Source organism: Sus scrofa, chromosome 16, assembly GCF_000003025.6.
Source record: "Sus scrofa isolate TJ Tabasco breed Duroc chromosome 16, Sscrofa11.1, whole genome shotgun sequence".
In the NCBI taxonomy this organism is placed as follows: Eukaryota; Metazoa; Chordata; class Mammalia; order Artiodactyla; family Suidae; genus Sus; species Sus scrofa.
In genome coordinates, this window is record NC_010458.4 from 61,627,353 (window position 1) to 61,771,531 (window position 144,179).

The 144,179-nt window shown below is 36.4% G+C and overlaps 1 protein-coding gene and 1 long non-coding RNA gene across 2 annotated transcripts; one reads left to right on the forward strand and one right to left on the reverse strand.

Moving 5' to 3' along the window:
• On the forward strand, positions 6,380 to 50,043 carry LOC110257235. The gene is made up of 4 exons (XR_002339576.1): positions 6,380 to 6,789; positions 19,300 to 19,547; positions 47,632 to 47,811; positions 49,958 to 50,043. It is a non-coding gene; the product is annotated as an uncharacterized LOC110257235 (long non-coding RNA).
• Positions 29,231 to 96,076, reverse strand: GABRA1 (gamma-aminobutyric acid type A receptor alpha1 subunit). Its single transcript, XM_003134089.6, is given in 11 exon segments — positions 29,231 to 31,948; positions 31,951 to 32,110; positions 43,837 to 44,039; positions 50,013 to 50,165; positions 59,745 to 59,888; positions 66,998 to 67,080; positions 69,334 to 69,554; positions 76,798 to 76,865; positions 89,398 to 89,510; positions 92,859 to 92,947; positions 95,319 to 96,076. Coding segments are annotated over 10 exon segments (1,368 nt in total). The 5' UTR covers positions 92,933 to 92,947; positions 95,319 to 96,076; the 3' UTR covers positions 29,231 to 31,799.

The window sequence follows — 144,179 nt, forward strand, 5'->3', positions numbered from 1 at the left end:
GACCTCTTCTTTGTAATTATGCTACAACTGTAAATATTGAAGCAGAGGTATTACCTTTATAACTGTATTAAATATTTTGAAATATTAAATTATTTTTATATTGAGACTTTTGAAATCAATAAACATGCAAAATGAAGAGGTTGTGACGGCTATTCAAACATGTGTCAGCCAATACATGCATTGTCCTTCCATAAAAATCAAGTTAAGGCTAAAACTATTACAATAGTAAATATACTTAGGCTTAAATGTACCAGGCCTACTAGCTACCTGAAAAGATTTCAGCTGGAAATATATTCTACTTTCTGTTACTTTTATTTTTCCACTTCTTTGATCTTGAACCCAGTAAGAGATAAACAATGATAAGCAGCACTGATTGTATCTATTTTTATATTAAAGATATATTTGATTAGATCTGTGCATATCATTGATATTACTTATAGCTACCCAATTTTAGATGTTGCAGTTGTAGATAAACTCGAATATTGGACATCATTTTTTTTAGGTGATACTCTGCTACTTTTTCCTTTGAATAATCCTAAAGACAAACCAATTGGAAGTTAATAGCAATTTCTACTTCATCAAATTTTCATGGAAAAAACCCCATGATTTAACATAAATTGACAATAGAATACATTTTAACATTATGTCTTTGCATAAGAAGTCCAAATATTACTGCAGAAAATGGGATTTTTCTTGCTACATTGCTTTAAAACTTTGTATTCTGCCATATTTCTTCCACTTGATTTTAAATGTCATTTATTTTAGATTATGTAATAATAACTTCTGAATGATTTACATAATTTGCACTTGAAAATCTTCAAAATGCTATTTTTCAATATTCTTAGTTTAAACTTAAAAATTGTCATTATTTTTTTTTTTTTTTTTTTTTTTGTCTTTTTGCCTTGGGCCTCTCCCGAGGCATATGGAGGTTCCCAGGCTAGGGGTCTAATTGGAGCTGCAGCTGCTGGCCTACACCAGAGCCACAGCAACGCGGGATCCGAGCCACGTCTGCAACCTACACCACAGCTCATGGCAACGCCGGATCGTTAACCCACTGAGCAAGGGCAGGGATCAAACCCGCAACCTCATGGTTCCTAGTCGGATTCATTAACCATTGCGCCATGATGGGAACTCTTAAAATTGTCATTCTTTTTTGACTGAGGCTATTCTTTAGTGTGAATCTGGATAATCATAAGTATGATTGTTTAATTAGATTTAGTCACCATGGAGAATGTATAACAACAAATAAATAAACAAGAATATATTTAGCACTCCAAATATAGGATGGGAATCCTGAGCACACATCTGAATGGTATATAATTTATTCTTCATGTATATGGGGCATAGAACTAACATGTATACATCTTTCCCATCAATGTTTTAACAGCGGTATAAAGAATGCTATATCGGCATGTTGGAGGTTGTCTTTTATTCCATTATCACTATCTTCTTTTAGAAGACATTTTTCTGCACTGTTTTAAATGGAGTTGATTTGTCATTAATATATTTTGAAAGAATTACAAAATATATTACATATATTATTGTACCTTTAGACAAATAATTTGGTATTTCCATGACAATTTTATATAAGTTGGATAAAATGTGACTTTGTTTTATGCTTTATCCTAATCTCTTAGATGTTTTATTCTTTTTTTAATTTAATTTTATTGGAGTATAGTTGGCTTATAATGTATTCATTTGAGGTATACAGCGAAATGAATATACATCTATTAGTGCTTCTTTTCCCACACAGGTTATTATGGAATATTTAGTAGATTTCCCTGTGTTATACAGTAGGTCCTTGTTTGTTATTTATTTTATATGTAATAGCATATATAAATTAATCCTACTTTACTCTCAAGTCTCTAGTTGAAAGCCACTTCAAAGGAAGGGCAATGCATGGATTTAGTAATTAATTTTATTACAGATAATGGCATTTATAGTAACTATGTTTTTTAGATTATAGACTGTATATTCAATTATGGATCATATACCAAGTATAGTGCTAAAAATTTTTGTGAATAATCTCTTTGGTTCATGTAGCAACACAAAAAATGGTAAGATTATTCCTCCAACTTAAATTGAGGAAGATTTCGAATCATGAGGATTTAGTAAGTCAAAAAAGATCCTGCCACTAATAAATGGTAGATCCAGGCTTGAGTTCAAGGTGTGTCTGGACACTTTAATGGCTGTAGATGGAAGAAATCTATCAGCAATATGACCAAGCTTTTGTTTGTAACAAGTTATGAGACTGTGTGCAGAGAAGGACACATAGAGGTTCAATGACAATTTCTTTCTTAAGCTATAATGGGCTCTTATTTTTTTTTAAGATGAAAATCTCTTACATATTTTAAGTAAAACTCTCCCAGTCTAGAATAAGTCAAATTAGAAGTAAAAATAAGTATAATTTTAATTTATTTTTAACTATAATTTTTCATAATACTGGCAACTAAATGGAATGTATAGCATGAGGTTTTTAATCCAGTGTGAGTGAGAAACAAGTGGTATATAAAATTTTGCACCTACCATTTTATTATTAATCTTTTGAGCCAGAAACTCTTTTTTTTTAAAGAGCAGAACCAGTAGCATATTGAAATTCCCCAGCTAGGGGTTGGTTGGATGATCTGTAGCTGCTGAGTTTTTTTACTTTAAATAGTTTGTTTATTTATTTGTATTTTTAATATTTAGATATTTGTGAATGCAGTTTTTTGGTTTTGGTTTTTGGTTTCAGTTTGTTTTTGACCAAGCACACAGCATGTGGAAGTTCTGGTCACACTATAGCCACGAGCTGAGCTTCTGCAGTAATCCTTAACCTGCTGTGCCAGAAGAGAAGTCTGTGGGTAGATTTTTGTCAAAAGGTATTTCCTGATATTATCTCAAGTAAATATAATTATTTGATCAACTTATGAACGGGACAGTTTAAACATGACTGTAAGAAAGAAGAGTTATTTTCTGATGCATTTTACATTGAAGATTTGCTTAATTTATTGAATTTTATTTTGAATCTTGCTGGTTATAGTTTCTATGGTTTTGTTTCTTTTCTGTTCATTGTATTATATTTTCCAAAAATGAAATTGGTAAGACAGTTATCTCATAAGGAAGCAAACCCCAGAAAAATATTTTTTCAGATATAAGTTTTATAGTAAGAATTGATTCTTGTGGCAATTTTAGCCAATAAAAATTTTACCAAGAACTTTTAAAAAAACTAAGTTTTAGTACCTGTTGTTTGTGTCTACAGTCAGTTTTTACTGTGTCAATTAGCCTAACTTTTAAATGGTATTGACATCGCTTTTCTAATTTCTGTCAAATTCTGCCTGCAGTGATAGCTACTCTCTTACTTTAGGTTGATGAGGCTATGTAGTGATGTGGCCTATGAACTGAATAAAAGATTTATGATTTAATTTTATCCTTTAGCTAATTCATAAAAATTGAGCAAATTATCTCTGTATTTCAATATTGAACTATGATTCAAGGTGGATAAATATTATCATTGTGATAGCTTTTTCTATGCATTTCTGAGCACTTTGAATCTGTACTTGAAATAGCCATGCTATTTTCAAAACAAAAAGCAAATGAGCGATGAGATCAAAGTGCCTTCTTAGTAAACATGTTCTTATGACCAAATTAATGCAGACAGAGAAACAAAGACAAAATTTGACTTTCCTAGAAAAGAGAATGAAGAAGTATTCAAAGTGATTCACTTTGATCTGAGTGGTGCTAGTACGAGTCATTTTATTTTCTTCCTTTTGATAATACATCTTTCTATGTTGTCTGTGATAAACATGTATTACTTTTTGAAATAAGGAAAAGAAATGAAGCAATAAAGCAGGCAAACAAGCAGAGACAAATGATCTATGGACTCAGGCCTTCTGGGTGTTTTGTAAGTAGCAGTAATTACATCACAATTGCAGAGGCAGATTCAGGTTTTGAAAAAAATCTGAACCTAGTGTGTGCAAAGTCTCCATCAATGGACCATTCTGGAGGTTGGGAGCCCAGTTAAGGAGGCTGTCGTGGCATTGCGTGTGAGGAATGATGACTCACTGAACTGAACACGGCATGGGGATGCTGAAAATTTAGCAGACAAGGAGCTATGGCAGAAGAAATACACAACCCAGCAGAAACAAGAAACATCCAAATGGAGTGGGTCTCAGCCTGGGGCTCTCAACTGGCTCTCAAAGTCAAGGAGGAAACAAAAAAACCCTACCGAAATGAAACAAACAAACAAAAATGAGCAGAAATGAATGGTTATGTGTTAAGAATGCTATAGAAAAAAATGATCAATGTCCCTGGATATTTTCACTTGAGCAGGTGGATTTCTCTAGAGAAAAGCTGTTCAACCACCTGGAGTGGACTGGAAGTGGGGGTGGAGGCTGCCGCTCCATGCCTGGAAGTCAGCCTTTTGGAAAGTGAGCAGAAGAGAGAGGCTAGGGATGTCTCAAGGTAGGGTATTGTTACTTCTGTTTAACTTGAATACTGTTTGGTAGTTTTCCTTAGAGAGAGGAAGAATTTTCTGGTTTCTCTCCCCAGTGCTAATTCCATTATCTGATTAGGGAGCGTATCAGAAGTTTCTGGCTATGCTCAGCACTATCCCTTCTCTGTCTCTTTGGGATCCAGCCTGACCACAAGAAACCTCAGCTTCTCTGTGATCTAAATTTTCCAACAGAGGAGTCTACAGGGAAAGACTAGAGCTTCATAGCTCTGATTTGATACAGTAGGTAAGTCAGTGTAATTCTTTGGAGATAGATTAGCAAATCTTTTGTTTCAGGTCTAAAGACTTATCCTACCAAGTAGTCTCAGCCCATCATAAAGATTACATTTTGATTTCTACTCATAGGAATAGATCTATATCTCAGATGTTTCTAAACTCAGATAGGAAAGAAGGTTGTTATTTTTGGGACTCCTCGATCCCTCAAATTACTTTTATTTATGTTCTCACTCCTGTTTCTTGATGCCCTAGAGTGGAGCTTACCAGATTCAATTCATCCAGAGAATGAATCTGCTATCTGCCATGGGGTTACAGAAGCAGCTTCTAGCTGCATGAAGATGTGAGGGAGGAAGGGAGCAGAGGATGTGGGTAATTAGATATGGGGGGCTCTAAACTTCTTAAATAGATTTTCAAGCCATTCAACTTTACAAGTCCATTCCTCAATCTTATAACCATAAGTGTATCCAACGATGAACCTTTTATTTATTGAAGTATTGTTGACTAAGAATAGTATATTTATTTCAGGTGTACAATATAGTGATTCTATTTTTATATAGATTATACTTCATTTAAAGTTATTACAAGATAATGGCTACATTTCCCTGTGCTATATGATATATCCTGGTTGCTTATTTACTTGATACACAGTAGTCTGTATCTCTTATCCTATACACCTATCTCTCCCCGCTCTTTTCCCCTCCCAACCAGTACCTCTAATTTGTTCTCTACACTTGAGTCTGTTTCTGTTTTGTTATATGTATTTATTTTTTCAATTTCACCTATAAATGATAACATAGTCTTTCCCTCTTTGACATATTTAACTTAAATTGTATGCTCTAGCTCCAGCCACATTGTTGCAAATTGCAGACTTTAATTCTTTTCTTTAGCTGAGTAGTATTCCATTGTTTATATATATATATACACCACATCTTTATTCATTCATCTATTGATGGGCACTTGGGTTGCTTCCACATCTTGGCTATTGTAAATCATTTTGCTATGAACATTGGGGTGCATGTACCTTTGGGTATATATACAGCAGTGAATCATATGGTAGTTCTATTTTAGTCTTTTGAAAAACTTCCATTCTGTTTTCCATAGTGGCTGCACCAATTTACTTTCCTGTCAAGAGTGTAAAAGAGTTCCCCTTTCTCCACTTCCTTGAGAGGGGTCAAAATAGCAGAGAAAGACCCTGAGATCACAACCTCTCACAAGCATGCCAAAATCACAACTATCTGCAGAATAACCATCACTGAAAAAAAAAAAAAAAAAAAGAAAGAAAGAAAAAAGACTGGAAACTACCAGAAAAGATCTTCTCCAACATAAAGGAACCACAACAAGATGGGTAGGGGGAGTGAACTCACAAAATAATCAAATCTCATACCCCACAGGTGGGCCAACCACATGCTGTAGAATAATTATACTGCAGAGCTTCTCCCACAGGGGTGAGGGTTTTGAGCCCTATGTCAGGCTCTCCAGCCTGGGTTTTCAACATCAGGAAGATGAGCCCCCAGAGCATTTGGCTTTGAAGGCCGGCGAGGCTTAATTGCAGGAGCTCCACAGGACTGGGGGAAACAGAAACTTCACTCTTAAAGGCACACACAAAATCCGACACTCCATGACCAAAAGCAAAAGCAGTAATTTGATAGGAACCTGAATCAGACCTACCCGCTGGTGTTGGAGAGTCTCCTGAAGTGGTGAGGGCCGCTGCTGCTCACTCTGGGGAACCTCAACTCCAAGAGCTTGTGAACATATCAGCTGCCATAATGGCTCCTTAGTGAGGGACACCTGGCCCCATACACAGCCTGCAGATAATAGTGCTGGGATGCCCAAGCCAAGCAACTAAGTGGATGGAAACAGATCCCCAACTCTCAGCACACAAGCTGCCTAAACACTAAAGAGCCAAAGGGCCAGCAGCTGCCCGTAGACATGGCACAACCCACCAGAGGACCAAGACCCAGCTTCACCCACCAGTGGGCAGGTGCTGGCTCCTCCTACTAGGAAGCCAGACTCTACATCTAGACCAGCCTCATCCACCAGGGAGCAGACACCAGAAGCAAGAAAACTGAGATCCCACATAACAGGTCAGACCCTAACCTGGGATCCTCTGGACCTTGCCCCCACCCACTAGCAGGCCAATGCAAACTTTAGGACACCCCACCCCTTATACCCAACTGTGTCAGGAACCAGCTCTGCCCTCCTCCCCTCAGCCCGACAATCTGAAACGTGGTCTGAGATCCCAGCTCTGCACTAAACTCAGGATCTGGCTTCACCTGATAGTGGGTGGGCAATAGCTTCAGAGTATTTGGGACCCTGACTCTGCCCAACAGTGACCCAGCACTAGCCCCGGGGCCCCCTAGGGTTATGCAACCAACTCTCTCCACACTGTTGCCAAAATTCGTTATTTCTAGACTTATTGATAGGTGTGAGGTGATAGCTCAGGATTTTGATTTGCATTTCTCTGATGAATAGTGATATTGAGAATCTTGTTGTACCTATTTTGTTATCTGTAGATATTTTTTGGAAAATACTTATTTAGACCCTCTGCCTGTTTTTTGATCAGGTTGTTTGCTATTTTTTTTTTTTTTTGATACTGGGTTGTCTGACTTTGTATACTTTGGCTATTAACCCCTTATTGGTTATATTATTTGCAAAAACTTTCTTCTATTCAGTAGGTCGTCTTTCCCTTTTGTTAGTGATTTCCATTGCTGTGCCTAAGTTTTTTAATTTAACTAGGTCCCATTTGCTAATTTTTGCTTTTATTTCTTTTGCCTTAGGAGACAGATCTAAACAAATATTGCTACAGTTTCTCTCAAAGACTGTTCTGCTTATGTTTTATGTTTTCGGATGTTAAATTTAGTCTTTAACCAGTTTTGACTTTATTTTTGTATATGGTGAGAGGAAGTATTCTAATTCCACTCTTTTACATGTGGCTGTCCAGTAAACATATGGCCTTGTGTGCCAAGCATTGCTTCTTGCTGAGAAAAGTCAGGGGCATACATATTCAACTTTCTCTGATTTTCTGTCAATTGCCACTTGACCATCTGTTTTCTATCTCCCAATATTCTGTTGACAACTCCATACATCCCTCATTGTAGATAAATGCCTGTAAGATTGGCCTCCCAACATTTTAATGGGGGTGGAGAGAGGGAGCAGTGTAGATAGCCCAGCGTTGAAATGGTCTTTTTTTTTTTTTTTTTTTTTTTTTTTTTCCCCAGGGCCACAGGTGCAGCATATGGAAGTTCCCAGGCTAGGGGTTGAATTGGAGCTGCAAGCTGCCTGCCTACACCACAGCCACAGCAAGACAGGATCTGAGCCGCATCTGCGAACTATACCACAGCTGACAACAATGCTGTATCCTTAACCCACTAAACAAGGCCAGGGATTGAACTTGCATCCTCTTGTATACTATTCAGGTTCTTTTCCACTGAGCCATGATGGAGACTCTGAGTTGGCCATGTTTTACTGGGTATCCTCACATGTCATCACCAAGTGGTTAGCTAGCCAGAACTAAAGTGACAAATTCTTCTACCAAATAATCATTAATTAATAACAAACCTTAGCAGTCATTTGAAGTACTTTATATCCATAGAAATGGTGGTGAGATGAATTATTTCTTATCACTCTAAACGATGTTCTGAAAAGAGCATTGAGATTTATGATCTGTTAAAAAAGGTATATATATATATATAAATAAGTAATTTTGTGGAAAAAGTGCTATCTTGGAATGAAAAATGCCCTGGATTCCATTCTGGTGCTATTCACTGACTACTTGTGCAACTGTGAAATATTGGACCATAGTTGTGCTATAAATTATAAAATCAAGGTGGGAGGTGGTTGTAATATACTGCCTCTGGGTTGGCATTTAATTTTAAATATCTCTCTTTCCTTCCCCTTTAAACATGCCTAAATCAAAAGTTTGAATGCAAATTGCATGTTCATTAATAAACAGAAGGCTAAATAATACACAGCAACATTTAGCACCTACTTGTTCTGTACTAATATTCTATGCATCTTAGTCTGCTTGGACTGCTATAACAAAATAACATAAATAAGATGGTTTAAACAGCAGGCATTAATTTATTAGAGTTCTGGAGTCTGAGCGATCCAAGGTCAGGGTGCCAACATGCTAGGGTTCCCGAGGATGGACCTTTTCCTGGCTTGCAGGTGGATGCCTTCTGCTTGTGCCCTCATATGGTGGAGAGAGAGCTCTAGTCTCTTCTCCAAGAACGCTAATCTCATTCGGGTGGCTTCACCCTCATGAAATCCTTGAAACCTAGTTACCACCCAAAAGGGCCCCATCAAATACCATCAGATGGAGGTTAGAATGTCAACATAAAAATGTTGGGAGGACACAAACATTGGGTCCATAACATAATTTGTATACATGAATTAATTTATTAATTCTCATATCAAAACTATAGGACTAAGAACTTTGAGTATCTCCCTTTAGAAGATGAAGCAATTAAGACACAGAGATGTAAGGTAATTCACTCCAGAGCACACAGCTAGAAAAGCTCGGACCAGAAATGCAAATTACAAAACCCAGGTCCTTAACCACTGTGATGCGCAATTATGATGGATTATATATTATAGCTTCTAGGAAAACAGGTTAAATCTGTATCTTTCTCTTTAGGGTTTTTTTCCAATAGAGTGTGTTATTCACCCTAATGATTAGTTAGTTTCAGGGACTGAAATGATAATAGATGTTGAATATGACAAGACAATACATTCTAATTATGATTCTAATCTTTGTGCTTTTCTGAAATGTCCAGATAAATTTTCAGCAATAAAAATTTCCAAAGTAATATATTTTCTATTACAATATAAAGCTCAAAAATGTTGGAGTTCCCGTCGTAGCGCAGTGGTTAACGAATCCGACTAGGAACCATGAGGTTGCAGGTTCGGTCCCTGCCCTTGCTCAGTGGGTTAACGATCCAGCGTTGCCGTGAGCTGTGGTGTATGTTGCAGACGCGGCTCAGATCCCGCGTTGCTGTGGCTCTGGCGTAGGCCGGTGGCTACAGCTCCATTAGACCCCTAGCCTGGGAACCTCCATATGCGGTGGGAGCGGCCCAAGAAATAGCAACAGCAATAACAACAACAACAACAAGACAAAAGACAAAAGACAAAAAAAAAAAAAAAAAAAATGCTAAGTATCACTAATGCCACCACCCAGAAAAAGTTCTTGTAATTGAGCATGAAATATTACTTTAAGAAAATAAATTTTTAACAGCTAAATATCATTTAATCTGAGTCTGTATTTTAGCAAATATCAACAAGCATTTTTATTTTAAATCTGTCACAAATACTTGTTTTAATTTTTTGCTGCCTCTATTTTAAAGTGATGGCTTTAAATGCTCTAAACCTCAGCTTTAAAAAAGAATCAGTGCTAGAAGAGGCTTCATTAGAAAAACCTTTTTTTAAACTAATATTTTATTAGTTTCATTCTATTTTCTTTCTGCCCCCTTTTCTCTCCTCTTCCATCTCTCTGTCTCTTGCTCTTTCTCAAACAACAATTTCAATTTTGTTCTATTAATTCCCAGATCATTCACTCTGACAATTCAATTTACCTTTAAGGAAAATGTTGAAATTACATGATTTTGTGCATTGATTTTTGGAAAATGCTTCAGAAATGATTTATGAGATAATGATGCAATGCTTTTTCAAAACATTATAACCAATTATAGAATCTGGGGCACTAGAATAGGAATGAAAAATAAATGGTCAATTGATGATACTGTGAATAATTGGTGAAAATCAACATTTTAACTCGCAAAAGAAGCAACCAATCTTCAGTTGCTTGAGTGTAGGTGCTCCATTTTTAAGCCTGACTAAAATATAGAGGAATTAAGCAAAACAAGTTAAGTTTACCAAAAAAAGGCAAAAATCTTAATAAAAGAATTCATGTTAAACATGGTTAAAGAACTAAACATTTTTATATTAATATTTAAGTAATACAAATTCAGTTTAAGTATTCATATCTGATAAAACTACAAGGATATATTATAGATATATGTGAAGTGAGTAAATGTGAAATATGTTTGAAACCTATGCTGAAAATAAGTCCCATTATTTTAGAGGTAGGACTGTAAATATAACTGCTACTGCCAGCAAATGAGGAATAGCAGCAATGTAAGAAAAACTATAAAGTTTTATTTGAAGATAATATTTAAAAGTATTAAACCATTCAACTAAATACCCATGGCTCAACACATGCTTGCAGAATATGTCATTGTAATTTGTTTCAAATATTTTTCAAAGAAAAAAACAAAAATAAATGTTGAAAGAATTGAAATTCAAATTCCTGGGTAATCACCTCAGATCAAACCAGACATTGTTCTCAATTTTTACATGTATTAACTGATCAAATGCTCATCACATTTTTATGAAGTAGCTTTAATCACTGTCCTCATGTTGCAAATAAGAACATCAAATCAAAGGTTTATGATAATCAGATGTGAAGGATTTGAACCCTGGCTATCTGAACGCATATGACATTGTACACATAACTCACTGAGTAAGCATATTCAAATCTCCCAGGTATGGTCCACAATTGTGTGTGGGGTTTTTTAGGCCATGCCTACAGCATGCACAATTTCCTGGCCAAGAACTGAACTTGCACCACAGCAATAACCAGAGCCACAGCAGAGACAAAGTTGGATCTTTAACCTGCTGAGCCAGCAGGGAACTCAACAATAATTTTGTTAACACCCCGATGAGTCAGATTTGAGAGTTTATGATTATCCACATTCTTGTCACTGTAAATATTCTCAGAGATTTTATGTTTTGCAAATTTGATAATGGTATATATTGCACTTGTCTGAATCTAAGTAAAGTTGATTATCTTTTCATGTGCTTATTAGCCATAGAATGTTTCTCTGGATTTTTCATTATTATATTTTAATTAGTTACCTGAAGGTATAATTTAAAAACAAAATTGTAGATTCAACAAATTATAGCAAGTTTTCATTCATCTGTTTAACATCATTGAAGCTCATTTTCTATCAATATCTCACATGATTGGATGCAGACAAACTGATTTGATTTCTGTCACTATCAGTTAGATTTTTCTTTTCTGGAATTTCATGTAAATAAAATCATTCTGTACCTAATTTAGCCTACTTAGCTTCTTGCATTCAATATATCTTTGCCTTTCACATTTGATGTTATGTGATTTAGTACTTCCATTTGTTTGTAAATAGAGTTCTATTGAATAAATATATTATAAACTCTATTCTTACACTTGTTGAAAGACATTTGGATTGCTTCTCATTTTTTTCTGTTATGAATAAAGCTTCTATGAGCATCACGTATAAGTCTTCATGTGGACATAGGTTTTCATTTCCCTTGGGCAAATACCTAAGCAATTGCTAGAGCACATTATGTATCAACATCCTTGAATATTTTTTATTTTTGCTGCTTTTGTGGGTGTGTTGAGCCATTCATTGTCATTTTACTAAACATTTCCCTGATTATTGATTCAACTCAAGGAGTCCACCACGCTCCATGTAGGGTCACCCTCTCTGGACTGTTAAGAAGTTGCATCTAGTCAGAAATCTGGGGAGATAATGGGGCTCACCTCATTTGTTTCCCTTTTCTCAGTGATCACAGTCCTTGCTATCTTTCTTCCAATGTCTAAATACTATGGACTTTTCTTCTTTTTCAGATTTCTCATCGTTTATAATGAGAAGGTAAATTAGATCTCAGTTACTCGGTTATGACCAGAAGCTGAGAACTTTATTATTTTTCAAAATAATAACTATTATTATTATTATTATTATTATTATTACTATTGTCTTTTTAGGGCTGAACCTGTGGCATATGGAGGTTCCCAGGCTAGGGATCAAATCAGAGCTTTAGCTGCTGGCCTACACCACAGCCACAGTAACACCAGATCTGAGCCGCATCTGTGACCTACACCACAGCTCATGGCAACGCCGGATCCTTAACCCACCGAGTGGGGCCAGGAATTGAACCCACATCCTCATGGATACTAGTCAGTTTTGTTGCCACTGAGCCATGATGGGAACTCTAAAATAAATATTATTTTATTTTATTTATTTTTATTTTTATTTTTTTGTCTTTTTGCCATTTCTAGGGCCGCTCCTGCAGCATAGGGAGGTTCCCAGGCTAGGGGTCGAATTGGAGCTGTAGCTGCTGGCCTCCGCCAGAGCCACAGCAACATGGGATCCGAGCTGCATCTGTGACCTACACCACAGCTCATGGCAACACCGGATCCTTAACCCACTGAGCAAGGCCAGGGATGAACCCGCAACCTCATGGTTCCTAGTCGGATTCGTTAACCACTGAGCCACGACGGCAACTCCTAAATAAATATTATTTTAAACAATTTGTAGTTACCTGAACTTAGTATGGCTAATTTAATTGAATTAGAGAGAGTTCAGGATTTTCCATTTTTTCCATTACTTATGTTGCATATTTTCCTTATGGATTATGAATTACCTTAACACTTACCTAAATAAATGTATTGGAATATAGTGGTTTATATATATATATATATCCATTCTTTTTCAGATTCTTTTCCCATACAAGTTATTACAAAATATTGAGTAGATTGCCTGTGTTATGCAGTAGGTCCTTATTAGTTACCTGTTTTATATATAGTAGTGTGTATACATTAATCCAAACTCCTCATCTATCCTTCCCCTGCCATGTTTTCCCTTTGGAATTTCTAAATTTCATTTCAAAATCTTTGAGTCTGTTTCTGTTTTGTAAATAAGTTCTTTTGTATTATTATTATTTTTTAGATTCGACATGTAAGTGTTATCAAACGACATTTGTCTTTCTCTAATACAAAGTTATTTGGTGATAATCTCACATTCTTTGTAAATCTGTTTTTAATTTTCCTCTCACTTTAAGATGATAATTTAGGTGCACATTAAATTTTAGTTTATCAGTATTTTTTCCTGCATTATGAAGATAATAGTTCTCTGCCTTTTTATATTTTTTCCTGATATTTTCTTGTCTGTCTTTTTTTTCCCTAGTTTTTAAGATCATTTTATTAACCTCAATATTCAGTAAACTGGCTGAGAACAGAGAGTAGAATAGAATGGTGGTTATCAGGGCCCAAAATGTGAGGAAATTAGGGAGATGGTAAGCAAATGGTACAAACTTGCAACTAGAAAATGAGTAAATTCTGGCAATCTAGTGTACAGCATAAAGATTATAGTCAACAACATTGGTTTATATTGTTCAAAGTTGCTAAGAGACTAGATATTAAATACTCTTACCACACAAGAAATTATAAGTGACTATACAGAGCTATTAATTAACACTATGGTGGTAATAATATATATAAAGGTATCAAATCACCCACTATATACATTAAATTTGTACAATGTTACATGCCAATTACATCTCATAATAAAAAAGGAGAGGAGAGAGGAAGAAAGGAAGAAAAGGAGAGGTTTACCAGAAGATTGAGTGATGATATTTTTTCATATTTGAAGAGTTCATTTGAATTGCAACAGTGTGCCCAAACTGCCCTCACAATCAGATTTCCTTAATCAAGTATAAGCTTCAGTTGTAAAAATAAATCATTTTTTCCCCTTCGAGGTCATCTTGTTACAGATGGAACATCACAGCACTATGTTTATGCTGAAATGGGTTTTTGAGATGTGCAGAAGCAGAGGTGGTAATACATGACATGATTACATTTAATTTATATTTCAATTCTATGTCTCTTGAGCCTTGGCCCCTGCTTTCTCATTTTCCTTTTTTGTGACTGGTGCATAGGGTGATGACTATAGATTTTCATCAGTAGCTCCCAAATCCCTACTCTCTTCGGTCTGCTACAGCAACCCTCTCTCTAGAATGCTTCTTTTTTTTTTGCTTTGGAAATTTGGTGATCTTTCTACCTTATTCATCCCTCTTTGAGAAGCATAAAATTAACTGAAATTTGGACTGCCATTATAGTTACTTAACAAGTAAAAGTATTTAATTAATTCAAATCAGATTATATAAAAATTTATTAACATCCATGTCTTCCAATTAATTGCTGTCAAATTCCATCTGCAGAGGAAATTATTTCTATTTTCTCAGAAATGGATAAAGAATACTGATGTGTTTGTAATAGTTGTGGAAGAGGGAGAAGCTGAAATCTGATCTTCGTAAAACTGCCATCATTACCAAACCTAAATTTTTAGCACACGTATTAAAATTACTCTTCCATGTCCACTACCAAGGTTTCATACCTTCTTGAATTTTAAGCAATGCCTTCCTGTTTGGAACACTATTTTTCCCCTCACGTCTTCCTTTTCCTTCTCAGCCGGATATTCTCCTTGAAGTGAAAGGATTTCATTCTCCCTATGTGAACTAGTGTGTACTACTTAGTTAATTAGGCAATGGAACTAAAAAATTGTGATTTTAATAAATTATGTGAAAAAGGAAGAACAAGTTAAAAAATTCAAATATTGTGATGCACAGGATAGTTACAAACATAAAAATGTGCTAAGCACTTTCTAAGCCAGATTTATGCATTTAAGTCATGTCAGTTGATACTTGCTGAATATCACATACTCCTGCTTTGTTCCTGGAAACATGCTGGCTGCCATGAAATGTGGAGTATCCCCTTGCCCTTTTCATTCTACAAGATTAATATCTCTTAAACCACTTTTATTTTCTCTGTTCCCTCCTATGACTTCCTTTGTACAAATCTCCATCCATCATCTCACGCTATGTCTCTGCAAGCCTCCAGGACCATCCACTCCTAAGATTTTCTTCCTTGTGCTTCTCCTTAAATAAGACCTACTCAGAGCATTCTTCCATTCATGCTCAATCTGTTGCTCTCTGTGTAGCATTGAAAATTTTCATTAAGATATAGTAGGCATCTCTTGAGTTTATTGTTTATTCCTGACAGCACCTTTGCCAACACGGTAGTACCCCACCATGCATACTTTTTTTTTTTTTTTTTTGCACTTCATAGTGCTCTGTTAGAACCACAAATAACTGTGTCTCTCCAAGGAGTGAGTGCAAGACCCAAGCTAGACCAATCAAAATCTTCTAAGAATTGAATCCAGAATAGAGTGCCAAAATGGACCTAAGGTAGTTGGAATTGATTCAATGCAATGACTGTGCCTTAAAGAAAATGACATAAATTCCTGCTACTGAGTTCCCTGGGATTATCTTAGTTCCTATATTTTTTATCATCAGGCTATATAACTTTTCCATCAATTATGCGATATAACCAGTTCAATAAGCTCCTTCACCTTCTAAAAAGTTATCTATGATTGATGTTTATTGCTTTCAAGAATGTATATTAGTAGACCCCTTCCTAGAACTTCAACCTCATCTCTTACAATCCTCTAACTTGGATCTGAGATTTACTCTATTCACTGTTCTTCATTAATTCACCAGCTTTTTTTTTATTATTCTCATATGATGCCGCGGTTGTTCCTCATCTGGCTTTAGATATTTTCTCCTCATTCCCCATTTCCACAGAAGCTCATTCCTCTTATCTACACTTCTCTAATGCCTACATATTATCTAGAACTCAACTTTTCTGCAGAAAGACTTCCTTCATGTCCCAGATGCTCTTAATATGCACTCCTATATCTCATCATGCTTTTCAGTTTTTTCTTATCTGCTGTGAACTTTTATAAGTGTAGTACCTATGTTATCTTATTCATATTTTATTCATAGTATCTAGCTCAATGCCCGTATGTAAAAACAAATTTGTAAATATTTGTGAATAATGAATGAATGACTATAATAAACATATATAATACTAGAAGACGTGGTATAATTATATTCTAAATTGACTCTAATCAAAGTCCAGGCAGTGAGCCTTTTGGAGAGAAAATAAAAGAAGTAAGGAAGGAGGGAAGGAGGAAGGGCGGGAGGAAGGAAGGGAAGGAGGGAGGAGAAGAAAAGGAGGGAAGAAAAAAGAAAGGGAGGGAGAGAAATAAAAGAAGAAAGAAAGAAATACTGGTTAGATTACTAAGAAAGGATGCAAGAATGACATGCGGCTTGTTTTGGTCCATCAAGAAAGATAGGATCTAAAGAGCTGTAAAAAATGAGAGCATTGCAGACTTGGTACTTTAAAATTGTGTTGGAAATCTGCAAGTCTTTTCCAGGGTAGCCTTTCACTACTATGTAGATGTGTTGGCAAATAAGTTTTATCTCACATGCCAGTTCTGATCTTCAGTGGGATAATGAGGCCTCCTCCAATCTTGGCATGAATGTGTATGTTGATGGAATAGCAGTAGCTGCCTTGGAAGAGGAATGAAGGAGTCTGAACAGGAGTGACAGGTGTTTTCCGTGCATATGCGGTGTAATCCATCATCCTCCAATTGAAAGTTTCCAGAGATTTCATGATGAGATGTCAAAATTGTTAGTTTGACTGGGGAATGTCTTGAGGGGTCATATACAATTACAGAAACATAAAAATTTTAAGATGTCTTGAACCTATCTCTAAACTTTCAGATTTGGAAGTCAAGGTTTGGAGTGGATGAGAGGGATTTTCCAAGAAAACCTACCCATGGATCAATAAGAAAATTATTTTTTCTATTTCTTGTTTGGGAGTTTTTAAGTTACATAATCAAATTTAAGTTTTATTTTAAAATAAAAGAATCTGAATTAACAAGTTATTAGTTGTGATGGCCTGCCCAATTTCATTTTATTAAGTTTTTTTAATAGCTGATTTACAATGTCAGTTAATTTCTGTATACCAAAGTTATACACACATATATATGTATGCATATTCTTTTTTGCATATTATCCTCCATCATGTTCCATCACAGACGACTAGATATAGTTCTGTACAGCAAGATCTCATTGCTTGTCCACTCCAAATTCAATAGTTTGCATCTACTAACCCCAATCTCCCAGTCCATCCCACTCCCTTCCCCTCCTCCTTGGCAAACATAATTCTATTCTCCATGTTCATGAGTTTGTTTCTTCTCTATAGATAGGTTCATTTGTGCCATATGTTAGATTCCATATATGAATGATATCATATGGTATTTGTCTTTCTCTTTCTGACTTACTTCACTTAGCATGAGAGTATATAGTTCCACCCATGTTGTTGCAAATGGCATTATTTTTCTCTTTTTGATGGCTGAGTAGTACTCCATCATGTATACTACATCTTCTTAATCCATTTATCTGTCAATGAACATTTAGGTTGTTCCATGTCTTGGCTATTGTGAATTGTGCTTCAGTGAACATAGGAGTGCATGTATCTTTTTCAATGAAGTTTTGTCCAGATATATGCCCAGGAGTGGGATTGCTGGATTATATGGTAGTTCTATATATAGTTTTCTGAGGTACCTCTGTACTGTTTTCCATAATGCTTATACCAATTTAAATTCCCACCAATGAAGGAGGGTTCCCTTTTCTCTGTACCCTCTCCAGCATTTGCTATTTGCTGACTTATTAATGATGGCCATTCTGACTTGTTAATGATGGCCATTCTGACTGGTGTGAGTTGGTACCTCATTGTAGTTTTGATTTGAATTTCTCTAATAATCAGTGATGTTTAGCATTTTTTCATGTGCTTGTTGGCCATTTGCGTATCTTCTTTGGAGAAATGTCTATTTAAGTCTTCTGCCCATTTTTCAATTGGTTTGTTGGGTTTTTTTGCTGTTGAGTTGTATAAGTTTGTATATTTTAGAGATTAAGCCCTTGCCAGTTGCATCATTGATTTATCCCCTCCATTTTTAAATAAGTAAAATGTATTTAACAGTTGGATCACACTATATCATATATGGTTATTAGCCCATACTTGACCCAGAATAGGAAATTAAGTGCTAGCTAATATTTCCATTGTGATATTTTATTTCCAAGATAACATTTCACCGACTCAACTCCCAAATCTATTAGAATAACTTCACGTCAGTTTGGTAAAATAAGCTATGTTTAAGGGAAGTGGGGGTCTATGTTATAAAGGGCTACCCATTCCTTTGTGACTTCTTTAAAGAACCTTTTCCTTTACTTCATAGAGTACAGCAGTGAAGACAGTCTAGAAAATTATAGATAGGACTTGGATAATAGAAGCAAGTAGAAACAAAACCTGGAGGATAGAAGGTCTGAAGAAAGAGGAAATATGGAAGAGAGATCAGAATGTTGTGTATGATATTTTAAGCCAGGTTTTCTCTAATCCCATCTCTTTTGTAATCTAGTGTTGCATTCACAAGATAAAGTTTTCCTTCTCTCAATATAAATTTTATAGAGTATTATATTTTTATTTGTGCAAGCAGAGGTGGTGACAGAAGCTAGCATGGCTTTGGTAATCTGCCCAACATTCTGAAGCCGAAGTTATTATTACTAATAAAATAGTCAGTGATAAGCAAAACTAGCAAATACAGAGCCCTGTTATAGGTCAGGAGCTGAGCTAATTGCTTGCTTATGTTATATTATTTAATCATCATAGTAACTCTGTGAGAAATACTGTCTGCATTTTATGGATGAGGAAAATGAGTTTTGCAATAGGTAAGTTGCCCAGAGTGACAAAGGTGACAGCCAAGTATAAAACATAGAACCTCCCGTCCCCAAAGTCCATGGCTTTGAACTGTTGTAGCAGATTAGATGAAGTCCCTTACCTTCTCTTCTTTCTCCTTGTGATTTCCTCTCAGAAAGGAACATCTGATCCTGCACCATCCCCACTGTAATCAGGGTGGAACAAAAGGCAGATCCTTGGAAACAGTCCCATCTCCTGTTCTGGCTGGGTATGTTCCAGGTGCATTATTTGGCTAGCCTGCTCTGAACTGTGTATGGCTTTGGCACCTGCTATTCCTTCCACTGGGAAGATCTCTCCTCCATCCTGACAGCTTACTACTTCTATATCTTGGAAACCTTACCTGACCTTCCAGGCAAGCATCAGGTAAGCTCTTCAATCCCTCAGGCCCAGGGGCTGCTTACTCTACCTCAACAAATTCAGGGCCTTTGTACTGACCCTAATCACATGGTGTTAAATCTGTTGGTTGGCTTCTCACTTCCTTCAATAGATAATAAATTAAGAACAGGAGCTCAATTTATTCAACTTCTGCTTCTGTCTCTAGTGCTCAGCATAGCAATTAGTATCCAAGTTCTCCAAAAAAATTGCATGGTTGAAAAATGAATAATAATGATAAAATTCCTGAGTAATTATATGTGCTGGCCAGTGTACTTAGTTTTTTCCATGTATTAACTTGTTCAAGTTCTCTTGTCAATCTTATAGCCGAATATTTCCACCCTAAATCAGAAAAATGAGCCCTAGAGAGGTTTATCCTTGTTCACACAGTTAGTGCCAAAGGAAATCTGAATTTTGGTTTCTCTCAAGTAGAATCCATACTCATAAGCACCACACTTTATGAGATCCCTTCATAATGGAAATAATGCAAACATCAAGACACAGGATTTTAGAACATGGTCTTAAAATGTATTGCTTTCCATTTTTTAAAATTGTTCTCACAATATGCCCCAGTTTTTTTTTAATTTTATTGAAGTATAGTTAATTTACAAGGTCGTGATAATTTCTGCTGTACAACAAAGGGACCCAGTCATATACATGCACATATCCATTCTCTCTAAGATTCTTTTTGCACATAGATTACACAGAATACTAGGTGGAATTCTCTGTGCCATACAGAAGGTCCCCGTTGGCCTCACTTGTTTCTAAATTGGCACCTTTGTCCTTGTGATGCTCACTCCTTTAGATCTGCTATTCCCACCTTACCTATCCACTTCAGATGAAGTAGCATTTTTCCTGGATGTCTTGAGCTCCAACTGATACACTCACCTCTGAACTCAGAGTGCATCTCATCTCCTCTACTTAATCTTTCTTGTGATCTTACTGAAATGCTGTGGAAGTTAAGAGCAGAGTCTTTGGAGTCAATCAGACCCGAGTTAGTAGGTGACTTAAAGCAGACTAGCTTTGCCTTCAGGTCAATGTTGATTTTACATGTTGGATCCCCATATGGTGAGTCACTGGGCCAGTGTGAGTCCCAGCATTCCAATGGAGGAGTGAGCAGATAATGAGGCTGTGGATGCCAGGCAAGGCAAATTTCGGTGAAGAGAATCAGGAGCGTAAAAAATGACAAGCCTGCAGTTAAATGGGAGGAAATGAATTAGAAATTTATCTAAAACACATTATTCCATAGAGGTTGGAGAAGAATTTGGGGTGGTTGAGATATAACCTACAATGCAAATATTGACAGGAAGGTTAAGGTTAGTCCAGAGACTAAACCAGGGAGGCAATCTCTCAAGGGCAGGTAGAAGTGAAAACCATATATTATCTATAGAAACCTTTGGCCTTATGTATATTCCTGCTCTTTTCCACCTCTGAAAAACAGACACTTTTTGTTGTTTTGTTTTTGTTTAATTTTTACTGTTAGGAATGTATTTATTTTTTATTCTTATGGATAAGAAAGAGATTCTTTGACCTCTCCTTAAAATCAGGTCCCCCTTCCTCCCAAGGACATTTGTATTGAATGAAGAAAAGCCAAATGGAACAGGTGGGAAGGGAATATTCCCCTGTGTTATACTAGGATGCCCTAATCTCCATGCCACCTGCATCATTTAGCAGTCCTGATTAAAGAGCACAGGGCCTGGCAGTCTGTGGAAGGCTGCTACCTGGTGCTGCCTGGACTGCCGTGGGCTGCAAGCAGCTTTCTGTCTCCAGACAATCTGTCATCTCTGCTTTGTCCCAATAACCTTTGGCAACAACTAAAGCAAACAGGTACCTGAAAGCCACAGATGCCAATATAGAGAATTAGCCCTTTTTATTTTAAAAAATGCAGGTGTCATTGACACCATAAGAAGTCATTAGCTCTTCAGAAGCTTCATTTAGAATCTAGATTACCTATGGGCTTGTTATTCTAGACCCCCAAACATATGGTCACCATCTTTGTTATGCTTTTACCTTCCCTTCACCAAATTCTGCAAATAGGAGGAAATATTCGGGGAGACAATAACTACATATGTAAGTATGGATGTGCCTGTGGATATGCCTCTGTTTTGTATCTTTCTTTTTCTGTAATTATCCAAGTATGGAAAGAAAGGGAGAAAGAGAGAGAGAGAGGTACCAACAGACGTATACACTGCACGACACACCTACATATACCCACAGATAGTTGTTATTTCCCCACATATAAGAAAGAGACAACTTAGTTTGCACTGAGATGTGCTATGCACTGTTACAGACTAGGGGCTTCCAAATGCCTACAGAGTTGAGAAAGATAGTATCAATGAGTGAAGAGGAGTCGCTCTTATAACCCTCTGGTAAGCCCCACTGGTTTTCAAACCAGCCAAGTGACCAAGGGAGCTCATCTTCCCCATGCCAGATCCTAGGGTTAGGGTACCTAAGATGGGACTTGAACCCCTGGTCTTTTAGGCAGGAATCCTTAGCCTGTGATATTCCTCTCCTCTTCTGGGTGTGAGTCTAAACTATATTACTTTGCCTGTCCTCCTACAAGACTCTCTGTGACTCTTTCTGTATAACCTTTGTTGTAGAAGAGCTATTCTAGTTCTCAGAGAAAGTGGCTCTATATGTGGTTGTGGTTTTGTGATGCGTTCAGGGGGAGAGGTGAGCTCCGGGTCTTTCTACTCCATATCTTGATCCCACCGCCACAACTGGCCCTTCCTAACATACTGTTGGCAGTTTTCCCTTCATATCTAAGTTTATAACAAGTTCCCATCTGTACTGACAGTTTTCCAAATTTTCATTCCCCTCCCCACCACTTATACCCACACCCTGGCATTAGACAATCAATGGGATATGAATAAAACTCACAGGTTAAAAGCATATCCAAGCATAAGACATACTAAGTTATTGTTCCAGAAAAATGAGATTTCATTGCCAAACCCAATAATCTCATTGTTGGATTTTCTGACTATTTTATCCTATTTGGATAATAGGGTTTTTTTTTTTTTTCATTTTTTGTTGGCATTCATATACTTACATATAGTATATGAATCTACTGTTAGCAGGGAATTTATCCATTATGGCTTTCATTTTTCTTTCTTTATAAAATAACGGAATTAATTTAGATAATATTTTAAGCCCACTTAAGCTCATAAAAACTGATCTAGTTCCAATCCTGTTTCTAATCCTGGTTTGGCATTTTAGAGCTCTCCAACAGTGGGTTCATTCATTAATCTTTTTAAACCTCAGTTTTCTCATCTGTAAAGTGGGGTTGTCATCACAACATTGCAGGCATATGATAAATAAAATAATATATGAAAATGGTATAATGTGATCCCTGCCACTTAGAAAATAATAATTATTGGGAGCTATTCATTAATGATCATTATCGCTGTTATATCATACAATCATTTATTTTCCTATGGAAATTTTGTTTAGGATCCACGGGATACACCAAGATAGGATTAAACACCAAGATTTAACTTTTCAGGGGGGCACTGGCCAAAATTTTTTTGGGAGAAACAGTGTCTTTTCTTTGGTCATGTATCTCTTTTATTCTTACCTTTGAATAAGAAAACATTTTTGAATTACATATATTCTTAATAATACTTCTTTAATAGTACCTCAGGCTTGAATTTAAAAACAGTTTTGGTATTTCTGTTTGTTTGTTTTTTTTCTTCTTCTATTTTTTCACTGACCATGAAGCAAAAAAGTTGAATTTATGTGGACAGCTGACCTCCACATACCTGTATTCAGTATCCACATGTGAATTCACCAACTCCCAGTGGTAATCTGCAGAAATGCAACTGCTGAGAAAAGGAGTAATTAATATTAACATAAACCATTGAAAATGTAAAAAGCCTTTAAATAGTTGAAGAACTTTGGTTAAAGAGAGTGCTTAGCAGTATTTTGAAAAGACCTTATTGTACCTCTCACCTTGAGATCATCATGATGCCAGAAATCCAAATCCACAATGTAATTGTAAGCTTCAATGTTATAAACATCTAGGCAGTGTTTCATTATTACATGCCAAGCTCTAAAACTAATCATTCTGAGCACAAACTCTACTTCATCTTTCAAGATTATAAAAATTTATAGTAAGTATAATACCAACAGACTTTTCCCTGTTCGTATGTCAGTTGAAAGCTAGAGGTAGTAGAAACGTAGATAGCTACAAGCAGCAAGAGCAGATATTTCTGCATGACCTACGAATAGCTGTGCCATGGTTTCTAGGGGAGAAGATGGTCTCATGATGATGTCTGAAGTTAAGTTTCCTCTCAAGGACAAAGCATTAAATTTTCAAAAAAATTAAGTTTTTTTATGAAAGGAAGCAAACTGGTGTTTCAGCAGTTTCATTGAATTTTATTTCTTCATTGAGATTTACTTGAACTCACTCTTCCATTGGGTGGGTGAGGAGATTCATTATAGTTATTGGTTTTATACTCAATGAGACAAAATCTCAAAGATTTATTTTAATAAAACCTTGAATTCCTTGTTATTGGCAGTAAAACGTATATATTTTCCCTGATAATGCCATACTTTATTGTTTAAATCCCATCTGCTCTCTTTCCTCATACCCAAGTATTGTTACTTTAGTTTATGAAATAAAACTAATGAATCCATAAACATTAACTGTGGTTAATGTTGATACAACATGCACATAAATAATAAAATCTCAAATCTGCTTCAGAGCTTCTTTAGTAACTTAATTACTCTTGACATTTGGAAGTTCCTGGGCCAGGGACCAAACCCCTGGCCAGAGCAGCTAGCCAAGCACTGCAATTACAACATGGGATCCATAACCTGCTGTGCCACAAGAGAACGTCTAGATTTATATTTTAAATAATTTCTCTTTATTGAGAATCTGTGTTTAATGTATCATTGCTGTGATACTTTATTTTTTGAGTATAGCTTTTTTTCATCCTTTGAACACACTATACCAGTTTGAAATCAGCCCACTATAGATGCTTTACTTTTTTCATCTTGTTGAATTTCCATTTCTGGCTCTTCTGCCAGTCTTTTGTTTACTCTAATAAGGATCGTTAACTTCTGGTTACCTTCAGTATTGGTCTTCCTGTTCATTTGCCTAAAAGATTGCTACTCTTTCCTATAACAGCCATGGGTAAAGAATGTTTGCATGCTTTGGCTCAATTTAACTAAGAGCCACACCTTACCCCCAACCCCCAGCTATGAAGATGCTTATTTATATAGCTCGTCCTTCACTGGTAGCATTATTGCAAAAATGGAGTTGAAGAAGTCATGAATGCACCTGAAGTTTAAAATGTAACATATAATCATTCTTTTTCTTTTCATTTTTTAAAGTTTTTTTTTTGAAATTTAGTAGATTTACAATGTTGTGATAATTTCTGCTGTGCAACAAAGTGATTGAGTTATACATGTATATACATCTACACCTCTCTTTCAGTTTCTTTTCCCACAAAATATTGGGTAGAATTTTCTGTACTATACAGCAAGTTCTGTTGGCCAATCATTCCATATACCTCAGTATGCATATGCCAATCCCAAACCCCTAGTCCATCCCTCCCCACCCACCACCTGTCCTCTTTGGTAACCATACATTTTTCAAAGTCTATGAGTCATTTCTATTCGGCAAATAGTTCATTTGTATCCTTACTTAGATTCCATATGTAAATTATATTTGTCTTTCACTGTCTAACATCACTTTGTATGATGATGTCTAGATCCATCCAAGTTGCTGCAAATGGCATTTTTCATTCTTTTTTACGGCTGAGTAATATTCCATTGTATATATGTACCACATCTTCTTTATTCATCTTCTGTTGATGGACACTTAGTTTCCTTCTCTGTCTTGGCTATTGTAAATAGTACAGCAGTCAACATTGTGGTGCCTGTATCTTTCATATTTTGGTTTTCTCTAGATAGATGCCCAGGAATGGGATTGCTGGCTCATATGTAGTTCTATTTTTAGTTTTTGAGGACCCCCCATACTGTTTTCTATAATGGTTGCACCAATATACATTCCCACAAGTAGTGTAAGACGGCTCCCTTCCTCCACACCCTCTCCAGCATTTATTGTTGGTAGACTTTTTGTTGATGAGCATTCTGGTTGGATAAGGTGGCACCTCATAATAGTTTTGTTTTGCATTCTTATAAAAGTTTCACTAGAGGTTTTTTTTTTTTGAATATATATTCCTTACTTTATGTTGATTTCTAGGATCTTAAAAGTATTAATTTAGAAAACCTATCAAGTTTATTATTGCTTTGGGAAGTGGAATGGCTCAGGTCCTTACGCTGCCATTCTAGAAATGCCCACATTAATTACTATTATTCCTGTTTTCTGCATAAACAAGGCTCAGAAGAAATTGCACAATGGGCCAAGTCAGTATGTAAAGTGTGATCTCTAACTCCAGTGGCCATGCTCTTTCTGCTACAGTGGAAACTAAAGTGTATGGGGCCACCCCCATCAACTCTAGCTTTTTGTTTGTTTGTTTTGTCTTTTTGCCTTTTCTAGGGCCACTCCCACGGCATATGGAGGTTCCCAGGCTAGGGGTTGAATCGGAGCTGTAGCCGCAGGCCTATACCACAGCCACAGCAATGCCAGATCTGAGCCGCGTCTGCAACCTACACCACAGCTTACGCGGCGACGACGGATCTTTAACCCACTGAGCAAGGCCAGGGACTGAACCTGCAACCTCCTGGTTCCTAGTCGGATTCGTTAACCACTGAGCCACGATGGGAACTCCAACTCTAGCTTTTTTAGGATGACTTTCCCTTTTGGCAAGAGATGACTAATTTTTTCATGTTTTATCTATTACTTTACATGATTATTTTTCAAAATATAGACCATTAGTAAGAAGATTGTGTAGTTTTTTTTAAAGATGAGTTTTGAAAGTATCTTTATAAATAAGGACATTTTTTCTCTTTTTAAACTCTGGCGAAATCACTTCCCCAGTGTTTTAAGCAAATCAACAGACCTATAATGAATTTTTTCTCTTATAACTACTCAATGGTAAGATCAAAGAAGGCAATAGGCATAAATTAAATTTTGATGAACTATTTTTGATTGCAATTAGTGAGGACATCATCTTTTCTATAATACTATATGCTACATTTTATAGAGAAATACAGGTAAATTATCAACCAATACCAAAAAGGAACTTAATATTTTGCAATCCTGTGGAAACTTTGCCCTCTCTTTAGACCATAAATCTTTTGTTGAAAAATAATGTGACTTTTGAAATAGAGTAAATCAGCATTCTTTCAAGTAGAGTTTTGTTGTTTGCTAACTAATACAGAGAAGGATAACCTTCCCTTTCTCTCTGTGAAATAATCTTAACACCAAATGTAGTGTAGCTGCTCAATTAAATGATTACCAAAGAAATTTGTGGATTTGTATAGACATTCTGAAAAACAGAGTGATCACTAATCAGTTGAATTAGCCAAATTCAACTGGCTGATACATTACATGTGACAGACAGTAGTTTCAAAATGGAATTAAAAAGAAATTCAAAATCAAGTGTTTGGCTTTTTTTTTTTGGTAACTTTGTAATATGTAAGGATACATGGCACCAAATAGCTGGAGCTGAGGCTAATATTCATGCACTGTTTTCCATATATATATGTATGTGTGTGTGTGTGTGTGTGTGTGTATGTATATATCATATCCCTGGCAGTAGACTTTGTGACTGAGTTTCATGCGTTTTTATTTTTGAATGAAAGATGTGTCCTCTATCACCTGCAGCCTCCCCAACACTATAAAGTGCCTGATAAATGTTGAATCATCTTTCAAAACCTAGCTCAGCTATCGCTTTCATCTGAAGCTCTCTCTCATACTACCTCCCAAGTATAAACTCCCTAACCCTTGTACATTTATTGGTAGTTGTACATCTTTTTTAGTGTTGTACCTCTAGGTTCATTCACTTAGATTCTTTATAAAATTTTGAGGTTTCCAAGAGCATACTGTCATCTTCATCTCTATAATCTCAGTACCTGCCACAGTAGCTGAAGGATTCTAAGACATCCCAACTATTTAGTCAGTGGCTAAATAGCTAAAAATGCACAGATTGGCATTAAGTCCCAAGGTCACTGTCTTGTGGTGCAGGACCTCCTCAATTCCTCTTATGTTTCAAGTTTTATCTTAGACATTATTAGTTCCTACAGATTCAATGATCTAACCTTATGAAAAGTGGCTAGGTACTCCTATTATGTGTTTCATAGCATCCTCTACTTTAATCACACTATTTTAATTACTATTTGTGCTTAATTCTTTGTCCACCACCCCATTATAACTTTGATTTCCTTAAGGAAAAAGGCCATTAAATATTTATTTTTACATCCCTGTCAACTAGCACAGTTACTACCACAGGGTAGAGACTCAGGAAATGATAGTAGAATCAAATTCACATTCAGAGTCAATTTATTTGACTAACTTGTGGCTGTAGTGTAATCAAGTTAGATGACTTGTTCTTGTTGGTCACAAGAACTGGGTAAATGTTAGAAAACTCCAACAAAGGTCTTAATGAACAGGTATAATTAAATTCAAACAGATGGTCAGTCATAATGCCAAGTCCATTCTTCTTTTGCTTCCTTAGATCATTTTTACCTTGAGCCTTGGCATGGGTGTAGTTTGATAGCCCAAATAATTAGCATTCACTACATTCATTTTTATGAGAGCCAAGAAACCAGTGAATGTGATGGTTCAGCCAGCTTACATGGGCACTTTTATTTGGACTGAATAAGTCATTTGTTTGGAGGATTTAAAAAGTATTAATTTTGCCAAGTCCTGAATCATTTTTTAAGAAGATGCTTCTTTTATTTGCAGAAATATAATTTGCTTCATTTTCACCTGGCTGCCGTCTGACACAGAAGGGTTTTGCCTCATATGGTTTTTTCGGTAGGAACTAGGTCTAGTTTGATTTCTATCACTGAAACGATTTTTCCATTGTCTTTCAAGTGATTACACGTATTTCGTACTTTAATCTGACTTTGTGCTTATAGAAACATTAAGGACTATAATAGCTCTGGAGGAGCTTTTAAAGCTGTAATGTGCAGACTCCTCCTGTAAAACAATTAAACCAGCCTCTTAGGGGTGGATCAGAACAGAAAATCAATGTATTGACACTACATATGGACAAACTACTATCATTTCAGGATTTTGATTCTTTTATATTTTTTATAAATTTCAAGTTTAAGTGCTACTGGTAACACCAGCTAACAGGTGATTAACAATTCCTCTTTTTTGAAAGTGGTTCACGCACTGTGGTGGAGTGGGTTAAGACTCTGACTGCAGCATCTTGGGTTGCAGATTTGCTTGGTGGTCCAGCTCAGTGAACTAAAGTATCTGGCACTGCTGAGCTGTGTGATCCATGGTCCAGCATGGTGAACTAAAGGATCTGGCACTGCTGAGCTGGGGTGTAGGTCACAGCTCTGGCTCAGATTCAGTCCCTGGCCTGGGAACTTACATATGCCATGGGTGTGGCCATAAAATAAAAAAAATAATTAAAGTGGTTCATTTAAAACAATATTTTAGGATCATACTATTGGTACATTTTCAAAAATCTTCTGAGTAGCCTAGCTTCCTGTCAGCACTGGGCACTTTGGGGTTCTCTTACTTGAAGGAGTTTTCAAACAGGGCAATGGGAGGTCACAATGATCATGTGAAAAGAGAGTCAACCAGTCCATTTGGTTATTGAATAATATGAGCTTTATTATTATAATAGAATACAGTAGGACATAAAATTAAGAGCTTTTGCTAAACTCTGTAAAGCAAAACATGCATCTGCCATAAACAACCTCAATTCATGTTAGGTTTTATTGCCACTTCACTGCACTAAGGTGCAATAAACATTCAGTGTCATCTTTTAGAAAATTTTCCTGGGAGTTAACAGGAACTTTCCTCTATAAGAGTGTATCTTTATTTTCAAGGAAGACTTAACTAGTATACATGGTTTAGCAAAGCACTGTAGAAAAGCTACATAGAATAAATTGTCTTTGATAAGTTGTGCAATCAATTTATACAGTAGAATACTGTCCACATATACTAACAAACTAAGAAATGATAGAAATGCAGTCATTGCATAGCAGAAAGCAGACTAGTAAGAAATATTCACATCTAATGAGCAAAATACAGACCAAATGTTAGCCATGAGGAATCTGGAGGATAAAATGCTCTTAATAAACACATTAGATTAACGCCAAAAAATAACAAGATAAACAGCAACACAGAAGTTAGAGCCATATTTTACTTTATTTTCTATACATGATATCTACACATGATACCAAAGAGTAGAATATCCTTGGTTCAGCCTTTATTGGCCTAGCTCATTGAATTTGGGCAGGACCAAATCAAACAATAAAGCACATTTAAAAAGAAAACCAGAGTTTGTTTAGGAAAACACAAACTGCGTATTTTCCTGCATCATTGGATAACAGCTTTTTGAGAAAAACATTGCTCAAAACCTGGGTATGGATCCCAACTATCTTATTTGGTAATGATGATGACAGGTTTATGTCATAGTGTTCTAAATGTGTGTAGACGGTGATATGTAGATTCTGGACATAATTTTAAATATCTCTGAAATTCTATCAGCCAAAAGGCGACTTCAAAAATACCTTCTGCATAAATATTTATCTCTAAAACATCTGGGAAGTAATGAAACAGACTAGAATTTTCATGGGGAGTATTAATGGACCTCTTGTCATTAGAGCCCTTACGTAGTATGCCTACAAATATATTGCTACAGTATAAATGAAATGTAATATTACTCAATAAAAGCTATTTCCTGTACATTCTTTCATGTATTTTTATATTTAATGCTACATATGGTACAACACATTGAAATAGTTGGTATCAGCAAAGATAGCGATAATATACAGTTGATGTTATAGCTCCCACTAATGCTTTTCCATTTTCGTTCTATATTACAAGAGCCTAAAATAGGGAAATGTGGCATTACTTGAGCAGATAGCAACTGATTTACTACTGGATGCTGGACAACAGTTTGAAATTATAAGCTTTCTCTACATAAGTAGATTTTATAGCCATATATCTTAAGTTTCTTCGGATTCCATTAGGTTGTTCTGGTTTTCAATGTAGGCTCTAAAAAGTATTTCCATAGCATTTAACAACATTCTAACAGCTAAGCGCGGTGAGTCCTACACAATATTTTAAGAGCACTACTTTAAAAAAAGTAAAAAATGTACAATCTCATGCTATATTTACATATATAATTTATATATTCTATATTTGTTGAATAGCCATAAATTTCAGTCTAAAGCTTTTAATGTACTGTTATATAAAATAATACATTCAACAATTCTAGAGCTTGCAAAATATTTTTGCCCCTCTAAAAACATCTTCATAATGAAAATCAAGTGATTATTGGATACATGTGCTATCTGGATATAGACAGGGTGGAAAATAAATCTTTTCATATTGTTTTATTTAAGTTTATTTATTTATTTTTAGTTTTTATTGCATGTTAAAATGATCCTCATTGAGTCTGGTGGTAAAAGCTCACATGACAGTAAAGTAGCCTATTTAAAGCCTTTGTCTCCATTGAATGAAATGTGCTCTACAGTGAGGAACTGCACCTTTGCCTATGAAATTTCCAAAGATTTTAAAATAGCATTTAACAACAAAATAGTGCATTAGGCATATTTTTAAAAGGAGAAAGAATGGGGATCTTTAGCTTTGGAAACAGAACATTAAAGCTATACATTGATTTAAAAAAAACAAAACAGAAATGTAAGAAGCACATTGTAGTTTGTGCAATAAAGACAGAATTTTTAAAACTGTTCTTCATTAAACATTTATAATTTATGCTTTTAAACACTTTCACATAAAAATATTTTTATGACATATACAGTATCTTTTTTTTCGAGAATATTTGGAAATATATATATCTACAAATGACCCAGAGTTATAGAGTTAAGTTCGATTTTTTCTTTTACGTTTCCTTACATCTTTGGACCTACTTCTTCCTCCTTTCCTCTCTCTTCCCTTCTGTCTCCTCTGTTGCCATTTTGCTCTCTTGCTCCCTCTCTCAGAATCCTGTCTCTCAGTTGTATGCTCTGTTCTGCTCTGGGCTGCCAGACAGGGGATCTGTTGTTCTTAGATGAATTATGGAAATAAGGAAACCTTTAAATTCTTTAAGACAGAGGCAATAAAGCAGATGGGAATTACTGCACTGAGAAGAGAAAGCAATTCCCAGTGCAGAGGACGGAACAACAGAATGTAAATGACAGGGCCTATTGATGCGGGGTGGGGGCCTTTAGCTGAGGCTCCCTGTTTAAATATGTAGCCCAGTAGACCAAGTTAAAGATTCCAAACAGCAATGGGAAGGCTATTCTTGACAGCCGGTCAATTTTGCTGACACTGTTAAAGGTTTTCTTCGGTTCGGTGGTTTTGTTTCCGGCTTGACTTCTTTGGGTTCTATGGTTGCACTTTTAGCAATGGTGGCTAAGCCGGGGTCGCCCCTGGCCAAATTAGGTGTGTAGCTGGTTGCTGTAGGAGCATAAGTGTTGTTTTTCTTAATGAGAGGATCCTTCACTTTCTTTGGCTGTAGAAAGAAAGAGGAAACGGATTTTGTTTAATCAATTGTGGGAAGCAAGTTTATAAGTAGCTGAACAAAGTGACCTTTACTTTGGAACTCAAACATGAGCTTCATTTAAAATCTAAATAATGTATTTTGCGACTGGATGAATGAGACACACAAATACTATGTCTCATTATAGCATTGACAAGTTTGTTCTAATGTATAGCATGGTGACCTTGCAGGACATTTGGGCTTGTCCAAAATGTCCATAGGACATTTGGTTCATGCCAAAGGTCCTTGAAATTTGGTTCTATCTAAAATGCCCATGAGCATATTTGGTCCATGCCAAATGGTTTTAGACAGGACCCTTAGGACCAAAGTCCTTTGGTATGGACTGAACGTCATATGGATATTTTAGACAGGACCAAATATGACCACGTGTCAAGGACTTTGGGGCATGGACCAAATGTCCTGTGATATTTTGGACAGGACGTTATGTCTGCTAACCCGTGGTGATGATATATAATAATACTTTATTATATACTTGGATGTTACTGAGGCTAGAATCTCAAGTGTTTTTACCACAAAAAAGAAATGGTAACTGTGTGACCAAATAGAGAGGGTAGCTAATACTATACTCTCCAATTCACAATACAGAGATGTATCAAATCAACCACACCGTACACTTTAAACACACACAATGTTATGTGTCAATTAGCTCTCAATAAGGCTGGGGAAAAATGCAGGCAAATATTTTCTAGGCTTTTCAATCAAGAAATGGAGTCTATTTCCCCATTGTTCAATCTAGATGTGCGACTTTGGCAGAGTGATGCTGTGACAGCTTAGGACCCTGTCCTCAAGAAGTCTCAGCTTTTGCCCTCTAGAAGCACGTCACTGCCATGGGTAGAAGCCTGGACCAGACTACTGAGGGACCAGAGATCATGCACAGTGAGAGATCCAGACAGCAGGAGGCCCTCGATCTGTGAGAGAGGCCCTTGTGGATCTTCTCACCCTGATGCAGCCTCTAGTTTACTACAACCATGTGAGAAAGGCCAAGTTATTCTAATAGAAATACCACCTGGTTTTTTTCCCAGTCCCAAATGCTTGGTTGTTTTAGGTCACCAACTTTTGGGATGGTTTGTTTTGCAATGATAAATTGCTGACCCAATGATTAATTGTTCCTTCTCCCCATGCTTCCAGTGGAAAATGACAAAGCAAGATTTGTTAGGCTATCTTGAGTTCAAATCTTGTGCAAGATTATCTGCTCATCAATGCTATCTGTGAAATCATGAATGACTGCAGCATTTCTTAGAGTTCTGTCATACAGACAACTCTAAAATGAAGTATATCATTGTTTAGAGATATGTGTCCTGATACAGTTGCCACTAGTAACTTGTGACTACTAAACATTTGAAATGTGGCCAGTCTAAATTGAGAGGTGCTTAAAGTATAAAGTACACATGGATTTTTGAAGCTGGTATGAAAAATTTAAAGAGAGTGCACTGTGTCTCCTAAATCATGTTAGTATTATTTATATGTAAAGATAATATTTTAATATAGTGGCTAAAGTATATTATTTAACTTAATTTCACTGGTTTGTACCTTTAAAATAGGGTACTAGAAAAAATTTTTTATATCTATATACCTATATATATCTCACATTTGTGGCTCATTCATATTCCTGCTGGACAGCACTAGTCTCAAAGAGTGGGTCTTGATCTTTTATGTACACTAAATCACCAGTTACAATTTTTGAAGTGCAGATGTTTTGGGTGGAGTCTCATATTTTGAATCAGAATTCCTAAGGAGTGGAGCCTCAGGAGTGGTTTCTCAGGAAATAAAAACCACACACACACACACACAAAACTATACAAAGAATGTTGATGAGCAGCTAAATTTGACCAGACAGACTCAACAGACTTTGGTCAATTTGTATTTTTATTATTGAGTCAGAATAAAATGTTACTTTCTAGAAGGGCTGATGTTTTTCACAAGGTGCAGTAGTCAGGAATTTTAACAGGTTAATTCCTTTATTATCCAGCTCCATAACCCATCTGCTACTCCACCCCTGCCAAAAATTCTTAAGCATACATTGATTGGGACACTCACGTAAAAAAGTCCAGATTTTTTTTCTAGTATTACATCCTTAAAATTAAGGCCACTTATTCCAAATGTACAGCCATTTTGTAATGAAGGCATATTTGCTTAGGGTTTACGAGGAATGACAGAAATTTCTACCCTTATTTGTACAGAACTAAAGTGGGTAAAAGTAGATTCTCTCTTCAGAGGATCCAAGTGACAAATCAGAAATCCATATGACTTATTTAATAGTTAAACAGACTGAACTTATTTTGTCTACTGCTTAGAAAATAAGAGTTGTAATATTAATGGACACATTGAAAAGCATCTTTAGATAAAGTGTATATGCATTCTGATGTTGAAGAGAGGTGACAGATTATAATCTAAACAAAATTAGTTGAGTGACAGATACTTTATTATATAAACTGAAATGAATAATCTGTAATAGGCAGGGAAAAATTCTTGGGGAAGAGTTTGTAGTATCAGTAGATTTTTTCTCTCCCACTTCCAATTTATCATAATGCCCTGATGCTAAACTTTCTCACCTGGAGTCTTTTATTTATTTATTTATTTTTGCAATATCATGTTGAAAGGCATATTTAGAAATATCTGGTTGGTTTCTCAGGATATAATAGATTTTTTTTTTCATTTTGGAAAATACTGAGCTCCCCCATATTCTTTAAGAAGGTGGTATTTCTTACTGGCATTTTTAGCAACATGGATGGACCTGGAAACTATCATGCTAAGTGAAGTCAGCCATACAATGAGACACCAACATCAAACGCTTTCACTGACACGTGGAATCTGAAAAAGGGATAGACTGAACTTCTTTGCAGAACAGATGCTGACTCACAGACATTGAAAAACTTATGGTCTCTGGAGGAGACAGTTTGGGGGTGGGGGGATATGCTTGGGCTGTAGGATGGAAATCCTGTGAAATCAGATTGTTATGATCATTATACAACTAAGATGCGATAAATTCATTTGAGTAATAAAAAAAAAGAAGGTGGTATTTCTTTCAGCAATTTACGGTATGATGATGCATCTTAAGAAAGCTATTGCAGTGCTCAGTGGATAATGTGAGACCCTGTGGGAATTTTCTTTTTATTTTCAAGTTATATCCTGTTAGTAAATTTAACTCTCCTGAAAACATTCAGCTTGTTTCAGAAGAGATATTTTATTTATCCTCTCTGAATGTCAGTGAGACATGGACCATGCTGTGATCATGCTGTAAGACAGTCAAACAGGTAAAATTCTAGGGAAGATTTTTTTACAGAGACATAGATAAATTATAGAAAATATTCTCTTTCTAATTAGAATGACAGATATAGGTATAAATGTATTATTTATTTCTCTCTCTCTCTATATATATAGAAATAAGGTTATACCTACATGTATATATGTACACTGAAGAATATGAACTGTAGATTGATAGTGATTAAATAATCTTATTTAAGACATAGTACTTGAAAGACTAATATAGGGTCAGAAAAAAATAAATAAACTAAACTATGAGCTCACCAATTCTCCACCCAAATCCTATGCTCTCCAGACCAAGTTGAACTCATCTCACAAGGCACTAGTCCTCACACTAATGAGCTACAGTCAGAAAGACATTGGCCTGAGTTCCCTGGTGGCTTAGCAGTGAAAGATTCAGCATGGCCACTTCTGTGGCTCAGGTTTGATCCCTGGCCGGGGAACTTTCGCATGTCACAGGCATGGCCAAAAAAAAAAAAAAAAAAAAATCCAAACCAAAAAACAAAACAAAACAAATCAAAACATTGGCCTACTGCAGTGTGCAAAGAAAGGATTAAGATAGCAAAGCAACTTTTTCCAATATCTACAGTTCATTTTTCAGTTGCATATTGCTGATGTTTGGATATCATTAATTCTGGAGAAATTTAGTTGAGTTTTTAGTGACTCTAAGATGTGCTTTTTATTTCCTTTTTAGGGATGCACCTGTGGCATATGGAAGTTCCAGGGCTAGGGGTCAAATCAGAGCTATAGCTGCCAGCCTACGCCATAGCCACAGCAATGCCAGATCCGAGCCATCTCTGCGACCTACACCACAGCTCATGGTAACGCCAGATGCTTAACCCACTGAGCGAGGCCAGAGATCAAACCCGAATCCTCATGGATACAGGTGAGGTTCATAACCCACTGAATCACAGAGGGAACTCCCAAGATGTGCATTTTTAACTCCACATCTAACACTTTGGGCTAGGTCTTGTAATGTGTAGTGTCTTATGATCACTCATCCTCAGGCTTGGTATTCTCTCCTTTGGGGCTGCCCTTCTGTTGTAGGATGAATGGAGACCATCAATGGCTACGGTTAAGTACTGGACAAAAACACTGTCTCCATCCTCTCACTCCCCTTTCCAACTGATAAATGCAGTTCCTTTTGTCTTGTCTCCCACCTCCTGAAACTGACCTGAGGTTTTTGGTTTGAAAATTCAGAGTTTTTACATACATACATACATACATATACACTGGGCAAGGATGTTCAAGGCAAAGTAAATTTTGAGTAGGACCTGGTTCTGGTCCATGTTGGCTGCAATAGTGCATCCTAAACAGAATCTTCTTGGTATTTACTTGTGTAGGAGAGCACTGGGATATTCAACTGATTTATCTGTGGCTAAAAGGTAAATCTCAAAGAGCTTTTACTTGGAAGCATATTTTCTTTCTTACCTATACATACATTAATGGTATATCTTATAACCAGGAACAGTTTAGGTTTTATTAAATATGGTAAATGTTTCCACCACAAAAGATCCTCTTTTCCAGTATATATATGGAGCTGCAGGAAAACCATCATTAAATTGATTTCTTTACTGTAGACCCTCTCAGACATTTCAATATACTATAATTCTGTGATATACTGTACATAATTATTCAAGTGTATATGACCATAGAACTGTACTTTTAGGGACTGACTCAAGACACTAGTATTCTGTATTTGCTGAAAAGTGACTCCTCCTAGATGTCTTAGAATCTCTGTCTCTGACTCTGCCCTTTTATCCACCATGCCAAGGCTTCCTTGCATTGTGACATATTTCCCCTCAAACACAAGAAGTAGAAATATCCTTCTCAAATATGCTTTAAAATCCTTTCTGAAATAGTTTCTAATTAAGAAAACTGATGTTCTGGACTTGAAAATTTTTTACAATGAAGAATTTTTCTGTGAATTCTGTGTGTTATGATTCATAATGCAAACCTCTTATTTCATAAACAAGAAAATATGTTTCCTAGACGGGATTAAGATGGCAGAATAGAAGGACTGGAGCTCAACTTCTCTCCTAAAAACAACAAAATTCACAACTAAAGACTGAGCATTCTTCACCCAAATGGACCAGAAACCCTAAAAAAGATATCCTACTCCAGAAGAAAAAGAGGACACGTCAAGAGGTAGGAGGGGGATTTCATGATATAAACAACCCCATACCTCCTGGGTGGGAAGCTCCACAGACTGGAAACTAACGGGTTCACAGAGACTCACCTACAGGAGTGAGAATTCTGATCCCCACATCAAACTCTCATGTGTGGGGATCTGGCACAGTGAGAAAGAGCCTCTGGAGCATCTGGCATTGAAGGCCAGTGTGGCTTGTGTGCAGGAGCTCCACAGGACTGGGGGAAACAGAGACCCCATTCTTAAAAGGCACACACAGACTTTCATGTGCACTGGGTCCCAGGGCAAAGCAAAGTCTCCAGGGGAATCTGGGTCAAACCTGACTGCAGTTCTTGGAGGACATCCTGGGAAAACAGGTGGCTAGTTGTGAGGGAAGGACATTGGAAGAAAAGCTCTCCGGGAATATTCCAGCAGCCATGCCTTTCTCTGGCCATTTTGGGAAAATCTGGCTCCACCCATCAGTCAGCTGCTGCTGAGAAGCCCCAGGGCAAACAACAACCCAGGTGGGATCACAGCTCCACCCCTCAGTAAACAGGCTACCTAAAGACCCCTAAGACACACAGCTGCCTCTAATCCCATCCAGACACTAAGCCCCACCCTCCAGAGGGATTAGAATTGGCTCCACCTACCAGTGGGCAGGCATCAGCCCCTCCCAGCAGGAAGCCTACAGCAAGCCCACCATACCGAATTCAGCCACAGGGGGGCAGAGATCAGAAGTAGGAGAGGTTACAAATCTATTATCTGTAAAAAGGTCACCACACCAAAAACCTATAAAAATGAAAAGACAGAGAACAATAACTCAGATGAGGGAGAAAGGAAAAACCCCAGAGAATCAGCTAAGCCATTAGGAGATTCTCAGCCTCCAGGAAAAAGACCTTAGACTGTTGATGCTGAAGATGATGCAAGACGTTGGAAATAAACTGGAGGCAAAGATGGATAACTTACAGCACACACTGACCAAAGAGATACAAGATATAAAACTTAAACAAGAAGAGATGCAAAATACAATAACTGAAATAAAAAATTCACTAGAAGCAGCTAACAGCAGAATACAGGAGGCAGAAGAACGAATAAGTGAGGTGGAGGACAGATTAGTGGAAATTATGGATGCAGAACAGGAAAGAGAAAAAAGACTGAAAAGAAATGAAGAGAGTCTCAGAGAACTCTGGGACAACGTTAAACGCACCAACATCCATATTATAGGGGTGCCAGAAAGAGAAGAGAGAGAGAAGGAGATAGAAAAAATATTCTAAGAGATAATAGACAAAAACTTCCCTAATAAGGGGAAGGAAGTACTCACTCAAATCCAGGAAGCACAACGAGTACCATATAAAATAAACCCAAGGAGGAAACCCTGAGACACATATTAATCAAACTGACCAAAATTAAAGACAAAGAGAAAATCTTGAAAGCAGCTAGGGAAAAGAAACAAATAACATACAAGGGAACCCCAATAAGGTTATTGGCAGATTTTTCAGCAGAAACTCTGCAGGCCAGAAGAGAGTGGCATGGTATACTTAACGTGATGAAAGGAAAAAACCTCCAACCAAGATTACTCTACCCAGCAAGGCTCTCATTCAGATTTGAAGGAGAAATCAAAACCTTCACAGATAAGCAAAAGCTGAGAGAATTCAGCAACACTAAACCAGCCTTACAACAAATACTAAAGGAACTTCTATAGGCAGAAAAGAACAAGAGAAGAAGGAAAGAAAAAAGAGCAACAAAAACAAATCCAAAGCAATTAATAAAATGGCTATAAGAACATACATGTCAATAATTACCTTAAATGTTAGTGGACTAAACACCCCAACCAAAATGCATAGACTGGCTGAATGGATACAAAAACAAGACCCATATATGTGCTGTCTTCAAGAGACCCACTTCACTTCTAGGGACACATACAAATTGAAAGTGAGAGGATGGAAGAAATATTTCACACAAATGGGGATCAAAAGAAAGCTGGAGTAGCAATAGTCATATCAGACAAAATAGACTTTAAAATGAAGAATATTTTAAGGGACAAAGAAGGTCATTACATAATGATCAAAGGATCAATCCAAGAAGAAGATATAACAATTTTACATATCTATGCACCCAACACAGGTTCACCACAATACATAAGGCAACTGCTAACAACCTTAAAAGGACAAATCAACAATAACACAATCATAGTGGGGGACTTTAACACCCACCTACAGCAATGGACAGATCAACCAGACAGAAAATCAATAAGGAAATACAGGCCCTGAATGATGCATTAGACCAGATGGACTTAATAGATATTTATAGGACATTTCATCCAAAAGCAACAGAATACACATGCTTCTCAAGTGCACATGGAACATTCTCTAAGATTGATCACATCCTGGGGTACAAATCCAACCTCAGCAACTTTAAGGAATCTGAAATCATATCAAGCATATTTTCCGACCACAACACTATATGATTGGAAATCAAAAACAAGAAAAAAACTGCAAAAAATACAAACACGTGGAGACCAAACAACATTCTACTAAAAACCAATGGATCACTGAAGAATTCAAAGAGGAAATTAAAAAATACCTAGCAGCAAATGACAACGAAGATATGACACTCCAAAACCTATGGGATCAAGCAAAAGCCATTCTAAGAGGAAAGTTTATAGCAATACAAGCCCACCTCAGGAAATAAGAAAAAGCTCAAATAAACAAGCTAACTTTACATCTACGGCAGCTCGAGAGAGAAGAACAGACAAGACCTAAAGTTAGTAGAAGGAAGAAATCATAAAGATCAGAGCAGAAATCAATGAAATAGAAACAAAGAAAACCATAGAAAAGATCAATGAAACGAAAAGCTGGTTCTTTGAAAAGATCAGCAAAATTGATAAATCCCTAGCCAGACTTATCAAGCAAAAAAGAGAGGACTCAAATCAATAAAATTAGAAATGAAAAAGGAGAAGTAACGACAGACATCGTAGAAATACAAAGGATCATAAGAGACTACTATATGCAACTATACACCAATAAAACAGAAAACCTAGAAGAAATGGACAAATTCTTAGAAAAGTACAATCTTCCAAGACCAAACCAAGATGAAATAGAAAAGATGAATGGAACAATCACAAGAACTGAAATTGAAACTGTGATTAAAAAACTTCCAACAAACAAAAGTCCAGGACCAGATGGCTTCACAGGCGAATTCTATCAAACATTTAGAGAAGAAATAACACCTCTCCTTTGAAACTATTGCAAAAAAATTGCAGAGGAAGGGATACTCCCAAACTCATTCTATGAGGCCACCATCACCCTGATACCAAAGCCAGACAAAGCACAAAAAAAGAAAACTACAGGCCAATTTCACTGATGAACATTGATGCAAAAAGCCTCAACAAAATCCTAGCAAACTGCATCCAACAATACATTAAAAGGATTGTACGTCATGATCAAGTGGGATTTATCCCAGGGATGCAAGAGTTCTTCAATATCCGCAAATCCAAGTGTGATACACCACATTAACAAACTGAAGAATAAAAACCATATGATCCTCTCAATAGACGTGGAAAAAGCCTTTGACAAAATCCAATACCCATTTCTGATAAAAACCCTTCAGAAAGTGAGCATAGCAGGAACCTACCTCAACATGATAAAGGCCATATATGACAAACCCACAGTGAACATCATTCTCAATGGTGAAAAGGTGAAAGAATTCCTGCTGACATCAGGAACAAGACAAGGATGTCTGCTCTCGCCACTACTCTTCAACATAGTTCTGGAAGTCCTAGCCACAGCAATCAGAGAAGTAAAAGAAATAAAAGAATCCAAATTGGAAAGGAAGAAGTAGAACTATCCCTATTTGCATATGATATGATACTATACCTAGAAAATCCTAAAGACTCTACCAGAAAACTGTTAGAGCTCATCCACGAATTTGGCAAAGTTGCAGGATGCAAGATTAATACACATAAATCAATGGCATTTCTATACACTAACAATGAAAGATCAGAAAAGGAAATTAGGGAAGCAATCCCGTTTACCATCCCATTAAAAAGAATAAAATACCCAGGAGTAAACCTACCTAAAGAGACAAAAGACCTGTACTCTGAAAACTGTAAGACACTGATGAAAGAAATCAAAGATGACACAAATAGATGGAAAGACATACCATGCTCATGGATTGGAAGAGTTAATATTATCAAAATGACTATACTACCTAAGGCAATCTACAGATTCAATGCAATCCTTATCAAATTACCAAGGACATTTTTCACAGAACTTGAACAAAATATATTAAAGTTTGTTTGGAAGCCCAAAAGACCCAGACTAGCCAAAGCCTTCCTGAAAAAGAAAAATGGAGCTGGAGGAATCAGGCTCCCGGAATTCAGACTATACTACAAGACAACAGTCATCAAAACCGTATGGTGCTGGCACAAAGACAGAAATATCGGAACAGGATAGAAAACCCAGAATTAAACCCATGCACCTACAGCCAACTAATCTATGAAAAAGGAGACAAGAATATACAATGGAGAAAGGACAGCTTGTTCAATAAGTGGTGCTGGGAAAACTGGACAGCCACATGGAAAAGAATGAAATTAGAACACTCCTAACACCATACACAAAAATAAACTCCAAATGGATTAAAGACCTAGATAGAAGACCAGACACTATAAAACTCTTGGAGGAAAACAAAGGCCAAACACTCTCTGACATAAATGACAGCAACATCTTCTCAGATCCACCTCTTAGAGTATTGACAATAAAAACAAAAATAAAGAAATGGACCTAATCAAACCTAAAAGTGTCTGCACAGCAAAGGAAACCCTAATCAAAACCAAAAGACAACCCACAGAATGGGAGAAAATCTTTGCAAGTGAATCTACTGACAAGGGATTAATCTCCAAAATTTATAAATACCTTCTGCAGCTCCATACCAAAAAAACAAATAGCCCCTTCAAAAAATGGGCAGAAGATCTGAACACTCAGTTCTCCAAAGAAGACATACAGATGGCAAAAAAAACATGGAAAGATGTTCAGAATCACTCATTATTAGAGAAATGCAAATCAAAACCACTCTGAGGTGCCACCTTACACCAGCCAGAATGGCCATCATCAAAAAGCCTACAAACAATAAGTGCTAGAGAGGGTGTGGAGAAAAAGGAACCCTAGTACACTGTTGGTGGGATTGTAAATTGGTGCAACCACAGTGGAAAACAGTGTAGAGATTCCTCAGAAAACTATAAATAGAACTACCATTTGATCCAGCAGTCCCACTCCTGGGCATCTATCCAGAGAAAACCACGACTCGCAAAGCACATGTCCTCTGATGTTCACTGCAGCACTATTTTCAGTAGCCAAGACATGGAAACAACCTAAATGCCCATCGACAGAGGAGTGGATCAAGAAAATGTGGTACATATGCAGAATGGAGTATCACTCAGCCATTAAAAAAACAAAATACCGGCATTTTTAGCAACATGGATGGGCCTAGTAATTATCATGCTAAATGAAGTCAGTCATACAATGAGACATGAGCATCAAATGCTTTCACTGACATGTAGAATCTGAAAAAAGGACAGACTTCTTTGCAAAACAGATGCTGACTCACGGACATTGAAAAACTTATTGTCTCTGGAGGAGACAGTGTGGGGGGTGGGGGGATGTGCTTGGGCTGTGGGATGGAAATCCTGTGAAATCAGATTGTTATGATCATTAAACAACTACAGATGTGATAAATTCATTTATCACACAGATATTGATTATAGTTCCTTGTGGTATAAAAAATAAATAATTAATTAATAAAAAAGAAAATGTTTCCTGACCTTTACTTTAGTGAAAATTAGAGACAATGCATTTTGTAAGCTCAATTCCTTAGAGCCATTGAAGTAATACCACTTATGACCAGTATTATAAGACTCAGAAAACAAGCAAAAGACTATGACTTTCAAGTTATAAAAATTATAATAGTGTAATTGCTCCTAATGTTAGGTTTGTTAAAACTGTTCTCACATTAATGGAGATCATGGGAAAGCATATCTGAGTAGAAATGTTTACCTGTGCTTTTCTCTTTTATCTCCTTTCCTCTGCTCTGTATATCTATCTACTGAAATAACTTCTCCCCTGAGCAGCAACAAAATTCTCATGCCACTTAGTCATTTATGACATAAGAAAAAAAAATCTTCTTTACCCTCTCTCTGCATTCCTTATCCATTCCCCTAAGTCCAAACATTCCATTGCATAGGTTTAAAAAGACATATTAGTGATAAGTTACAAGAGATTAAAGCATTTACCTTTTCTGGAACCACACTTTTGCCATCCCATGCATAACCTCTCTTGGTGAAATAGTTTACTGTGGCAAACTCGATCAGAGCTGAGAATACAAAGGCATAGCACACTGCGATAAACCAATCCATTGCAGTTGCATAAGCCACCTTAGGGAGGGAATTTCTGGCACTGATACTCAACGTTGTCATGGTGAGCACCGTTGTTACTCCTATAAAGAAAGAAAGTGAATTTGGAGGTTTGAACTACAAAATGTCATCACTGAGGTCAGCCTACTTGTGCAAAGGAAACACAGAGTGTGTTTTGAGTTCATCCCATTTTGGCTTGGGATGGATGAGTTTCAGTTTAACCTCCGGGTGGTTGGCAGTTACAGTATTGGCAGTATTTTGGGGGAGCTCTTGGAAGGATAAACATTCTCTGCTATTAATAAGCTGCTAATAAGATAGTGAATTCCTTTAAATAGGCATCTTGAACATGGTGTCTGGGGTAGGAAAGTAAATAATATTCCTTCACTGTCCCCAACTCTCTTAAAAAAAGAAAAAAAAAGGCAGAAATCTTCACTGTCCTTGATCTGTAAGTAATCTCTGGATCCTCAGCTCTGTTTAATTTTCATCCTGTGTACCCCAAATGTATAAACCAAGCAACCAATAATTTCTTCATAGCTGATCATTACTAGAAAATTGAATTATCTTAGGATAACATTTTGTCACATTATTAACTCTGACTTTTATACTATTTTTTCCTGTTTCCTGAATAATGACTTTTTTGAAGGAATTCCTGAAATATGTTGGATGTAACTTTCTTGTGGTCATATAGCTCAGAAGGGGCAATACCAAATTGGAACACATTCATCTGATTCAACTGTCCACAGTGTCCTTCTGCTTACCTGCCTCATCTTCCCTAGTCTGTGAATCTATCTCTACTGATGAAAATTACCTATATTCAAAGCAACTTTCAAGTGAGTTGCTCTTAGTTTATTTAGATAACTATATGAGCTGGCATGTGAATGATGATACCCTTTAATGTTCATCTAACAAATTAATATTATCAACCTACTATAGGTAACACAATATACGACTTAGAATGAGTTCTCTTTTAAGCCATTTGAAAATGTATGAAGAAAAAAAAAAATCACAGGAACCCAGAGGGAGTGGCGTAGGCTGCATGGAGTGGAAAAGATATTGACTCCTCCAGTGACTTCTCCCTCGCTACTTATTAGCTCATTAGCTTTGAGAAAGTGAGTTAACTTCTAGGGACTTGAGTCTCCATATTTGTAAAAGTGGTGATTTAAAATTCATTCTTTTGACTGTCTACAGCATTGTTGAAAATCTAAGAGAGGAAAATTTCTGCACATTCACAAGATTACTTGAGGATTAAATATAATAATATGTAAAGGTATTTTAAAGATGTTAAGTAGGAGTTCCCGTTGTGGCGCAGTGGTTAACGAATCCGACTAGGAACCATGAGGTTGCGGGTTCGGTCCCTGCCCTTGCTCAGTGGGTTAACGATCCGGCGTTGCCGTGAGCTGTGGTGTAGGTTGCAGACGAGGCTCGGATCCCGCGTTGCTGTGGCTCTGGCGTAGGCCGGTGGCTACAGCTCCGATTCGACCCCTGGCCTGGGAACCTCCATATGCCGCGGGAGCGGCCCAAGAAATAGCAACAACAACAACAAAAAAGACAAAAAGACAAAAAAAAAAAAAATATATATATATATATATAGATGTTAAGTAAATTATTGCCACAGAAGGTATTGTCATCCCATGTGTCTAAAATTCACACCTCTTGGAGTTCCCATTGTGGCTCAGCAGTAATTAACCCTACTGGTAGCCATGAGGATACAGGTTTGATCTCTGTGCCTGCTCAGTGGGTTAAGGATCCAGCTTTGCTGTGAGTTGTGGTATAGGTCTCAGACATGGTTCAGATCCTGCATTGCTGTGGCTGTGGTGTAGGCCAGCAGCTACAGCTCTGATTGGACCCCTACCCTGGGAACTTTCATATGCTGAAGATGTGGCCTTAAAGAGCAAAAATAAATAAATAAATTAATTAAAAAATAAAATAAAACTCATACCTCTTATTCCCCCCACCCCTTTTTTTTGGTCTTTTTTGCCATTTCTTGGGCCGCTTTCATGGCATATGGAGGTTCCCAGGCTAGGGGTTGAATGCCAGAGCCACAGCAACGCGGGATCCAAGCCGCGTCTGCAACCTACACCACAGCTCATGGCAACGCCGGATCCTTAACCCACTGAGCAAGGCCAGGGATCAAACCCACAACCTCATGGTTCTTAGCTGGATTCATTAACCACCAAGCCACAACGGGAACTCCTCATTTTCCCTTTTGACTAGTTTTTAGAGAATCAACAGGGTCACACAGCTTGTAGGTGGCTAATTTTTCTAAGCTGCTTTAAACCATCCAATATTCCCTAGTTTTCCATGAATTTCAAGATAGATTATCTTTGTTAACTCTATTACAAAGTGATACAATTAAGAAACTCTCAGACTTATTAAATCATATTTTTGATACATGGTCAAAGCTGTAGGGAACAGACTTACTTTGAAGTCTGGAAGTGTTGCAGGAAGTTCTAGGGTATTATCTATATTATGTAACCAACAAATAGTTTAAGAAATATTGGCTGGAAAATAGCCCCCAAATTTATGTATCAACATTAACTTGAGCAAAGATCAAAGTAATTAAATGTCATTATTTGGGGAACAGAGAAACCCGGTTTCAAACCCCAGATCTATAATTTCTGAGCGAGCTTGGGAAAATTGCCTCACAATTCTGAGCTTTTGGAGTTTTTGTAATTGGTTCCCCATAAATTAATTTTAGTAAGTCTAACTCAGAGGGCTATCATGAGTATTAAATAAAATAATGTAATAAAGTGTTTAGCACTTAGTCTGATACTTGCTAAGGGCAAAGTTAATAACTTACTATCAACAACTTCAGTCCTTTGTGATAAATCCCTGCTAAAGTGAATTACATTTTTCTTTCAAATTTTGGTTTATATAGGTAGCCAGCTGTTAAAAGTAATGTGGGAATGGGTGTTCTAAACAAATGTATCCATAAATTAAAAACAGTTACAAATAACATAAAGAGAGGCGTGTCTGCATGTGTATGTGTGTGTGCATGTTATCTTACAATTCTTGCTATAAGGAAATGAAAAAAACCAAAAATGTGTTAAGCATCTCAAGTTCCAAGTGGTGAACATAACATTTACAAATTTTATTTTATTTTTCTCACCTAATCTTTTATTTTATTTCATTTTATTTCTTTTGTTTTTTAGGGCCACACCTGTGACATATGGAAGTCCCCAGGCTAGAGGTCAAATAGCAGCTACAGATGCTGGCCTACAGCCCAGCCACAGTAACAGCAAATTCTTTTTTTTTTTTTTTTAATTTAATATATTTTTTTTATTTTCCCACTGTACAGCAAGGGGGTCAGGTTATCCTTCCATATATACATTACAATTACATTTTTCCCCCACCCTTTGTTCTGTTGCAACATGAGTATCTAGACATAGTTCTCAATGCTATTCAGCAGGATCTCCTTGTAAATCTATTCTAAGCTGTGTCTGATAAGCCCAAGCTCCGATCCCTCCCACTCCCTCCCCCTCCCATCAGACAGCCACAAGTCTCTTCTCCAAGTCCATGATTTCTTTTCCGAATTCTTTAACCCACTGAGCAGAGATAGGAATTGAACCAGCATCTTCATGGATCCTAGTTGGGCTTGTTTCTGCTGAGCCACAGTGGGAAAACTCTACCTAATCTCTTTAATGGCACTATTTTAATTGTACTCTCATTTTATAGGCATCTGAAGCTTAGAAAAATGAAGACTGAAGCTAAAACTTGGATCTCTCTGGCAGCAAAAGTATATGACCACTGTCTCTAAATGAGAGAGAGAATGGAAAGTCAAGACGATGATGTTGTAAGACATAAACAGCTTCAGCTTTGCTGGATTTCAGCTACCATTTCATAAACTGTTAGAAGGTACAACTTTTTTTTGTTTCTTTTTTTTTTTTCCATTTGGAATTTTTTTCTTTAAATATCCATGACCCTGTCAGGTATCTACACAGTTCAGAAGAATGTGCTGAGTGCAGAGTGAAAAGAATAGAGACATATGTTCTAAATAAATGTTGAAAGGCTAAAGGTTTTAAAAAATTGTATTTGTGATTTTATTGGACTTAAAACATTAGAAATATATAACTTGATACAAGGAAATACTTGCCACAGTTGAGCTGACAATTATGTAGTTACGTTCACCAAAAGGGCATGGAGTTGGTGAAATACTAGATTGTTGAAAATGTTAAGAACAGGGCTTTTGACTTATAAAACATTCCAACGTGCTTTAGAGAATATCCAAAAAGGAACGATAGGATTTGTATGGGACAAATTGGGGGAAGTGAGCATTTAAAAAAAATAATTTTCACTACAGTGCTGGGCTCCTTTTACAAAGATATACATAAAATGTAAAGTAGATATCTTCTGTGTTCTTTTTTTAAAAATTTCAAATGAATAAAGGGCTCATACTACATATACATATGATTAGCATCTGACAAGAGTTCAATCTTCAATTCTAATAATTGTTAATATTTACAAATTGTGATAAGGGGAAAAAAGAGTTTGAAATAAACCACTCTTATGCTCTGCAGTTGGAATTATTCTGGGCCTTGATTAAATTATATTCTTAGGCTAATGTCACAGCAAAGATTTGGTGGTTCCCAGCCTGGAAACACCTTCCTAAGTTCAGGGAAAAAAAAAAAAAAAAAGACTCTTCTGGGCCCCAGAGGCAGAGCCTTGCTTTCTTCCTGAGTTAACTGATTTGTCATACTTTGCATATTATTGAAGGCTGATGCCATAGGGGTCTCTGCACAAGAATAATCCTCAGTTTAGACTGTAAGTCTGAAGGCTTTTGTAGTAAGGGGTTTTAAACATAGTATGTGCCTGGTTGGTATTTTTGGAATGAACCTTGATAATTGCACCTTTCACCAATAAATTCGTAGTTGTTATTTTCAAATGAGTTACACTGCCCACAAAAACCCATTCCCTGTCTTGTCATTGCAACAGGCAGCACATGGGTAGTGGTACATCATGGTCATTAAGTGCATAGATTCTACAGCTGAAAGACTGGGTCTTATTCCAGATTCCTACACCTCACAGCTTCTGACCTTGGGCAAGTTATTTAGTGTCTTGTTTCTTAGCTTTCTTGTCTACAACACAGGGAAAATATTACAGAGGATTTTACTTTTTTTTAGTTAAGATAATAATTGGATTATTTTGTAGAACAGAGCCTGATATTAAAGCACTCAATAAGTATTCTGCATGATTTTATTGCTACTCAAATTTTAAGTTTCAGAATTTAACATTCATGAGGGGAGTGGTTTATGTTAAGGTGACAGCTATGCTCTGTGCCTAGAATATTGTAGGACCTTATAGTGAATTTCAAAGAAAAAGTCAATGAATGACTTACTGATTGAGTGAATCAGTAAGTGTTTTGTAATGGAATTTTTTGTCTTCATCAGTCTGAAAAATACACTTAAGACAGTCTACTATGAAATATATATATACACAGATGCTTCCAAAATGATAGATTAGCAAGTGAATTTTCCTACCAGTAAAAATTTATTCTTTAAACACTTTTCCATCAGATTCACTTAAAGCATCTAAAGCATTTAAAATATTTTAATAGAAAAAAATATTTGTTAACTCTTCAGAAGTACACACATTGGGTAAAACGAATTATTCTTCTACTGGTGTGATGGTCACTAATGAGTTCTTCCCACATAAGGGACCTCTGTTTTCATATATTCAAGGAAGTAGTTCTGCTGATATTCTCTCATATTCTTACAAAATACACTGACACATGATTACATATTCTAAACATATAAGTATTCATGTTTCTATGTGTGCATTTTAATCTGTCACAATGCATTTTATGCCTGCTTCGTTCCATTTCTCTCCTAACATATCAAGTCAAATGTTCATTAATCCTATCCATTAACATGCAGTAAAACAGGTTGGTATTTAAAGAAAGAATTTTTTACAATCATGTCATAATGAGAATGGTAATTCCTATTGTGCTTACTTTAGATTTTAATGTGTAATTATTTTTTTCATTCTATTTGCAATGTCACAGGTATGACATAACTTGCCCTCCAGTCCCTTGCATGCTTGTCCTGATTGACACTCACCAAAGACAGTCCTTGCTGGTACAGACTCTCTGTTCAGCCAGAATGAGACTTGAGAGAGAATAACCGTCATTATGCAAGGCAGGTATGTTTGAATAACAAAATAGCCAATCTTTCTCTTCAAGTGGAAATGAGTGGTCATAACAACGTATTCTCCTAGAGGGTAAAACAGACAGTGAGGTGAGCGATTTGACCCTGAAAAGAAATTATCTCTGAGTTTTTCCATCAGCAGCCAGAACATGGAGGTTAGACATAGCCTTTCTCTAAGTGACATCCATTTCTCAGAGAGAAAAGCTCTTATCTAGGAAAGAAAAGAAATATTTAAAAGACACCAGAGTGGCTCTGAGGATGAGATTGAGGTGCCAAACATCTCAGCAATATTCTGGCATCCTAATCCTGGTACCTGTTACATTTAAGAGACAATTCTGATATATATTTCCAGATTGGCTTTAACACACTTGAAGGCAGTGTGTTAGATCCTGATGATTACACAGTGGATTAAAAGAGACCATAAACCCAGCTTGTCCACTGCAGGAAAGATTCAGGCTATCTAATGAGAGGATTTGGTGTCCAAGTCAGGAGAGCTGAATTCCAGCTCCAGCACTTCCTCTCAGTAGCTGTCTGACCTTGTGTAAGTCATATGGTTTAGCTTAATCTTCAAATGAGGAGCGCGGGATAGAATTCTCAAAATTGGCTTTGAGGAACACCTTCATTAGAATCACCTGGAAAGGTTTCAAGCATGCAATTCTTCAGGTCTCACCTATACACGCAAACCATTTACTAAGGTGGAGGAAGGAAAATTCATATTTGTCACTAGCTTTTGAACTTGTCCCTATTTCTAGACTGGTCTGGGAAACAGTGGACTAACCTGGCACTCCCCATGGTCTTTATATATGTGAAGGTCTGATTTGACCCGGGAGCCCAAAGCAATGAGCTCACAACCCAAATGTAGGAGGTTTTTTTTTTTTTTTTTTTTTTTTTAATTGGTGTTATTTTTTCTCGATTTCAAATCTTAGAAATTTTTAGCTTTACTCACTCGAATGTATACTTAGATATCTGTGTGTGAGGAGAAGAGACACTGGCATGTTCTTACTAAGAAAACTTTGGTTTCTGTGGTATTCACATTTCTCTATCTTCCTCCTTCCCTTCAACTCCAAACTTTCCCCCTTCAACCTATAATTTATGTCTCAGCCCAAGCCATCCAGCCTCAACCCCTATAATGTGGTTAACACTGATCTCTTCATCTCCATAACTGAACACCTCAATCTGAAAGAAGATCTCAAGCCAAATGCTTACCTTCTTCGTAGCATTAAAACTTAAGCAATGATGACTGCCCCTAACATCTTAATAGCACTCTCTTGACTCATAGTCTCCTTATAGCTCTCATTTGTAGTTTCTTTTGCTAACTCACTGGTTATTTTAGTTAGAGAGTATTGAATTTTTTTTATAAGACCCTAATCTTCATCTTTACACAAAGCTAAGTAAGGTATATCTCTTCATCCATACCACAAAGCTTCTGGTATAGTTCTGTCTTTAGCTCTCTTCCCTATTTTTTTCTTGACTCTAATAAGGAATTTTCCTTTTCACCCCTGCTCCTAGTGTCATTTTTACCCAGATGTCTGTGGAATCTACATCCCTAAGTGACATTGCTCTCAAAATAACTGCATTTCCAAACATCTGCTAGATAGCTCATAGATACTGATTTTTTTCATTGATATCACCAACTAAATATGTTCAAAAGTGATATTACTTCAACTTTTCCATAAACAATGGCTAGCATCAGGTACTGCTTCTTTTCCACTTAGCATCTTTCTCTAAATTAATGGCATTCTTATCTGTCTTTTCACTCGGGCTAAAAACCTGGAATTAATCCTTGATTATTAACTAGGGCTTCTAAAAGAAAGAAAAAGGAATCAGTTGATCATTACAATTTTAATGTCATCTGTGCAATATCTCTCAGGCTCTTATCTCATGGTCACTGCTCCTATCTCTATTTACTTTATAAATCTGTAATAATCTATTAACTGTCTTGTTTGTCTCCAATCATATCCTAACTCCAATTTTCCCTAAATTTTGAGGTTAGAGTGATCATTTTAAAACAAATATGAATACTTTAATATACCTTAATGGATTCCCATTATCTACATCACGATTTCTCAACTTCAGCTTACTGACACTTCAGAACAGATAACTGCTTGTTGTGGGTGCTGTCTTACATAACATAGGATATTTAAATACATACCTTGACTCTTACCCACTAGATGCCACTAGCAAATACCCTCTCCCTACCCGCAGTCTGACAATCCGCACTGTCTCCAGGGTTTCATACTAACAAAGCAAAATCCTAACCTGTATTCAAGACTTTCCACATCACAGATCTGACATGCATTTCAGTATCATGTCTCATGTTGTCCACACATTTTCACATTCCAGTATCTTGGCCAACAAAATTCTCTAACTGACCTCTTCTATAGCTGATATTTTGTTCATCTATGGGTTGGGCTCAGTCCCTAGCAGAATAGGAAGAAATGTACTATAGAGGAAAGTTTCTAAGCTTTAGAAGAAGTGAGTTTGGGTTCAAAACCCAGATATGCTCTTTTCTTGCTGTGTATCCTTGAGTAACTCAAACTCTCTGATCTTTAGTTTCCTCATCTATAAAATAATGGCAAGTATATTGTGGGGAGAATAAAGAAAAAAGGCTCTAATTAAGATCATGCTACACAGAGTTTTAAAATAAATTTTAGTTCCTTTCTCCATTTCCTTCCTCCAATCAGAACTGGTAGAATATTGGTAGAAGCAATGCTCTCTATACTCTCTGTAGTAGGAAACCATCCATATATGCCTTTATGCTTCATGATAGTTATTAATAACACCTGATATTTTCTTATCAATATTATGTAAAATTTATCTATAGCCCTATTTACATTTATAAATACATTAAATACTTTAATTTTAGCTATTTATGTACTTATATCCTTCTACCAAATTTAAAGCTAATTAAGAAATACAGTTCTTGGGTTTACATATCCTAAATATTCAACACTTGTGTGTGGTAAAAAGGGATGCATGAGACTTGAGAATATTCATTCCAATTAACACCCACTAGCAAATCTTTTTTAAAAGGTAAATGCTATCTAATTAATTTTTATTTCTGTAGATAACTTGGATAATGTCTCCAAGGTCATCCAAAAGAAATAAGTGATTCAAATTTGAGAAAAATACAAAAATACCCAATTTTTCCCAAGACTGCTAAAATGTAGCCTTGGGTAGACATAGCCAGGTTCCATCTCACCTCCCAGGAGAATGCATTATTATTCCTACCATTGATTCAGTTGTTGCCCACAAAATGTCATCAGCTCAAAGAAAATAATCCCGTCTCTCATATAATGCCAGGATGATGAGTGTCTATATATATTCCACTATCATCTTTTGTTGCTCACAATGTGACATTTCTAGACAATTCTGTTAAGAATATTAGTTTTTAGGAGCTATTATTTGACATTAATATTGTTTTATAAACCATTTCCTCACTAACATGTTAGAGAAAGGAGAGGAAACGTCAAGTCTTTAGAAGTCATCTTCCTAAACTGGGCACAATCTAAGAAGTTTTGGTCCAGTGTTAAAGGAAAAATTTTTCACATACTGAGATATGGGGAAGTCCTTCTGACTTTTACATGCTGTGGCTCATACATGATGTTAACTAGAATAGCCTGTGTTGTGACCTCTCATACATGCATTATATATCTACTTTAATATTAAAGAAAATAATGCATTTAATCTAATTAGAGTAATGGTGGTTCAGCCATCCAAAATGGATCTGGTTGGCCACTGTGGATTTGGTCTCAGATACATTCCTGAATTACTAAGAGCTTAAATTTTCTGAACCTTATCAAACTTAAGGATAATACCAGCTATTCTCAAAACAGTACCTGCTAGCAGTTGGCAGCCGCAAACTTAAGGTTTCCAATTCTCCTCATGTAACTATGCAACCATTTTGGATCCCAACCAATCCTTGCTTAACAAGAACCCTTACTTCTTGCCAGCTGCAATTATAATTTTTGACAAACAATTTATGTACTTTGTGGTTTTTACCTTGATAAGCCTCCTCCATTTTGTAGTCTGGCAGATCACACTTCAAGCACTTCTTGAATCTGTATCTCCTGGGCTATAGTTCACAGTTTGGCTCAAATAAAACTCTCTTCTATTCCTATTATAGTTTATTGATTATTTCCATGATAATATTTAAATAAGGAAAGGAAAAGTGGCAAAATCAGAATCATATTGTAATAGTTTAAAAATAAAAGAAAAATACAGCAAAGAAGTCACCTAAATTGGATTGAAAGGTATCTTTAGACATTAAGTGCTTATGCACTAAGCATGTCAGATAATTTTCCTCTGATTCAACAGTCTAGAAGAATTGTAATTTAAATATCCTTGTCCATCATGTAATCCTGAGGGAAGCTTGTAAATATGATATGGCAATATTTCTTATCCATTACAGTACAAAATTCAAGAGAGAGAAGAACAGAAACAGGAATATAATTTTGTAAAGCTGAATTGAGGGTGTGTTTAGAGCTGGCTTCCATGCTTGGCCTTCTCAAATGTTAGTTACTTTGAGTAAATACCTTGCTTAACTTAACCTGACTTGAGATTTCTCATTTGTGTGATAAAATGACAGTGTTGTACTTAACTGTCTCATGGGGTGCTGTGAGGATAATATGAAACAATAGATTTGAAAGTTCTTTTAAAACTTCTAAGTGACATGCAGATTTACAATGTAAAGATAGAAAGGACAGAGATGTATTCACCCTGTAGCTCGAGAAGTTAAGCATTCATTTCTTCAACAGAATTGCAGTGGGCTTTGATTCCACGTAATGCTATCATTTCCTTGGAAGTATTCTAAACTTTTGGGTTTTCTAAGATACTGTTTTTTGTTTGTTTTTGTTTTCCAAAGAAATGAGGAATCAAAAAGATCATTGAGGAAGGGGCTAGTATTTTAATATCTGTTTCAGAGAACACTGAGATAGAAGTAAGGAAATAATGGTTAGAGTTCTTGGCCACTTAACCTCTCCGGACCTGTCTCCTCATCTGAAATATGATTAGACTGACCAGATGACTATATAAGTCTCGCCTACCCCTTCCCCCCTAAAATCTTTTTTTTCCATGTTTTATAGCTATAATTATTTCTTGGTGGATTAGTCTACAAAAGTGGGAGCCTGAGGCTCCTTTGACATATGTTGACCACTGCTGCTCCCTGGTCAGTGAAAACAGTTAGTTTCCTCATTCATTTTGACCCTGCAGATTGACCTTAAAGCACCTCATCCAGAAAAGACTGTCTCTAGGAAAGAAGATCCAACAATTTCTCTTGGTCACCTGTCCTAGGGATAAACAATAGTCATTAAGAAAGAAGAGACATTCTTATTCAGCAAGACCTACCTATATTCTGCTTTTTTTTTTTTTTAAAGGGCTTCACCCATGGCATATGGAAGTTCCCAGGATAGGGGTCAAATCAGAGCTGCAGCTGCCAGCCTCCACCACAGCCACAGCAACGCAAGATCTGAGGCTGCGACTGTGATCTACACCATAGCTCAAGGCAACGCCGGATCCCTGACCCACTGAGTGAGGCCAGGGATTGAACGTGCATCCTCATGGATACTAGTTGGATTCATTCCACTGCTCCACAATGGGAACTCTCACCCACCTATATTTCTTTTGATCAAACATGTCTTCTGACTAGGTAAATATGATGACTTTCCAGTCATTGTTGTGTATTTCAAAAAAGCACTTTTTATTATGAAATTCTTATTATTTTCTAGCTATGAAATTATTCTTATGCCTAATGACTAAATTTAATAATTTTGATTCTCTGTATAAGTCATATGTAAATGCATTTTAATCACTATTACAATTTTTGCATGGGATTTCCTTAAAGAATGACTTAGAAGCATACTGTGATAGAGTAGAATGAGACGGGGCTATGTCTGAGGTCCAGTTTCAAACTGCCCTTTCTGATAGTTCAAGCAGAAATGACTTCCTTTTAGATGTCATCATGTAGCTCTCTTGCACTAACTTCATCATCATTATTAATAGTAATGTCTAGTATTTATTACAAATTTTACATGTCAGATACTCTGCTAAGCAATTTACATGCATTTTTCTCATTTCAGTCTCGCAGTAGCTCATGAAGTAGATGCACTGCTTACCTTCCAATAGTACAAAAGATGAACAAAGAAAAGTCAAACACTTAATAAACCACTATGTGAAACCTCACAGTATAACTCCAGAATCCACCTCTTAAGCTCCATGCTATACCACACTGTTGCATTTTCACACTTGTCTATCTTGCCTGTTACCAGTATGTCCTGTGGTTGAGAGCAAACTCTCTGCAGCTAGACTACCAAGTTCAAATCCCACTTCTTCCATTGCCTAGCTATGGGGCCTTGGAAAAATTATTAAACATTTATGGGCCTCAATCATCTGTAAAACGGAGAATGTAATAGTAATACCTACATCCTAAGGCTTTTGTGAGGATTAGAACAATGCAATGCATATCAGCAACTTCTATCACCCAACCATGAGCTTCTTGAGGGCAGGAACTATAGGTCTTTTATCTGTCTTCTCCAAGCCCAATGACAGTGTCAAACATAGTAAATAAGCAATTAGTTGAAAGAGTAAGTGAATAAATCAATGAACAACAGAGAATTCACTGGATTTGAAAGGTGACTAGCCTCATCCTTCTTGTCACTGTAACAATTTTGCTCTGCAAGGCAACTAATGCACTTCAAACTTAGTCTCCAACTCATTTTTTTTCCCTAGACTGATGGCAGATTCCAGTGAAGGGACTATCCTCTAACATGTTTGCCCTGAATTAAAGAAACCAAGTATTGTTCTGAGCCTCATATTTTCCTTCCTATGGCACTGAAGTGATCTAGAGGTATTTGACCTAAAAGAGGTCACTAATGGTAGGTGTGAATGTGGGTTCACATGTGTGTTGGCTGCAAGCAAGTGGGGTAGCACCTTCTAACCTTCTAGAAGGTGATTTAAATTGCTTCTCTCCCCATAGAGAATTTTAAGGTAGCAGAAGATGCTTTCTATCTAACCATTCTCAATGTGTCTGCTCTTTCCTGCTACCATTCCTAGTCTTCTGGCAGAAAGAGGAAGGTAATAGCACTCAATGATACTTAATGTTTTCAAAGCTCCATAGGAGATGTGAAATAGGGGCTAGAAGACCTTACAAAAGATCTTTGTTTCTTCCCACAGAAATGTCAAGGTGGATTTCTGATGAGCTAAAGCAGACCCAGGGGAAGTGTAGTTCAGGGTTTTATTGTGGAGTGGAAAACATACATCAACTTGAACTCTCAAGATGAGAGATTTTGCTTATTATTCTCCTCTGCTCCCCGCCCCCCATATGCATTATGGGAATGACAAGGAAAAGCTCTTATTTTGTATAGAGAAACTTGCTGCTCTAGCACAGAATGATGACTTTTAATGGACCCAGCTTAGGAGGGTCCACCAGCTTAGCGGTAATGATGGATTAGACCACTCTCCCTCACCTATTGCCCTTCTGTGACTGTATATCTTTTCTGAGTAACAAGAATGTAGGTAGGCTGAATCCTTAGGAAACCAAAAGTGAGAAAGGTCTCTAAAGCCATCAGACTAAGCTCCTCATTTTTTTGCAGACATGGGAACTGGAACATAAAGAGGGATAGGGTAACACATCAAGGTCACTAGTGCTAGACTAGAATAGAAGCACTCCTTCCTCCCAGCAACCTTCATGGCACGTGTACACTTCTGCTATAGCATGCATGCTACTGCACTTGAAAGACTCTTTCCCTGACATCCTCCAACTTCCATTCTAATGACAATAAAGGAAGAATTTCTTGAGGAAAAGCTCTATGACTATTATTCTGAATGTCCTGAGCTTAGAATGGTGATTATTTGGCTCCAACAAATACAGATTAACAAAATGAAAGTCCACCCCTGCAGCTATCCTTCCTTGATCATCGTAGGCTGGATTCATTTATTTTTTATTTATTCAAAATATTTATTTAGTGCCTCCTCTGTTTCAGCTCTTATATTTAATCACAGGGATACAGAAGGCAGACATAGACATGCCTCACAAAAATGTTAATCACAGCACTTATCACCCATTTTGATAATTATAGTTTATGTGTTTGTCTTCCCCTAGACTTGAGATTTTATGAGAGCAAGATATGTGTCTTGTCTATCATTGACTCTAGTACTTGTCATACTATCCAGTTGATAATAGCATTCAATTTCTAAAAAGTAAACACTGCTCATTTTAGTATCTTTTCCAATATAACTTGTGAGAAATAAGAATTTCAGTATTTTCTAGGTTCTAGAATATTTTCAAGACAGTAACAACTACTGCATGCCATTTTGAGCATCTACTATATAACATTCTGTTTAGTGTTTATATTTTCTTTAATGCAAAATTATAGACTTCCCATTCTTAGAAAAGAACAGAGTTTCTCATTGGATAAATGACTTTCCTTGAAGTTACCAGGCTTCAAAGAGGTGGGACTAGGCATTGAGTCCACATCTTCTCACTGCAAAGCTGGAGAACTTCCTACTATGCCTCATGCATGTCTAAGGTAGGCAAAGCTAAGAAGAATCTGCTCCATTCTTCAAAACAAAAAAGACATAAGCATTTTGACTTCAAAAGTAGCTATGGGTGCTAGAAAGTAAGCAAAAGACAGGCTCTGTTAAGCTGCAATTATTCAATAATTGAAGTCAGATGTATTGATGATTTACTTGAATTTAGAAAGGTCAGGTTATGATGATCATGATCCTAAGATGACAGTTGTAAAATTGTTGACCCTTGCTAAGCTTTTAGTAATCGAACATAATTAAAAGTACTGTGATTTCAAGAGTATGTTTTCCTAGTTGTTAAAATCCAAATTTTATTTATAATTATCTGGCCTTATGATCACATTTTAGTTAGTTACAAAAGGTATATCTGCATAATGAACTCATCTTATTTCTTAAAATAGCTTCAAAAGTTTAAAATTTTGGATACAGCAGCTTGATAGTATCTGATCTAATTCCGAGTATTTCATTGAGAAAACCAAGAAGAGTGGTGGTCCATATACTTTTAATTTAAAAAGGGAGTGATCAGTGTAGGTTTTAGTTGTAGAAGATCCCAGGCTAGAGTTACATATGGATTTGGGGGTGGGGGGAGGCAGGTAGAAGGGTTTTTGGCATCTTATGTGCAATGATTACTGCTAGAAACTTAAGATTTATTGAATCATGACAAAAAATAGGGTCCAGATGATATTAATAGCTAATATTTATTAAGAGCTCTTTTTGTGCCAGGAAGTATGATAATTACTCTTCATGGATTTAATTTATTCCTTCTAAAACCACTGTGAGACCACAATTAACTGGCAAGTTGCAGAGTAAGGATTTCACCCATATATTATTCTCTAAGTGTTCATATATCTAAATACAGTACAACCTGCCGTACTGGCACCACTTCTTTATTTTGTAAATAAGCAAACCTAAACAAACCCAGAGACCAAAAGGCATGAAATGTGAAATCCAAGGTCACAGATCTACAGTTTACCCTCGTTGACAGCCCAATTATTCCCCATTTTAGTGCAAATTTCACTTCTCTCCTTAGGTTATTGAAGAACTTAACTGACTTTGCATATTATTACAAAAGCTTTTTTTCTGCTCTTTCTGCCCTACCTAAAACAACTAAATGTCACTTACCTGTACTAGACTGAACAATTCCAGAGTCGACTGTTTGTCCAAGAAGATCATACTGATTTAGGCGTGACCCATCTTCTGCTACAACCACTGAGCGTGCTGGCTCTCTGGTCCACTCATAAACAACTTCTGCTCTTGTATAAGCATCTAAAAGGAAAGAATAGAAGATTATTCATATATTTTGCAACTTTACTTCTCATAATTAGTTGATGTGTTCTATCAACCTCTTATTTTCTGATGAATGGTTCCAGAGGTCAGCTTAGGAAAGGAGAGCAAATATCCCTTAGTTTTGGAAAACTCAGATACATTTTCCTGATTCATTCAGTTCTCTGATCACTTGTAACATATGGTATTTAAACATCTGCAAAGGACACCATACCTAGCTGAGAATATGGCAGTGAACATAAACACCTGATCTCATAGAACACGAGTTGCCGTAGCGGGAACAAAAGCAGAGAACTAATAAATACATTTAATTCAAGTAGTGTCAAATACTATAAAGCCATGGAGAAATAGGTATGAAGATAGAGAATGAAGCAGGGGGCTATTTTAGGTAAGGGACTCAGGGTCACTGAGGAAATGACATTTATACAAACGCATGAGAGAAATGTGAGAGTGAGCCAACTAAGACTTGGAGAAGAGAAACTAATACATTTCTTCCTTCAGGGCAGGTAAAACTTGACATGTTTGGGGAGGAACAGGAAGAAGAAGGTGCCAGACTGAAGAGTTGAAATGAGCTTAGAGGCAGTAGCCTGGGTCCAGATTCTGTCAGGGCAAGGGAAGGTCATGATAAATGTGATAATCCTGGAAATTTTACCTAGCGTATATTTTTAAAGAATGTGTGATTTCCTCCTTTTAATTATCCTTATAGATATTTCCTATCACAGTGAGGAGGAGGAGGAAGAGGAGTACCATATAACTCTTTACATTATCATTCTCATTTGTCATTTCACTTTTTAATCTAGTCATCCGCCAATGGGAAAGGCTGAATCATAATCCTGATTTCCTTTAATTCAGGAAAGTTAGAAGAAGATATGTACAGAGTGAGAGAAAAAGAAGGGGAAAGAGAAGGAATTCCATAGCTTTTCTGAGTACCCACTTCACTTAGGCTGTTAATGACGGTTCATATTTTCCTCTGTGTAGGTGCAGGGAGATAAATATTTAAGGAATATCACATTAACAGAAAGTGTTTCCACGGTTTTTGAGTGGAAGATATGATAGTGAAATTTCGGCTTTCTGTGAAAGTTCTACCCCTTGGCCAACTTCTCTGTAATGGACAGTAGGTTCAGTGCCTAGGGCCCACATGCTTTTAGGAGGCAAAACATCTTTTAACTTCTTTTAAAATCAGAAGAATATTTATATTAACACAATCATGAATAGAAACATTTAAAATAGAAAATTAAAAGTAAAATACAGGCTTAATATATAGTTTTGGAGGAGTAGCCCACAAAGGCAAAAGCGCCTAGGGCCCATAAAAGTCATAACATGAACCTAGTTGACCCAACCCCCACCCCATGGTAACCTGGCTTGGATACATTGTCCAAATCTGTATGTGGAAGCTAAAATATGATGAGATGTAATATAATGGTGGCCTTTTCACACAAACAGGAAATTGCCTGCAGCAAGATGTGAGCCATGTCTCTCATTCTCTGAACCAAATTCCTTTTAGGGTGATTGGTTGTGTCTGGGTTAGTGTAGAAAATTGTGCTCAATATTCACCAGATTTTGTATGGGTATACTGTCTGCTGCAGCATTATTTCTGAACCAACTCACAATCAGATATCTTTTTAAACAAATGTTTTCAAAAGTTTGAGAAAATATACTAGGAACTAATTTAGTTGTTAACACTTCTTTCAGAAACATATAAGAGTGATGATCAGTAACTGTTGAGTTTATTTATTTATTTATTTTTTGAATTGTGGTATTCCTAGACTTTTTTTTTTAACTGAGGTAGAATTTTACTTACTAATTTATTTTCAGCTTTATTGAGGTAAATCTAACAAATAAAATTGTCATGTATTTAAGTGTACAACATGAGGATTTATTATGCATATACATTGTGAAAGGAGTCCTCCCATTGAATTAACCCATCTCATTGATTTAAAAAAAGGAGATGTATTCAGCATTGTATATAGTCACATGATTGCATTTGTTAGGAGAGTTTAAAACTTTATGTATTAAAAAATCCTTTTGAAGAGAGCAGAGCACACATTTGAAAAGAAGCACATTGCTTACAATTTGTAGGCATCTATGTACAGTGAAACATTTTTCTGGTCATAATAAACTCTTGTTTGTCAAATGGGAGGGTCTTACCAGAGAAATCAAATTAGGGTTTATGGTGACCTAGAATCATGGAATATTAATGTGGAAGGACTTCGGAGTCACGGAGTTTATCTCATTTTACAAATGGCAGGCTGAGGCACAGAAACATTAAGTGACTTGTTTAAGGGTACATAGTTACTTATTAGGAAAACCAAGATAAGAACACTGAATGCCATTCTTTCTACTCCATTGCTGTTAGTAAGGATTTTCTAGGCAACATGTATATGCTCAAGAGCCAAGCAAGGATAATTAGTGGTCATGAAACTAATGATGAAGCCAATACTAGACCTTGTATCATTTCATAACACATTAGAGTTCTTGCTCTTTTGTTATGCTGTCATTAACAACAGAGCCTGGACTCTGACTTTTTTAAAAACTTGTTAAATTTTTAGTTTATGTTGGAGTAGAGTTGAATTACCATGTTGTGTTAGTTTTAGGTGTACAGAAGAATGAATCGGTTATATATATACACATACCCATTCTTTTTCAGATTCTTTTTCCATATAGCTTGTTACAGAATATTGAGCAGAGTTCCTTGTGATATACAGTAGGTCCTTGTTGGTTATATATTTTATACATAGTAGTGTATATGTGTTAACCCCAAACTGTCACTATATCCCCCACACACCTTTCCCCTTTAATACCTGTAAGTTTGTTTTTAAAGTCTGTGAGTCTGTTTCTGTTTTGTAAATAAGTTCACTTGTATCATTTTTTAAGAATCCATATATAAGTGATATATGTCTTTTTCATCTGATTTCACTTAGTATGATAATCTCTAATGCCCTATCTTTTTATACCTTGCCATGTGTTGCCAGTGGGCAGCTAATATAGTCATAGAGAGAAAAGAAAAGGGTGTTATGATTGACTTCTCATTTTGTATACTTGTTTCTCCTTTCTTGCAATTTCTTAGAAGGTCCATTGTGTGTGAAATCTATTATAAATGTGACATTGTTATGAAAATGGAGATTGCTCATTGTTTACATCTCTCAATAGAAATCTTCCAAAATGCAGAGTAAATTCACATGGTGAAAATTGGTATTTTAAATATAGAAGACGGATACACCTAAAGCCTCAACCTAAAGCTCTACAGTAGGTGATGTCTCTTATTATTTCTTCCTTTCAGTGTCTGGAAAGTAGGTCTGACAAAAGCTTTTTTGACTTGACACTATTCAGCATAAAGAAAAGAAGGTTAAAAAGAGTCTTCAACTGCTGAATCAAAAGATGTTAAGCTCGGATTTCAAATAAATCAATAGATTACCTATTTTTTTAAAAAAGATAACATAGTATCAGAAAAGCATCTGCTAATTAACGCAGTCACTTCATTTTTATGAGCCTTCATTTTTCAATTTGTATAAGGCAGATATACTAAATAATTTCTACAATTACTTATTATTCAGAATTCATTTAAATTTCGACTTACTCCTCTCTTGTTTGTAGGATACAGCTTGATAATCAGTAAGGAAATGATCCCTTATTAAGTTCTGACTAGATCTAGCACTTGCCTAGATTTTATTATCAGAATATAATCTGAATCTCTTCTAGAATCAGAGCCTTATTTTGGAAATTCCTCAGTAAGCAGCTAAAAGATGTCAGCTGCTTTGTACACATTGTCTTCAAGTCATCTGGCCTTATAAAGAGGGCTTTACCCCTCACAAGCAAGTATAATGCAGCTCTGACAACTGGAATCTAACAGCAAGGGGTAAGAAAAGCATTTGCTTTTCCAGGTTTGGTTCTTATCAACATACAGATGAAGCCACTTCAGATGCTTCACAAGCATTTACTACATAGTGCTTTCCTAAATTAATACAAAATCCTCTTGCTTATCTCTTCCTTTTTCCCCCTCTGATACCTTGGCAAGGGATTTGCTTTCAACATTGAGTAAGAGCATTTTTAGCTCACTTTTGCCTCAGTTTCTTCATCTCTGAAATGCACTAGTTTAGGCTGGGTTGGAGAAATGGCTGTACAATGCATGAAACACGACAGCTACTTCTCATGACCCTGGAAGGCGGCAGGAATTCACCATGATACTCCTTCCCACTGAGCCCGTGCCTTCTGAGCCTACTCTTCAATGTCAAGTCTTCTCTTGATGAAGTTTAATTCCCCACAGTCCTGACACCCTCTTTTCTGAGGCCATCTTTTCTGAGACTTACACATTGAAGGACATTTCAACCTGATTATTGTTATCTTTATCCATCCAATAAATATTTATTGAGTGCCTACACTATATTAGGCTCTGTGCTAGGAAATGCAGAACAAAAGAGATGCTGCTCTCATGGACTTTTACAGTCTCCAGACCATAACAATGTTAACAAAAGTAATAATTATTTCTATGATAAATATTGTAAAATAAATGTGTTCTCTGATTAAGAAGACTGAATGAGACTGTAGGCAAAATTTGATAAGTCTTCAGGGGAAGTCCTAGGAGATGATATTTATGCTGAAATGTAGGGCATATGTAAAACCAGCCATGCTAAGAACTAAGGGAAGGGTAACCAGGCAGAGAAAAGAGCTTATGCAAATGCTCTGAAGTAGAAAACAGCTTACTTATTTTAAATTTCAGTTATGTTATATGAGACAGTATTTTTTTTTTCCACTCACCATCCACTTTCTTCAGGACAACAATGTGCTTAGTTAAAACTATTTTTCCCGGTCTCCTTTGCAGTTAGCCTTGGCCAGGGGTGACTCAGTTTGGATTAATGAGAAGTGAGAAGGTGTCTGTTAGGATTTTAGGAAAAGATTGTACTCTTTTTTGACAAAGGCACTACTCCTTTCTTCTTTACCCGCTATTCCCCTTAATCTTGAAAGCAGAGGCAATGGCTGGAGTTGCAGCAACCATTCTGCCATCAGGAAGAGCTTCTAAGGACATCTTAAGACATCATCCCTTGTTAAGATGCTGTACTAACCAGCAATCTGCCAAGCACCACTTACCTTTCTATATCTTATGTGAAAATATAAACTCCTCTTTAAAGCTATGCTCATTGTTTAAAAATATTCCTAACATTCTAAACATATGATTAATTATTCAAACAAGATATCTTTGAGGGCTAAGGTGTGCTATTAGTAATTATACCAGGGTTTTAGGCATGAATCAATACTTTTTCAGGCAAACTATGATGCATTATATCCCTAACTAGAAAGTGATTTTGTGCATATCCGAATGTTTAATACATTGCCTGGCATGTGAGTAACATAGGATATATAATATTATTGTTAAAAATGAAACTGGTGATCAGAAGAAACATAACAGTCCATGACCTAGAACATGTATTAAATTGGGAAAAGAATGGAAGTGTCCATCATGGCTCAGTGGAAATGAATCTGACTAATATCCATGAAAATGCAAGTTTGATCCCTGGCCTTGCTCAGTAGGTTAAGGTTCTGGTGTTGCTGTGAGCTGTGGTGTAGGTTGCAGATGTGGCTTAGATATGGCGTTGCTGTGGCCATGGTGTAGGCCAGCGGCAACAGCTCCGATTCCACCCCTAGCCTGAGAACCTCCATATGCCTCAGGTGCACCCTCCCCCACACAAAAAAAAGACAAAAAAAAAAAAATTGGGAAAAGAATGGAGAGGAGGGAATCATCACCAAAAGGCCATGTAGCTGACAGTTTTTGAAGTAGTTTATCCTTGCGTGTCAGAATACAATGAGATTTATAAATAGAGAGATTCGTCTCTCTAATGACTAGCGCTGCTGGGAGCCCAAAGGCCCTTTGCTATTTTCTTTGCTTGCTGTCTTCCTACACTACTACTATTTTTCTTCTATGAATCATATCGTCACCAAAATAGTTGCTCAGAGTCCCTGTCTAGTGAGAACAGAAAGCTGGTTAGGTTATTCCAGAAGTTGACTCAGTCCTTATACGTAACTCCCCTGCAGGGAACGAGGAATACACTATTTCTCCTCACTTTATGCATGCATACTAATCAAAAGAAGACAAGTGGAGGAAGACTAGCGAACCTAACTCTGCAGGCCACTGCTGTTCTCTGAGTCCTCTAAGGTATGCCTGCATATTTTCAAATAGCACAAATCCTACATGTTATTATTAAGGGGATTTATTTAAGATACTTTCAAACATATTAATGAATACATGAATTTCATGGGACAGCCAAAGAGAACTAGAACTGTTTGAAGATCATAATTGAGTAAATTCCTTTCTGGAATCATATTTAGGTATAGGTTTCTTTATTAAAACTGAATTATTGTCCTCTGCCACCTACCAGTATTTCCATCTCCATCTGTTAAATGAGTTGAATTATTCTTAAGATCAAACAAATGTCAGTAATGATATGAAATAAACACAAAGATCTCAATTTGTTAGAAAGAAGATGCTGTCTATAAGGTATGAGCATCCACATTCCATTTGGTTTCTATGAATACATCCACAAAAGTAGAATTTTCCCACTAAGTAGTTAAATCCACTCTTTACAGTCCAGAAGACAGGGAATAATCCCTTCCTGAAATAATATTAAAAAGTGAAGTTAGGGATTTCCCACTGTGACACAGTGTGTTAAGAATCTGACTGCAGTGGCTTGGGTTGCTTCAGAGGTGTAGGTTCAGTCCCTGGCCAGAGAACTTCCATATGCTGTGAGTATGGTCATAAGAAAAAAAAGCAAAGTCAAAGATTATTACTTATAAAAGTACTCGCAACAAGTCACTATTTAAATGTTATTGATGTTCTTTATCTATCTAACATTCATAACTAATTGGAGGTTTCCTGTTTAAAAATATATCTCAAGGAGTTCCCATTTTGGCTCAGTGGCTTACAAACCCAACTAATATCTATGAGGATGTAGGTTGGTCACTGGCCCTCAGTGGGTTAAGAAGCAGCTCCTACTAGCCCCTAGCCTGGAAGTTCCATATGCTGCAGATGCAGCCCTAAAAAGAAAAAAAAAAAAAAAAAAAAAAACTCTAGTAAAGTTAAAAAAATTAAATTTACTCACAGCTTCCAAATTTTAGTGGGCAGGCATGGGCATCCATAGGGAAATCTTCCAGATGCATCGGACATTCAGCTCTCACTGTCAGCCTTATTGATTAAAGGAAATATGAGATATAAATAAATGCCCTATAGATTAGACACTTTCTGATAAATATGATTGTGATATTATTAACTGTAGCAAATCTATTAACAAAGCAAGGAGACAGGCACAAATGGCAGTGCTCTACTGAGCCGTTAATAATCAAATAACTAGAAAGAACCATGTCAATGCTGGATTCTATCCATATTTTGTTTGTTTTGAGAAAATTGGTGACACCTGATTTGTATGATGAGTGAACATTACTAATGTTTTCTAAAACAAGCCTCACCAACTCACCCACCTGCCACAGCAACCCTTTGAGATAAAATGGGATGTACACAAACAAATACTTGTAAAAATACTAATTCAGATTTGGTTGAGAAGACATGAATAAAAAGGAAGGAGGAGAACGTCTTACTTCCTACATGCAGCTCTCCTTGCCTTCTTCCCTGAAACAGCACCAGATGCATCAAACAACAAAGGAATAGGCCAAGGGGAATTGTCCTCAGGCTTTGTGAAACTGAGAGTAAAGGCTCCCTGAGAGCTTCTATGTGATTTCACTCTGTTTCAACCATTTAGTTTTATTTACAAATCCACTGCCTCATTGAAGCCAGGATTCTACTGAGCTTCTTTTTCATCCCTATGTTCTGGGAACATGAATTCTATCTAGGTTTTAAAAAGGGTAGTCAAGACAGGGATTCACGGAAATATATTTGATCTCGCTTGGTGGAACTATGATGAAATTCATGCCCAAATCTCTCACATAATTTTCAGAAAATATGTTTACCGTATTATTAAGTAATTCAAGAAAAGCAATAAGATGGCTTTATGGCCAGTAAAATCCTGAAGTGATTATATTCTTAATGAAAGGAAAGAGGAGGTGTTAAATGAATGATTATACTTGCATACTTAAGTCAAACTATTAAGGAAAGTGATAACACATTAGCAAAGGTGGTGAGAAATTTAGGAGAGGGGGATATGGGTTAGTTAGATGAAGAATAATATATACCATTAATTGATAAGCTTTTTAGTATATGCAAATTCCTCCCGAAATAATTGCCAACTGGCAGAAAAGGACATTAGATTGAGGCTCAAAAACAAGTATAGGATATTTTTACAAGGGAAGCATATTTCAAATATCAAATATAAATAGATCCTACTTGGCAGATCTGGAAAGTCCTCAGCACATCTGTCCATGAATCATCTATTTTCTTTCTCTCTTTTCTGGATTTTTCATTCTTTCAATCCTACTACGCTTTTACTAGTTGAGTCCAAGATCTATCTAATGTGGCTCTGGAAGCATTTTTCTTTCTTTTTCATGTGGATATTTGGGTATAAAAGGCTAGGAAATCTGGCAGCTTTCTCCACAGGCAAAATATCACTCTATTCCACCTCTAAACAGGAGGTACCAAGTCTAGGGGTGGCCTTCATTACCTTTTCATATGAAAGGAAGAGCTAGATGGTCTGAATTACCAAGTGCTGGCCAGTACTATAAAAACAACAAACCATCTGGATATGAAATAACTGCTTTCCTTCAGAATAAGTCCTGAGTAATTCTTAATTTCTCATAAATTAGGAATATTTTTAAAAATCTTTTTTTTCCTCTAAAAATATTTAAAAGTTTATTTGATTCAGGTTTCTTTCATCCAGCTGTAAATGAATGATTGGTATCCAGATGCCGGGCTTTCCAGTAAGGCCAAAATGAGGGAAATATTCATGGACCAAAAATATATACATAATCTTCAATTTAAGCAAAATTCAGAATATTTATAGTCTCAGTCTAATTAACATTATTGTGAGTTCATTCATATACTTCTTCAAAATGTTTACTTCCACATGAATTTATGTTAAAAGTCTCGACTTTTCTATTTTCTGTTTCTTCCCCCTTTCTTTTAAATATAAACATTTCATATATATATATATATCTTGAGATAGCTTCTAAAAATTTAATCTAGACCTTACAAAAATGTAGGAATCCCTAAGGTTTGTAATTGGGAGAGGAAAGCCCTTGTATTAAAGTAGAGCATATTACATTGCTTAGTATACATAGTAAACATTTTTTCATTTTTGTCTAGTCATTTTACTTATACTCGCATGATATTTCAGCCAGCTTAGTTTTCAGAGTAGAGAAATTGTTAAAGCTTGACAAACAGGGAGAACGGGAAACCAGATGCCCTCTAATGGCCCATCGGTTTGATGATTGCCTACAAAAGGAATAGAAGGTCTAGGAAAAGCCAGGAATGGAAGCAGAGCATCCTTACCTCATGGTGTACAACAAGGTCCCATCCTCGGTGATCCGCAGGAGCTTGTTGGGCATGGTCATGTTGTGTGCCACTGACTTCTTCCCATTGTGGAAAAAGGTATCCGGAGTCCAGATTTTACTTGCCATTAGGTTATTTAACCGGAGTACTGTCATGGGTCCTTTAAATTTTAACCTTTCATCCTTCCAGCTTTGACGGAAAAATACATCTATTGTATATTCCTGGGTAATTTTGGAAAATAGCAGAGAGTTCACAGTGCTGTATTTTACAAGGTAAATGGCTTACTCAGACAATGCAAAATTTTTGCAACTTTTAGAAGAAAAATATAAGCTAGAGGATGTTTCTAGAAGTAAACCTATGTGGCCTGTACCTGGGGGTGTCAGGTGAATTATTTATTGGCATAATCACCTAAAAATTCTATAATACCTGAAATATTTTCTGATCAGAAAAATTCTGCTGAATATCTCCTCAGATATGGGAAAGGAAAACAGTCCCTTATTCCCAGCCCACTTCTACCACATAAGTATTGAAGAGATAGAATATATTGCAAATAGAAACAAGGTAACTCAGGTTACAGGTTATTATATACAGGAACATGTTTAAGTTAGACAATCTAGTTATAAAAATAAAACATAACATTTGGGGGGGAGGGGCTCATGTGATCTCTCAAAACCCCACATCCAATCCCAAAACATCCAGGGCTCTAATGTGAATATGACAATCCCATCTATTTTTTGGCTGGGTAAACTTTTTTTTGGCTAATTTGTATAGACTTTCAATTCTACACAAAGAAGATTATAAAGAACAGATCCATTTCACTGGTAATTTGTATCTTTTACAAAAAAAAAGAAAAAAGAAAAGGACACAGAATATGCAGGTGTGTGAATGTGTATTGGTCAGTGTATGTGTGTATGAGACACATGAGGAATGTGTGAAGCTCATCATCATTCACAGCCAGGGCATCTATTTATTTGAATAAACACAGCATTCCTTATGGCAATACCCAGAGACAAACATCTGCTAATCTGAAAACAAGCAAAGTGACTTACCAGCTTCTACAATTGAAAGGGGTAATAATATCCATCTTCCTTGCAGTACTTGCTACACTGACACTAAAGTTGGAACTTGATGGTTTGAAATAAAGATTACCACATTCTCCATTAATCCTAGAATGCTCCACGCTGGAAAGAAGACTAACTTGAAAACATCATGCTCCATTTTCTTAATCTCCTAAATCTTGATGCTTCACAAAGCTGCTGTTTTAAAAAGTCTTATACATACTGTCTTTAGGACATGCAAAATAAATAATGTCTGTGTTCTGGCTTTTTGTGCATGAATTTTACTACCTATCAGTTTCCCAGCATTTAAGCAAGACTGGTTGTATGGAAGGTTTCCATAGCACAAGTTGGGCATTGCTGAGTGCTACTGATCAAGTAACTCAACAAGTATTATTGTTTAGTCTGTAATGTACCAGGCATAGGAGTAAATGCTGACTGAGATAGAAACAAAAGACTGTAAAGTGGTGCCAGTCTATCTTTGCAGGCAAGAGAAATTACCTTGTTTGTTTCTTCTCTGTCTGGAAGTGTCAGATGAGAGGTACTGGGATACATGACATAGGAATTTACTAACCAAGAAACATTTGTTAAGTATCTGTTAAATTCAACAGGGGAGAACCTGTTTGGACTTGGAAATTATAGAAAAAACTCGGGAGGATTAGGATGGACATAGAATAGTATTTTCTTTGAGGAGAGAATGAGAAGAGTGCCTGTGGATTAAATCAGGAGGGGTCCAGGGAAGTGGACAGATGCGCCCTGGGCTGTGTGTGTTCTCTTCTTTGGACAATAGAAAAGATAATAGGGTTATGGTAATGATGATGTTTCTATTACTCAGGAATCAGCTGCATAAGCTCTATGCTCCATCCACCTGAACAACTTTAGCCTGATTAACAGCAGAGGCAACAGTCAGTTATAAATCAAAGTTCCAAGAATGTCTCAGCTGACCATGTTCCCACGACTCTAAAACATTTGTTCCCTTGTTTGCCTGCTCTAAGGAGACTTTTGAATATAAAATAAATGTTAACTATAAAGTAAACAAAAATATTTATTTTCAAGTCTTTGACATGATATATCCTGAAGGCAAAGATTCCAAAAAAAAAAAAAAAATATATCAAAATTTGGCAAGGCCCTAAGGTTTAAACAGTTTTCATGTTTAAAGCTGGCTTTACTTATCTGTGCTAATGGTGGGCAATGAAATCCCAAAATTCAGTTAAAATACTCTTTGAATATTGTTCTGGTCACAGAAGCATGCAGGTGTGCGCATATTCACACACATGCATAAGGAGTAAAGTTAACTAGCTAAGCCTTCATTTTTCATGTTTCTCTCTGTTAGAAGTAGAAATGAAAACTGAAATAAAAGCAGTTGATTCCCTCCTGCCTAATCAAAAGTGTAAATATTTGGTCTCCCATATTCTTTTTTTTTAAAATATTTGCCAGTACTTTATTATTAATTTTTTAATAGTTATTTCCTCAATACAATTTTTTTTCTACTGTACAGAATGGTGACCCAGTTACACATACAGGTACACATTCTATTTTCAATGCAACTGACAAGGGCTTAATCTCTAGAATACACAAGCAACCTATACAACTCAACAGGAAAAAAGCCAACAACACAATGGTAAAATGGGCAAAAGACCTGAATACCTGAATAGACATTTCTCCAAGGAAGATAGACAGATAGCCAACAAGCACATGAAAAAATGCTCAACATCCCTGATTATTAGAGAAATGCAAATCAAAACTGCCATGAGATACCACCTCACACCAGTCAGAATGGCCATCATTAATACATCCACAAATAACAAATGCTGGAGGGGGTGTGGAGGAAAGGGAATCCTCGTGCACTGTTGGTGGGAATGTAAGCTGGTACAACCACTATGGAGATCAGTATGGAGATGCCTTAGAAATCTATACATAGAACTACCATATGACCCAGCAATCCCACTCTCGGGCATATATCTGGTCTCCCATATTCTGAGATTGGCCCCTGCAGTATTTCCATAGTAGCAGCAGGCAGCTCCCAGCAGCTACTTGTACAGAATGACTTCTCCCTAATGCTTGAAACCCATTAGCCTAAGATGGTCCAGAGCCCCTTCTTCAGGAAGATGTAGCAGGAAAGAGGATAGAGCAGAGCCACAGCATAAGCTTTGCAGATGTAAAGTCTCAATCTTCTTACCAGGACTGAACTGTTCCTCTGTGCTATGAATGGTCTTGGGTGATTTTCTTGCCTTCTCTAAAGCCAGTTGATACACTGGAGATAATAGCAATACTTATTTCACTTGCCTATTGTGAGAAGTGAGTCAACACAAGTGAAGAACTTAACAAGAATGTCTGGGACACAGAAGTTCTCAGTGAACTCAGAGTTTTTAGTGAACGCTAAAAGTTGTTACTTGTCTCTCATTTTATTATTTATTTTTTTACTAACACAAATTTGTATTAGATTTTTAGGTGGCTGGGAATGAAAAACAAATTTCTTTGAAAGGGTGATAGGACAGGAAACCTGAAGAAAGTGAGAAAGTGGTCATAACTAAGCAAAGCAAAAACAGAAGGCAAAAGAGAAGTCTCTTGAGCAAATAAGAAGCTCTGGTGGATACTTCATTCAGGGTTCCGGGCTTCCGCCCCCACCGCTCAAGTGAAAAGTCTCTCCAAATTACTCCATTCAATGGAGTAGGTCCCTGGAGAATATGAGCCTCATTGTGAAGATGAGGACAAAACATCCGTTTTGTCCCCAAATAAATATTGTACTAAAGTGTTCCGCTTGCACCATTTATTACCATCTGCATGTGCACTGATTTCATACATTTTAAGCACTATGGAAAGCAGGGCTCTGTGATTGTGCTGCCGGGATATTTCTGTCAGAACCTAGTGCCCTGGGAATATGTGATCTGATTGCCAATTAATGGTTTTTAAAATAAAGTAAAGGAGTTGTCCTAATTTTGTTTTCTATTCCAGAAGAAGTCAGATGACTTGGGAGCTGTGGAGTCTCTAAGGACAAAAAGTTCAAGTTGCTACCTAGCTGGGTCATTTTTCTCCTCTGGAAAATGTAGGTAATAATATTTAGCTAAAATATTTAGCATGAGGATTAGATGAAATACAATCTATGAAACTCTTAGTACAATGCCTCACTATTATAAGCATTCAATATGTTGGATATTGTTATGGTTATTATTATTAATTAGATATTTTATTACTTCTCAGTTTAAAAACTACATTTCCTATCTTGAAAAATAGCTTTGTCATTCTGCCTTTTAATTTTTATGGCCTCTATAGCATACTGCTCTTTCTTACGGATAATTCTCTTATACTGTAGTTTAAATGATTAATCTTCTCAAAGTGTTCAGGTACAATTTTCACTAGTCACTTAGCAAATCAGTTGCAGACCTATGTCTAATTGGATCTTTTGACAGAACAATTCAAATATCATTTTGTTCAAGAGTTTTAGGCAAAATGGTGTATCACTAGTTTAGTCGCTATCCCTTTTTTCTACCTGATATTTGATCAAAAGCCATGTATGAAAAGTAATTCATGATAGTTGTAGGGTTAAAGGTGTATCCAAAATTCTAGTCTGCATCTTTTCTCTAAGACAAAAAACCCCACATCATTGGGTCTTGGGATTCTACTTAATCTGAATCAATAACTCAAAAGCATGACAAATATTTTTCAAGAGAAAAGTGTTTGATTGCACATGGCTTTATTTGGGCACTATCCCTCAACACTTCTATTGAATATCTACACTTTGTGAGGCATCATGTAGGTGGTGAAGATAGAGAACAGTCATCTTATTATTATTACTAGGATAAGTAATGTCATTATTGGATGTGCTGTTTGTAATGCTTCATCCCCTCTTTTGGTGTTTCCATCTCTGAGAAGAGAACTTCACCAGTATAAAACTTCTGAAAGCCTCCATTCCTTCACACACTTCTATTAGATGAGGGGAGGAAGGAGAAGTAATTTAATTTGACAAGCGAGCTTAGAAGGAGAAAGTCATCTTGCCTACCTGGATCTCTTCCTCTCCTCTTCTCCATTTGGGATGCTGGCTGTACAGAGGATTCCCACATTCTGCTGTGTTGCTCCATGCTAGAAGTTTCACATGGACCATCTCCCCCATAGCAGAGGGAGGCTAACATTGCCTGCTGACTGGGTGGGTTAATATGTCTGCTCCTGATGTTTATTGTCTGGAAACCCACTTGTCTACAGATATGAGCCACCTACTGCAATACTATCATTATTAGTAATAAAGATGATATTCTCATTTTCTACATCCCTTACTCTTCAGTCTTATTTCTCAATCAGTTCAGAACTGATGTAGGAAAGAGGGTGTTATTTACTGAGTTCCACAGAACTCAAATTTTAAAAGATAATACAAACTCCTAAACCTTTCATTAAATAGGTAGAAATTCAATGCTTACTATAAAGGTGCAATGCAGTGATACTGTGAAAGATGTGAAACAAAAATTCCTTTACGTTTTTAAGCATCACTTTAGGAAAATAAGATATTTATACTAGATAAATAATTTTATAAAGCAGGGCTATAAATGAGACCAAAAGCTAAATTGTACTTTACAGTCAATAAATGCAATTAGAATGCAGAAAGGGAAAATTAATTTGTTATTGGATAAATTCAATTTTTTTCATAAAGCTCCTGATTTGAATGATTGTGGAAATACAGAATTTATATAGGTGGAAAATAGAGGAAATTTCCATGAAGGGTGTATGGCATGATAAGGCATTCAGAAGCAAAAACAATAATGGCTACTATTTATTAAGCACTATTGGTAGACCCTGATTCCCATATCTCATTTAAAATTCCTAACAGTCTTACAAAGATAGGTAATTATAATATATCCACTTTAGAGATTTACAAGCTTGACTGATTTGCCCAAGGTTATACTGCTGTTAGTGATGAATTTGAATTCAGCCAGCCAGAATCCTAGAACCAACCCTGCTAACCCCCAGTGGTATGCCTCACCAAAAGCAAATCCACAATTATGGCTAGCTTTTATATTTTTGTTTCTTACATAGTAATAATGGCTGAAATTTGTTGAGTGCTTATTATATGCCAATAATTTTAGGTGCTTTTCATGTATTAATTCATTTAGTACTCGTGATTAACCCTATGAGGTATTATTACTCCCATTTTATAGATGAAGACACTTAAGAAACTTCCCCAAGGATACACTCTTTTCAATGGAAAAGCCGTAATTATAAACCCAGGGACTCTGGTTCAGAAATCTGTATTCTTATCTACCATTCTGCTCTCTCTCATATGCCCCACTGATTCTAATTTGAATAGTCAGTGCATTTCATAACCCATTTTTAGGAGTAAAGTATCCGATTATCCAAAGCCAGCATTTCCCAATAGTTGACTCATAGAATGTCAACAAGTGTCACTTGAAGGAAAGGGTTCTGGACAGATATGATTGGCAAACACTAGATTAAATGCAGTTAAACAGTTTGCCTTACTTCAGGACTTGTCAGAGCTTTAACCCTGCACTGTGAATTTCTACACTTTGGGTCTAAGTTGATGTCTTCTCTAATTTGTGTTCTTAATCATCTGAGCTACGATGAAACCAGAATACTTTTGTGTTAAGATAGTGTCAACAAGAAGCTGTTTCAAAATTGGTATTTTTAAAATTGCTATTTAATTAATATCTTCAGAATATCCGTAATGGTATGTCTTCATGGAATCTTTATGAATTTTTGCTTATATAGGAACTTGATTGTTATGAAGTCTGAAATATTATATAATATCTGCAAAGATCTACAGATTTACCACCTCCAGTCAAATAGAAGAGAAAATTTGTGTTAATTCATTTGGTCTAGAAAGTGAGAAAACAGGTACGTATTCATTTTATTCTCACTCTTGTTAATAACTTAACGATTGTCTTTTTCAGTAAAGCTGGACCTTGTTATTTCAATCCCTGTCTAATTGTGATCAGGTATTCACTCAGCTTTTACACACATTTCTCCTTTTCAACCGAAAATAATTTAGAAATCACAATGTTTATGGCTGTTCTATAACCGTGTTGGCTATTCAGAAACCTAGCATTCTTTAATCCATGGGTCCTCCTAACTAAAGTATATGATAATTCACACTATTTGGCTCAAAGAATAGAAACCAGTGCAAAGGAATCATTTCAGGGATGGAACAAAAGAAGACTGTAGTAGTTGATCCCCCCAAATAGGCCTGGTCTGGAATGAAAGTGGGTACTTTCCATTGCATAAATATTACACACACACACACACACACACACACACACACACACACACAAAATCGTATTATGCAGACACAAAGATATAGCCAAGCTATTCCAAGTTGCTTACTAAATACCTAGTGTATAATTTTTCTTTCAAAAGGGAAATTTAGAAAATACTCTAGCAAAACCAGAAATGCCAAGTCACTTACCATATCATGGTCTGAAACGGGTCCGAAGCTGGTGACGAAGATATCGGTCTTCACTTCGGTTACACGCTCTGATGAAGCAGGAAATTGGCACAGTGAATGTCTATCAACAGCCCTTATTAGATCTCACCACCACATACTCACACCCAAATGGGAAATTCATTGGCTTTGATTAGCTATTTCTAAAATTGGTCCACTGCGTAGTCCTGATAATTTACTGCTTACACATGAAATTTCACAGTTAATATTTTTCAGTGGAGAACAGAGCCTAAATATGCTACTTTGGGAGACAGATTTTTATGGAGCGGTCAGATAATGCTTAATGAATTCTTCAAGAATGGACACACTTTCTTAAATGATACCAAGACATCTCATATTATAATAAAAATATGTTAGTATATGGGTATGTTTTAAGCTTAAATATTCTTTTGCAGCTCACCAGATCCTCCAGGTTTTAAGCTCCTCTTGGGAAGCATATAGCATACCATAACAAGCTTTATTAACTCTTTAATGACTCAAGGCTGTGTTTTATAAATGATTGCTTTCTGGCACTAAACCATAACTGAATTATCCGAATTACTCCCTAGGGAAAAAATCTGACAACCTATATAAGTATCCTCAATTTGGAGTTCCCATCGTGGCTCAGTGGTTAATGAATCCAACTAGGAACCATGAGGTTTCGGGTTCGATCCCTGGCCTTGCTCAGTGGGTTAAGGATCCGGTGTTGCCATGAGCTGTGGTGTAGGTTGAAGACACAGCTCAAATCCTGCGTTGCTGTGGCTCTGGTGTAGGCCGGCAGCTACAGCTCTGATTGGACCCCTAGCCTGGAAACTTCCATATACTGCAGGAGCGGCCCTAGAAAAGGCAGAAAGACAGGAAAAAAAAAAGTATCCTCAATTTTGAGGATGAAAAGAACATTATGGAAAAATGAAAGTTCATTTAATAGATACCATTTCAAGCTCACATGATTTTACTTTATTGGTGTCTTAGGCATATACATCAGCCATTAAAAACATATGTATTCTAGTTTAGTGACAACTCCACACAGATATTTTCAAGGAAATGTAATCATAAAGAAAGAAAGAAAAAGAAGAAGGAAGGAAGATGTTGCTTATATAAAAGGAAATACTTTGATGAGAGGAGAAATGAGAAAGATGACTTTGTAATTTTTAGCTTTGGCTCTGAGAAATAACAGGCAGTATCTCGAGCATTTCATTTCATTTATCAGGGCCTTTGTATCTTTGGTATAAGACATGAAAAAAGTGATCCAATACATGCCGTAACGAATTCTTTTGAAAGTAAAAAATTTTATTCCTTAGCAATTCACTTGTAAACAGTTAATACTTTCAGCATAAATTTGTCTCAAGGAAGTCATATTATACCCATAATGTACCTCAAATGATATAATTTTGAGGCAGAGACAGTCCCCTCGATAACCAATCCAATATTTTTTTTGGCTTTTTTCCCCCAACCATTTCATTGGCTCCAAAAAGTTTAAATGAGCCCCTGACATAATTGTGTGGAGTTTACAGTTTTAGTGCTTCCAAATAGAGAACATGGTTTGAGAAAAAGAGAATAGAGTCGTGTTTTTAGAACTCATTTTCAACCTCAGCTTTAACGTTCTGCAGCAACTGTATAGCTTGAGAAGGGCAGCTGTCAGCAGTGTCTCAGCTGTATTAACATCTGTCGCTCATACCAGCCTCTCCCCTTCCAGCAGCCATTCCCCAATATATACGCCTCTCTCTCTATTGCACACTCGTTCTATATTTTTTATCAGAATTAGTCTTTTCTTAGTTTAGATATCTGTTATTTCTTAAGATTCCATCCAGAGCTCACACTCTATTGGAATGTCAGGATGGACTTTCATTTAAAAATAATCAAAAGAAAATACGTTTTCTACTCACAAAAGATAGAATTTATCTTCTTAACTGAAAGCATTTTCATCCTCTTTAAAGATTCCCCTTTCTAGGTTAAGCAAAGAGCCTCATTTTGTTTCCATGGTTGAGTTGCACTTCTCCATATCATGAACCCTAAGATTTATGGTGAATATCTTAATGGATTTGCGCGACACTTATGGAATTAAACTTATGTTCTTTCTTTCATTTTTGTTTTTATGGTAGAGATCAATCATTAAATGCATACTCATTTGGGAAATATATATGAATCCCTGTCTGAACACTTGCAAGTGCATGGTGGTGTAGGACGGTTCGCTTAGACTCCTTGGTCACTATTATTTATTTCCTGAGAGTGAAGAGGGCATAATTTCTGCACTTTAAGGTAACTCCCCAAGGTACCTAGCTTTACAAAAACTGGCTTATCAGATGTTTTAGAGGCAACCAATCTATTTATCCAGCACGATAAAATGCTCTGAAGAAGTGAACCATTCACTTATCAAATATATGGGCTATTTTCTGCTGCTGTCTTTAGTTTGTCAGTGGATGCTACCATCTGGAACTTGGGTGGAGGAAGGGAAATAAGAGAATCAGAAAAGTAGAACAATCACTTTCTATACTTTCCCTTCTAATTTATTGCCCTTGCCACATACCCAAACAATTTTCTTTGATTTATCATCAGCTGTTAGTGAATGTCCAGTGAAACAAGAAGTTTCCATTGCTCTAAGACTCTGCTCATTATGTGTGCCACTGAAAGAGTTGTTTTGGACATTAGCATGCTAATGTCACTAAGAAACCATGTTTTAAATAAATGTGGTCAGCCCCGTGTACCCCCACATTTCCCCAACTTACTTGGGAATGCTACTCTAAAACATTTCAAAAGCTTTCGGGTGAATGTGAAGTCAATATAACATATTATATCATTTATAAAAAAATTTAAATTAAAAAATACACCTTCATAGTACATAGAAACTTCAGAAAAACATTTTAAAAATTTAACTCCCTGGAATATTACCATCCGCATAAATCCACTGTTATATCTTGATATATTCTCTTACATATTTTTCTATTCAAATATAAAATTAATAATTACACTCAACCACATTCTCACTCAGCCGAGTACAATTTCAGTGACAAATAGGATCCTTTATCCAAAAGTAGGTCTCTTACTCCAGCTCACCAGGGGAATCCCTTTTGTCATGGGAAATCATTTGTGCTTTAAGATAGAAAGTTTATAAACTGGTGTACAAAGGTTCAAGACAAAGAATTGTTATGAATGGAGATCCCGTCGTGGCACGGTGGAAATGAATCAGACTAGGAACCATGAGGTTGCGGGTTCGATCCCTGGTCTCACTCAATGGGTTAAGGATCTGGTGTTGCCATAAGCTGTGGTGTAGGTCGAAGATGCTGCTTGGATCTAGCATTGCTGTAGCGTAGGCCGGTGGCTACAGCTCCGATTAGACCCCCAGCCTGGGAACCTCCATATGCTGTGGATGTGGCCCTAACAAGACAAATAAAATAATTGTTGTGAATGAATGTCAGCCAAGTTGTAAATATTGCATAGTTAACTTGCTTTTTTGACAAAAAAAATGGTGACTTAAAATCAAGTTCTCTTTTCTTGGACCAGGCTTAAGTGGAAGATGCATTTGGACCTATGTGCTTTAGCTGAGAGCTCAGGAAATTGTTGAGGAACCTTCTTCTTCACAATTCTAGAAAAATGTTATCTCTTTCCTCTCCCTTCTGACATAAAATCCCCATCGGATAGGGAGATAACATAAGAAAAACTGAAACATTAGCGTTTAAATCATATACTCTAAAGCTAGAGTTTATTGACTTAGCATTAGACTCTAAAGTGTTATTAGAAATACCTATAAAGAACACAAGCCCTTTCTGTGGATCACATGAGGAAAAGCCAGGATATTTTTATGCTTCAAAATATTCTATTTAAGAGCATACAGTGTAAGTCAGGGACTTCTAAAGAAATTCATCTAGGAAGATTACATGCCTAGCTGAAGTTAAACATGAATGAACCTCTTAAGTAATGAGGAAATTATCTGCAAATGGAAATCAATTAAAATAACTCAGATAGAGTTCCCGTCTGGCTCAGTGGAAACGAATCTGACTCGTATCCATGAGGATGCAGGCTCTATCACTGGCCTCACTCAGTGGGTTAAGGATCTGGCATTGCTGTGAGCTATGGTGTAGGCTGCAGATGCGGCTCACATCCAATGTTGCTGTGGCTGTGGCATAGGCTGGTGGCTACAGCTCTGATTCGACCCCTACCCTGGGAACCTCCACATGCCTCAGGTGTGGCCCCAAAAAAGACAAAAAAAAAAAAAAAAAAAAAAAACTCAGGTGCAAAAAAAATCTTCAGAGAGCAGATTAATGAGGAAAATTTTTTTCAATCAAATATTTTCATCACAATAATCCTTCTCTGTCCAGTGTAAAAAAAATCAAGGTTCTTTAAAATTAGGATAACTATACTCATGGTCAAGTTTTCAAGGAATAAAGATGAAACAGAGTTGTGTAAACTGAGATTATGTGATGATGGTTATTATTACAGTCATTAGGGATATCTAAAGATAGTACATCAATGTAACTGAAGTTCTTGATCAATACATCAACTAAAATCAGTCTTTAAACAAGCACACCCTTCAAAGATGTTTTACATACAACATATATATTATTTATATAACATATGAGCACACACACACATACACACACAAACACACATACATATGTATGAACATGTATACACACACCATATTATATCCTCTATGACAGCTAGACAGCAGTAGATCTGTTTTTACTGGGGATTTCCTACAATGTTGATATCCTGCTGATAAGCATTGAAGTAACAGATGTTTTGAAGTGATAATTCAAAAAGATGATTAGCGCTTGAGGCATAAATGAGAAAAGCAGTGCTGTATAGTAAGTAGTAAGCACGTTGGATTAAAAGTCGAAACTCTCTGGATTTTAACTCTGATGTTCCTGAAGAATGAACTGTGTGATTTCAGGTACAATTCTTTAATTTCCCTGAGTCTGTTTTGTCACTTTTTCAATGAAGAAATAATACCTGCACAGTCAACTCCATTGTCTTGGAGTAAGAGTCAAATAAATATTAATGCCAAAAATAACTGAAATATATTTTCTGGGTACATAAATTTATTCAAAAAATATTTATTATTTTCTATGTGCCAGGGAGGCACTGTTATGGGTAATGCTAATACACTGGTGAATAAAAGAGTAATTGTTCCTGTTCTTCTGTAGCATATCTCATAGTTTAAGGTAACATATATTATGGGCAAAGGCTTCTTATTGCATCAAAATAAAGGTCAACTGCTCCTATCAGAAGCTCTTTAGGTACTGGCCCCTTTACCTCTAGAGTGCCATCTTGTACCATGATAGAAGCATGGTGTTAGAAGCAGAGGTAAATAGGTAGGTAGGTAGACAGAATAACAAACATAATTGTGTACAAATACATATGCACAAATTACGCTAATGAATATCAGATCACTATTTTATCAGTTCTGAAATAGCGTCTTTTGAAGAGATGGTATTTTGAACTGCAAGCTAAAAGATAAGAAAAATTCAGGGATGAGCAGATCCAGGGAAAGTCATTTTAAGGAGAAAAAAGAGCAAGACAAAAGATATGAGGCGAGAAGAAATGTGCTTTAAGAAACAGGAAGCCCAGTGTCTCTGGAGCTTGGTGATTCTGATTATGATTGTGCAAGGCGACACTCTAGAGGTAAAAGGGGCCAGTACCTAAAGAGCTTCTGATAGGAGCAGGTGACCTTTATTCTGATGCAATAAGAAGCGTTTGGGTAACGACGTGAAATAATGTTACCTGTGGTTTAAGGAGACAGCTGATGCTGTGTGAAGCATGGATTGTCAGAATGACCATAATCAAAAAGAAAATGGAAGAGGGAATCAATAGTGAAGAATTTTAGGTGGTATTTTATTAGGAATGTCTATCACAACAATTTATTGCATTTAGTACTGGCCATATTTTCACTGGAAATGCTTTTTACTGAGGGACTCAGAGTAACATGCACTGACTGGGCCCAGTTCTGTGTACTTATAACCGAGGAAGGAGGTTTATTGCCTCCTTTAAGCTACTTTGCTTCTGTCAATTCACAGAGGCAGGTAATTTATGGAGACTAAATGGGCTAACATTAGTCACCATAATAAAGTATTTCTTAAAACCCCACTTCGAAATAGTTCTGTTTGGAAACAAATGATCCTGGGCTCCCTGCATAACCATCCATTTATACTCCTTTCAATTCTCTGCCAGCCTTCCTGGAGTAGCTGCCTTGCTCCTTCACCTTCATTTCCATTCCCTTAATTCTTTAGAATAGTTGGCAATTTCCCCTAGCTGATAATGTAGAACAACTTAATTTTGGCTCTGTTCAGCTACTAAATCTGGATATGGGATAAAGAATCACACTTGAAGGTGTCTAACCAATACCCGCTCCTTTTGTGTTTTTGGATTCCACGAACTCAGATGTTACAAGAATCTCCCAGGAAATAAAAATAAAGTTTCTTGGAGCAGACATTTATCTCATCTCCACTGAGAATTCCTTCCATCCCTCCTTACATCATGGCAGTTTCTATTGGGAGATGGCAAAGCTTTAGAGAAGATGTGATTGCTGTGTTGGAGGCATGGGTTTCTTTAGGTCTGTATAAGTCTTGAGCAAAATTGGATAACCTGCAGTAGCTTTGAGGCATCGTACCTCTGTTCCCATTATAGTATTTTTAGTTCTATGAGAAAAATAATACAATAATCTTGGAGGGATAAGGCATTAACTTAGGACTTTTTAAAGTTTTTCAAAAATGGCAGAGTCTGTGACTATTAACAATGAGATTCTTACCTCTGAAACACCACATTATTTTTCAAATAAAGAACTCAGAGTCAAGCTGCAAAAAAAAAAACAAAAAACAAAAAAAAAAACCATCTACAAAAAAACGAATTAATATGCGATGTTGGTTCTAGAATCAAGATAGGAAATGGAAACTACATAAAAAGGAAATAAGTAACTGCGTAAAATATCAACTACAGTCCTTTACTAATAACTTTGTTTGTAACTTGAGCACAGTTTTAGTGGCTGCATTTTATCTTAGGAAATGCTTGGCACTGATCAGGTAGGTGATTCATATACCACAGGAAAAGATGGAAGCAGAAAGTTTCTAAACATGCTAGAACATTCCTCTGGGCATCTCAGTTGGAATCACTAGACAAGCTGGTTTTATGAGCTGACTGGATTTCTCAGGCAGTAAAGGTTAAAAGGTGCTCTCTGTTCATTTCAACAGTTCCTCTTGGGTTTTTGGTAACTGCTTTTTCTCTAAAATTCAGCTGAATTATGGAATGTCTAGATATAGTATTTCAGTGGAAATAGATTGCATTATGCCAAAGTCTGAGCATCTGCTCCACTTCTTGCATTAAAAGCATGAAATAAAGACTTAGAAAATTCAAAAAAAAAAAAAAAAAAAGAGAGAGAGAGCAAATTGAAAAAAGAATTCCAGAGCAGAATTTCAAAAGTTAATACACAAAACCATTATCTGGTAAAGTAAATATCACCACCACAACAAATACGTGATAAATCTAACCTTTTAAAATGTTTTGGGGTACTGTTGATAATTTAGAATCTTTTTATTTTATGGAAAGTCAATACAATGTGACTCAAATATCTTGTCCTCTACACTTTGGAAATTCTGTCTTTTTAATACAAATACAAAATGTGTGTTTCAGGTTAGGTGAATATGAATAAAATGGTTGCCTCTGATCTCAGCATCACACAGGATACAGAAACATAATAATAAAAGATCATATGAATATCAGGTATCATATCAGGTAGAACAAAGTGTAATCACATAAAATATCAGGTAGAACAAAGTGTAATCACATAAAATTTACAAAGCTGCACAAAATTTCACAAAAGATAATCCAATTTTTGTCCCCACAGCACTCTTAGATTTCTATCTTTATTATTTCGACATAAAGAAACATAACCCAAGAGCCCAAGCTAATTCCCCAAGAGCCAACACCACTTTGCCAGTAGCAACCAACCCAGTCTCCTTGCTTAGTTGAGATGCTTATATCTTAAAGCTGAGATGTCTTATAATAATTGGACTAAAGGAAATCTAAAAGATCTTATATAGGCATAAGAATCAAATATTGGGAAAATTAAGAATCTAAGGAGTAAGTCAGCTTTGAGACATATATTGCTTGCTAAATAAAATGTTAGTGCTAAAATAACTTGAGAAAAGATCCCAGCTACATTCCAGTTATAACTACTCATCTAACTGATACCTTCAAGGAAGTTAAATGTAAAACAAAATCCCCCCAATTCTATAAATGTATTGGAAAAAGAAGAAACTCGTAATTAAATATATGTGAAGGGTATGGTAGGAATACGTAAAGCCCATTCTCTACCTACATTCCTACCTGCTTATTCACTATTTACTTCTTCTGTTATCACAGGATGAGTACACATGCATACTCTTTCAAAGGAAAGAGAGATGAATACAGATAATGGGGCAGAAGGGAAGGGAATGATGTCTCTGGAAAGGCATTACTTCTCAAAACTATGAAAACTTGCTTCAGAGTGCAGTTTTAGATCTATGTTTATGGATTGTTTCTCTCCTCCCCTTTTCCTGGAGTTCACGGGCAGCCAATATGATGGTGGCTGAAATTTTACCCAGATAGGTGCAGTCCCAGGCAGTCTCATTTAATTTTTTAGGAAGCTGGAGGAAATTCAGGCTTCTTTAGTTTATTAGAATCATAGTCAATAAGGAGAAATCCTGAGGAAATGGATTTTCTCAGAAAGTGTTTGGTTTGGTCTTGATGTAAAATGAAAAGAGGAATCTTGATTAATCAAGGAACACCTGTGCCTGCCCATCCCCATAAAACAGATCCCTCTCCTTAGCATTTTCTCTCTGCTGCTCTCTTTCACATTCTCCAGCCCTCTCACTTTTCTCTATTCTTTCTCCTTATTTTCAATACCTTCTTTTGCTTTCTTTCATCTCTTTTTCTTATCTGGCTATTATTTTCTGGATTTTACCTTCTCCCTTCTCTTAAGTAATTTATTCTCTATTCTGACCATGTTTTAAGCAAAAGCCTTTCAAAAATGTTCTTCAGCCCCTGTTGCAAGAAAAGGCACACCTTGCCCTCACAGAAAGAGATATTAAACGAGAATGAATTCAACAATCACTGACAATTTTGATTTGTATTTTCTGGCTATTGACTATTTCAATTCAAGTCTACTTACAGGGTTTCTTCATTGATTTTGTACTTAAAAATAGGAATATGCCAACATACTTTTTTCTTTACATTCCTGAATAGAGTATATATTAGGATTCTACACATTCTATCCTTCTTAGTGCTTTTACATCAGTTAAAACAATGTCCTTTCCGGGATATCTCTCTTGATGTTGCACTTTTTGCTCCAGAATTGCTCTTGATCCTGAAATGGCAGCCTTTTAAAATAGGGTTACAATATCTGCAGACTGATTTCTATCACCTGGATGAACTACGCTATATATTTGTTTCATAGTTATTGAATCCGAGATGTCTATCTCCAAAGAGCAGTGTTACACCTTTGGATCCAGTGTGTGTTTCTGAAAAACAGGTCACATACCAGAGTTTCTTACATTGGTCTCAAGTCTCAGCTTATCACATTTCAGTATTTTTGGGGACATTCAGAACAAAATATCCCTGCCTTCTGCACAGTGTTGTTATATTTATAAAGCCATACTTTTATCATAATACAGAAAAGAATGGGCTCTTTTCTCTTGCAAGAGAAAATTATCCCAGCTGTGATCATGAACCTACCAAGAGGAAATTTTTACTCCCTTATCAGCTAATGATAATCTTTCAAGTATTTCCTCTACATAGTTTTTGCTTCTGAAAGAAAATGGATCATGGAAAAAAATCCATTTTTATAATGGTCAAATTATAAAATGGGAATGCATGTCATACTTGGCTTAGCAGAAATCTTTGGTACAAAAATGAAATTAAATAATTCAGCTTTATATGTATATATATATATATATACAATAATTTCAATTTATAGCATCCCAAAATCATGGTATTAACATTTTTCTCTAATTCTGTAGTTGCTTAAGTTTTATAAAATATCTAAAAACTGAGCTTAATATTTTAAGGTATAGTTTTCTAAAGGCAGATAAACATCCTCAAAACATACTTAAACATATTATTGACTTCGGATATACATGTAATAAACGCATGCCTTTATATCCCTTAAGACTGAAAAGGCAATCCAAAAAAATGACAAAAATTAAGTTAGTATTAAAGCTTTTTCATTAATTTCAAATCCATCAGATTTAATTGATACATAATATATAAATAGAGGAACATATCTGAGTTACTTTTTAATTTGTTTTTATGTCTATCATAACCTCAGAAATCACTGTTTCTAGTAATCGTAAATACCCAAAAAACATCTTTAGCAAAGGTTAAAGCAGATCCATTCTTTTTATTTTTCCCAAGCCCTTGATTCTCTATTACTGTATCATATTATATCCATTTCAACCAAAATTAATAGATTTTGTCTATATTTAGCCAATGACTATTTCTGTTCTTTAAATACATGTTTGTTTTTGTTATTTTGAGGAGATTAAGTAGATAATGAAGTAGGTTCCACCAAAATTGCAGCTTGAATTAATGTAGTTGTTTCTGTTAATAAATTTACCCTTATCTTGAATCTTAAAAATTAGCTTTTCAACCCATTCTTAGTCTACATTATACATCTTCAAGGTGTGTGACTCTCCAAGACCTAGGTATGCATATGAGGAGTAGGAGAAATGCTTCCTGCTTACACTGTATTTGATTAAATAATTAATATACACATTTATTAAAGAGTTATTATACATAATTAACCGTACATGAGCAGTCATGGGCTTGTTATTTGTACTCCGAAAAACAATACAGCTACATAGCTGATTATTAGAGAACGGGTGTGTGTATGTGTGTGTGTGCACGAGTATGTGTGAAATTGTTTAGCAAACTGAAAATCATGCATAGAACTTACAGAGGATGCTCATATTCACGTGTTAGAGTATTAAATGGGATTTCTGAACTAGAATGAAGACAATGTTTTCTAGGTGTATTAAAATTTATGCTGATTTTTTAAGGATTGATACCTTGGAGCAGGAAGCAGAAACAGTAAAGAAATCAGATGCATATGCCCACCAGAACTTTAAAAAGTCTTGCTTTTTTAAAGTTATTATCATTACCCTTTCTCCTTTTTGTAACCCCTCCCATTCCGGCAGTCTTTGTAATTTACTTCAAATTTTATGAACCAAGAACAATTTTCCTGAAACTGCTCCAGATGTTTAGATATACACAGACTTTCCATTAATATATCACATACATGTTTATTCACTCCATTTTGTGACCGCTGCATTTTGTTCCGTAAGATTTGTATTCAAACAACTGAGTAAAGGGAAACTAAGTGGAATACAAAGCTGAATGAATGTTTGAGAGGGATAAAAAGGACACCAGGCAAGACCTTTGACATATATCTGAGTTGTCGTCTATGACAAAGGAGTCTCCCTTAAACCTCTGAGACACTAAGGGCATTTGGCAGCCTCAAAACAGACCCACAATCCATATTTGTGTGATTATACCACCCAAAGTATTAAAAGAAATACTAAATCCACGTTACCATTTGGTTTTAAAATAAAAAATTGAACTCAAGTTTCTTATTCTTTTCATCTCTTTGCTGTTGAGGTAAAGAAGAGATGGAATTTTAGTATTGTCATTTAATTGTAATTTAATGTTGCTATTAAAGAGTTTCAGCAAATATTCTAGAGAAAGTGAAGCATAAGTTATAGGTGGGAGTCAGAGATTCTAACCTTGGTTTCTTATGTGACTTTGAACAATAATTTACTTCCTAATTCACTTGTTTTACGTGAGATCAATATTTTGTTTTGATTTCATTAGTCTTTGTCTAACTAAATAAGGTAGGTTGATTAGCTTATTCAAAGGTTATTCAAATAAGTGTGTAATGTCATGCACTATTTACTCCTATTGTTATAAATACTGTACTATTAAGTGCTATCTTCATGAATAGAAATTCATTAGTAAAGCCAATTAATTGGAAAATTATAAAAACCTATTTTTTTCCTATGGAAAATTAGAGCTTAAATTAAAGGCATAGTCAAAAAAAAAACAAAAACAAAAAACAAAAACCAAAACAAAGCCCTACCATCTATCTCATTCACCTTTTATCCCAGAGGTGGGGATAATTAACACAGGACAGTGGATCGATATGTAATATTCCAAAACAAATATTTAGAGCAATAGAGTCAGAGATATTCTATTTGAATTCAATGCAGACTTAGCAATGCCGAATGAAGTAGAGATGGAGACTCTGGACTGGAAGGGAAAATGTTACCCCACTTTTCCTCTTGTAAAAGCAGATCATTCATGGAAAAATTATGATTGTCAAGTAAATGTAAATTTCTTTCATCTTATGAGAAGTCTGAATCTGCCTTTTACTACATATGGGTATGTACATGGAACTGTCATGGAAAATTGAATTAACATTGAGCAATCTCGTAAAAATAGGGTAAGTCCTTCAGCCACATGCTGTCATTCTTATTACTTTACCATGTAGAGGGAAGCAATGTTTTAATAGTAAAGGTTTAATACTGTTCTCTAAAATAAAAACATGTTAAAACTACCCACCTCCTAATCCTGGTCTTAGGCGATTGTCATAACCATCCAGGAGTCGGTCCAAAATCCTGGTGAAGACAGTGGTGTTGTCTTTAAGTTCATCCTGTAATGAGGGTTGTCCATAGCTGAAAATAAACATAAAGGGAGGCAATATCTAAATTATACATTTCTACTAAAATCTTTTTTCAATTAAAGTCTTCCTCCAGTTTTCCTACTTCCTTCCTATTGAATCTTAATTTGAAAATTATTTCTGATAAAGTAAAAAGGCCACCTATTAATCCTTATCATTTTCTCTTATTCTCATAGATGATATGCTCTTTATTCTAATATTTCTAACAACAAAAGGAAAATTACAGGAAATGAGTTGTCTCTACATTTATAATTCTCAACATGTATACAATGTTGTATGTTTTCTTTGGATAAGCAAGAACATTAACACATGCTAGGAAAAAAACCTAAATCCGGAAAGCTTCTTCCCAAATTAAAAAAAAAAAAAAAAAGTATTTATGAGCTACCAATAATTGGTAGCTTTGTTTTCCTTTTATTTAATATGCAGCATAAATCCTAAAATTTCACCTACCAACATCCCTCCTTCAGCCTCTTTGTTTATATCTATGTGTTGTGTTTTTAACTTTCTTTCAGGATATTTAGGTGAGAAAAGTAGATAAAACTTGTTTCTTAGGATAATTATATGTTCACATCAGTGTGAAATTTCCATTCCACTTAAGGATTATGAACCAATTTTCATAATTTGTCTATTCAAACTTCTAATTAATTGAATTTTTGATATTTCTTATCTCGGATATGAGATATCTTGAAAAAAGATATGATTCAATATCTTAATTTTTGGTTTACTAAACTGTAATGCAGTATTAGTGTTTGTTTTAAGAAAACCCAGCCATTTGGAAGCAGAGTTTGGAATTAAAACCCAGTTTCCTTTAACTTTTCGTCTAAAACTATTTCCATTTGGAGTAACTGCTCCTATTTAAGTCTTTCTATGTGAAAATCTAGTTTTTAGCCTTTACCATTACTAGTTTTTGAATTTCAACCACATGGTGATCGCAGTTCAAATATTGTGTATTTATTACATCAATCACACTATTATCTATGCTTCTTAAATTATATTTTATGTAATGATGTGGAGGACGTCTCCAAAATCCTTTGAGAGAAGAATTTTCTATCTTAGGATGGATTACACTTATTGATATATTTCAATGACAGCTCTGACCTTGAGCAAAACAAAAACAAAAACAAATGAACATAGAGTGTAAACTAAGAAACTGCCACAAAAACATCACTTTCCTCCTTCTTACTGAATATGCTTTTGGCTTCTCTCTTATGTGTTTATATTACCAATAAATCTAAGACAAATAGTAATATTTGTAACCAGGATTCACCTATTTGACAGGAGCAAGAAATATAATCCAAGTATCAGCTTAAAAACAAACACTTTTATTTAGGTAATTAATTTTATATTAGCAAATGCATTTTTTTCTGATAAAACTTTAATCTATAAGCTACTATAACTAAAAGCTATTCATGATATGAAAGGTATGAAAATGTACCTCTATGAAACAATTTTATATTATCCTAAATTTGACATTAACACCAGATTGAGGGTTTACTTTCCTTTGGCAAAATTAAACATCTCACTAGATTTTGAAATCAAATTTTCAACAAGCTCTTTGTCTTCCAGGATGTCTCATTAGCAGATGACAGCAGTAATGCAAAAATAGTTTTCTGAACGCGATTACTTATAACAACTCATTGTCACTAAACCAACTGCATGCATGCATCTTTCAAGGGTGTTGGAAGGTCATCTTGATAAAGGTGGAAAAGAAATGCTAGCACACCTTCAGTTGTGAAGAGGGCCTGACCAAGTAGTCTAAGGAAGGAAGCAATAAAATAAGAAGGGGGAAAAGATGAAATAGGGTGACATGACAGAGCAAATTATATTGTTAATATGATTCCTAGTATCTGGAATGATCTATTATCTACCTGCATTCCCTTTGTTTTTATAGCTTATGTTGAATTCAGGAAACACTCCCCCCCACCCCGCCACCCCAGCCCCGGTTTTATTTTATACATGTAGTTTTCAGCAATTATTTGCATTGGGATAAAAATGCCCAAAGAGACTTTTCCCTGCCTCCCAGAAAACCAGTTCTGTTATGCCAATTGGAATGGTAATCTTTCTTTTATGTGTTTTTCTAATCAGGTTATGCTTCATCTTTAATTCTAATTTACTATGGCCAATTGTAATTGTCAGAGAATAACCCTAGGATAAAGATCAAGATTATTTATTTGCTATTAAACATTCACGCCAATGTAATGTTTCCTAAACTGAATATATAATTTGTAGAGAAATGTCTGTTACATTACCTGATTTTGATTCCATATGAACCACTATATAATAAAACACTGTGCACTAACTCCATCTACAGGTCATTACAATAGTAACACTTCATATAATTTTTCAAAAGCAGTGAAGAACATTTAACTCCTCAGATTAAGAGTATCTGGCAATAATGCATTCCCTGTTCATCTGGCAGTCATTATTTAATCACATACAAGAGCAAACAATAAAAATAGACAGCTTCTTAATTTAAAAAATCCCCCTAAATCCTTATCTTTCCAGACTATTCCATCTCTCTGCCTTAACTCATGAGAGTTCACTTTTCACCACATTATGAAGAAACTTAGGCTTTTATAATATTTCTAAGACTTTCATTTGAGCCACAGGAGTGGACTACACAAGAAATATAAAAACAGAGAAAAATTGGAAATATTTGATCATTTATGTCTTTGCTACTATAATATGTCTCTATGCTTGATTGGATCATTAACAAATATTTTGATATAGTTAATTATATTATTAAATTTTTCATATAAGTTGTCTCAACAGTAGTTAAATAGAGAAGTTCAGTTTTATCTAATGTTCTTAAATATGCGTCTAGCATGTTCTACTTCTATTGGTTATGTAAATAAGAGTTTCAAAACATAATGCACATGCCTTTATAGAAACTTAAGACTTTCAATTACAAATATTATTTTAAACATTCCCCTTCCACATAGTCACAAGTTTACTCTATGCTCCTTACAACTGGCTAGAAATTTTCTTGTTGGAAAATCAACTGACATAGTATGCAGACATTTATTGGGGTAACTTTTTCTATGAATTAGGAAACCTCATGTTTTGTTCAGTTACAACTGAGCAGTGGAGAAAAGTTCAATTTCAGAATTAAATGTTGAATTAACACATTCCTTAATTAAAGCATGTTAAGTGTATTCTAACCAACACAAAATAAGATGATTATTTTTTTGTACTGTTTTTCTTTATTAGCTGGAATTTTATTGCAGTTAAGTTGTATGAATTCCCTTAGTCATGAATTCATCCAAGGACAATTCTTCCCCCTGAAAGAATAAACGAAAAGTTACGGAAATTCTCATGCAGATTTAAAATAAAGGGTCCCCACCTTCTTCCATTCAGTGAGCTCAGGAGGAGGGTCCAGGCCCAAAGGTAGTCAGAGAGACCCAGACTTTTCTTCATTGCGGGCTTGTGCAGCTGAAAAGTAGAACAAGTAGAGATCAATGTCTCTTGCAAGAAACATCAGGTTATAACCACTAGGGCTGACTGAGGCAGTTCAGATAAATGCTTTGAAGTCAGGAAATGACCTCACTGGGATATGACACCTCATTGGAAGCAATGGAAACCTGGACCATCCATTCTCAACTTTCCCTTCGATTTCTCCATTCAGAAATGTATCAGTGTCTTAATTTCTCCTGAAAAAGAATACAAGTTGAAATGCTCTCAGGTGACAATACTGCTCAACATAAAAATGCAATTGGTTTTTATTAGGTTTTAAATTTCCCATATAGTTTGAATTAGTCTCTTCTTGTTTATCATCTGAAAAATTTGACCTTTCCGATTTGAGTTCCCACAACTCAACTGTGCACTGAAAATTTTCAGCTGGTGTCTACAACAGGGAGCACATATTTAGAGGCAGTGATGGGGTAGGTTAATAAGCTGTGATGACTGAATTCTTCTTTGGATTCTGGATGCACCTTGATTTCAGAAACAACTGCTATTTATCTTTAAAAAAAAAATAGGAAACACACTGTTGAATGCCGAAATCGTGCTTGTATTCCCTGCCTGTGATTGCCTTGTTAAATATGCTCACTAATGCTTCTGTGAGGCTAAAGGACACACTTTATAGTCAAGCCATGTGCCGATCTTTCTCTCACACACAAACCACACTCACATAAATGCACGCAAACATGCCCACACATATCTTTTAAGCCCTCTAAAATTCTGCTAGGTTGCTGCTAGAAATGTTTCATCTCAAACAGATGGAACTGGAGTGCTTTGCTTTGCATGAATAAGGGACTCTTTTTTTTCCCCCCCTCTTAGGTAAAGTGCAATCAATCACCATCTGATTGTTGAATTTAGACTTGGTAGTGGGATGTTGGAGGAATGGAGGAGTATGGAAAGCTTAGAGAATTTTTAAATTACAATTTATTTGTGCAGACAATCTTAAAAAATCAGTGCACTACCTGGTTAAAGAGCAGATATGGTAACACTTTTTTAATATGCTATAATTCCAGTCACAGTATGAGAAAGGTTCAAGCTAAAAATTTGTTAGCACTCACCTGAATCTGTGCTCTTTAGTAGGGTCAGTGATTAATGGATTGCAAGTCTTTTAAAGCATATTTTTCATTAAGCACTCTATAGTTTAATGTAGTATGCCTTTAAATACATCTACACGAGTGCTTTCCATGCTCTCTGGGATCATTTATATCAGTAAAAACCACTCCAAACAGGTATGTAGCAATGAAACATAATTAATGTGTTTAGAGTGAAATGGTCTAGCTCTAGAGATAAGAACAGTGAGCTTCATAGTTTTTCCTTAATTTAGTACTGCTTTTGACATAGATGAATTGAATCCAACAAGAAATATTGGATAAATATCCTTATGTTAAAATATTGCATCTAAATTGCATAATTATAATTCACCTTTTTATCAATCTTCAACATACGTTATAAAGGAAAAATAAGTTCTCATAGCCTATTAATATTTGTTGGTCTTTATAAAAAAGGGGGGGGGGTAATTCATGAAGAGGTAAGTGAAACTAAATAAATCCCCAAGCAAGGTAACATAGCTTTTTGTCCTCTTCTGACATTTTAAAAAGAGAAAAACAAACCTATCATGGCACTTGAGTTGAGTAAGAAAGTTTCTTGCAAATACAAACATAATAGTTTAAAAGAAACGCTAAGCTGTCACCTTATCCCTTTCCACCTTCTATCTTCCCTCATCAAACACACACTCCAAACACCCATGTCCCATGCCACCCATATCAAATAACTTGAATTTTTTCATGCTTAGAATGGGAGAGACCCCTACACCAGAGGGCATTTCAGCAGCGTCCACTGAAAAGGAGGAAAGAGGCATTTTGCAGCCAGAAGGAGAGTGCCCTCCCTAGCATGCAACATCGAGACAGGTTTTCCATCCCAGCGTCTTAACTTTAGACGATGCCCCCCAATGCCCCTCCCCACCTCATCCCAGCTCCCTCTAGCAACAACAACAACAACAACAAAAAAAAAAAAAAAAAAAAAAAAAAGGAGGGGGGATTTGGGAATCAACGTGTCACCACCCACCCCACGGCATACATTGAAATCTGCTGAAGAAAGGAGGAAAGAAAAAGACAGAGTAAATAATCATCACAATAATGCTCCTAGATCGCTGCGGTTTTCACCCTGAAAGAAAAACATTCGTTGTTTCTACCTGCTACGGGATCAGGGTATCAGGCTCTTGCCCTATCCCCTCTTTCTCTCTCTCTTTTTTTTTTTTTTTTTTTTTTCTATAGCATTCCTTTCTCTCCAGCTACCAAAAGCCTCGTTCAAAAGCTCTAGCGTTGCGGTCCGAAGCCGCACTTACCTCGGGCCCCCTCTGGGCACAGGATCGCTCAAGACCCGGGAAAAGTCTGCGAGAGAAAATCGTGGAGAGCTTGGAGCCAGCGCGAGTTCGCGAGTCCCGGCGCGCCGGGAGCGGAGGGGCGTCCTCGCCCTGCCTCTCACTCACTAGGTCTGAGCGGTCTGAGCCATCATGGACTCTGCGTGCTCCTTTGCCGAAGACTTCACACCCAAATTTGCTTCCAAATATCCAATCTGCAGCTATACAACAAAAGATTTTTCTTTACCAAGACAGTAGTAATACGTCCCAGGGCAAACCGGATGTGGAATAGGCGGTGACTTCATGCCAGAGAGATTTTATTTTAGAAAGGAAGGTGGTACCAGCCTCTGGATCTGGAGACCAATCCGCCCATTTTTTATATGCAGCACAATTTAACTTGCACCGCTCTGGCCCTAATCCCCTTCTCTCTAGCTGCAGAGTCAAATCCTACAATCTGCTGCAAGCTTTCCTTTTTTGGGGGGAGTAGAAATGGGGGAGGGAAGAGTAGAAAAGGTTAGAGACAGGGACTATACTCAAAATCTTTACACACTTTGAATTTATGAACCCTCTGTTTTAAGGTATGTCTATTAAAAATACAACTGATCAGTGTCACTATTCCACCTTTGATCAAATATTTAACCGCTGCATGCATATGAATGAATGCAAGCTATGAAACAGGGAGATGCAGTCTTCCACATGTGGAAAGCGCACTCTCCTCTCTCCTGTCTCCCTCACACACACTCCCACACACGTCTGAGTCCCTGTGTCTTGCAGAGTCACGAATGATGAGGGCTGGTAGGGAAGAGTTCTGCCCGGTAGAGAATCGGCCACCGGGTTCAGAGAGTCTTTGGCACTTTTACAGGTTGTGAGCGTTTTCCACCTACCTCAGTCTGCAGCTTAGAGCAGAAAGCGCTCCGGAATGAGATTTTTAATTTTTGGAGGCAACTGTTTGTTTGTTTATGTCTTGATGGAGAAAACACAGCCTCCTTTAAATATAAATTGGGCTGGTTTCCTAGGATGAGAAGTATTTAACTTTGAATACATCGCCCAGATCATTTCTAGGCTTGGGAATCATATCTCTATTTCCAGAATCATTCCCTTGCCTATAATTCCATCATTCTCAGGATTAGAAAGATGAGAGAGGGGCACGAGACAAGATTAACAAAAAGATTTCTCGAAATCAGTTTAGAACCCGCTTCTACTATTTTTTTTTTTTCTTTTTTCCCCTTCTATTACCCTCCCCTGTGGCTCTCCACCCACGGATAATTACACACTTAGGGAAGGAGGGTGTGTTACAACATCAGTCTAACTAAATTTCCAAGGAATCAGAAACGACTGTAGTTATCTCCTCGGATTTTGTGAATGGGTGCTTGTAGCAGAGAGAAGATAGGAGCTGTCTTCCTGGGAGCGCTTACTGAAATGACCTGAAGCACTGGCAACTGTCCCTTCAGCACTTTTGCCTGGACCTGGTAGTAAGTAGGTGCTGCAAAGAAAAGATGAGGTGCCTCATGCAAAGCTTCTGGTGAACAAGGTCTGAAATTTGGTGAGCTCCCTAGTCATTTTCCCCAAGAGGGTCTCCAGGAGAGGAGACATTTACAGATAAGATGGGATCTCGGTCAAGGAGAGAAAAAAACCTAAATGGCCAGTCCACACCACTCATGTGTTTTTCATTCTATAAGTGTTTCCTTGATTTTGTGCTGCAGTGCAATCAGCACACATGATTAAAATGTAAGACAGGTGATTGAAATAAGGAAGATATAATTGAAGACCACATTTAGAGTTGGTTTCTTCTGAGTTTTAAAGGGAAGTATCATTGGGAAGTTATTTTAGAAATAAATCTTCAAGGAAAGGAGATTGGAAGATCATTTTATGAAACCTCTGTTCCTAGGCAGTAGTTGCCTACTTTGTTCAGACACGACAAATGTCAATGTATTCTTAAAGATATCTATTGAAGGACCATCAGAGCTTCACTGTGTGACATTACCCAATTTTTATTTATGTGTTTATCCATTTATCTACTTATTTATTGAGCAGTTCTGAGAATAAAACTCATTTTGTTTTTTTGGTCTTTTTATCTTTTTAGGGACACACCCTTGGCATATGGAGATTCTCAGGCCAGGGCCCCAGTCACAGATGTAGCTGCTGGCTCAAGCCACAGCCACAGCAACTTGGGATCCGAGCTGGATCTGAGCTCTACACAACAGCTCAGGACAATGCCGGATCCCTAACGCACTGATCAAGGCCAGGGATCGAACCCTCGTCCTCATGCATGCTAGTTCCTTAACTGCTGAGCCATGACGGGAACTCCCAGTAAAACGCATTTTAATATGAATACCCTGGGGTAACAATTAGAAAACATTATTTTTTAACCTAACAATATCTAATAGAATTCTATAGTTCTGTTTCCATTCAATAATGACTGATAGTCCTGAAAGTGATCTTTTAGACATTTTTCCCTCCTGGTTAAATTGTCACAGCTCCTTTTACTTCCCTTACAAACTGAAAAAGACTTTATATCCTATATCTAATGACATACAACAAATCACTCTACTGATTATGATTTTTTGAGCACAATCACTGAAAATTTATCATATGAACAGTAATCTCTGAAAACAATAGCAATCACATCTTACTTGAGACGGAAAGTGTTATGTGACTATCCAACAGGCTACAATTGCACAGCATGTCCATACATTTTAAAACAAATGGATATTTATAAATAGTTCTTGAATTTAACTTAAAACCATAGTACAAATATGGAGATGGAAATATCCATATTATTATTCTTTATTTAAGATGTAATATTCATAAGATAATTTTGCTAGATGATGTATATATAGTTTGTCTTGGGACATTGTGTTTTTAATAAATAAATTTAATATGTTGTCACTCTTTAAAATATTGATAATTTAACTATTCCAGAAATAGCAATTGCAATCCTAAATTATGAATATGTTTATTATTTTTCCTCTGAGGTACCTTAACATATGCTCTTAACACCAGGGAATGAACCATAAGAAATTAACTCCAAGGAATTATTTATTTTATAATGTGTTTTACATTGACTCTTCTAGATAATTGATGACATTCTTATTCTTTCTTTTACCTAGAAGAATAAATCTTTTCAAAATGAGTGTGCATTTGATTGAGTTAAGTTCTCGAAATCACAATAACCATGATGTTTAATATCCTTAAAGGTTTACTTAGTGCCAGGTAATGTGCTAACCAGTTTGCATAAGTCATTCAATTTAATTCTCAAAACAAGTCTGTGAGAGATAGTCCTATAGCCCTGTTTTACAAATCATTTGATAAATTATGGATTAGAGAGAGCAAGAGATTTGCCCAAGGTCACAGAGCTAGTGAACGTTCATGCTAGAATGCAAATTCGGATTTTTGACTTCAAAGCTTATTCTCTTAACCATGTTTCCACCTTAATTTCTTTCCTTACTGTGTGGTTGTAAACTCATATTGATTCTTTATTCTTCTTATTTCGTCGTTTGACCATTTCATTATCAGTCACATAAAACTAATTTCTGAATATTTTAAGAAGTTATTTATTCACAATGAGATTCTCCCTTTTGATGATCTAGTGCATGCGACTGCAACATGATGTCAGGCTTACTTTCATATTTTGGAGTTTTCTGCTCTTTTCTTTCTGTCTCATGAGGCCAGTTCAGAGGCACTTTGAACAGTCACTAGTTCTGGGCAGAAGGGATTTGAGGTCAAACCTAGGACCAGGGATCCTGGGGAGGCCTGATAGCTCTATTTCCAGTGTTGCAGTCTGGTACATTTTGCTTTTTCTGTCAATTTTAAATGGCAGAAAGCCCTGACCTAATTGAAGAAGTGTACTGATTCTTTTCAACAGAAATGTTTTTACTTTTCCAACTAATGTGAACCAAATGAGAAAAAAAATAGCAAGAGTGTTCTCATTAATTCAGTGTGGCTTTTATCATTTACAAAATAATTTGGGGTGAGGGAGAAAAAGAGATAAGTAAAATGATTATAAAACAAACCAGCCAAAATCTAGGATGAAGTGGTCTTTTTAAATGTGTTTGCATGGCTTAGCCATATACATTGAAAGTATTTTAAAGTTAACATTTTAATGGTTATCAGTCTGTAACAATAAATGTACAGGTGGCAGTTAAATATCATTTCACCCACATTTATGTGTATATATTTGGATTCATATATGGAATATTACATTTACTAAACTGGCTCCCCTTTTTCTAATTCCCCTGCATATAATATAGGGAAAATACCATCTTGTTATTGAATTATACTCACATGTTCAGAAGACTATCCCTTCTCTTATAATTGTTATTGAACTAATAGTTCAGTTGGGAAAAAGAAATGAATTGTGATTTATAGGGTAATTTTTGTACCTTAAGTTAAACACTTTTTTCATTCAGGTTACTCACACAATTTTTTTCCCTAGGCTGGAAGGCAAGTTTGACATCGTAGCATAGTGAGAGACATGGTAAGTATAGTAAATAGAAAACCAAAATTTTCTCATACTTACTGTCATAAATATTTGACATTCTGAAGGAGTGTAGAGAATTTTTGCCCCAACCATTTTGATTTGCATCAAAATCAAAAACATTATGTAATATTTCTTGTGATCTTTGTAGAAGTGGAACCCAGATTAGCATGACTCAGTGAATGCTCATACATGAGTACTGATCTGAAATTCCTGACACCTAATAGATGTGTGACTGTTGGTATGGTAGTCAACTTTTCTGAGCCTCACTTTCTGAGGTTTTCAAATGAGGTATAATTTTCTCATGGGCTGGTTGTGGGATAATACAGGAAAACAAATGTGAATTACATATTCCTGTTGCATAACATCTAATGGGTATCTGATGAATGCCAGTTTCCTTCTCTCTCTTTTATCTCAACACAAATTCATTATTTATCAAACACTTTAGTTCATTAACTACAGCATGTTCCTATAACTCACAGTACTGATTATTTTATCCACATTTTGCATAAGGTTTAACAGCAACATAAAATTCTCAGTGATCAGACAATGTACTATGACAAGCTAGCTCCCATGCCCCGTAAATCCTAGGCCTGTATTCTTCTCATACATTTTTTTTGGACTACACTCACAGCGTGTGGAAGTTCCCAGGGCAGGGATTGAAGCCAAGCCACAGCATTAACCTAAGTCGCTGCAGTGACAATGACGGATCCTTAACCCACTGCACCACAAGAGAATTTCCTAGACACATATTCTCATTTCTGTGGTGTCAGGAGAGAAAGAATGCTTCTCACTATACCTGCCTTTGGCATAGAGTATTCTACATGTAATCCAAATGATACATCTCTGGTTGTTCTTTATATTTTCTTTTTTTAAAATTTTATTTATTTTTATTTTCATTTTTTAATGATTTTTATTTTTTCCATTACAGTTGGTTTGCAGTATTCTATCAATTGTGGCTTTTTTTTTTTTTTTTTTTACTTCCCCAATACATTATTTTTCTACTTTACAGCTTGGTGACCCAGTTACACATACATGTATACATTCTTTTTTCTCATATTATCATGCTCCATCATGAGTGACTAGACATAATTCCCAGTGCTACATAGCAGAATCTTATTGCTAATCCATTCCAAAGGCAATAGGCTTCATTTATTAACCCCAAGATCCCAATCCATCCCACTCCCTCCCCCTCCGCCTTGGCAATCACAAGTCTGTTCTCCAAGTCCATGATTTTCTTTTCTGTGGAAAGGTTCATTTGTGCCATATATTAGATTCCAGATATAAGTGATATCATATGGTATTTGTCTTTCTCTTTCTGACTTACTTCACTCAGTGTGAGAGTCACTAGTTCCATCCATGTTGCTGCAAATTGACATTACTTCATTCTTTTTATGGCTGAGTAGTATCCCATTGTGTATATATACCACACTTCCTACTTCAACAGTAATCAAGGCAGTGTGATACTGGTACCAAAACAGACCAACAGACCAATAGAACAGAATAGAGAACCCAGAAATAAACCCAGAAAACTATGGTCAATTAATCTTTGACAAAGGAGGCAACAACATAAAATGGGAAAAAGACAGTCTTTTCAGCAAGTATTGCTGGGAAACTTGGACAGCTTCATGCAAATCAATGAAACTATAACACACCCTCACACCATGCACAAAAATAAACTCCAAATGGCTGAAAGACTTAATGTAAGACAAGACACCATCAAAGTTCTAGAAGAGAACATAGGCAAGACATTCTCTGATATCAACCTTACAAATGTTTTCTCAGATCAGTCTCCCAACACAACAGAAATAAAAGCAAAAATAAACCAATGGGACCTAATCAAACTGAAAAGCTTTTGCACAGCAAAGGAAACCAAAAAGAAAACAAAAAGACAACTTATAGAATGGGAGAAAATAGTTTCAAATGATGCAACTGACAAGGGCTTCATCTTTAAAACATACAAACAACTTATAAACTCAACAGCAAAAAAGCTAACAACACCATTGAACAATGGGCAAAAGATCTGAATACACATTTCTCCAAGGAAGATATACAGATGGCCAATAAGCACATGAAAAAACGCTCAACATCACTGATTATTAGAGAAATGCAAATGGAAACTGCTATGAGGTACCACCTCACACTAGTCAGAATGGCCATCATTAATAAGTCCACAAATAACAAATGCTGGAGGGGGTGTGGAGAAAAGGGAACCCTCCTGCACTGTTGGTGGGAGTGTACGCTCGTACAATCACTATGGAGAACAGTATGGAAGTACCTCAGAAAACTATACATAGAAATACCATATGACCCAGCAACCCCATTCTTGGGCATATATCTGGACAAAACTTTCCTTAAGAAAGACACATGCACCCGCATGTTCACTGCAGCACTCTTCACGATAGCCAAGACATGGAAACAGCCCAAATGTTCTTTGCATTTTCTAACTGTTTGGTTAAAACTTCTAACTTCTTGCTCTGTGCATCTATTTTCCTCTTCAGTTCTTTGATCATCTTCACAGTCAGTCATGACTCTGAACTCTTTCTCAGGTAAATTGCCTGTGTCCACCTTACTTCTTCTGGTGTTTTATCTTGTTCATTCATCTGGAACATGTTCCTCTGCCACCTCATTTTGTCTAAGTTGCTATTTGTATTTATGTCTGTGGTAGGTTAGTTAAGTTTCCTGACCTTGGAGAGTGGCACTGTAGGAGGCATCCTATTCATCCCAGCAGCACACTCCACTCACATCATCAAAGCCATATGCCCTGGGGTTTCCTACTAAGAGGGCTGTGTGGTCCTTCTGTTGTCATGACTGACTATGTGGCTGGTCTGGTGGACTTGGCTAGCTACTAGACTAGTTGTTGTCCAGGCCCTTCCTTGTAGGGTTGCTGCTGGCTGCTGCTTAGCAGGGCCTGGTCATAAGGGGGCTGGCTGAGAAGCCCCAAGGGCCTTAGTGGTTAGTGCTGGCTTACTGGTGGGCAGGGGCAGGGTCTGGAAATCTGTGAGGCTGTTGCTAACCCACTGGCAGGTGAAGCCAGATTATGGGGTGAGTGCTGGTCTACTGGCAGGCAGAGCAGGAACCTTGAGTTTGGACGCAAGGCCCAGAGATCCTAGAGCTTGTTTCTGATGATTGCTGGGCGGGGACATGGGAAGGAAGTTCCTGACAGTAAGATAGAGGGGACCTGACATTTGTATTTGCCTGCTAGTGGGCAGGACCAGAGCCCAAGTGATCCTGGGCTGTAACTGTCCTGGGTTCCAAATCATATATTTCTGGTGTCTGCTCCCTGGTGGTTAAGGCTGGGCTGCAGGATTCCTGGTGGAGAGGTTGTTGTGGCTGGGGCTGGGTCTTGACCCTCTGGTGGGCTGAGCCATTACTAGGGGCAGCTGTGGGCTCTTTAATCTTTAGGCAGCCTGTCTACTCATGGGAAGGATCTGTTTTCAATCACTTTATTTGTTGGGCCTGAGGCATCCCAGCACTGGTACCTACAGGCTGTGGATGGGGCCAGGTGTCCTTCACTAATAGCCAGTATGGTAGCTGATGCGGTCAGGAGTTCAGAAGTTCAGGAGTTCATGGGGTTGAATGTCCCCAGGGTGAGCAGCAGCAGCCCTGCCTCTCCAGGAGACTCTCCAACACCCGCCGGTAAGGTCTGGCTCAAGCTCTTCTATGTTTATTGCTTTTATTCTTGGTCACTATGCATTGGATTTTGTGTGAGCCTTTAAGGGTGAAGTCTCTGTTTCCCCCAGTCCTGCGGGGCTCCGGCAATTAAGCTTCACTGCCTTCAAAGCCAAATGCTCTGGGGGCTCATTTTCCCAGTACTGAACCCCTGGTCTGGGGAGCCTGACATGGGGAAAACAACCTTTACTCCTGTGGGAGAACCTCTGCAGTGTAATTATTCTCCAGCCTCCAATTCATCTCCACCTAGGGGGTATGAGATTTAATTATTTCACTAGTTTGCTCCTCCTACCCGTCATGTTGTGGTTCCTTCTTTATGTTGGAGAAGATCTTTTATGGTAGGTTCCAGTCTTTTTCACTGATAGTTGCTCTGCAGATAGTTGTGACTTTGGTCTCATTAGATGGGGGTGAGCTCAGGGTCTTTCTTGGCCACTGTAGCTGCTCTCCCCCAACCAGGAAGACTGGAAGAGAATTAATTCCAACACAGAGCCCACCACATGCATGCTCCGAGCTAGGCTACTATAGGCAGCCATTGTTTTCACCAAAGGGACAGTTTCCAACATGATTTTTCCATTAAGATTTATGAAGGACCCAACCCATTACCAGGAGTAATAAAATACACATATTAGAGCCAAAATCTATTTAATCGTCATATAAGTAGGACGCTATTCAGTTTTCTCCTGTGGCAGTTTTTAGTTATCAGCAACTCGTGTGTAACCTAGATTCACCCATTTTCCTTCAAAGTCTTTTCTTTGCACAGACATCAATCCCATCAACCTAAGCAGAAAACTGAGTTTTATTCAGCGTTAGGAGGAATTATAATATGCTGATGGTTGAAAGAAATTATTTACTTTCAAATTTCAAATAAAATATCAATTGAAAACTTTGAATGCTGTCTATATGACTTGATCGAGGAAACATGTCTTCTCCAGTCTTATGGCAAATTTAAGGCATTTAGGATGTATATATTTTTTCTTTGGTAAGTGTTGAGTTGTGTGCATGGGTACACATGGACTCTGTGTAGTCATTTAAACCATTTATTATGTTTATTTACCCCTAATTTTCTTTTGCAAGGTAAATATAATGCATAGATATATAATCAGTGTCATTTATTAAGTGACTGTCATGCAGAATAGAAAAATGAAGATCTAAATCAGGGAATTTATTTACAGAGTTTAGTTATTAGAAATAAACATTTAGCATCTTGGTACCAGGAAACTGCTTTTAGTTTATGCAGAATCCTCTGGCATGATTAGGATATGCCTAGTTCAGTATAGCCCAAGATTTTAATGTGGCCTCATTATCCTGTCTGGGCACCTGCGTTTACACATTTGTTTGAAATTGTAAAACACAAAAAAGTGACATGGACATTAAAGCAGCATTTAAAAAATCATTCATCATGCCCTGAATGGCCATAGGATTTGTGGAAGGGTATGAAATGGAAGGATTTACTAGAACAAAGATCAAGAATTAAGACACTAATACCCCATCTGTTCAATAGCTCTAAATTCTTGATGTTTACAATAAATGTATTCTGTGCAATGGAATGAAAACAAGTTTGTGGATATGGATGCATTTTTATTAGGTTGTTCATAGATATATGCAAATGTAACTAATGTCCTTGTATTAAGTGTAGAAAATAAAACTAATTAGATTTTTTTTTTACTATCATTTACAACTAAAGAATCTCAAATTAACCCATTTTCATTTTGCTTATAATAACATTCACCACGTTTTTTTTCAGGGAGTATTTCAAACCCTCCATTTAATTATGTATATTTATAATATCTTCAGTTATATTATACACATACATGTATATATATGAGCTTGGACAGGTGTAGGGAGGAACTAAAGAGTTTTAAAAGTAAATGACAATCAGTATTGAGTAATTTTATTTATGAAACAAACCCATGCAAATCTTATAAATGTAGACTCTTCACCATGAGAACTGGAGATTTGGCCCAAAAAGCATTGCTCTGGATGAGTAAAATGATACACCAGAAACCATATAGTCCAATAACAACATAAAGAATCAAGATGACAAATAAAGATAAATTTATTTGTCCTACACTTCAACTACTTTTAAAGATGACAGCTCATAATTGCCTTCGAAAGATGTAAAGTGAGATTGTGAAAGCGGTTGAGTGGGCTTATTGTTTGTCACTACTCATTCAGTGTTAGAATTTCAACATAAAGTAGTAGACCATTCATAAATTTCACTTACAGAGATGAAAGAATGAACTCCAAGATACTATTCCCTCTCTTCATAAAAGAGATTATATTCTATGCAATAGCTATAATATACTGGGTACTGTCTGAGTTTTCCCCACCCCAACATAATTTTGCAATTGCATTTTCACAATAATGCTGTTGACAGGAGTTACCGTTGTGGCTCAGTTGTAATGAATCTGACTAGGATCCATGAAGATGTAAGTTCCATTCCTGGCCCCGCTCAGTGGGTTAAGTGCCGGTACCAGCTCAGGTGAGGGCTGAAGAATGGGTGCTGTGAAACTTAAGGAAAAGTTAACATAAAACAAGATAGAGAGACATTTATTTAATTAAATGTGGGAACCGGGGGACTCAAGGTCTCAGGGACCAAGAGCGCCACCTCAAGAAACCACACTGCTTTTATTGTGCTCTTTAGGATTACGTTAAGTGAGGAGGGGCTATAGGTGCAGGATATAGTTTTTTTATTATTATTATTTTAAAAGTTCTTTTATTATTTTAAAAGTCACATAGCTGGTAGATGGTTAAGATTTTACTCTGACCTTTGGGCATTTAACAGTTATTAGCATTTGAGGAAGCTTGCCATTAACTATCTATGCATAGCATCTAGAGAGTTATTGTACTTCTGCAAAGGGCATGCCTATCTTAAGCAACCTTGAGTGCCTAGGTTTCCCCCTTGGTTATCTTTGCTGATGCATATTCTGCTAACGACTGCTCATAAAGCACTTGGGGCCATGAGGTTCCTCCTTCTCTTATTTTAACAGGAGATATCACGCTGTGCAAATGGCATGCCAATCTGCACAGATCCGGAGTGCCTAGACCAATGCATTATGTCCTCATTCAGCTGACCATATGAATAACGTATGCCTTTAGGTCTTTATTCTTAAGCTTAAAGTCATTTACCAGCACTGCGACTATTTTTCAAGCAGGATATGGGGTAAAGTAAAGCAGGACAAGACAGAGTTTTCAGCATAGAAAATAGAAGCAAAGAGGCTAAGAAAATATTGTAGAAACATGTCTCCTGACAGTTAAGGATCCAGTGTTGCCGTGAGCTGTGTCGTAGGTTGCATATGTGGGCTGGATCCCGTGTTGCTGTAGCTGTGGCATAGGCCTGCAGCAGTAGCTCTGATTAGACCCCTAGCCTGGGAACTCCCCCACGCCACGGATGCGGTCTGAAAAAAAAAACAAAACAATACTTTTGACAGAGAATATGGGTTCAAAAAGAATAAGAGATTTTCCTAGAGACACATGGGGTGTAAATCAGAGTTCAGATTTGAACCCAGGCTTAGAATTTTTGACTTCCAAAAACTCATGATTGTAAGGTAGAGAAGGTAGGTCCTTTCCACGTAGTCTGGAAATGGAACTGTCATGAGAGACTAATAATAATATTTCTGACCACAAATATTTGTAATAATGAAGTGTAGTTCTTACAGAGTAAAATTTTTTAAATGTTTGGTATGGGTAAACAGAATAACGTATTTAAGAAATTAGAATTTGAAGTCAGCTATTTTCTTTTTTTGTTAATGCCGTATCGTTTGGTCACCTAACTTCTCTAAACTTCATTTTCTTTATTGGTGTCGTATGATTAATAACTTTATTAATTAACTTTATTTTACATGTAATAACTTTATTAATAATAACTTTATTTTACATGTAATATTCATGATATAGTACCTACAAAATATTTTCAACAATTGTCACTTATAGTTAAACACAATCTTCACAATGCAATAATCTATGATAAAATATGAGCTTTCCGATAACATTTCTTAGCTTTTTAAATATTGAAATTAAAGTTTTGCACGTGGCAACCAATTATGTGGAAGCTTTGCCGTGAAACCAATACTGTCAAAGTTTATCAAATATCAGATTGACCATTTGGGCTTTTTCATCATATAATTATAGCCTGCGGCAAGAAAACATTGCCCTTCGCAAGGAAAGTGAATTCATTATTTCAGAGAATTTTCACTCAGCAGGTGGCAGAACATAAGATACAAATACTTAGGACTCAGGTATCTGTAAGATGAAACCATAACCCCACAAAAGAGATGGAAAAAATTCTTCTCCATCCAACTTCTGCTCTACTATTTTGCCTATAAAACAATGTATTTTTTTTGTTTGTTTGTTTGGTCTTTTTGCTATTACTTGGGCTGCTCCCTTGGCATATGGAGGTTCCCAGGCTAGGGGTCCAATCGAAGCTGTAGCCACTGGCCTATGCCAGAGCCACAGAAACATGGGATCTGAGCCGCGTCTGCGACCTACACCACAGCTCATAGCAACACAGGATCCTTAACCCACTGAGCAAGGCCAGGGATTGAACCCACAACCTCATGGTTCCTAGTTGGATTCATTAACCACTGAGCCATGAAGGGAACTCCCAAGACAATGTATGTTTAGTGAGACTATAAAATGGTTTAATATTGAAATTAAATAAAATGGAATATAAAATAAACAGGATGAAAATTAATGAATCAATAAGAATTTGAGGAAAATTATGTACTATTATTCACTTTTCTCTAATAACTGGAGTATATATCACTAACCTAGGAAGACATTTAGAAATCCTAAAAGGGAATATTGAAAGGCAAGCCATTAATTATGGATTCAGCAAATTCTGAAATTGAAAAGCAACCTTTAATAGACAAATGAGGAATCAGGGAAAACTCTTACAGAGATCCATTTGTATATCATGCTTTTTCATTTATTTATGTGTGTGGGAATTCTTCTTTTATTTATCTTTCAGTAGGGAAGTGAATCATATTGATGTTCAGAAATTCAAATTAAACAATAATATTAACTTAATTATTGAGTTGAAAATCATGCAAAATACTTTGTTTTTAAATTTTTAGTAGATGAATCTAAATTGAAAGGTGCTTGTAGTTCTTCTCTCAAAGTGGAATAAAGCCAGAACTTTGAAAAATCATCTTCTCTAGACTGATGTTCTGCTCTTATCCTTCATTATCAGATTCGTGAACCATGTTAAAATACTGTAGTTACTCTTTAGGTGACCTTGAGAGACTCCATACCTCTAGGAAAACTAGCTATTTCAGGGATTGAACTGTCCTAAGTTAGTCTGACAGCCATATGTTTAAATCATGATTTCAACGCCTGGAGAAATTTTTGTCAGGCTCCCAAGCAAGTCAGCGAATTCAGGAGAAGTGCCCTGTGGCTCTGGAAGAACATGGTTGGGGAAGGTCAGTCAAGGTTCAGAAAGCCTTTGTCAAAGGCTTAAGCAAGATGCAAATAGAAGCCCTGTTGTTGGACAGAGCAGCATTCACCTCTCATATACATGCTCATGGGAAGCCCTATCAATTATGAAAAAAAAATCCATTACAAAATGTTGCCTCCTCTCCTCACATTTCTCCCAAATAATGTGTAATTTGGCCCTTAGCAATATATAAGAACAAAGGATAGTAAAAAATGAAAATAGGAGATAGGCTAATACCTTCTTTGAGAAGAGCTTGTGAGGCACCAGGAAAACCTAAACATCTTAGGACTAAATTCTTTAAACCTTACAGTAGCTCCTCTACTATAATGTGGGGATACAGGTAGAGACAGTGTTTATAAAACTGGAAAATGTAGCCCAAATTTTCTTCTCATTTTTTTCCTTTTGAAATATAATTCTTAATGTAAAGTTGTTAAAATACCTTCTCTTTTGAGATATGGATTTGAGAAACTAAAGGATCTGCAGGATACAAAATTAATACACAGAAATCGATGGCATTTCTATATACTAACAAGGAAAGATCAGAAAAAGAAATTAGGGAAGCAATCCTGTTTACCATTGCATCCAAAAGAATAAAATACCTAGGAGTAAACCTACCTAAAGAGACAAAAGACCTGTACTTGGAAAGCTATAAGACACTGATGAAAGAAATCAAAGATGACACAAATAGATGGAAAGACATACCATGTTTGTGGATTGGAAGAGTCGATATTATCAAAATGACTATACTACCTAAGGCAATCTACAGAGTCAATGCAATTCCTATCAAATTACCAAGGACATTTTTCACAGAACTCGATCAACATATTTTATAGTTTGTTTGGAAGCACAAAAGACCCAGACTAGCCAAAGCCTTCCTGAAAAAGAAAAATGGAGCTGGAGGAACCAGGCTCCTGGACTTCAGACTATACTACAAGACAACAGTCATCAAAACCGTATGGTACTGGCACAAAGACAGACATATAGATCAGTGAAACAGGATAGAAAGCCCAGAATTAAACCCATGCACCTACAGCCAACTAATCTATGACAAAGGAGGCAAGCATATACAATGGAGAAAAGACAGCCCCTTCAATAAGTGGTGCTGGGAAAACTGGACAGCCACATGGAAAAGAATGAAATTAGAACACTCCCTAACACCATACACAAAAATAAACTCCAAATGGATTAAAGACCTAGATATAAGACCAGACACTATAAAACTCTTAGAGGAAAACATAGGCCAAACACTCTCTGACATAAATGACAGCAACATCTTCTCAGATCCACCTCTTAGAGTATTGACAATAAAAACAAAAATAAACAAATGGGACCTAATCAAACTTAAAAGTCTCTGCACAGCAAAGGAAACCCTAAACAAAACCAAAAGACAACCCACAGAATGGGAGAAAATCTTTACAAGTGAATCAACTGACAAGGGACTAATCTCCAAAATTTACAAATACCTTCTTCAGCTCCATACCAAAAAAACAAATAACCCCATCAAAAAATGGGCAGAAGATCTAAACAGACAGTTCTCCAAAGAAGAGATACAGATGGCCAAAAAACACATGAAAAGATGTTCAACGTCACTCATTATTAGAGAAATGCAAATCAAAACCACTATGAGGTACCACATTACACCAGCCAGAATGGCCATCATCAAAAAGTCTACAAACAAGAAGTGCTAGAGAGGGTGTGGAGAAAAAGGAACCCTAGTATACTGTTGATGGGATTGTAAATTGGTACAACCACAGTGGAAAACAGTATGGAGATTCCTCAGAAAACTGAAAATAGAACTACCATTTGATCCAGCAATCCCATTCCTGGGCATCTATCCAGAGAAAACCATGGAGTGCAAGTGTCTTTTTGACATTCAGCACTATTTTGTTCATTGCAGCACTATTTTCAGTAGCCAAGACATGGAAACAACCTAAATGCCCATCAACAGAGGAGTGGATCAAGAAGAGGTGGTACATATACACAATGGAATATTACTCAGCCATTAAAAGGAACGAAATACCCACATTTGCAGCAACACGGATGGACCTAGAAATTATCATGCTAAGCAAAGTCAGTCCTACAATGAGACACGAGCATCAAATGCTTTCACTGACAGGTGGGATCTGAAAAAAGGACAGAATGAACTTTGCAGAATAGATACTGACTAACGGACTTTGAAAAACTTATGGTTTCCAAAGGAAACAGTTCAGGTGGTGGGGGGATATGCTGGGATTGTTGATGGAAATCCTATAAAATTGGATTGTGATGATCATTGTACAACTATAAATGTTACAAATTCATTGAGTAATTAAAAAAAGGAACTAAAGTGTCATTTTCAGAGTGCAACACAACAAATGCATGGATAAATAAAATTTTATATTAAATCTAAAACACGATGACAACAATATTAAGCAGTTATTTGTTCATGCTATTTTTATTTGAAGAGGCCTCAGTGAGCATAATTTGTGTAGGTCATAATTTCTATTTAGTTTCCAAATCCCAATTCAAATTTGAGAATTCTATAATAGCATATTCTACTTAAGACATACCTACTTAGGACTACTATTTTTGTTTTCTCATGCCCACTTGCAGAATTCATATCTATACATGTATGTTACTGCCTTGGAGTTTCCAGAATTTATTTCATATAAAATCTTTACATAGGCAGTGAATAATTTAGTCAGATTATTTTTAGAACCGGTAAAATCAGTTCATAAGTTCTTCTGCAAGAGTAAATGCAAGCAAAATCATTAAGAATTTTTTGGGGGAAGAAAAAGTCCAGGCATAGAGATTGGAGATTGTTCTACTAGATATAAAATTATATATGAAAAAAAAGCAATAGTAAATAGCTCAAACTTTTTGACCCAGACTTACATAGCTTAAAAAATTTAAGAGCCCAGAAACAGATTCATATATATATATATATACATATATATATATATATATATATATATACACACATGCATATATGGGAAATTACAAATGAAAAAATAGTACTCTAAATCAGTGAAGTAATTTATTACTTAATACATGGAATAGGAATATGAATCATGATATTCATGAATCATTAAAATAAAACAAAAACAAATAAAAACATTTAAACATCCAATTGTAAATAAAAATGGATTCTTAGTGAAGGAAAGAATACAAAAAAATCCTATAAATCAATAATAAAAGACAACTCATGGTAAATGAATACAGAGGTGAAATGATACACCAATAAGAAAATTCTGCTAATAGAAACATGAGAGCACATATTTAACTGAAATTGTGATCAAGAAAATAAAACTAAAACAAGATAATATCATGGTTATCAGATTAATAAAAATGTTTTAATGGATTAATGTTCCTATTTAATATTAATCTGAAAAATTGATGGTAATAGGAGTTCCCATTGCAGCTCAGCAGTAACAAACCTGACTAGTATCCACGAGGATGTGGGTTCAATCCTTGGCCTCACTCAGTGAGTTAAGGATCCGGTGTTGCAGTGAGCCATTTATAGTGTAGGTCATAGACGTGGCTTGGATCTGACGTTGCTATGGCAGTGGTGTAGGCTGGCAGATACAGCTCCAAGTTGACTCCTAGTCTGGAAGTTTCTATATGCAGCAGGTGCGGCCCAAAAAAGACAAAAAAAAAAAAAAAAATTCTGGTAATAAAATTTGAAGCATTCTGTTAGTATATATAAAATGATAAATACACATATACAAAATTTAAATCTGTAATCCTATTTCAGGAATCCATTTTTGAGATATTTTAGTGCAAGTGGGAAAGGGTATACATAGATGGAGGTTTAATGTAGAATTATCTGTAAATACCTCTGAAATTAGAAGCATCTTAAAATTTCAAAAAATAGGAGAATGGTTGAATAAATTTTGGTATATTCACATCATGAAGTTACATGCAGTGTCGAAAAAAAACTTAAGTAAATCTTTACCCATTTGACATAAAAATATGTTTGCATTGCATGCTGAATAAAAAAGCAAACATCTAAATACACATGATTTTTGTTTTGCATAATACATATGACAACACACTAAAATTATTTCAGATACATAAAACCATGAACAAAGACCAGGCCCTTTTATATTGACTTTTCCATATAGCACAATTTTTAAATTAAGTGTATATATTTTTGTAAATTTTTTAATAAAATAACTAAAAGAAAAAAGATAAGACTCTGATATAAGTTCCTTGATACAAAAGAAATAAATCAATGACATTTGAGTTCATGTAAAACCACAGAAGTCTGACTCTTAGGTTTACAGAGACAGGTTTGCTATTATAATTATCACCCAGAAAGAGTTGGAATCTCAGAATTGCTGAGATTTCATTCACTTCTCTTAGAAGCTGAGGAGGAAGTGGCAGCCTGGTGCTAGAAGCTCATTCTCACTTTCTCCATTTTCTTAGTTACATAGTCATCCAGGAGTAACGCTTCTCTTCAAAAATAAGATAACTTACTTCAGAATCTTAGGCACAGCTCCAAATAATGTGCTTATAGGTTTACTGTAAACTCATTACCAAATGATTGATTGATAAATAGAGGCTGTCAATCAACTAAACAAATATGGTTGAGTAGGAAAGACATTGGGATGCAAGCTATCCTATAAATACCAAGTCACTTTACAGTATCACGAGCATGAAGACTTAGAGCTAGCTTACCCTTTTGTTTGTTTGTTTCAGGCATAATTTATTTTGTGCCTACTACCTATGCTAGGGAGCATGTGTTTAAACAAACTTAGGTATGTTAGCATCATGTTAATGGGAACAAAATCTCTTCACCTAATTCTCTGTCTTCAGACTTAGGAATTCTCATAGTCCTATTGTTAAATGAATTCCCTTGCTCATATCCCTTACTTTGAAAGGTGTATAAATTTGGCCCTGTGGATTTTCACAGCAGGTATGTAAGTAAACAGCTCCATATCCTTATCAAGCATGGCCCTTTCTGACATACAGAAGATTTTCTTTTATTTTCTTTCCTTTCCTTCTCTTTTCTTTCCCTTCTTAATTTTCACATAGCCTCAGCAAAGAGACTGAATTTTAAAACAGAGAGTAAATTTAAGTATCTCAAATTTCTTTCTTTTTTCTACCCCTAAATTTGTGCCATCATAAGTTCATTATTTATGGAGATTTAAATAAAATTAAACTCATGGTCAGAAGAAAAGTATAACTCTGCATCTTTGTGCAAAGAAAGAAAACAGCATTTCCGTAGAAGAATATGTGTTACATCTTTGGCATCTGTTTTCTGTGGGGTTGAAAGCAAAGTTTTCTGTCTAAAGGATGAAAAGATCAGGCTCAATCATTGATAAATATGTCTGCAGGATTCTATGGAAATACTTCCAAGTAGCTCTGATTATTATATTTTACTATTGCATTGTGGTAGATGAGGGTAGCATTTCTTATTTCCCACTTGGCTTAAATAGGTTTTCGTTTCAGGAGGGTATGTGAGCAAAGATGAGCTTGATAGTCAATGTAGCCTGGTCTAGGCAGGTGAGGAATGTATCCTTCTGCAAATTGGTTATAAAAAGAAGGACTTACCTTCTGCTCTTGAGATCAAATGGGAGTAGAGGTTGGAGGTAGTGTTGAGATGTCCAATCTTGGATGGGCATAAAGGTGGCAGAGAGGTTTTGTTCAAAACAAACTCCATGACATAAATATCCAAGTGGAGGTAGAGCAGAGCCAATGGGGTCATTTCCTAGCCCAGCTAATTACTGAGCCGAGACAAGTTACTTAACCTTTCCTGGTCTCTAATTATTAGCCTGATAATTAGGAATAAGAGCCACTTCACATTTTTTTCCTATGAGGCCTAAATTATATAAATAAAGTGCTTAGCACATTGCCTAGCATGTGATAAATGCTCAATAAGAATTGTTGAAAAGTAACTGATATTACTTTTATCCTTATTAATAATATTATTATCACTAGTATAATAAACATTTCTGAGTCTCAGTTTCTATTATCACTAGTATAATAAACCTTTTTGAGACTCAGTTTCAGATTGATCTTAATATTTGTTCCTCCCAGTGAAATTAGGAATCAATAATCCAAGGGAAATTTCACCATAGGTACCATTCCTGGAGACACTGACCCTGTAAGATTTTCATTTAAGGAGTAAAGTTGTGTCACTATCACTTGAAAATTTACAGAAGAGGCACAGCAGTACTACACATCAAGGAACAAGTGTCTCTTTGAATGCACTGCACAATTTAGGGTTTAACGGATGAATTCAGTATTCCCAGAAGACGGGATGGCAATGTGTGTCAGCATGGGCAGTCATTGTAGACTTCAGATAATCCTATTTTAAAGACTACACTCTAGAGTTGTTTATGTTTAGAAAATCAGTCATAGGAACACTGATGTTAGATCCTTCAGAATGTACATTCATTTCTTCTCCTTGGCTCCATGAATCTATGCATGGGGAAAAATATGTTAATGTTGCAGTTTGCAAATTGTCTATGGCCCATCCCCTTCTCTCCTTCTTTTGGAATTCTAGAGACTATGTCTCTTATTGCAGTTATTAAGCAAGAGAATAATTTTCCTATATATCAGCCTGTATAGCTCTTACGCATAAGGCACAAGACCTTACTGAGCATTTTCCAAAACTGGACAGCTCAGATGTTGGTGCCTAAGGTTCTACTGGACTAAAAACTTCCCTCCCCTAATCTTGTCCTTACAAATATAGACTAATTACATTCCAAACTATGACAGGTACATCTCCAGCTTCAAAGTATTGGAGTCATGCTGATTAGGGATATTCTGATTATTACAAATAGCAACAATAGTGATTCACATGAGAGGGTTTTTCTCAGTGCAATCATTCTTAAACTTCTACTGAGTTTAATAGTTCGAAGTGCTTTGGAAGATACTCAGCCTTCTATTTTCACTGGAAAAACATTGCCTGATTATTTCCTACCTGGTATATGTAGGGAGATAGCTCTGAGAAACATTAGCCACTACCTCAACTATTTACGGGGCTGAACTCAAGAGGTGGGTTAGGCAATATTGGTTTTGGAGCTGGAAAATCTGGGTTGCCTTACTCGCTAAAATAGACTATAAGCTCCCTGGAGCCAGGACTGTTCAGAGAAGACAAATGCATTGATTAAGTTATATATAAGATAAAAGCTAGAAGAGCACACTAGCCATTGGAGTGAAGTGTCAGAGTTAGAGGGACTTATTGGGAGACAATTCTATGATGTTTTCCAGCATTTCTGCACATCATATGAGCAGAAGACAATGGTTTCTTTATTCCAGATAATTTTTTCATGAATATTTCTTTAGTAAACACCCTTGTAAGATAAAGTGTCTCTTTTCAGAGGGGAAATTTTTTTTTCTTATAGACTTGGAAGATAGAGATAGTGTTTCAATCTGAAACAAAGTGCAAGCATGCTCACTTCTCATAGTAAGAGATGTGGGTTCCCTAAGTTGTGAGTTCCTTTCTTATTATGCACCCCATTCAATTTGTAGATGTCACCTGGCCCTTTCATGTCATCCTGTGGAAACTGGGTCATGGGGCACTAATGCAAACATAATGCTCATTATGTTTGCTTCACTTGGATTTAGAAAGTCCTTTGTCTTTGACCCAGGAGTCTTGTGTCTTCTGCCAGCAGAATAAAGTGTTAGCATACAAGTAGGATACAGTGTTAAATACTTAATATTTCTTGGCAGAACATAAAAAAATAAAGAAACACAGCATATAAGCTAACTGTAGAGGGAATAAGAAAGTAAACAATAGCCTGTTGTTCCCTCCCTTCGTGTTTAATAAATGTTTACCTGGCACTAATTTATTGATTCATAGATCAAGTGCCTTGCAGGTGGCACGTATTATTCTAGACACCATGAATAGAGTACTAATCATGATGGGCCATTTCCCTCCTCTCTTTCTGCATGCCTACTAATGAGCATGTACAAATATGAACAGATGAATAAATATGGTTATAAATGTTATAATGTTAAATGAAAAGGATTATGTCATTAGGATGGCTTCTTTAATTAGGTGGTCAGGGAAGGCCTTTCTAAAGTGATAACATTTAGTGCAAGGTCTGCCATGTAGAGTTTTGGGGAGAGAACATTCCAGAAGCTCAGGGAGAAGGAGATGGAGAGAGAAAGTGAGGAGGGCCGCAGGAGAGATAGAGGGAAAGAGAGAGAAGCAGCATGAGTAGAGACACTGAAGCTTGGAAAAGAGAGACAAAAGTGGTGTGGTTGGAACATGAGTGAGAGGAAAAGTGATACTGGATGAGTTCAGCCATATGTGCAGGAGCCAGATCATATTGGAAAGCATAGGCTTCAATAGACAATCAAATGGGTTAGATGCTGTCTCTCTTTCTTTGTGAAGTCAAATTGGCTCATGTTTCTTCTTACTTTTAAGAAGATACAAAGTCTATTGATGCCCATGAGTATTCTGAAAATAAGGAATACATTTGCACAATGGAATGGATATGCATGGATTGTGAGAAAAAATGAGAAGAAAAAAATGCTTTTATCTGGAACTATTTTGGAGAACAGAATAAAATATATTTACAACTATTGCTGTTACTACTAAAACATGAATACTTCTGCTACAGCTACTGAAAATAACCATCTAAAGATGAGGAAAAGGATGCGGAGGGGTGGAGAAGGAATAAGACTGGAAGGAAACAACAAATTATGGAGATACAATGCGCCAAGCGCTATGTTCAGTGCTTTCGGTGCATTTTTCTAAACCTCCAGATTCCTCTGCAGAATGCTGCTCTGCTCCTACCAGAGGTGGAAATCCAGGTTCTTTACCTCAGAGAGGTAAAGTTCCTTGCCTAAGATTCTCCATCTAGACAATGATGGAGCCAGGATTTGAACCTTGGAACTATCTTGCTCCAGAGCCAGGATCTTTGCAGAATATGCAGCCTGTATTTCAATGCATCATCTTTACGCTGCAGATGTTCCTCCCCACATAAAACAGGCAGCTTTGTCGTCAGTTGATAGAGAATTGTAGTATTCCAAAGATTGCTGGATTCAGTCATGGGACAAAATGATTGGTGGTTTTTATCTGCATTGTTTGAAAAGCCTGGCTCTATACAGCAGCTGAAATATGGCACATAACATTTTTTCTTCCAGGGGAAGACATAGCAGACAACAGATTGTCTACACAATAAGATGGGCAGAAGTGCCTAAATTGATCATCTAGCCTGAGAATAGAGCTGACCCATGTTTTATTCCAGGTGCTTCTAGACTTTGGTCCTTTGGAAGAAAAGTGATGAGTTTCTGGAAAATATCTCTAAAAAGAAAGGATAATTACGATTCTAAAGAAAATGCTTTATAAATGCACAGAGTAAAAGGGAAGGGAACACAGAATTTATCTTAACTAAAATGTTAAGGCAGATTTTGAACTAATAAAATAATAGAATATCAAATCTAAAGAGATCTGTAGTTCACTCCTAGAGTAGCTAGTAATTAATGTGATTTTTTTTACACTGGGAAAAATGTTTAAAAGAAATTGTCTACACCAGGTTTTCCAAAATTTGTTGTAAGGACTGCATGTTTCTAGAACTGGTAAATTTTATGAAATTAGGATTTCACAGTATGAAAATCCTCTAACAGAATTTATTTATCCATATCTCTTTTTTTCTTAGTAACCAAGCATAGTTTTCTGTTTTTTATTTGGGGAAGGAGTAGAACCAGTGTTTTATATATGTATATATTATATATGATTTATATTATATTGTATTATATATTATAACAGGCAAATGTATTTCCCAGCCTATATTTCTTTGAGGAAGAAAATCAGTCTAATCTATCTTTGGATTGCGTTAGGAGAAAGGTTTTTTACAGAGGACTGTAAGTACGTTTGGAGGGGACTCATTTTGCCCCTTCCCTGGTTTGCTTTTCTGCTTGGTAGTTGTATGTAATGGCTGGAGTTCCAGTAGTTCACAATCTTGTGACATTGGATTGTATTTAGGATAGAATCCATAACGTTAGTATAATAGCCCTGTTTTGTGCCAGTCTCAGCCTATCAATAACAATATTTGTGGTTAGACTAGGCCTGATGGCTATTATTATGATTGCAACCCCTTCTGGATTCTTCTAACTGGTCGAAGAATTAAACTGACACCAGGAAGATTAACAGGAGAAAAATAAACAAAAGTTTAATAACATGAACACATGGAGGAGACCCAGGAAAACTGAGTCACTGAAACGGCTGAGCCCTACCTTAAATACCATCCCTAGCTAAAGACAAAAGAGGATTTAGGGGGCCTTGGATTGGGACTTCAAAGAGGAGGATGCAATTCACATGGAGATGAAAAACAAATGTTTGCTGGTGGACTTGGAGAACAGACTGGTGGTTGCCATGGGGAGGGAAGGAGTGGGGTGGACTAGGAATCTGGCATTAATAGGTGTCAACTATTACCTTTGGAATGGATAAGCAATGAGATCATGCTGAATAGCACAGGGAACTATATCTAGTCTTGTGATGAAGCACGATGGAGGATAATGTGAGAAAAAGAATATATATGTGTGTGTGTGTGTGTGTGTGTGTGTGACTGGGTCACTTTGCTGTACAGTAGAAAATTGACAGAATGCTGTAAACCAACTATGATGGAAAAAATAAAAATCATTAAAAAAAGTAAAAATGTTTGCTGGGTCACACAGAGACACTGGGACACAGATAGGACTTTAATCTCTAGGCCCTGCCAAATCCCTTCTCCCACACCTACCCAGACTTGGGAAATATCGCTGGTGATGTTATGACTCCTTTTATGGGCCCTTTTATCCAGTTCTTTAGGCTTCTAAGGGAGAAGTAAAAAGAAAGACTTATGAGTCTTCTGTTTCTTAAAAAAGTCAGCCTAAAATAATCATGTCAAAGAGACACACTTTGCGGTGCAAATTTACCTTCCCACACAAGACAGCCCGGCAATGGCAATCATCATCAGAAAACATTGGAGGGGGGAGTTTGTTACTTACCAGTCCTGGCAAGTGTGTGGCACATCTAGGGCTGTACAGCAGATTTTGAAGAGAGAGAAAGAAAGAGAGAAACAACTGGCTTAGAGTTCTGCTTTATTGGGGCCTAGGTGATGGTCTATGGTTTGAAAGGTGGATTCTTTTTTTAAATTGAAGCCTAGTTGATTTACAATATTGTGTTAATTTCTGCTGCACAACAAAATGCTTCAGTTATACTTTCTAATGTTTATTTTTTTATTTTTTTTGCCATGCTCATGGCCTGTATAAGTTCCCGGGCCAGGGATTGAATCCATGCCACAATGGCACCCCAAGTCATTGCAGTGACAATACCAGATTCTTACCCACTATACCAAAAGGGAACTCCAGATTCAGTTATACATTTATATACATTCTATTTTAAAATATTTTTCCATTATGGTTTATCATATGATACTAACTATACGCCCTATGCTAGAGTGTAAACAATTGTTGTTTATCTATCCTATATATAATAGCTAACATTTGCTAACCCCAATCTCCTAGTCCATCCCTCCCCAAATCCTCTCCCCCTTGTCAACCACAAGTAAGTCTGTTCTCTATGTCTGTGACTCTGTTTCTATTCCATAGATAAGTTCATTTGTGTAATATTTTAGGTTCCACATATAAGTGATATCATATGGTATTTGACTTTCTCTTTCTGACTTACTCAACTTAGTATGAGAATCTCTAGTCCAAGCCATGTTGCTGCAAATGGCATTGTTTTGCTTTTTTATGGCTGAGTAGTATTCCATTGTATATGTGTACTACCTCTTAATCCATTCATCTGTTGATGGACATTTGGTTGTTTCCATGTCTTGGCTATTGTGAATAGTGCTGCTATGAACATAGGGATGCATGTATCTTTTTGAATTATAGTTTTGTCTGGATATTTGCCCAGAAGTGGGATTGATGGATCATATGGTGACTCTATTTTTGGTTTTCTGAGGTCTCCTTACTATTTTCCATGGAAGTTTCCACCAACAGTGTAGGAGAGTTCCCTTTTCTCCACACCCTCTCCAGCATTTGGTATTTGTAGACTTATTAATGACGGCCATTCTAAGCGGTGTGAGGTGGTACCCCATTTAGTTTTGATTTGCATTTCTTTGATACTTAGTGATACTGAGCATCTCTTCAGGTGCATATTGGCCATCATATTTCTTCTTTGGATAAATACCTGTTTAAGTCTTCTTCCCATTTTACAGTTGGGTTGTATGGGTTTTTGTTGTTGTTTTGTTATTGTTGAGTTCTGTGAGCTCTTTCTACATTTTGGAGATTAAGCCCTTGTCCATCACATCATTTGCAATATTTTCTCCCATTCTCTATATTGTCTTTTTGCTTTGTTTATGGTTTCCTTTGCAATGCAAAAACATATAAGTTTGATTAGGTCCCACTTGTTTGTTTTTGCTTTTATTTCTTTTGCCTTGGAAGACTGACCTAAGAAAACATTGGTACAATCTATGTCAGAGAATGTATTGTCTATGATCTCATCTAGGAGTTTTAGAGTGTCATGTCTTATGTTTAAGTCTTTAAGTCAGACTCCTTATTAGTGAATTGAAAATGGAAGTGTAGCAATTAAAATACATGAAAATAAATACATTGTCCCAAATAGTGAGTTACTGAAATTAACTGAGATATCTAAAACAAAGGAGGTGGAGGGCGTGGCCTAACTCTTTTTCTGCCCAGTGGTTGGCATTGTGTTTGTTGCAGTTAACTATTATTGAGTGGATGCCTAGAAAATTTTAGGCACTTGAATTACAGAAAGAAAAACCAGCTGTCAGGGCTTATAGTATAAAAACCTATAGATGAAATTGCAGTTTACTTTGTGGCACTACCACATTAGCCCTGGTGTGTCTACTTCTTGCCTCAATTTCAGTGAGAATATTAAACCCCGCTTCTAAGCCATTAGAAAGGCTAGAATTAGCCATTCTAACCAGAATTCTGTTACCAGCAATTGGAAGCAATTCTTAATACACGCTGTACATTCACCATTCCTCTCAAAAGCTTTCAGGTACACTTGTTCGTTAAAGATCCTGAAAATTACTATCATAAATATTACACATATAAATAAAAAAATTATTAAGAAATTACCATGTTCCAGATACTGTGCAAATGCTGAGGATGTGGGAAAATAAGAGAGAGGATGATTATGTCGTAGAAATTTTTCCAAAAGATCACTTAAATTGTGAGGGATGAATAGGAGTTTTGCAAATAGGGAAGATAGGGGAATACAAGATAGGTAGAAAATGTAATAAATATAAAGAGACAGCAATGTGATGTTTTCCAAGAACTTTTGCATTTTAGTTATAGTTGGAGAATAAAAGTGAGTTAGTCTTTAAGTGGATATGTGATCCTGGGACAGAATTACACATTTAGAGAGGTAGATAAAGGCAAAATTATGAAAGACTTTTGGTGCAAGTCTAAGGAACTTAGGTGCTATATTCTAGGCAATTTGGCAATGTACTAAACTGATTAATTTTAGTCAAAGACAAACATGATCAAATTTGTGTTCTTGAAAGACATCTCTGACATCAGTGTGGAGAATGGATAAGAGGAACTGACTGTGGGAAGTGGACAAGGTAAGTCATGAAAATAGATATATGATAACTAGGTATAAGAAAGCCAAACTGGAATCCATTGGAATGGTCCAGAGTAGATATCAAGAGGGGGCAATCCACAGTAGCACTAGCTTCTGTAACTGGCTAATAAAAGGCCACTACTATATATTCATAAGCAATGCCAATTCCATGAACCTAACCAACAGTCATAGGGAAAAATGGAATGCTGACTCTTATACTAATAGGAAGCATATGTTTGAGGAGATTAAGTCCATGATTAAATTTCTTTTAAAGTCCAATCTCTCTCCAATATTTAAAAGAAACACTTCTTTTTAAGAACCTCAAATGCAGATACTAATTTGATCTGATCTGATTCTTCCACTAACACTCAGTTTGTGCCATACTGAGGTGGTTTTGATTCCTTTGCCCCTTGGCAGACATCCCGTGATCAGGCTAAGAGCATAGGGTCTCATCTCTTCATGTATTTAGTTGAGGAGACTTCCATTTCCTCAGGGCTTTATATTCCTGGTATTGAAAAGATGCAGAGAAATGGTCCACTGTGGCATTTAGGACTATGCTGACTTTGCACTGTGACTGAAGCCACAGTCTTTTTCACTGAAGTAGTACCACGTAAGTTAAAGAGCCAATGACCACAGGATAAACAAAAATCTGCAATGACCCAATTTCAGAGGAAATGATCATTTCTTTGGGAGACAGAGAAATCTTTAGGACCCTTAGCCTTTCTAAAATTAAAAAACAGCAACAATAGTTGCTATGAATATGAATAAGATTCTTAGCTATGTTACATTTTTATCAGGGTCTTCCTCTTGAGATGGTTGGATGTAAATTATCTTCATTATTTTAGTGGTATTTATTATAAATAAATACCATTTACATCCTAGCCATAATTCTCATTACCTCTACCCTACCAACTATATTTCTGGCAGAAATCAGTTAGTGTATGAAGAACTAGTACTCAAATTCATATATGCTGCTTTTGCCTACCATCCATATATCTTTATGAAGACTTCTGCTTCTGATTTTATTTCCTTAGGATTTTTTTTTTCCTTTTAAGTTCATTAAATATATCATCTCATTCAAGAGAATGTGTCCAAGAGCGACTACTCACAAAGCTTTTGGCAGAAAGCATCACTGCATCCATAAGATTATGCAGAGGCTGAGTAGGCGGAAACTTACATGACGGTGTTGAATACCCAGTGAACTTATAAATAAATAAATAATAAATAACTAGTTTAATTAGAAAATAATGATTAGCTAGCTTATACATATATTACACGGAAGTAACCTACTTATAGAACATATAAGAACATAGACTACTTAACGTTTTATTTATTTTTATTTGGACTCCACCTAGTCCTTAATAGAATATGGAATGGCTTGCATTGTTCACTATCTCTGTTTTGTTATCACTATTCTGTTAACAGTTTTACTGATATCCTAGAGCAGAAATTCAGAAGAAAAGAAAGTTATTGCACATGGTAGAACTTTCTCTTTTATTCCAATTAAATTCTACTTTTTTTAAATTTCCATAACAGCAATATATTCAATGAGATAAAAAGGCAATAATAGATAGTTTGGGAATGAGGAAGATAAAGAGCTAGGAAGCTTCGTCTTTGTTTTTCACAAATGGACAAGAAAAAGTGAGATAAAAATCATGCAATTGAACCTTTAAAACATTTTAAAAAATAAAAATTTTCAAGGATTTATATGCATTTTTTCATGTCTGGGAATCATCCTAACTCCAGTCCAATGAAATTGACAAGACTGATGAAATTGCACAGATCTTGGGATAAATCAGTTTATGTAATATTGATTCTTAGAGAACGTTTAATCCAATGCCTGAACTTCACAATAAGGAAACAAAAGGTCCAGAGTAGTTAAGCAACTTTTCCAATGTCACACAGCATAGAGGACAACTGGGGGATTCCTGAACTTCACTTCAAAATTACTACTTTGCAAAGTGCTCCCAGGCCACTTTTTCTAGGGAGAAAGCCCTGGCTCAGGACTCTAGTTTTGCTCTTCCACCATGAAAACAAGTGTATGTATGAACTAAGATGCATTTATTATTTTTCTGAATTTTCATAGAAGATGCAATTCTGATATTAAAAAAATCTAAATAACAAAAAAATAGATAAAGGAACAACATTTGAATTTGAACCAGTATCAGAGACAAAAGACTGAAGGGTCATCTGTTTAGAAACTACATGCAACATATTTTGAATCAGATTTTAAAAACCAAGTAGAACACTTTATGTAACTACATCTCTTAAAGAAGGGAAATATGAAAACACATTCTTTTATATAATAAAAAAGCCTTTATTATATTCAATTAAGACTCCACCTGTTAAGATTAAAGAATCCTCCCTTGGTTTCTAGAAATATTTAGTAATCCAGTTTCATAAAATGCTGTTACATAACAGCAGGGTGCATGTTTGTGAGCTCTTAGATGTAAAAGTTTAGCCAGGGGAAAAAGGAAGCCAATCTAGTAGAAGGAAAGTATTCTCTCTTTTTGAATTTCACCTTTGGTAATTAAATTAATCAAATAGATATTTTTCACTTTCCTTCCATAAAATACATATTTAGAGGCCATTCAAATATAAATTGCTCTCATAATCATGCTAATTGACTCTCTGGTAATTCAAGAGCTGGCTTCTTGATGAAGATGATAATGATAAGCTCTCAAGGGAATTTAAGAAAATTCAACTTTTAAGTGAAATCCTACTCATGCTTTCTTTTTTTATGTTTATCAATATGAAGAAACATCTTAGAAGGGAAGACTGAGAAGGGTTCCTTAAAGGGATAGTAATGTTGATATTCACTGTCTCTAATCCTCAGGATACAAAGAAAGAAACCTCTGACTTACAAACAAAGCAAAAACCCAATCAAAAAATGGGCAGAAGGCCTAAATAAGCATTTCTCCAAAGAAGACATATGAATGGCCACCAGACACATTAAAAAAAATGCTCAACATCACTAATTATTAGAGAAATTCAAATCAAAACTACCATGAGGTACCACAGTAAGAATGGCCATCATTAATAAACCTACAAACAACAAATGCTGGAGAGAGTGTGGAGAAAAGGGAATCTTCCTACACTGTTGGTGGGAATGAATGTAAATTGATACAACCACTATGGAAAACAGTATGGAGGTACCTCAGAAAAGTAAATATAGAACTACCATATGACCCAGAAATCCCACTTCTGGGCATATATCCAGAGAAAACTATAATTCAAAAAGATAAGTGCACCCCTATGGTCACTGCAGCATTATGAGCAATAGCCATGATATGGAGCAACACAAATGTCCATCAATTAAGAAGCATTAAGTAAATATGGTACATATACACAATGAAATACCACTCAGCCATAAAAAGAAAAAAATAATATCATTTGCAGCAACATGGATGGAACTAGATATTCTCATGCTAAGTGAAGTAAGTCAGAAAGAGAAAGAAAAATACCATATGATATCATGTACATGTGGAATCTAAAATACGGCACAAATGAACCTATCTACAGAATAGAATAATCTCATGGACATAGAGAACAGACTTGTGGTTGCCAAGGGCGAGGGAGAAAGAGTGAGATGGACTGAGAGTTTGGAGTTAGTAGATGCAAACTATTGCATTTGGAGTGGATAACTAATGAGGTCCTGCTGTATAGCACAGGGAACAGTATCTATCACTTGTGATGGAACATGATGGAAGATAATATGAGATAAAAGATTATATACATATGTATAACTGGGTCACTTTGCTGTAAGCAGAAATTGTAAGAACATTGTAAATCAACTATAATTAAAAAAAAAAAAAGGAGTTCCTGTCATGGCTCAGTGGTTAACGAATCGGACTAGGTACCATGAGGTTGCAGGTTCGATCCCTGGCCTTGCTCAGTGGGTTAAGGATCCGGTGTTGCTGTGAGCTGTGGTGAAGGCTGCAGACTCGGCTTGGATCCCGCGTTGCTGTGGCTCTGGCGTGGGCTGGCAGCCACAGCTCCGATTCAACCCCTAGCCTGGGAACCTCCACATGCCATGGGAGAGGCCCAAGAAATGTCAAACAGACAAAAAAGAAAAAAGAAAAGAAAATAGAGGAGGGAAATCATGATAGATTTACTCACCCTTGGCAGTCAGTCATTAATTAGTCATGAATGAGTGACCCAATCCTGACCAAAAGGACAGGCAGGTAAATCTGTCAATGTGGCTTCACTAATAAAAGAGAAGCAAGAATAGAAACATCCTTTTTTTTTTTTCCTACTAGATAAGGCCATACATCAATGTGATGCTGAGAGACTAATGTAAATGACTTAAAACCATGAGTAAAAACGTCTCCAACTTTCTAAGGCTAACAGAGGACCAAAATATTGAGCCCTTGGGTCCATGATGCTGTTGTTGACTTGTTAAAACCATCCTGAAATCACCTGTGGCTGGACTTGAGAGAATTTTCCGTCGGTCTCCTGTGTTTTGCATATCTTGCAAGCAGCAGTACTGACAGCCTTTGTTTCTTACTATCTTTTGGGAAGAAGTTTATACAATGAATTGCCTTGGAAAGTAGAGATTGAGTCTCTCTGCAACCAAGAGCTGGTTTCTTACTTTTTAGTATGATAAAGATAATGTTTACCTCCAAGAGAAGGCTTAGGCAAGCTTACAGCCTGTTTAAAAAAGATTCTGGGAGTTCCTGTCATGACACAGCAGAAATGAATCTGACTAGGAACCATGAGGTTGCAGGTTCAATCCCTGGCCTCGCTCAGTGGGTTAAGGATCTGGTGTTGCTGTGAGCTGTGGTGCAGGTTGCAGATGCAGCTCAGATCTGGCATTGCTGTAGCTATGGTGTAAGCCAGCAGCTGTAACTCTGATTGGACTCCTAGCCTGGAAACCTCCATATGCCATGGGTGCGGTCTTCAAAAGACAAACACAAACAAACAAACAAAAAGATTCTGGTTTCCTAAGCTTAAACTTCCTCTCCTGCAATGCAACTAACTTTATGGATAGGCATCACTGGGCCCTTTGATTTTCCCTGTGGAAATGGGACTCAGAGGAGTCATGCAAAAGCTGATACTCTTGCCCTTGTTATTGCTGTGATTAAAAAGCCTTCTGTTTCTGACCCAAGGTCTTATGTTCCGAGCCACTCATGAAACTGTTTCAGGCCAGTTTTTTTTTTTTTTTTTTTTTTTTATAGGTAGAGTAAAATCTCAGACCCTTCGCAGTTATTGACACTAAGCTTCCTGTTGTGTGAGGTAGTAAAATGACTACCCCGATGATGACCACTTTTTAATGGGATTTTTACTGTTTATGGCTAAAGTCATCCATTGAAATATTATCATAATACTGTATAATTTTGGAGTAGAAAAGCAAAATGCTCTCTGTGTAATTTTACATTATCTTAAAGTCACTTTCATGGTGTAGTGAAAATTGAAAGAATTAGATTCTTCTGAGGACTTACAAAACTATTTGATCCCTTAGCCTAAGAATTATATTTTGTTGAATAGTGAGAGTAAATATGACCTTTCTACATATGTTCTTATGTAATTTGTAATTTCCCTATAATATAATTTTTTTAGATTTTTATCTTTTCTAATATAGTTGATCTACTATGTTCTGTCAATTTATTGAAATAAAAATCACAAAATTTTACATAAGCATTCTCTAGAAAGGAACTTAGAACTGTTTGTATAATTAGCATTGCACCAAAAACTTTTTCATTCTAATTCCAGGATTTACAAATGGTAGATTTCTTGAATTCTAAAATAAATACCATTTAATTTAATTTAATTTCCTCCCCTGAGGATAGAACTGCACAGAGACAAAGTCTTAGGTACCATTACAGAATTATTTCTTTAGTTGACTTAAATTTAAATATGTAAGCCAGAGTTCCTGCTGGGACACAGTGGGTCCAGAGTCCATCTTCAGCAGCTTGGGCCACTGCAGAGGTGTGGGTTTGAACCATGGCAAGGCTCAGTAGGTTAAAAGATCTGATATTGCTACAGCTGTGGCATAGGTCACAGCTGCAGCTCGGATTCAATCCCTGGCCCAGGGTGTGGGTACAGCCATTAAAAATATATTCCCCTAAAACAAACAGTTATATTTTTTCCCTCTTGTTTTCCTTTCTCTGTTGGTAATCTAAGAATGTGTAATGTGAAGTATAATGAATCTTTTGTGTAGCACTCATCAGTGGACAAAAATGCTGTTAAAAATTCATGTGCAGTTTTTCTTCCCCTTCTCTTCCCCATGTAAAAGAGGACACATGGAACCTAGCACTGGGGTGGTGAGGAGAGAGAGAACCAGAAAACTGCATGGAGCTGTGGGACGCAGTAGGCTTGCTGGTGGCCAGGGAAGCAGGACACTGGGGAACAGTTAGAGATACACATTGCTGAGTAGACTGGAGGACTTGATGACCAGGGATGGGAGAGGTAGGAGAAGGTTAGAGATGGCAGAAGAGAAGGCCTGAATGTCTAGAAACTGGTTAGTTGAGCAAATAAATAAATTATTGAGAATAATATGAAGCCTCTGGAAGCAAAAAAAAAAAAAAAAATCATGCAAAGGAACATGGAGAGTTGAACTAAAATTGGAAATTTCAATATGGACTTATGTTTTTGACATATACACACAATATACATAAATAGCTGTAGTTGTGTATGGAGTTATATATATATATTTCCAAGCTCAACACATTCAGAGGGCAATGACAGTCTTGTAAGAGTGATGACAGTGAGTGCTAAGACATCTAAATGACATCTTCACCACAAGGAACCAGAATTTTTGGAGAACTAACTGTTCTTAGAAGTAGGCAAAAGTAAGAGGTAAGCTTTGAACACCATATGTACTTGAAATTAACATAATATTCAATGAATGTTGGGGCTATGTATAAAGCACTATGAGCCACTTTGAACGGAATGATTTTGGCATCAAAATAAATAACAATAATAATGAGTTGCAGCCCCATTGAATAAGATAGTAACAGATGATATTATACTGATTTAAGAAATGAATAGAATTATGAGTTCTACTATAGATTGATTATATATATTCTATTATAGCTATATAAATACATATATGCAGAGATAAAATCATTGCTTATAACGAAATGCCAACAAATTTTATAGGAGTCATGGAAGTAGAGAATTGATGTTTGGCAACCATCAGAGATCACTGTTAATTCAATAGATGCTGTCAGTCGATACTAAAATTATTCAGTGGTAGTTTGATGAAGAATGGGAATCATTTTGAAATATTTCCCTACAACATACTAATCACTTAAACTTGGGTAAAGATGACTATAAAGAGGAGGAACTGGACAGAGCCCAGTGCTAGCAGGTGGTTAAAGTGACCAGAGGAAGGACTGTTCCACATCAAGTGTCTCCTGAAGTGATGCACCAAGAAATGTGTAACATCATTTCTGTGGAATTCCTACCAAAAGTGCATGACCTGAGTTAGGACATAAAAAATCATGGTGGACTCAGGTTGAGTAGAAGACCTGTTGCCTTTAAACCTATAAAAGGCACAAAAGAGAAAAATACTGAGGAACTGATTAACAATGGAGGAATCAGAAGAAAACTGACAATTATATGCACCATGGTTTCTTGGATAAGATGAGAACCAGAATGAGAAAAGTGTCATTACTGTGGCAGCTGAGAAAATTTGAATGGGAATGTGGGCTTGAACAGGGATATTGTACCAATTTAAGTTCCTGATTGAGGAGCTTAAATTGAAGGAAGGTTATATGATTTGTATTCAAGAAAGTATCCTTGTTTGGGGGAACATAAGTACTGTGTTGTTTGCAATGAGGGATATTATGCCTTAAAAATTTAGGAAAAGATGAAAGATAATAGCTGTATATTTTTATATAAATTGGGTGATGGAACAAATGTGCAATATTTAATGATTGGAGGACTGGATAAGAGAAATATCAGAGCTCCTTTCAATAAATTATTTAAAACTATATATATATATATATATATATATATATACATCTCTATCTATCTATCTATCTATCTATCTATCTATCTATCTATCTATATTCACATGACCATTGGATTATTTCCATTTAAATTTAAGTTGGGTTTTCATTCATTAGCCCAACAAATATTGAAATTCTACTGCATTTGTGCCACTATTTTAGGTACAAATCAGCAGATCTATAGAGGAATCAAGATAAACATCCATCATGCCCACAAATATCTAGATTCTAGTGGAATTCACATAATCATGTGGGGTCTGTGATTCTTTTTCTGAAGTAATTAATTCATTAGAACATTATTTTTATTTGCATTATTTTTTGACCCCCCCACTGGCCTTATGAAAGGAGGTGAGGAAAACTGAGAAGGAAATGACATTCAACAGAAAACTAGATCCACTGAATCCTCTTCTATATTGTAAAGGTCTTAATTTTTGAAATCTTGAGCCTACAAAGTATGTTATGTTCTAATATTATTACCAGGCTTATAACTGGATGGGGTTTTTTGTTTGTTTTTTTTTGTTTGTTCGCTTTTTAATGGTTCGCCTACCTTCTTAAGCTCTGATCTTGCTTGCCAGAGCTGCAAGTGGCCTGGTAGTACACGGCCACCTCAAATAATAAATACTGACTCCTTTCCCTCCACCTTCCACTTCATCACACTTCAAAGGTCAGCAGCATTCTGAACAAAAGAATAAAGACCAAAAACCTTTATAAATTTTGGCAGAGGCCTTCAGTGGAAACATCATTTTTAAAGGGCTTTAGGTCAAAACAATAAAAAGGTGGTATCCACAGTATATTGATATTATTTCTTCCAAGTTCAGTATTTTTAAAAAATAAAATGTACTGTGGATTTTAAATTTATCTTTATTCTGTATTAGACATTTCATAAATATAGACTTCCAAAACCACAAAGAAAAAAAAATTGAAGTTTCTAAGAATGTTTACGATCTCACTAAGAATTTATGGTGCGTTTCCTTTTGTTAAGTTGCAATACTTTTTGCAGCAGGGGCTGGACAAATGGAAATTAATAATTATCCTGATTTCCACTCCAACTTCATAATATGAATTTATTTTATGTCCACATGCATAGTAGTTATTCCAAATATCTGTATAGATGAAGAGTAGAATTCAACCTACAACATATTCCTTGTATGGCCAAACTATCTCAAGCTCCATGCTGCAAGAAGCACAAAACAAATGAAAAGTAATCCCTTAAGAGGTAACTCATTTTGATAATGACTAAATACCAATGTGTTAATAAACACATTCAATTAATATATCTATAAATAAGGTATAGAGACTATTTAGAGAAAACTATGACTGCCTCCAATTAAAGGAGAATGGCTTTCTGGGGAAAATGTCACCAACTGTCAAATTTCACAAGTTTTAGGATTGAATATGAATTTGTCAGATCAAAAGGCAAACATCCTAAAAGATATGAAAGCAAGGGAAAATCATAGAATGTGATAAGTGTATTCATTGCTGCATCAGCACAAAGTCTGTGTGTGATGAATGAGCAGGAATTATTTATGAAGGTGAGAATAGGGAGAAATGGAGGGACCAGATCACGAAGAACTTTAAATGACTGAATTTTATGTTATAAAATAAAAGAAAACAGCTGATACAAAAAAAAATTAGGCTGAAGAATCACATGGCTGTGGGGAAAAAAAATTAAAGAAAACCATAAAAAAAAGAAGAAAACCATAGTTAGCAGTTGGATAGCACTCAGGAATAAAATGTACCATAACAGTAAAAAAAAAACATATAAGCTGTGACACACTGAATATTTTGCATATGAAATTATATCTAGTTCAGTGTTCCATTTGTATCAGAGTTGCCATCTGTAGGGTAGGGTCCTCTTCCATGTAAGCCTGCTCAGACAGCTACAGAGGGCAGGCAGCTTGGACAGGGGAAGAGGGAGACATATGTATATCTGGTGTTCAGAGGTGTAGGATGCTCTCACGAGATGCCTAATGCTATGAAAAATGCTCTCTTCCCCATCCTTTACCTTCATCTGCAGGTGGCATGTTGGGTGTGAAGTGTAGTGCATGTGTGTCTGTTTTGCCGTTCCTAGTTCATTCTTCACAAAATAGCCAGAGTGACTGTTCACAAACTCAGACCATGTCACTCTTCTCACTGAAAACCTTTAGTGGCTTCGCATCTTAGAATCAAAATCTGAATTCCTTTACATAAACTACAGGGTCATGTCAGATCTAGACCTTGCCTATTTTCCAATCTCATTTCAAACATCTTCCTTATCAGTCACTCACTAAATTCCAACTATCTTGGTCTTTTGTCATTTTCTGGAATAATCCATGCTCTACCCTGACATTTGAGCCCTTGAACTTACTGAGTCTCCTGCATAGGCTCTTTCTTATTAGTGGAGTGGCTCCTTTATAACATGCTATAGATTAAATGCCACTCAACTCAAAAAGGAAAATCCATATGGCTCGAACTACTGTTACATTATGCTGCTCTCCACGGCCACGGTGACATTAACTGTTGGAAGCAAGATGGAAACAGTTGGCATAATGGGATGCCCGCAGGGTTTGGACTGAAATCTCTAGTTAAACTTCCAGTTGTACAAGTTGTGAGTGTTTGGAAGAATTCTTTAAAATTAAATTTCTCTTGGATTTCTCCATGCAGCACAATGGGATCAGTGGCATCTTGGGAATGCTGGGATACAGGTTCAATCCCTGGCCCAGCACAGCAAGTTAAGGACAGGATGTTGCCATAGCTGCAGCTTGGGTTGCAGCTGTGGCTCAGATCTGATCTCTGGCCCGGGAACTCCATATGTCATGAGGAAGTCAAAAAAGAGAAAAAGAAAAAGAAAACGAAAAAAAAAGTAAGTTTCTTTTAGCCTCATTTATTTTATTTTGCATTCATAGATTTAGTCATTCATTCAAGGCATTTTTTTTTTTAACACTGGGGTTTAAGCAATGACCAAGAAAGATAATAGCTCTCATTATTGATGAGAGAGATAATAAATATGTATTACACTCTCAGGGAGTGATGAGTGAGATGACGTGGGTGGAGCCTCTTTTTCACAGTTTGATCAAGAAAATTCTTTCTTAAGAAGTGACATTTTTGCAAAGTGACAATGGCATTTTTCACTTTACACTACAGTGTAAAGTGAAATCGGTGACACAGAGAATATCAGCAAGCACCAATCCGGAAACAATACTGGAGTGCTCCAGGATTAAAATTTATAGATACTGAGACCATTTTACAAGATTGCTCTTCTAGGAATTAAGAGAAGTCTATCAATTAGCCGGGCTATTCATTCCTTCCAGTGAGTTTTTTATTTCAGCTATTGAATTCTTCAGCTCTGAATGGGCCTTTTTTTTTTTTTTTTCCTAGTTTCTTGTTAAAGTTGACATCACTTATTTTCCCTAATTCAGCTAACATTTTACTTCCCAATGCTTTGAATTACTTATTTGGTAAATTATTTATTTCTATTTCATGATTTATTTTTCTAGGGGTTTTCTCTTGCTCTTTCAACTGAGAGTAGTTCCTTTGCCTTTTCATTTTGCTTAACTTTCTGTGCATCTATGAATTTGAGTGAAACAGTTACTCACTGTGGTATTGAAGAGATATTTTTATGTGGGAGTGTCCCTGTACCGACTGTGTATAGCCAGTGCTTTTGATGGCAGAGCTGGGTTTGACGTTATTTGAGTGACATCTTTCTTCAGGGTCTGCAGGAGCTTTCACCTTAGTAGGGGGTGGGACTGGAGGTGGAGGAGATAGAGCTGGAGCCCAGTGTGAGGCAGGACTTCCTCTCTGCTCATTGACCATCACTGCCCTATCAGGCTAAGGTCTGGTCCCCAGGTTACTGAAGCAGAAGCCCCTGAAATTTAGGCCCAAGATGGTGCTGTTCCCTTAAAGAGTGTGTTTTAACCTCTCCCAGCACTGGAACTTTGCCCCAGAGGTGAGAGTGCTGAAGTAAGGGGACCCCTACAGGTTCTCATCTCCTGTAAGTCACACACGGAGGTCCAGTGTGTTGCCCATGCAAGCACTGGTCCCTCTTCTCAGACGTATTTTCAGGGTGCAAGTCCCCTTTGTCCATCACAGCTCATCGCTGCCCCCAGCCTCTGCTGCCTCCATCCCACTGTGGAGCCACTTGCAGGGTGGACAGGGCCCACATGGACTCTTGGCATGTATGTGGTTGTTTGGCTGCTATCAGAGATCCAGGCACCTTCTGAATCACTGAGTGAATAAACTCCAACCATGGCCACTGTTCCGCCCAGTTTCTGTTCTAGGACTGGGTCACTTCTGCATTGCATCGTCCAGTCTTCTCACTCAGAGCCACCCCAAATCCAGTACCTCTTGGTGACATGGAGTGAGCGGGGCCAAAGTGTTTGCTCAACTTGGACTGGGATGCGCAATGAAGTGGTTGCTGGAAATGCAGCGGCCTTTGGAATAGACCTCTCTACCCTTGCACGGGGGCCAGCCAACTTTGGTGCTCCTTAGAAGTGGAGTCCAGGCTTCCTGCATCCTTTCTGTTAGTCTCCATGGTCCTCCAACCAGTCAAGGGTGCTTGTCTTCCTCTCATGCCACCCCAGGACCAGGGTGCCCAACCTGTGTCCTTGACTGCTCACTACCCAGAACAGGTGTCTGCTGGTGTAATTTTATTCCTCTGAGTCCCCTCCCAGGGGCACAGGTCCTGACCAGATCGCTCTTCTTCTCTTCCTACCTGATTAGGTGTGTACCTTTCTTGGTTGTGCAAGAGTCCTTCTGACAGTTTCCAATTAGAGTTCAGTGAGAATTGTTCTACCTGTAGATGCATTTTTGATATGTCCATGGGGGAAGTGAGCACCATGCTCCTTTACTCTAAGTTTCCGGTAAGGTTTGAGTTCAGGTAGCATCAGTCCTCCTACTTGGTCCTTCTCCTTCAGTATTGTGTTGATTATTCTTGTTCTTTGGCCTCTCCATATCAAGTTTGGAACCAGTTTGTTGATATCTGTAACATAACTTGCTGAGTTTTTGGTGGGGATTGCATTGATCCATGGCAGTATTATGATAAATAGTTTTTACAGGTTTCTAAGTGCTATTTCTGTACTGAAGTGTAAAACAAACATCTGTAGATTTAGTTTTAGTCCAGACCTAAGGACAGGAGTGTCATCTGCTGCATTAATGCTTATGGTTCTTATCTGTCCCAGATTAAAATGCAGAGACAATGAACCCTGGAATAAGATCACATGGTACATCAGCATGCCATAAAACTCAAAGGCATGGTAGATCATTGGCATTTTTTTTTTTAGTGTACAATTAAGCCTCTACATTAGTCATCTTCAACAAATGTTGTAGAAATTATGGATTTTTAGTTATTTTGTAGTATTTTTCTTTTATAAGTTAAACTCAACTCTTTCTATCTGGCTCTATGTGTCCTAGAGATAAAAGAATAAACCAAGGACTCTTATGAGAAATCACTTGCTTTAGTTCTGCTGTTGTTTCACCAGTTTTTAAGTCATGGTTGTTTCTCCAAAGCATAGATACTCTACATACTAAGCCTAAAATAGCGAAAAATTTAGAAAATTAAAACATGGAAAAACATAATGATAATCTCATAGTTTAAGTATGTCTACCATTAATATTTTTCATTCTTTTCAACTTTTTTTGCCCATGGAAAAATAATACCCATATATAGAAATCATTCTCTTTTCCTCTTCATAAGTGCTATGAAATAATGAACACTTTTGGAAACCCAGATTCAAGTTGGTAAACAGTATTAATCTGGCAGAGAAGTTAATCTAATATTCCATAAACTGGATGGATCTATATTCGGGCTGGCAGCAATTTAAAGACTTTAATTAATGTTTTCATAGTGCCTCTGGATTTTAAACATGTTTTACCAGAAGTAGAGTTTTTCAAAAATTTAGTTACATCATTCATATTCCAAATTCATAACTTTTTTCAAACATGTAAATTTGTTTGGTCAACCTTTCCATCTAATATTTTTCAAATGACATTTCAATTCAGCTTAATCAATAATTTTCAACTACTTGCCAAAGAAGATACAAATCATTGAGTATAGAGCATTGATTTTTAATATTTCTGTATGCCTATCACATGGTAGTTATGATATATGTATATATATTCATTACCCTTAAATTCATGATCCTATAAAATATAAGCGCACTCAACTTTTACAAATAAAAGTACATGTAAATTCAAGATTCAATGGCTATTTATATGAAGGCTTTAGAACATTTTTTTAAATATAAAAAATAATTTAAATTGTTTAATTTTACAAGTTTTTGTTTGTTTGTTTGTTTTTTGTCTTTTTAGTGCCTCTGCATCTGCAGAGCATATGGAGGTTCCCAGGCTAGGGGTCCAATCCAAGCTACAGCTGCCAGCCTATGCCAGAGCCACAGCAATGCCAGATCTGAGCCACGTCTACAACCTACACCACAGCTCAGGGCAACAAGCGATCCTTAACCCACCCAGCCAGGCCAGGAATTGAACCTGCATCCTCATGGATACTAGTCAGATTTGTTAACCACTAAGCCACGATGGGAACTCCCAAAGCAGATTTTTTTTTTTTTTTTGGCTTTTTTCTTTTGAGGGCCTCACCCATGGCATATGGATGTTCCCAGGCTAAGGGTCTAATCAGAGCTACAGCTGCCGGCCTATGCCAGAGCCACAGCAATGCCAGATCTGAGCCACATCTGCGACCTCCAGCACAGCTCTTGGTAATGCCGGATCCTTAACCCACTGAGCAAGGCCAGGGATTGAACCCACAACCTCATGGTTCCTGGTCAGATTCGTTTCAGCTGCGCCACGACAGCAACTCCCCAAAGCAGATTTTTAACACATGATTTCATCTAAAAAGTATTCCATCTGATATTAAGTTACAATGCCCTTAATTGTTGATCTAAGACCACTTCAATAATCAAGAGATAGAGAGAAAGATGAGTTTCATTGAAAAAAAGTAAAGGAAAATTTTAGATTGAAAATAGTTTCTAATAGTAATAATTAAATTTCCACACTGTGTTTAACAAGCTCTGTACCTTTGCGCATGTTACTTCCTCTCTGAGCTTTAGTTTTCTGATCAATAGAGCAAAGATATTGAACTAGAAGTGATCTGTAAAATATTTTCTCTTTTTGATGTCCACTTATTCTAGCCAAAGAGCCTTCCTCAGTTTGGAAGAAATCACATTACCCCACTTGCAGTTCCTGCCACCCCTTTCCCACCTTCCAGCCTTTGAGCATAATTAATTAACCCCACAACACACTGATTAAACCTCCTGAATAGCACTTATGCTCTCCTGCCTTATTTGACAGATTGTCTCCATTACAGCCTATGTTTTCAGACCTTACGGCACGGCACGTGTGTACTTCCTAGCTCTAGGGATCCCCACAGAGGGAGCATCACTATGAAGGCCCCAGGGAGTTGTCAGACTATCACCAAGTACAGCTTGGAAGATCAAGTTCCCATCTCCCATAGCATGAAAGCTGCTTGAAGATCAAGACTGTTTTGTTCTTCTTGTAGACAGCACAAAGCTTCACATTTTGTACATAGTGGGCTTTTGCTAAATACATACATACACACCTACATATTGAATGAATAAATAAATGATGAATTAATATGTAATCCGTTATTTGGCAGTTAATTTTCAGTCGAAGCTAAGATGGGAAACCAACCCGTAGATCAGGTTTGATTGCTAATGTGTCTTTGAAAACAGGTATTATGAAGATAGGTCCACTGCCAGTAAATGCAGGCAAATAAACGCAGGAGGGAGAGATGGTACTAAAGGAAAAAAAAATCTGTAAAATCTGAGATGGCAGTTTTCAGGATATAATTTTGTTATGTTTTGGATTTTGTCTCCCCTCGTTTAGGAATTTTCAGTTTAATGTCTGAAATTAGGTAAAACTCTATTATAATTTCTTTTGGACTCTTTCAAAATGTAAGTGAAAAATATCTCCTTTGTTATTAGGAAAATACTTTGAAAACAATAATATCCTTTAAATAAATTTTGAAAGATTTCAGGAACTGATGTCTAAATCAATGATAAATTATTCAGTTTAAAATTAATTGTCTAAGTATGGAATTATAATACGATAAGTACTTAGAAAGTATCCTTGGTTATTGCTTCCTTGATTATGTGTAGTTTACTAAAATGAATCTAAGATATATGCAGTTGTAATTATCCATTGTTAAAACTGTCTTGTATAATAGCTTTCCCTCAATGCTTCTTTTTATATATTCCTAATATGTGTAAGACAATGTTCTAGATTATGGTTAATATTAATAGAGAAGCATAAAAAAATCTGCCCTCATGGAATTTTCTTCCTAGCAGATGGAGATCCATAAACAATCTAAAATTGTATATTTTGTTATCAGGTATTAAGCACTAGAGAGAAAAATAAAGAAGGGAAGTAGGAAGTACAGATACGGAGGTGACATTTGAAATAGATTGGCCAGAGGAGACCTCCCTGAGCAGGTGGTATCTGAGCAACATTGTAAAGTGAAGGAGAACGACCTTTGCTATGAGGGTGGACAAAAGGAACAGCAGGGGCCAACTTGTTACACATGGTGCCTCATATGTTGAAGATGCCAGACTGGCTTGTGTGGATAAGTGACTTTAAAAATAATTTTAATGATTATTTTCACATTAAGAAAAAAAAACTTTGTCTTCAAATGCTTATACATTGCACACATATAATATCAATAAATCATGTCTCTTCCCAAATTTTATATCAGAATATCATAGAAATGGAGAACAGTTACTTTCTGACTACAAATGGAGCAGAGATAAAGCCCACAGAACCTATTTGAGACAAAGGCTTATAAATCAAGGAACAACTATTTGCTTCAACTTTCCTCTCCCTCCATCTATACTGCATAAAACAATGTGTCTCTGTATTAACCTACATAGAAATCAGCCACAGAAGTCCATTTGATCCCATATTCTTTTTCTTGAAATTGCCCCAAAGGCAATATCCTTGCATGAAGAATAAAGCAGACCATTGTGATGTGATGGAGTTCAGGGCAGGCTGCCTCAGAAGATTCCACTTTGGCATGTGAATTATTTCAAGCTGAGGACATTTGGGGCACAACCGACTCAAGAAGAGGCTAGATTTTACGGTTAGTGCTCTTATCACAAAAGGGAAAAACATATAAACAAAAAAAAATAAAAAAAAAACCCAAGGAAGGGCAAGAGGAAACTTTTGTAAGTGATGAACAAGTTTATGGCATTAATGGTAAAGACAATTTTAAGAGTATATACCTATTTCCAAACATCAAATGGTATAAATTAAATATTTAGAGTTTTTGTTAGTCATCTCAGTAAGGCAGTTAAAATTGAAATTGTTTGCAATTCAAATTTTAAAATTAGGGAAAGTGATATTTTATTTTATTTTATTTTTATTTTTAGGGCCACACCCAAGGCATATGGAAGTTCCCACACTAGGGGTCAAATCAGAGCTACAGCTGCGGGCCTTTGCCACAGCCACAGCAATGCCAGGTCCAAGCCGAGTCTACGATCTACACAGCAGCTCACTGATCCTTAATCCACTGAGTGAGGCCAGAGATGGGCCCCTCATTCTCATGGATGCTAGTCAGGTTTGTTACCACTGAGCCACAGTGTGAACTTCAGAAAATTATATTTTGAATGATATGTTGTGCCATCCACATACATCATTAAAACAAACAAACAATATTACTTGTGCCCTCAACAGAGAGCAAAATGTGTGAATTAAAAAAGAACATCTCTTAAAGGTATAAATCCCTAAAATGGGGGAAAAAATGTTACCATCAAATAGTTTCTTGCCAGCTTCTCTCACCCCAATTAGAGAGATGCAGAAGTTACTAAGGTCAAGAAGCATGTGAGTGCTATTGTGTGGACTTGCCCCCAGAGGTTTTGCAGAGGACACTGTCTGGTGAACACGGCACACATATGTCCTATTTTCTTAGACTGTTGCAACACTTAAATATATTTGGCAGTCTAAGCACATCGTTTCTTTCTGAAGGAGGTTTTCTGCTGAAGGTTATGCCATGCTTTCCACTAAAACATAAATCCGCTGACTTTTGTTAAGCCTCCTGTTCAATGAAATCAAAGCAATCGTCAATGAATATGGTTCACTGGAAAATGTATACTGGCTTCTCTGCCCAAGAGAAATGGATTAAGCAATGCAGCAGGTTTTGCACATGCTTTCTGTATACAACATCTCTCTTTGTAGATGAAATTTTTACTGCAATGCTTCTGGTTGCACCTGCCAACTCCTTCTCCTCCTGAAAATGCAAATTCCCATTCCACATTGAAGAATGAGTAATGCCTCTTAGTGCCCAGAATATGTTTGTAATAATTGATATTTCATCCTTTGGTGCCAGGGTTAAATGAATGTATTGCTTTATGTAAAGGCTCGGCAATGTGCTTTTGTCCCTTTAGTGTTCTGTCTGGATTAAGTGTGCCCACAATCCATGCAGGACTAATGCAATGAAGCACATAAGAGACAGCCTCTCACAAAAACAGGAGCACTGGAAGCTTGCATTACATGCCAGAGATATTGAAGTTTTCTTTGGGAAGATAAAAATATACTGCTGAAAAATGTAATACAGAGAAATAAGCATGTGCTTTCTCTAGGGAAGTCAGATCTGTATTTATAGGGAAAAGAAAGCAAGAAATTTAGACTCCAGAGCTTATTACACTTCTACTTTGCTTAAAGCAAGTATTACTATTTATTGTTATAAACTGTCTCTGGTCTTTACCTAAGCTTTCTCCACCACTATATTTTACATTAGGATCGTGTTTGATTACCAGTATTTCAATAAGACGTTTTGTATAGTTTTTCCATATATCTTTTAAAAACTGTTTAATTATAAAATAGATACCTCTTTATTTAAGTAGTTTTACCATAATTAAAATTATCTACCTCAATGACAAAGAGGAGGTGAGAAAGTAAAAATAAGTTTATAATAATACGAAGGCTGGTATACCAAAAATAATATCTCTTATAGAGGAGGAAGAACATTTATCACCACATGCATCTCCTCTATTATTTTATGAATATGGTCTTTATTAATTTGAATGAATTTTATTCAGTTATTTAAATCTCTCTTGGATATTCTTGACTGCAAAATGTGTCTTTGAAAACAGAAACTAACATCTACTTTGGAATAACTCTAAAAACAGTTTGTGATCAATTAGGCATATTATTATTATTATGCATTATTAGGCATATTATTATTATTATGCATTATTAGGCATATTATTATTATTATGCATTATTAATTAACTGATTGATAAATTGTTGCCATTTTCTATACTCTCTACTTTTTCACCTCACCTGTCTCTTCCCATCCTCATACTCTCATATTGTCATATTTTTGACAAATTAAGAAAAGAATACTCTACAGAAGTATCTCCCCAAAATGCCATTAGTTGAAAATCAAAATGCCCATGTCTTGTTCCTAGTAGATATCTCTAGTTGTCACCCAGGAGAATTCCAAAGCACTCACTGGAAAAGAAAGTGAACAAGGGCAACAGCAAACATGACTTGTAAAGTATTTGTTGTGTTTGTTTTTTCTGTAATGGAATATGCACATATTTTTCATCTGACCAGCACTGAGACTCTTTCAAGCTTCCCAATCTCAAAAGCTTGCCTCTGTACCAGGGCCAAAGTTTTCAAATAGAACCTCTTACAGGTAAAACCACTTGGGCATATGGATACTTAAATTTAAAAACAGTTGAGCACTGACAATGAAATACCTGAAAAAGAAATTTGAAAAACAACCCCATCTACAATAGCTTCGAAAACAATAAAATACTTAGAAATACATTGAACAAAAGATATTAAAGATTTCTACACTGAAAACTATAATGCTTTGATGAAAGAAGACACAAATAAATGGAAAGATATACCATGCTTAGGGATCAGAAGAATTAATATTGTAAAAAGTTTCAAAATACACAAACCCATCAATAGATTCAATAGAATCCTTATAAAAATTCCAATTGTATTTTTCACAGAAACAGAAAAACATTATAACATTTGTATGCAACCACAGAAGGCTTCTAATAGCCAAAGCAATACTAAGAGAGTAGAACAAGGCTGGAGTCACCATACATATGATTTCAAACCTTACTACAAAGCTAAAGTAATAAAACAATATGATTCTGGCAAAAAATACACACAAACCAATGGAGCAGGATAGAGATCCCAGAAATTAACCCTTCCATATATAATCAATATTTGACAGAGAATGCAAGCATACTTAATGGGAAAATAACAGTATCTTCAATAAATGGTGTTGGGAAAACTGGCTTACACCTGTAAAAAATATAATTAGACCCCATCCCACACCATTCCACCAAAATATCCCCAAATTAATTAAAGATGTAAACATAAGATTTGAAGTTGTAAAACTCCTAGAATAAAACAGAAAAAAATACTGCTTGACATTGGAATTAGCAGCAATTTCCTGCACAGGAGACAAAAACTACAAGCGACAAAGACAAAAATCAATAAGTGGGACAACATCAAACTAAGAAGCTTCTGCAGTTTTTAGTTCTGCAAACTGAAAAAAGAAACCTGCACAATATAATAGCAACATGCAGAATGGGAGAAAATATTTGCAAACTGCCTATCTAATAACAGGTTAATACCCCAAATATATAAGGAACACATACAACTCAACAGCAAATAATGACATCCAATTAAAAATGGGCAGATGACCTTAGTAGACATTTTTCCACAGAAAACATACAAATGGCCCATAGATACATGAAAACTTACTCAATATCACTAATCATCAGGGAAATGAAAATCAAAAGCATGAGATATCGCCTCACACCTGTTTGTTACCAAAATGTTAAAAAAATAGGTATTGATAAGGATGTAGTAAAAAGAAGCCTTGTTGGTGGGAATGCAAATTGGTGCAGCCCCTATGGATAACACTGTGGAGTTTCCTCGAAAAATTAAAAATAGAACTGCCATATGACCCAGCAATCCTACTTCTGTATATATACATCAAAGGAAGTGAAATCAGTATTTCAAGGAGATATCTGCCCTTCCAAGTTCACTGAAGACTTAATAACAGACCAGATGTAGAACCAACGTAACTGGCTATCTATAGGTGAATGGATAAAGAAGACACACACACACACATACACACATATTATAGTCAGCCACAAAAAAAGAAGAAAATCCTACTCTTCGTGAAAACGTGGATGGACTTTGAAAACATTATAGTAAGTGAAATATGTCAGACAGAGAAAGATAAATACTGTGTGATCTCAATATGGAATCTAAAATGCCAAACTCACAGAAACAGGGAGTAGAATGGCAATTGCCAGGGACTGAAGGGTAGGGGAGGGAGGGAGATGGTGGTCAAAGTATAAACTTAGAATGTGAATGTGAACAGCATAGCAACTATAGTTAACAGTTGTGTACCACACACCGGAAAGCTGCTAAGAAATCAGATCTTGGAGTTCCCATCGTGGCTCAGTGGTTAACGCATCCGACTAGGAACAATGAGGTTGTGGGTTCAGTCCCTGGCGTCTCTCAGTGGGTTAAGGATCCAGCATTACCATGAGCTGTGGTGTAGGTCGAAGATGTGGCTCAGATCTGGCGTTGCTGTGGCTGTGGCGCAGGCCGGCAGCTGTAGCTCCAGTTAGACCCCTAGCCTGGGAACCTCCATATGCCTCAGATACAACCCTAAAAAGCAAAAAAAAAAAAAAGTGAAATCAGGTGTTATATGTTTTCAACACACATACATGAGTGGTAATCATCTGAAGTGTGGAGGTGTTAACTGACCCAATGTGGTAATCACTCAAATTTGATATGTATA